At 40.7% G+C, this 111,628-nt stretch overlaps 5 protein-coding genes, 1 long non-coding RNA gene, 1 other non-coding gene and 1 pseudogene across 14 annotated transcripts; 5 read left to right on the top strand and 3 right to left on the bottom strand.

Annotated features, from left to right (window-relative positions):
* Positions 1–6,540: 6,540 nt before the first annotated feature.
* Positions 6,541–10,090, top strand: LOC148161035 (uncharacterized; annotated as a pseudogene).
* Positions 10,091–11,462: 1,372 nt separating this feature from the next.
* Positions 11,463–28,726, bottom strand: eif3bb (eukaryotic translation initiation factor 3, subunit Bb). Its single transcript, XM_014978817.2, has 19 exons — positions 28,519–28,726; positions 26,167–26,359; positions 25,961–26,080; positions 25,818–25,875; positions 25,614–25,742; positions 25,370–25,527; positions 22,081–22,212; positions 21,940–22,006; positions 21,810–21,856; positions 21,520–21,730; positions 21,372–21,444; positions 15,882–16,004; positions 15,712–15,790; positions 15,326–15,464; positions 15,111–15,236; positions 14,930–15,007; positions 13,840–13,948; positions 13,649–13,761; positions 11,463–11,994 (listed from the first exon to the last, which is right to left on the bottom strand). Exons 1-18 carry the CDS (start codon positions 28,616–28,618, stop codon positions 13,661–13,663), a joined length of 2,043 nt encoding a protein of 680 aa, XP_014834303.1. The 5' UTR covers positions 28,619–28,726; the 3' UTR covers positions 11,463–11,994; positions 13,649–13,660.
* On the bottom strand, positions 15,590–15,670 carry LOC148161034 (small nucleolar RNA SNORD60). The gene has a single exon (XR_015763943.1). It is a non-coding gene; the product is annotated as a small nucleolar RNA SNORD60 (small nucleolar RNA).
* Positions 28,727–28,827: 101 nt separating the features above from the next.
* Positions 28,828–44,322, top strand: brat1 (BRCA1 associated ATM activator 1). 2 transcript variants are annotated; one of them, XM_014978816.2, is made up of 12 exons: positions 28,828–29,136; positions 29,937–30,085; positions 30,164–30,311; positions 30,406–30,826; positions 32,499–32,621; positions 32,706–32,797; positions 32,882–32,982; positions 33,067–33,253; positions 36,331–36,404; positions 38,650–38,734; positions 38,812–39,098; positions 39,188–44,322. In XM_014978816.2, exons 1-12 carry the CDS (start codon positions 29,010–29,012, stop codon positions 39,986–39,988), a joined length of 2,595 nt encoding a protein of 864 aa, XP_014834302.2. In that variant the 5' UTR covers positions 28,828–29,009; the 3' UTR covers positions 39,989–44,322. The 2 variants fall into 2 exon arrangements, with proteins under 2 accessions (XP_014834302.2, XP_014834301.2); XM_014978815.2 differs by having other exon boundaries at positions 32,706–32,982.
* A 6,089-nt stretch (positions 44,323–50,411) lies between these two features.
* LOC106911989 (GRB2-related adapter protein-like) lies at positions 50,412–67,736 on the top strand. Of its 2 annotated transcripts, none has more exons than XM_088004196.1 (5): positions 50,412–50,489; positions 50,585–50,682; positions 50,845–50,964; positions 67,157–67,466; positions 67,557–67,736. In XM_088004196.1, exons 1-5 carry the CDS (start codon positions 50,412–50,414, stop codon positions 67,734–67,736), a joined length of 786 nt encoding a protein of 261 aa, XP_087860322.1. The 2 variants fall into 2 exon arrangements, with proteins under 2 accessions (XP_087860322.1, XP_087860305.1); XM_088004179.1 differs by having other exon boundaries at positions 67,554–67,736.
* LOC148161033 (uncharacterized) lies at positions 63,653–65,233 on the top strand. 2 transcript variants are annotated; one of them, XR_015762503.1, is made up of 3 exons: positions 63,653–63,938; positions 64,029–64,259; positions 64,338–65,233. It is a non-coding gene; the product is annotated as an uncharacterized LOC148161033 (long non-coding RNA). The 2 variants fall into 2 exon arrangements; XR_015762496.1 differs by having other exon boundaries at positions 63,653–64,259.
* Positions 67,737–70,715: 2,979 nt separating the features above from the next.
* slc5a10 (solute carrier family 5 member 10) lies at positions 70,716–91,638 on the bottom strand. 5 transcript variants are annotated; one of them, XM_088003997.1, is made up of 7 exons: positions 91,538–91,638; positions 83,473–83,580; positions 83,221–83,371; positions 82,937–83,105; positions 73,607–73,834; positions 71,725–71,818; positions 70,716–71,646 (listed from the first exon to the last, which is right to left on the bottom strand). In XM_088003997.1, the coding sequence occupies exons 1-7, from the start codon at positions 91,557–91,559 to the stop codon at positions 71,459–71,461; spliced, it is 960 nt and encodes a 319-aa protein (XP_087860123.1). In that variant the 5' UTR covers positions 91,560–91,638; the 3' UTR covers positions 70,716–71,458. The 5 variants fall into 5 exon arrangements, with proteins under 5 accessions (XP_087860123.1, XP_087860140.1, XP_087860179.1 ...); XM_088004014.1 differs by having other exon boundaries at positions 73,619–73,834; XM_088004053.1 differs by lacking the exon at positions 91,538–91,638 and adding an exon at positions 91,124–91,265.
* sack1gb (scaffolding CK1 anchoring protein Gb) lies at positions 91,612–109,137 on the top strand. Its single transcript, XM_014977710.2, has 5 exons — positions 91,612–92,417; positions 96,295–96,462; positions 97,397–97,521; positions 100,699–102,034; positions 107,279–109,137. Exons 1-5 carry the CDS (start codon positions 91,926–91,928, stop codon positions 107,630–107,632), a joined length of 2,475 nt encoding a protein of 824 aa, XP_014833196.2. The 5' UTR covers positions 91,612–91,925; the 3' UTR covers positions 107,633–109,137.
* Positions 109,138–111,628: the final 2,491 nt, after the last annotated feature.

Genomic DNA, 111,628 nt, shown 5'->3' with positions numbered 1-111,628 from the left:
TCAAACTGGTTCCCAAATCACACAGAGCTCTCCTGAACGCTGAAATGACCCAGTGCATCTATAAGCAGATTTTGATTATAAAAATAGCACGTTTCATACAATATTTTCTAAATCTTATATGACCAGTTTCAATACCAAAACAGCTGTTACACAATATTTTCTGATTAGTTTTATACTTTGGTTTTAATGAAGTAAAACATGTTCAGATGAATATATGAAGTACACTGAAGAATGTGATCTATTAAAAGCTTAATGATCTAATTTTAATGAAATTGGGATCATTATAAGAAAAGTGTTCTGCTGATTAAGTTATACATTGATTAAACTGAGTAAATCAACCGAAATTGAGGTCTATTTTTTAGAATCCTATGGTTTCAGGATCAGTGTAATATTTTAAAATGTGCTAAAGTTAAAGCTAGAATTAAAACTTGCATAATTAAACTATTTCCAATAATGTCCAGTTATGATAACTGAGAATGTTTAGTAGAAAATGTTAGGGTATTATTAATGTTGTCGAGAAAAGTCGAGCTCAGCCCACTTCCCCATGCTGGAGATTTTAGTTTAATAACAACAATAAATAAAGTTATCTTTAAAACTGATTACACAGGTGACATCAAGACCCAACAGTAGAGTCGGATGGTAATAAAATTAATCTGGTTGTGTGTGTTGTTATTTGTGTCCTGCTTTAATTCTACTTTTTTCTATTTAATCATAAAATCATAGTCTGACAGAAGGAGTTATGAAACAGGAAAAGCAGGTTTCCTGGAAAAAGAGGAAGTTTCCAGCCTGCAGTGATTAAAAATAGTTCAGACTGCTCATTTTGAGCACTAAAGGTTTAAGGAATAAAATCTAAACATTTTGAGTAATTGGATAAAACCCAGAGTAAAATACTTGAATTAATAATGATAACTTATAATTAAGCCAATAATCAATATTGGTTTAACCGGTGGTTGATATTGGTTTGATTATAAGAATATTTACACTTACTCTTATACTTATTGAAATACTTACAGGTGAAAAAAGTAACTGTAACATGGTATCAAATAATTAGAATAATGAATTATTCTTGGTTTCTTTTCAGAAATGTCTGTAATAACACATCATGATTATAAGAGTAACTAATAAGTAATGGTTATTATAATATAAGTGAATGCTAAATCAGATAAACTAAGGGGTTATGAATGTGATTTTGACATTGAACTTGAAATGTGGTGAAATGTGTAACTGTAACTAAAGGTCACTGATGTTGTGTTGGAGGTAGATGGTAGGTGAAAGGTCAGGGAGAAAGAGGAACTGATGGGAGAGCGGAGGTGTCCAACGCCTTATTGCTAAACTTCAACTTACCTAAGAGAAGGTTAGACACAAGAGGGCTGTTGAGCAACTCGGGGACATTAGAACAGACATCAGGTCATGTCCAAAGATGGTGATGGATATGAGATTATCGGTCCAAGCAGTCAGCCAATGAAACAGGCACAGCAACAAAGCTAGCCAATGCAAATGCACTAAAAGGGTGGGTATATCCTATATAAGGTGAAGGCAAAAGAAGAATCTTTGGTTGGATCCTTCAGGCAGCTTCGAGCCAAGATCGAGATGGACAAAGAACTCTGCAGCTGAAGAAGAGCCGGAGCCACAGAGCCGAAGACTGTTCTGCACATGGGGACCAACCCGTTAGCCCCGCAACATGTGGCTTCAAATTGCACTTCTCTCATCAGCTGGGTTCGAGGCCCCAAAGACAAAGACCAAGGCAAAGATGAAGATAAAGACAAAGGCAAAGAACAAAGGCAAAGATGAAGAACTGGTGTGTTCCTTCCGTGAGACCAGCTCGTCTACATCTCGATGGACCAGAAAGATCGTGAGACGAAGAGAAAGGAGCTACAGAGCTGCAAGACAAGAAGGAGAGGGCCGCTACGAGCATGAGGAAGTCACCCTGAGGCCCGAGACCTGCCGCTCTGACTCAGTACTCTTCCTGTACTGGGAGCCTCCTGCTGCTACAACACCTTTTTCATCATCAGGCCAGTTCTGGGGTTCAAAATGCCAAAAACCGTCCGTCTCTCAAAGTTTTCTTATTTTAGTTCACAGTGTCAGCATTAGGGAAAGATAGGCTAGATTATTGATTTTACTTATTTGATTATTTCTGCTACTGATTTAAGCTGTACTGACCCTTGCAAAATTGCCTTACTAATAAAATACTTAGCATTAAGAAAATCTAAAAGATGTTGTGGACATTCAGTTAATGAGTCACCTTAAAGTTCTTTGATGGTTGTAAAATAGCTATGAAGTTTGATTCTGGGAGGAGAAGGTGGAAAATGTTTTATAGGTTGCTTTTAGCCAAAACTAAAACAACACCCTTGGGACTCGCCCGAGTCACTAAAACCAACCTGGTTCAATAACAAGTGCAAGTTGTAATAAGAGAAAGAGCGACCGTTAACAGGTGTGCTCTGTGAAACTAGCTGATTCCGGGCTACTCTATCTGGCTAGTTCACAGGGTGAAAAAGGGTGGGACATCTGGATGAAGGTCGTCAGAAACCAGGCTAGTCTTTCTCGACGCCCAGCTTAAACAGAGTTTACTTCAGTTCTGGGTAGGGTAAATCTCGGCAGATTTAGGAAACTCAATTCACCCGTTAGACGGAGAGCTGGGAGCAACATCTCCCTCCTCTCAGAAGAGGAAGTAGAGAGAGAGAAGGGGGGGAGGTGTTGTGCAACAACAATGTCAAAAAATGAGAATGAAATTGGATTGTGTGATGGTTTTAGTAGTTTACTCTTGTACAACAACTATAGCATGTTTCATAGATAAATCAAAAAAATTTACAGGGAATTTTTGCAGAGCACTACTCTGAAAAGAGATGGGGTTACTGGGATTAAATGGGTGTGATTCTCAAAGGTTGAAGATCTAGAATCTGGGTTTGGAAGGTTTGGTGATGGGTCATTTGTCTCAGACTCTGCAGCCAAGGTTTATTTACATCTACCAAACGTGGAGAATGCATTAAAATAAAATTGATGTAGGTTACTACTGTAAAAATCAGTTTGATGAAGATACCAACTAAAGGGTTGGGGGAGCTTCAACACAAATTACAACAAGTATTAATATATTTACATGGTGAAATGGTATTGTAATGTGCCACTACCAATAATGTCTACTGTTCATGCAAGAGAGCCAAAAGACACCTAACAAAGATGTCAAACAGAAATAAGTGCCCCATCTCACAACCAATTATTGTCCATATATAAAACTCCAAGATGGGTGTAACTGACCTTATGATGAGTTGCAACCACACAAGTAGAAAGAAATGGACTTTGAGGGTACCAATTACAGATTTTGCTTTGGTCAATAGCTGGCTATTGTACTGAAAAGACCTCTGTGTGGTACACCAAGAGCATCATGCAGTTTTGTATGGAAGTAGCCAAAATTGGCTTAGCTTGATGATAACCGACATTTCAGAATGGGAATTGGACCCAGACATTTTACTCCAATGGAAAAGTGAAGGCATTGCTCCATGTCTCAGTCCACAGAATGGCTAATGCCCATATGCCAAAAGTAAAAAACTTGCAATGCAGAGCACAAGTGTCATGAATTGGATTGGGGTGCTGTGAGAAAGACGTCGTAGGACCAAGTTGAGAGATGAAAAAAGTTGATTTTAATGAAAGAAGCTATCCACAATGGTTCCAAAATCACAGGCACCACAATTGAGCAGACAGTAAAGCTCTCACACTGGTACCACTGACTAACAAACATATGATACATGGACTGACTGGAACTACAACTTAAACAAGGACACAACAACGAACAAAGAACACAGGTTGGTTTAAATAAAGAGAGGATAATCAGGGAATGAGACACTTGGGATCAATAAAGGGGAGGACAGGACGACATGGAGACTCACTAGAGAAATAAACCCAATATAAACAAAAAACTAAAATCACAACAAAAAGCACATCAGAACAAATTGAGTGAAGTTTTATTTGCATGGTGCTCTGCTTACAGGCAGATTGCAATTGTTACAAAGCTGTTTAGACAGGTGTAGGCATGATCCCATAAGGCAGAGGTTCCCAAACTGTGGGGCGTGCCCCCTGGTGGGGAGGGGAAGCCGTCTGGATGAAAAAAACCCATGAATGCTGTATGCGCTGGGTTTTTACCTTAGAGTGGCAAATTGTTATTCCTGTCACTTTGATACAATAGGTGCTTCCACACTTCCCATATCCTGTGTCTGTCACTTTTATCAGCAGTTAAAACTGTTTAGTCCATTGTTAACATGTCATAACCTGTTTTTCTGAGCCTGACACTTGCGCTGGGTCCTGTGCAGCAGTGAACGAGACATACTGCTGCTGTGTGGAGCTACGCAGGTGTGTTAGAATCTTGGCAGCAAACCAGCAAAACAGAAATAACTTTTCACAGTTTCCCCCCCAAACTAACCGACTGAATTGAGTATAGCTGTTGGATGCAGGTAATGTTAGCTAAAAGATTACTAACTAATGTCAATACATCACCTTAAGCTTAACAAGTAGCTTGTAAGACTACTGATGTTGTCTATGTTCAGCTACGTACATTCATTTTGCCCCCAAAAAAGTAAATTCCCCCAATGAACGTCCCCACCATAGGGGGGCCCAGAAAATATTTGGAAACTACTGGGGGGGGGAGAAAGTTTGGGAACCACTCCCATATGGGGAAAAATAGTTTGGAGTAGATTAAGACTGAATTAAATGTTTCAAGTGTCATATTCAAAAATTTAAATCAACTGTTTAGAACAGCAGCAATCCAATTTACTTTGAGGGATTTTACTTTTTAGCGACCCATGCCTTCCCATACCTGTTAATAGTACTTTGAATGGGCGACATTGCTGAAACAGTCACTACTGTATCATTTTGTTTCTGAACTCAGAAATAATGCTAATGTGAACAGAAACTAAAGAAAGATTGTAACCCTATTTTGGATTTCATTAATCAATTGTGAGAATATTGTCTGAAATTTATATTGAGTGTCCTCAATGTGGACATAATTTTCTCAACTACATCATGTAAAACAGTTTTTATGTTTGGGCTGATTGGGACCTAATGATTGGAAAAATCAAAGGATTTAATAATACAAGAGGTCAGGTCTTAGGAGGTTAAGGTTGTTTAGCAGACCTTTAAGCTGAAGATTTTCTGTAATTAACATTCCTTTAGCAGTTAGGAGTGGAGCTGTAAGACTAAAAGAATACCAGTTGGTATGCATGTTGTGTGAGAGGCTATTCCTCATAGAAGACTGGACTGCATTTAAGACTCCTGAGTCCTAGAGTCACCTTTCCCACGTGCTGTTCCTATAGGCGGAACCTGGGAAGGCTGATACGTACCGCGCCCCTGGTTTCAAAAACACGCTATCCGTTAACACCGCAAGGTGGAGCTAGCATGCCCAGGAAGCAGAAGCGTTCTCCGTAGATTCTCTGCTGGTCTGGTGTGCGTCAAGTACCGGGAGCCTGCTTGGTGGTCTGCTGACTCACCTTTGCCAAGCTAGCAAACATGAACTGTGCACCAGCAGATCTCCACCATGTTGTTAAGGCTCCCCATGCCACAGTGCCACCAAGAGGAATGAACAAAAGCAGCAATAGCAAAGTGTTACCACCCAGCCAACCTCCCAAGGAAAGAGAACCTGGACCAACCACTCCAAGCTGCTGGCTTCCAAGTACCTGCTGGGAGTCATCACCCCAGTATGAGTAAAGAGTCATTCTAGTGCCATCATACACCGCAAGACCTCTAGAATGTTCAGTATTATGTGAGCCAAAAGGGGTACATGACCACATTAACTTACCCAAAGCTGCTACCATGGGATGTGTCCTCTATGATCAGCAGGCAGCAGTTCAACAAAATGCACCCCATTCTGAGTCATGGTGCTGATTTTCTACATGTTTCTAAGTTCATCCTAAGACATCCAGTTAAATAGCTGAGCTCATTCTGATCACAACAGTATATGGTTTATTAAGGTTTGCAGCAAAAACAGTTGAACTACAAGCTAGAATATGAAGCCCCACCATGCAATGCATTCTGGGAAATGCTGAAATGCTGACAGACATTTTAAAGGCCATTTCTGAACGGCTTTTACAGAGATTTTTGGAACATAGCAGAAGCTCAGTGATGAGATTTGAATCTGAGCTGTGATTTCTGTTTTAAAAACTGAGTTTGAAGACTAATCAAATCAAATAAAACATTGTTAAAAGAGTAGACACTTAAAACAAAAGTCCAGTCTTCAGAGCAGCAAATCCTTCATCCAACAGAGGCTCAGAAATGGAATTTTAAAAGTGAAGTATGATTTATTTCCAAAACATAGTTCAAAAACAAATAAAAATGGAATAAAATCTGGCTAAGTTGAAGTAAGAGGTCACTGAGGTTAGGGTTAAAACCCAGTTCTAAAGGACATTCCTAGTCAGACTGACTATGCAGAAAAATGAATCTCGGACCACCAAACGTAGTGGGCACCTGCAGAGGGCTGGAGGGAGCATAGAAAAGCAAGTCTGGTCACTTATGTTGGAGTTGTTTTGAGTGAGCAATTCTTCAAATGAATGGAGGTCAATGGCAGCTGTGTCAAGGGAAGGAGCCACACTGACCAAACTTGGAGGGTATGTGAGGCCCCTTCCACATATTATCTGTACCAAGATTGTCCCCTCTACAATTTTTTGTTTATTTTGTTTGCTCTAATGTGCAAGTGGATTTCATCCTATATTCCTAACCCTCCACTAGATGGCAGCATAGGACTGTCATTGAAAATGGAACTCTCCAAACAACCCCAACCCAGATCAAAACCTGATCAAATTAAACAGACCGACAAATATTAATAATTTAAAAAAAAATATTTTATAACAAATTACAAATTTTATTATATTACAACACTGTGCATGATATTAAGTATACAAGATATCAATGTATAGATATTCAATCATGTTATTGTAATACACTGTAAGATCAATCACAGCCCATCTATTTGTAGAAGTATTTTTCATTTCTGTTTTCATGTATTTGTATATATTTTCAAAGTGTATCGTTCCATATTGTTTTATGATGCTACGCATGGGGTTGCCAGCAGGGGGAGTGCCTTAAAACCCTTTCATTCATCCCTCCGCCCTCTCTCTCCTCCAGCATGCATATGGGGTTAGGGCAGGGGTGTCAAACTCATTTTGGTTTAGGGGCCGCATACATCTTAATCTGATCTGCAGGGGGCCACACAAGTAAACTCATTGCAAGATTAAATAGAACCAATAAAAGTGGACTTGTTGATGATTTTTATATTAAACGAATTTCACTTTTACAAAATATATTATGAATAATCTCAGTTTTTAAGAAAGGTATCTGCAATTTCAACAATACTTTTACTCAGTTAAGCATTTATTTAAGTGCATTATGCATAAGAACTGATCTCAGTGATTGTACAATGTTGCAAAACATTTATTCACAGTTTTTGGAACTTAAAAACACCGTCCTGCATCACAAAATTCAACAGACAAAAATTAAGAAAAGATTTAAAATCAATTTTCAACATCTGGGAAGCAATTTGAACAAATTATCTGGCTTCACACATTTGAAATCTTAAGTGTCAGCTGTTTTAAACAGACATTTGATTAAGTACTTTTGTTGATGCATAAAATGCATACATATAGAAAAACTTGCATACATAACATGTATGTATGTTAGCATGCACGAGAAATATGAGGTTACTAGGGCCAAAATAAAAAGCTGGTAAAGCATAGAATCGAACTTGTTTACAGAACCTGAAGCTCAGTGCTGCCATCTGCTGTTAGTTCCGCTGCAGTGTTGCATCATGTTGTGTGCTCTGAATGAAACACAGCGCCCCTCGTGGACAGTATAGGAACTGCAGATTTTCAATTAAACGAAGTAAATGTTTTTTCATGAATAATGATAATGCATTTAGCCCCCGGGCCGGACTAAATCGTTCCAGTGTATCTTTAGTTCCGGTGTGTGCAGTTAACGCTGTTTCTGGACTCTAAAGAAGCTGCCACAAATACGATTTGAAGATATATCACTATTTGCAAACAGTTTTTCTTCATCAACATAATCTAAACTGGACAAATTCCTTGCTGATTGATACCAGTTTGACTACGAAGGTACGTGTTTTGTTTTTTTTCTAGCTGTTAGTCGATATGCTGGGCTAGCAATAGTAATTTGTTAGCTGGCTAACATTACGTAGCCTTTCTGTTTTGGAAATAGAACGTATTTGGGCTCTAATCTTAATCAGATTTTTATAGTATAGACTAGGGTTGCCACCCGTCACGTAAAATGCATGATCGTATTAACCCCTCCTCACTTACGCTAGTTTCACCACCCGCTAAGTAGCGACATTACCTGTAGCCACAAGTCCAAAACTTGACAGTTATGCCAAACACCTGCTGCTCCACCACGTCCTGAGAAATTAAACTCTTACTACGATCAAGACATGAGGAGGAAGACGCTGTTTTAGATAGATAGATAAATAGATAGATATTAACACCTGTCATCAAATCATTACTGATATAAATTTGTTATAAAAGTATTACTGATTGCACTTTAAAAATTAGGTAACTTTATGTTATTAAAGGTAAAGTTTAAACAGTAATGATTTCCTGGTTAATGTCAAGTTGTCATAACAAAGATCGAATGACGCTTTATGACAACAGTCATAAATATTCATGAAGGTTTATTCATGTTCATGACAGGTGTTATGTCATGTTTATGAAAGTGTCATGACAGTCTTATTCAGCCCCCTTCAAATAAAGTGTTACCAATTCTTTGAACGAGCCCATTGTTCAGAGAGAAGGGATTAAGAAAATCCTTGTTCTTCACCATGGCCAGATCCTGAAAGAACTAATTTCACATTTTTGTGATCCAGATGTCACTCAGGAGGACATATGTATTCAAGTGGTGTTCCCTGATGGAAGGCGAGAAAAGGCTGTTGATGATGGAGGAGTTTTGAGGGATGTCCTCTCAGAGTTTTGGCAGGACTTTTATGAACAGTGCACAATGGGCAATAACTTTAAGGTGCCCTACTTGCGTCATGATTTTGGACAGCAACAATGGGAAAGCATTGGCCGAATTATTGCCTTTGGCTGGCAAGAACAGAAGTACCTGCCTATAAAACTTGCTCCAGTAATACTTGGAACAAGCAGTTCTTAAGCTACCTTAAGAAGCTATCTTGTCGATAGCTTCTTAAGGTATGTTACAGAGTACGATCGAATGGTGTTTGAATCTTGCCTTTCAGATTTTAAGTGTTGACAGAGAAGAACTTCTGGAAATCATGGATATCCATAACTGGCAAAGAGTACCAACAGCTGATAAAATTGAACTACTACTTGAGGAGCTTGCCCACCAAAAGCTCATTCAGGAACCTGCCTTTGTTATTGAGCAGTGGAGCACTGTCCTTTCCCTGCCGAGGTCAGAGATGGAAAGTATTACAGCTGCATATGAAAATCTCCAGCCAACATTAAGAAAGGTTAGCCAAAATGGCTACCAAGTTACCAATCAAATTGAATTTCAATTTGATTAGTGCTTTTATTGATTTTCAATATCTCAGTCTGATTAAAAGCTAATTCTATGAAACTCAGCCAGAACCCCATTATTGTATTTTTTTTGTCTTTGTCCCCTATTTGCAAGGTATATAGAACACGAGATATGCATTTTGTATACTTATAACTTTCTGTCTTATTTTGGTCCCAATTAATTCCTATTATAACCACTGTAAACTGCTTTTATACTGTGATTTAATTGCACTTAAAAACCGTATTATATTCACTTAGTGATATATCCACAAAGTGAATATAACAAAGTAAAATCCAAATCAAAATATTTCATACTACACAAATATCAATCAGCAACGTAACTTAGGAATTTGATTGGAACCTGTTAGGCAGAACGGATATTGTAAGAACTATACGGTAGAGCCAAAGTCTCAATAGAATGGTTTAAAACAAGATCTGAAACCTGCTGTTTACAAATGCTCTGCATCTAATCTGACTGAGCTTGAGATGTTTTACTTTGGGATCAATTATGCATGTCTGAATTTGAATTTTGCAGAAGAATAATGAGCAAAATTTTCAGCCACTAGATGATCAAAGCTGTGGTAGACAAACCCTGAAAGACTTTAAGCTGGAATTGCAGCAAAAGGTGGATCCACAAACTGTTGACTCAGGGACCTGCATACTTTGGCCCACCGCACTTTTCAGTTTTTTATTTGTAAAACGTTTTCAATCATGTATCATTTTCTTTCTACTTCACAATTGTATACCATGTTGTATGTTAAACTCTATTTATAATTGGTTATAATGTGACAATATAGGAAAAGTTCAAGGGGTGTGAATACTTTCGCAACTCACTGTATGTGGGTAACCCAACCCCAAAATGTGAAAAAGTTCAGAGGTAACGATTGTAATCAGATGATAGTCCCATGTCTTCCTTCAGTTTATAATGCTGAATTTGTAAAGTCTTCTTCGAAATAAATCAGACAAGGAAGAATATCCTTAATTGAATAAAACAGGACACAACTTGTGTGCTTTTCTGAAATAATACTGAATTTCAATTTGATCAGTTTTGAAGAATTACCAATAGAAACAAGCAAGAATTAAAGAAAAATTTTTTTTTTCTATACAATATAAATCAAAGAAACAATTTCTGATGGAGAATAAATTGGGACACCATATAGATAGTTACTTTATTAATCGCTTTTGGATTTTCCTTTAGGGAAAATTGCAATTCCAATCTACCACATTGTACCCAAACATCAAGTACTTAATGTTTTTTGTCATTCAATTCATTAACAGCCCAATCCTATAATCGCTCCGTTTCTGTTGTACCAGTAATCCTGTTAACCCTCCTTCCAACCTCCAATGAGGAGTTGAAGACCTTCATTGCATGAGGGACAAAGGAGTTTCACACTGCTTCACATTAGCTGCACATGGTTACAATATAGTAACTCAGTATTTCAAGAGGTTTGCCCTATTTGAACATCTGATATTTAGCTTAGGTGCACATGAATCTACTGGGTATTTGAAAGAAATAAGACTTATAAAATTCATAAAACTGAAGCAGAATTGGAACATATAACAAGACAATGACCCCTAAGCAAGTTGATGATTGCTTAGTGAATTATGACGTTTGGTGTTCAAGCGCAATTAAATCACTTTTTTAAAAGTTGAGATTACAGTATGAGTAGCTGACTTTTTTTGAGTCTCCTTAATTTTCATTGTTATAGCAAAGTGAACATAACTAGAAATATTCTTTATAAATGTAGAGTGCATATTTCAGAAATTCCAGTTTTTCAAAATCAGAATTAATAGAAACTAAATGTGGAAGAGGTTAAAAGTGGAATAATTTTCTATATCATATTTGATATGTGATTTCATTTAAAGTTCCAGTTCTGGTTTTTTGAAGAGGAGGCTTTTAATTGCTAAAAGTAAAATGAAAGCTGAGAATTGCATCAATAATAAAGAACCAGAGACGGAGCACAGTGGTACTGTCGTTTGAATGTTTATTGTTATTCCCGCTGCACATCCCCTCCCTATGTGAAAGCCTAATCTGAAAGGAGGAGGAAACAGGCCACTATAACGCCACATCAGCACATTTATCGACAAGGCTATATGTTTAGTCTCAACACCTTCACTATGCATTGGTATGGCATTCTGTGTGGTCTCCAAGTAACACACTAGCATGACGAGGCCAGTTCTGAGGAAACTCCAGCAGAAACAAGGTCCAATAAGTTGAGGTTCAAAGTTGGTGAGTCCAGAAAAAATAGGCAGTATTACTAAATGTCAAGTTCCACAGAGAAAACGATGGGGTAAAGAGATTCTGAGGGACAAAAAGATCCTGCTTAAATATCTTCTCTTTTCCCTCAAGTGGCTGCTGATCCACAAGGCGTGTTGCTATGATGTTGCTAGAGTTGAAAATCAAGGCTCGAGATGAACCTGAGATTCACAGTGAGGCCGTCGTCCTTCTCCAGTCAGATGCACCGCTGCTCTCCACTCCTTCCACACAGAAACAGATCGACTGCAAAACACAACATACCAAGTCTGCTTATCTACTGCGCTTCTATGATGCTCAGGCTAGGACCTTTTAAGCCTACGAAAAATAAAATAATGGAATTACCTTCAATATTTGCGCTTCTTTCCCACATTATCATTTTTTTTGTTGGTACCAATAAGACCGGTGATAAGTATAACATTCTAGACATTTCGGTGCAAAACATTGAAGTTGAACTGTACAGATCTAGATCAGCTCCAGGTCAACATCTGTACCAATTTCCAGATTAGGCTCAAATTATTCTACATTTTGGTGCCTAAAAATAGATAAAACAAACAACAAATGTTTAAAATATGATTTTTTTAAGCTTACACATATTCTGTTGAATTGTTTCAGCACCACAGATCTTTCCACAGAACTGTGCCTTTCAGTTTTCTGAAGAGAAAGTGAGCATTTATTTATTTATTTATCCGTGTTCTAAACCAGGTCAGAATATCTGAAATGAACATAATTTAAATTGAAATAATTTGTTTTTGACAGCATTTTTAAAGAGTTGTTTTTCTTTTAGAAATGAAAACATTTGATGTTTGTCATTATTTTAACTTCCTTAACATTCTAGTTATAAAGTAAATATATAATTCAATATACAGATTTTTTAATTCCAATTTTATTGTCTTTGTCTTTACTATTTTTCTTGACTAGTTGAATTATTGTTACTTTCATAGATAATAGTTTTATTCAATTATCTGATTTGTTTCCATTTTATATACTATTCTACAATTCTACATAAATTTACACTTTTTTAATATTTAATAGTTTCCATAGGACTGTGCATGGTCTATTTTGACATCTTATATTTTGCACATTTATATATCACTTTACAATCTGGGTTTTCTATACCATCTTATACATTACAAATTACCATTTAAATCATGTAAGATATCTGTATCCACTTTTAGACACTGTACATCACAGTATTCTACACCAATTAAAAAAATTTTGTGAGACACCGAATTTAGTTTATTCATTTATTTTACTGTTCATGTATATTATAGTTCACAAGTACCCCGCCCAATTTGTTTTGTTTATTATAAGTTCATTCATTCTTCATTGTAGTTTGTTCATTCCTTCAGAACTTGGTTTTGTGTCCATCTCCTGCCTTGATCCTTGGTACTGATATTTCCTATACGTCACTGAATGCGATGGTTTACGTGTGTTTTTCGAACATGCCTTTTTGCAAGGCAGTGCACTGCTTTGTCCTGCTGAGGAGCGTTAGGCACCTGAGTGTGACAAGCTGAGTTTTTGTGTTAAGGTAAATAAAACCGTTTTTATTTGAAAAGACAACTCCGCATGTCGTCTGTGCCTGATCTCAGCAGGCACAGACGACATCTGTGCCCAGCAGGCGTGTTGCTAGCAGCGTCATAACAACGAGCTTATGTTGTATTGATTTTTACTAATTTTTATTTTCCCTTCTTTCCAAACATAACATATATGAGGAAACTCGTCACTTCTGGAAGATGGAAGAAGAAACCTGTGATGAAGCTTTTCAACCAGAAAAATGCATCTTTAGGATCACGTATATAGTATTCATATTCTAAACCAATATTCCAGGAAAATAATCCAGGAATATTGGTTCCAGGATGACTCCTGTATAATAATGGGCTGAATGAACAAGACCAACCTGCGTAGCGGACTACAGATCTCCGAGGGGAATGATTTCTTCGTTGATAAAAAACTCAATAGTCTCCTCCTCCCAGTCGTCCACGTTGCTGTCCAGCTCATCGGTGTCCACACCTGAAGACATAGCAATATTTTAAAGACTGGTCTGAAAATCTTGAGTGTTGGTACAGTAAAATACAAGTGATTTCTCACCCCCTCTGAGCTCAAGGCGGAGGCTCTTCTGTTCATGATAGAGCTGCTGAGCTGCCTCCCGGTAGTGACGGTACTCCTCCATCATGGCCCTGCGCTTGTCCACCAGCTCCTGCACACGCGCACACAGCTTTATGAGAACTTTGAAACTTTTGTTTGACTTTCACAATCGACCATCCAAGGCAATACAAACCTGACTGATTTCTTTAGGATTATTACACGCATCAACACGGTTTGCACTACTCAAATAAGGACATTTTTAATTGTAAAACTAACTCTTAAAGGGGCAGTATTATTTGATTTCCAGGTACATAGTGCCATTTTGTAGCCCAATAAATGATATTTTATATATAAAATTTGACTTAAAGCAGGAAGTAAAATTTCTTTTAACACTAACAATAAGTGTCCTTTTTGGACACGGCAGCTCCCAGAAGGAGTTGCGCCTTGAAGGCAGGCTAGGTCCACCCAGGTGTTTTGCGAAGCTGAATGGTTGCCACGGAGATGAAAGGATTTCTCAAACATGCATGAAAGAATGAATAAAACAATATATGGAAGGTTTTTGATGAGGGAATAACATTATAATATTATGGAGAGATCAGAAAAGTCAGTTTTACATGCTGCCGTTTTAAAAATGGAACCTGCAAAAACGATCCAAGAGAAAGACAGACTTATAGAGGACTAGATTTAATCAGAATCACCGAGAGAGTCAGATGGCTCAAAGCTACTCTGTTTAGTCATCTCTTTCCTAGATGAAGCGACAACTATCATCAACTCTTTAGTTGGTGGTGGCAGCTGGCAGCTGGTACTGAGCCCGCTTCTGGATCTGCTAGAGATTGCCAGTTTTTCCTCTCCACTGTCGCCCCCTGCTGATCCAGGAGGAGTGAATGCTGCAAATCAGTGACTTGATGTAATCTGCTAGGCTTACTTAGATTTTTTTAAACAGCAACTACTACTGCTGCTTCTCCACTCATATCCAGATCTGGAAATACTTGGATCAAATTTTATAGATCCAAGTATTTCCAAGTAGGAAATTAATACTACAAACCCTGCAATAAGCATAAACATCAGAAACAGTAATGAAAAAAAATCCAACCTTTGACGCCTTGGACTGGCTCAGACGATCTTTCTGCTCAAAGATCTTGGAATATTTCTTCAGATCTTTTTTTATCATCTGTAAGAAATTGGACATTTTTAATCCACAGAAGGCTTGACTAAGGTTTAGCAGGTGTGTGTTGTCTGCATGAAGAAGATCTAGGGTTGAGGTGGAAGCAAACCTTGATCTGATCTGAACTGAGCAAAGTGGGAGGTCTGGGCCTCCACAGCAGCTGACAGAAGCGATCCTTGTTGTTCTTCTGAAGCAGACGTCCCTGGAAGGTCCACAACCAGTATGCGTTGTCCACCTGAGCCCAGAGTGAAGGGGACATTAGCGGAAAACAGGACTAGACCTGAGGACATGTCCCCTGGTCTGCCAGCAGGAGGCGTTGCCAACCTTGTGGCTCCACCATGAGACGGAGGTGACGACATATCGACCGGTGGGGTCCCACTCCACATCGGAGGCCATGTAGTGCTCTGCGATGTTCATCATGGTGCAGTCAGAGGTGTCCACAAAGGCCAGAGCCCCGTTCATACTGAACACACACACACACACACACACACACACACACACACACACACACACACACACACACACACACCAACAGGAAGGTGAGAACATCTGGAGGCATTCCGCAGTGCTGAGGAGGAGCAGGGCTGCAATCCTCAGAACAGATTTAGAATCAGGAGCTTAGCTCTCATATGAGGTGTCAGAAAAATGTTTGTTTTTTCATCAGCGGCTGCTTTGAGTTTGTTTCACACAAAAACATTTTGACCTCTGACCTCCTGAGTCCAGCCAGCACCATGAACTGTCCCTGTGGACTCCAGAAAATACTGTTTGCCTGCTGCTTGTCGAACATCTCTGCAGACAAAACAGAACAAAAAAACAAAGAACTTTACGCATTAGATTAGAACAGACAGCATTCTTCTGTGCATCTGTTGTATTTACTCACTTATGAGCTCGATCTTGCCATTGTTTTTGACATGATAGAAGGAGGCGTTGATTCTCGGGGACTCTCCATGGAGAACAGCAAATTTGCTGCCATTTGGCTCCCAAGCAAATGCAATGATGCTTTCTGCAAAGAACAGAAGATTCACATATCAAAGTGTAAATATAAAGACTACACTGTAGACTGACATGAGATACTTCTCCAGCTGTCACTGAAAAAGGAAAAGCATTCAGAAATTCAAATACTTTGAAAAGGCTTTTTTTTTTATTTCCAACCTATCCACAAATGAAAAACATTTAAACCAAATTTCAAACTTTTACTAGCCTGGCCATTGCCTTCATGTGCAAATTCTCACTTCCAGCACAGTTTAGCTTTCTTCCCTTCACTTGGATTATGTCTAATGGAATTTCTACCAGGCCAATCAGTGAATACAAGGAGAAATTGAGAATGATGTTTTAGAATTGGAGGAAGTGAAGGAAGCTTTTCAGTCCATGTAGGCCAGTGTTTCTCAACCTTTTTTGGGCCAGCGCCACCCTATCCATTATCCAGGTCCCTCACCGCGCCCCATCAGAGAATTTGATGGGGGTGCTAATACACTGATTATTATTTTATTATTACTATCGCTATTGCCTATGTTTTGATTTTTATGGTTATTCCTGGAGTTATCATCAAAAATAATTTCCCAGAGAACAAAAAGGCCATGGGAATAGAAATTATTTTTGCAGGCGTCTACGAAAAATGTAATGAATGGACATTCAACCTAAAATTGGTAGGCCTAACAGCAGCCAATCAGAGTAGAAAAATTATTGAGCCATTTTCTATTGGTTAAATATGAGACAAAATGAGCAGATTAAAGATGCAGGGCTTAAAGCAAAACACACACAAAAAATAAATAAATAAAAATCCTGAGCCTGAAACTTATAGTGGTGATAGAAATGAACTATACCGTTGCTATTGCCACAGTTTAATAAAAAGTGTCTTTGAATTGCTTCTAACAATACAATTAGCTAAACACTCAAACTTAAAGACTTCAGTACATTTCAACGCAAAGCAAAATGTAAAATGTCTGTTCCCTAAAGGTTCGTCTTGCAGGCAAAAATTCCTCAACATTAAATAAGAGTCCTTTCAGTCAATGTTTATGCAAGTAATTTAGAACATGCAACATTACCAACTAAATCAGTTTCTCAACCTTTTTCGGGCCAGCGCCCCCTATCCCACATCCAGGTCCCTCACTGCCCCCAACAAAGAATTTGTAGGCTACTTTGCACTGACTATTATTTTATTATTAATATTACTATCACTATTGTAGATGTTTTGATTTTTATGCTTGTTTCTGTATTTATCAAAAATAATTTCCCAGAGAACAAAAAAAGGCATGGAAATAGAAATTATTTTCACAGGTGTCTATGAAAAATGCAATGAACATTCAAGTTAAAATCGGTAGGCCTAACAGCAGCTAATCAGAGTGGCTGATCTGTGCCATTTTCTAGTTGCTAAATCTTGCACAAAATGACCAGATAAAAAATGAACAACATGCCAGTTTAAAGTTTGATCTATTTGCAAAACGACTGAGCTCTGCAGCATTAAAACATGGATGGAACTCCAACTGTGAAACTGTGGATGGGGGGGGGGCTGGATTACTGCCGACGACATATTCGCGTTTGTAGATAGATTTTTACCCAGAATGCAAATGGAAAAAAACCGTGAGCGAAACGGTGACTGGTACTGACTAGTACAGGGGTCACCAACCTTTTTGAAACTGAGAGCTACTTCATGGGTACGGAGTCATACAAAGGGCACCAGTTTGACACGCTCTTCTGAAATAACAAATTTACTCAGTTTGCCTTTAGTTAAACATTATCAATAATGATTAATGATACTCATCTATGAGAAGACACTGATCATGTTAATGGTTTCTCCCAATAATTAGCAATGAAAACAAGGTGGGAAACAGATATCAATATTCAGCACTTTATCTCTTTTAATCTCAGTAATTGTCACATTTTTAGATAATCACTTACATCACATTTCATAGGAAAAATGTCCAATTTTCACTAGCCACTCACAAACATTTTTTTTAGCAAATCATGAACTATGTTGCACCATGTTTCAAAAAGTTATCAATTATGTAATGTTAAAGAAAAATCAACTTACATATTTTTAAATAAATCTCGTCACATTTTGAACTCATGACCAAATCTGCTGCATTTTTAACAAAATTATAACTGATATGTCATGAACACACTTTTAAATTGAACACAATTCCTCAATATTTTAATTAAACTTTGCCATGACACTGCCATGTTGCCACTAACATCTGGCATTGGTTTCTTTATTAGTGAGAAGACTGGCATTGCATGCTGTTCACCAGTGCACTGTAATCTGGTGTGTAACTTGAAACTGCAACTGTGAGTGCATCTTTCAGATGTGCATCAGTGAGGCATGTTCTGTGTTTGTTCTTGATGAAGTTCATGTCAGAAAACGCTGATTCACAGAGATAGGTTGAACCAAACAGGCTGGCAACCTTCATAGCCGCTGTGCATACACCACTGTACTTCTCTGTGTCAACAAGGGACCAAAAGTTTGGTGCAGTCTGGTAAACTTTGAGGTGTAGGTCATTTTGCAATGTTATGATTTCCATCTCCACCTGTCCAGCATCCAAGTTGAATGTTGTACTTAGTTTCTCAGCAAAGTATGTTGTGTCCACATTCATGAAAGGATTGGAAATGAATGACACACATGGCTCAAGCTGATCAAGATCACAAAACCTATTCTCAAACTCTTGCCCAAGTCTGTTTATGACTCCACAGTACTTTTCTGCAACTTTGTCAAATGTCTCAGATGCAGAAGCATTGTTTTTCAGCACCAACTGCACAGAGGGAAAGTGCAGCACTTTTTTTCTCTGTAAATCCACAGAGAAAATGTTCATCTTGGCTTTAAATGCATTTAAAGCACTTATATCAACAACAGTTTTACCTTTGCCTTGCAGCTCGCAGTTCAAGACGTTTAGTTTCCCAGTAATGTCCATCAAAAATGCAAGGTCAAGGGTCCACTCTGTGTCTTCTAGCAGTGAGACGTCTTTGCCTTTGGACTGCATGAAACTCTTTGATTTCACCCAAAAGTGACAAAAAACGAAATAAAACTCGTCCTCTGCTGAGCCATCGGATTTCTGTGTGTAGCAGCAGTTCACCATATTCAGCTGACAACTCCTCTAATAGCACCTTGAAAACCCTGTGCTGTTTAGCTTTGGAGCGGATGTTAATGATTTTTACAACGGGAGTCATCACGTGCTCAAAGCCGATCACTTTTGCACATAACGCCTGCTGGTGAATGACACAGTGATAATGCAGAAATGTTGGGAAGTCTGGGTCACCTTTACAGTGAGCGATGAAACCTGTATGTCGGCCGATCATAGCAGGAGCCCCATCTGTTGTCACCGCCACCAGTTTTTCCAATGCTACCTTCTTCTGCACGAAAAACTCCTTCAGCGTGTTATAAATGTCAACTCCCCTCGTAGTTGTCTTTAAGGGCAGTAGTGTCAGGAGTTCTTCTCTTGTGGAGAAATCTTCAAACACCATCCAGATGAAGACCAACAGCTGCGCTGTACTGCTGCTGTCCACGGACTCGTTGCACTGGATGCTAAAACCACCTGCACTTTGCCAGATCCCGGTCCAGCTGATCGGCCAGGTTACCAGACATAGCTGACACTCGTCTAGCCATCGTAGATGCCCCCAGTTGGACGTCGGAGAGAGTACAGATTAGATCGGTTCCATTTTTGTCGTCTTTAAGTACAGTGTTAGCTATTATCATCATTGCTTCTTTGACAACTGCTCCATCTGAAAATGCCTTCTTCTTCTTGATCAGAAAATGTGTAGCTCTGAACGAGGCTTCGGTTGCTTTTAGTGACTTTTTTCCCGCCCTCGTGAAAAAAGATTGTTGCTTACCCAAAGCTGCCTTTAGCTCACTGGCTTTTTCTGCAAGTAGTGCGCTTCCCGGTGGGTAGTTAGCATGGTCATTTTTGTGACACGTAGTGAAATGTCTCTCAATATTGTGCCGCTTTGCCGTCGCTACGGTCGCCCCACAAATGAGACACACGCAAGTTTCTTTCACAACCGTAAAAAAGAACTCCTTCTCCCATTCCTCATTAAAGTGATAAGTTTTCTTTCTTTTTTCAGCCATATTTTTGGGGAAAGAAACTGCATTCAGCGCCCATCTTCGCTGTGTCCGCTAGCCTACGTTCCATTGGCACTGGTTTTGTCATGCGCACAATACTGACCACTGAATTAGAACTAGAGTAAGTCAGAGTTCACCCTAACTTTTCTAAACGTCATGTATAATGAGGATATTTTTAAGATACTGTCATTTTTAAAGCTATATAAATGCAAGTGTGATTAAAAAAAGAATAGCAACAGAATAAAAAAAAATTTAGACACAGCTCACTAGTGAGTTGTGCTATTTTTAGAACGGGCCTGCGGGCGACTCATGTGGTCCTTGCACGCGACCAGGTGCCTGCGGGCACCGTGTTGGTGAGCCCTGGACTAGTATATATTCCATTGAGGGAAACTAAGTTTCATATCTGCTCAAGAGCCCCCCTGGTGGTTGAAGAAAAATCCACATATATATGAAAAAAAAAAACACTGAATGCTCTCTGGTATTGTTCAGGGGGCCGGACCAAATGAGGAGGGGGGCCGTAGTTTGGGGACCCCTGCCCTAACCCGTTTCATACCGGATCACTTGCAGCACCGATGTTAACTCTATAAAATGAACGCTCTCTATGGTGGCATCACCCATGGAGGGATTTCTGTGAATCACAGCACCGTCATCAGCCAGTGTAATGTTGAATTGACGCTTTGAAGCTACCAGGAGCGCGGAGCTGCGCCAAGAAGCGACAAACACTGAAGAGAAGGAGAGCTGCCATCGATACAGTTGCAGCATGTTTTAAAGTTACACAATACAGTTTTACCAAGTTGCTCAAAGTCTAAACTGGTTTTGTGGTGCATATAAGGTGTAAAGTTTACCTTCTAGCAAATAACCCCCCAAAGGAATTCCAGCGCCCCCCTTTTGTAAAAATTTCCGCCACTGCCCCCTGCCGTCCTCTGAATGCCCCCCGGGGGGCGGTACCGCCCAGTTGAGAAACACTAGTGTAGGCCATGGTTCTAAATATTGAATTAACATGAACAGACACCTAGTTTGGATCAGCTCTTCTCTCTTCACTGTGGAAGATGGTTGTTTACAGTGCAGGCAATGTCCTATAAGCTTCTTAGTGTTGAACTGGCACATTACATACATCACGGGCAAACTTTAGAAAAATTTAAAACCTCAACAGAAGCCATGCCTCCAGAAAAAAATCATTCGTCAACAGCAGAAAGCCCAAATTCCTCTGGACAAAGCAAAGTGTACAATAAGAGGTTTTTACCAAGATAGGAAACCATGTTAATTGATTTTTTTGGAAGGAAGTTTTACCAACCCCGTAGTTTGTGCCTTTGTTCCTACCTTTCATCTCCACCACATCAACAGGAACTTGTTTCTCCCTCATTCTGAAAATTTCAAAGTTGGTAACAACGCCCTGTAACGTGAAGACAGATTTAGATTTTTTCAGCTTATTTTTAATCAAAACAGGAGGTGCCTCCTTTTTAGGTACCTGTGTTCCTTTGGGAGTCCTGTCCACTTTCACACACAGGTAATCACCATTCCTCTGCCAGTGCAGCTTGCAGTCCACGACGTTGAACAGATTACGGACACGGATCTCCTGCCGGGAAGGCAACTGCATCAGAGTCACTCTTGCAGGGATGTCCTTGTCCTCAGGGACCCAGAATGCAATGATGTTGTCACCAGGAGACCAAGAAAAGTCCCTGCAGAAACACACACACTCTCAATACATGTCAAAAAACTGCACCAGCACCAAATAGTTGAAATAGAGAGAAAGCTTACTTGATTCCATTGATCTTGAGACTTTTCTTGTCCAACAAGCCCATTGACTAAAACAATTTAAAAAAACATCCTTTAGGATCACATCTAAAAATATTTTAAAAATAAAACCCTTTATTTTGAGATTTCCTACTGGAGTTTCGTAGATGCTCAGTGTGTCGGTAGTCATCCTTGCAAAGAACTTCCCATCATGGCTCCATCTGAAAGCAGAAATCTACAGTTAGCCCAGCTGTTCCTGCTGAAATGATGGCAGTCAGATAAGTGCTGCTCTGACTTGAATATGGGCCAGTGAGCTGAGCTCTCGCAGTGGAAGCCTCTCTTCTTCTGTCCTGTCAAGATGTCCCAGATGATGATGGCCTGTGGATCCTCCTTAGTATCCATCAACGGACTGAAGGTCACTACGTACCTGACAGGCAGCAATACACACAAAGTAAAGGTTAAGAATCATGTTTCATGTAATCATGTTTACAGTGAAGAATCTCACATACCTGCTCGACCCAGACACACAGGTCTACAAAGATTTACTGAAATGAGTCTTTAAAGGTGTGGTTCCACAATCCTACTAAAAACCTTCATTACCTAGAATCCCTTGCTTAATCTCCGACGCCTCAACATGCTGTTCATAGAAGTGATATCTGCTGATGCTGTGCAAGTTGATCCTCCTCAATTTTGCAATCCAAGAATATTTCCGCCAAATGGATTGTGCACTACAAATATGATGTTTCTGATAAGTTATTAATCTGTTAACTTTAGGGCTGTTGTAAATGAATATTTTAGTAATCGAGTATTCTAAGAATTCTCGATTTTTCTAATCGAGTAATCGGATAAGAAAAATGTGAAAATAAAATATTGGTAAATCTAACAGCAGTGTTACTATTGGACATCAACATCAGTCCAATTTTCATATTTGAGCTTCCTGAACAATGACTTTTATGTAGTTAAAAAAATTAACCTGTCAAAATAGTAGCTCCCTTTCTAAGTTAACCTGAAGAAAAGTTATAGAAAAATCTGTAATTATATTCAATTTAATAATAAAGAGGCGGGCACACAGACACAAAATGTCTATACTCCAGCTTTTAGTTTATGTATTCATTTTCAGTCAATTTAATAGATGTACTTTCACCTTGTCCAGCCATCTATGGTTTTTGTGTCCATGTTAGCAATGGGATTTGACTCCGTTTGTCACACACAGAAACTCATCTACCAGCTATGTACAGCCACGATGTGCTCCGCCACCCATTTGTGCAGACCGGGATGAAATGAAATCTATGTTGCGGTTTGTCCATAAAACTACACTTATGTTAAACATAAACTACTAGAACAGCCGCCCACAGTATTCAGTCTATCTGCTCACCTGTATAAATACACCTGCAGCACACTTCGCCGCCACCAACCAGCAACCCTGATGCCTGTGCAGCTCATCTCTTTTCCTCACACTGCGCAAGCGCACGGCAACAAATCCTAAGCAATGGAACTATAACGCTCTGAGAGTGAATGGGGACGTTTGCATGTTGTGGTGGAAAATGACCTCAGCAGTGAAGCACGTCAAAATGCATCTACACAATGAATCTAATATGACATTTAAACAATGAGCTCTTGGTGGAGTTTGGCTACATCGAGGCTCACCGCAGGACAAAAGGACATCCGGAGCGGCCAGGCAGCAGGTAAAGCAAAGCACAACTATTAACACTCACCCGGAAGAGCATGACTCTCAGAAAGCTAAGCAAATAACCCAAAATATAATTTAAGTCTTTGAGCTAGCTGTGTAAAATGCTGGTTCTGCTCCCCCTGTTGGACAGCCGCTACGCGCTACTGGGATGTAATATTTCACACACGTGGCACCGCTCAAGCTCCACCCGGCAGTGAACTCACACCGAACGTCTGCTTAAAGCTGCAGCATCTAACTTAAACTAAGTCTTTACATAAGTATTAAAACTTTCGCTGTTCTAAGATAAGAGAGATAATCTCTGAAAAAAATAATCGATCTCCTCTGCCTCCTTCCTGTGTTCTGCAGAATTACTCAGCTCAGTCAGAAAAAGCCAATCAGAACCAGCATTAATCAGCTAGCCAAGTTCTCAGGAAGTTTTGATTCAGTAACTCAGGATTGTTTATTTTGATGCAACATGCATTTGACTTTAAATGAATGGGGGGTTTTTTCCTTGACTTTATTTGATATAGGAAGTGTTGAGATTTATTTGACACATGCATAATTTATGGTACTGAGAGCCTTACTGTTAAATACTATTTTACTTATTGCAGGATTCTCCGTTGTCCTTTTGACAGAATAGCTGCTGTATTGTGCCTGCATATATTTTCCATGTTTTATGTCAAAGTTAGGTGAACTTATTACCAAATATTTTTTTTTTATTTTACCAGATCACATAGTAGCAATTATGCCTACAGCAATAAATTAACAGCCAGTGCATGTGATCGGCAATGATTGGTGATCGGCAGCGACCGACCCTAATGGGTGATCGTTATCGGAATCAGCAGCAAAAAACCTGATTGGAGCATCACTGTCCCAGACCGAACTTGAAAACTGGATGTTATGCTACTAACACTTAGCTTTCGTTAACAATTCATAGGCGGAAGTGAGAGAGCTGAGCAACACAAATAATGACCCGGCCGAAACATAATTTACCGAAGCTTTGAGGCAGATTAACTTCCCCCCAGGAATTTTAATAATCGAGGTACTTGAATCATTCGAGGAATCATCACAGCCCTAGCTAACTTACAGTTGCACAGTGAGAATAATTGATGAGAATTACAAACAATGTTTAAACTTTGTTTAAGCTTTAGAGTGGGTTAAAGAATGGTGAAATAAGACCAGCTACCATTTATTTCACAATAATTTACAGAAGTCTCATCATTTAAGTACTATTTGCACTATTATTGGACGATTTTAATAATGTAATGCAAGTGCTGATCACAGCTAAGATGAGATTAAGGGTAAAGCTTCAGGTTGCAAACACTCTGGGTAACAATGTTAAGAGACATGCCTTTAAAAGTGACTGATACAAACCCAGGGTTCGATTATTTCTACTTAACTTTTACTTAAAAAAGAAAAAGATTATTAAAACTCTTACAATACAATTTTAAATAAAACCCACAAAATATCTAACAAACAGATTGAAAGCACTGATCAAAAACTTTTGTAATGACTTATTGAAAGTAGACAGTGGGATGAAGGTATGAAGCTTCAGCTAATTTTAAACTCTTTCCCATTGTCCAGGTGAGCAAATGTGAACACCAAAAGGCTGTGGTGAAAAAGTTACTCGAGTGTAAACTGTGGCAATTACTGGAAATTTTAAGATGCCTGCAAAGATGAAAAGAATGTTTTTAGCAAACCATCACTCACTGTGTGAAAGCAGAGTGAGTGACAGTTTGCTGAAAAGACAGACTGCAGTGTGTCAAAGGAGTCGGGTTAGTTGAGAATGTTTCTAAAGGCATAGGATGGTTAAAACCTGATGTGAATTTAGAAATCATCAATCAAATGTGAATGTAACAAGACAATGAGCTGCCAAGTCGAGCATCAAGTCTGACTTCTGAACCTGCATAGTTACCTCTCACATGGTGAGAAGTCAATGAGAGATACGCCCTGATGGCTGAACCTCTGGATCTGCTTGAACTTCTCTCCACCCCACAATGCAATGCCTCGCTGGTGGAAGGTTGCCAGGTAGGTGCCTTTGGGAGACCAGCGAACGTATGTCTCTGTCCAGCGCTGCATCCAAACACAAACAGTTAACCCTTCTGCATGTTCCATATCCTGATAAGCTCTACCTTACATGAAGCTGTCAGGTAACTCACCGCTCGCTCCTCAGCCAAGATGGGATCTTTCGCATCATTTGAGAAGATGGCTGTCCTCTCTCCAGCTTCATAGATGACACTGTACTGGTCACGGCAGTCTGAGTCCTCAATCCAGTGACGCATATTACCCTGAACAGGAAACCAGAGGTAACCAAATTCATTTCCAAATAAACTGAGATCGAGAGATGATTGAGTAAAACTCACAAAATCCTTAAAGGGCTGTTTCTCCGGAGCTTCCCACTCATCACTGATGTTCATGTACCTGAAACCAAGAGTAAAAAAAGAATGGGCTTTTAATTAACGTTATAATGATAGATGTCTACCTGCCACTCTGATATGTCACATACTTGTCAAAGTCAGTGAAGAGGTTAACTCTGAATGTATGCTGTTTGTCCAGTTTGTAGCCATCTGCATTCTTCACCGCCTCCACAGCCTGAGTGGGGGCAGCATACTCCAGAAAGATGTATCTACAAAGAGCAAGAGAGCGTTTGATGTCTTCAACTGGCGCAAAAAGCAACAAATCAAGCAGAGCAGGAAGCTCATAGGGTCTTACCCTTTGGTCATGCCGTCGGCTTCTGGATAAAACTCAGTTGTGATCTTGCCGAACTTGGAGAAGATTTTGTGTATGACATTCTTGAGTTTTTCCAGCCGCTCCGGGCCCACCTGCGGGACGTTGTCCACCACTACCACTGAGTCGATCCCGTCAGCCTCCTGGGGTTTCTCCCGTAAGATGTCCTCCAGAAGTTCTGACAGATTGACACAACATAATAAGAATAAGAATAATTGGAGAGCGAGAAAGACAGAGAAGCAGGAGTGACTTATCTGTTCAGGCAGAAAACATCTGCACTACTTCAGCCTGCTGCTTCACATCCTGCTGACTTTTCATTTATTCCACAAAACAAACATGAAGATCTTTATGGAGTTTTTGACAGCTACCATTTAAATATGCATAGCTTTAATAAATATATCTACAATGTTGTTTAAAACTATATTACTCCCAAAAGCTAAGTGGGTCAAACCAACACTTTAAGGTACTTATAATTTTATTTGTGCTATATATCAATGAGGTATGAGGTTCACTTAAGTTTGTTTTTAACCTTCCACTGACATCAGTCACATCTCTGCTGTATGAATTTAAACCTTGATCCGTCGCAGTTTGGACCATCATCAATCTTCACCTCCAGCTTCCTCATTCCCATTTCATACCAACATACTTCCATTTCCGAGTACTCAACAGTCACATGTTATTTTACTACCTGGGACATTGAGCATTTATTAAAGAAGCAATCAAAGAAATGATAAACTCTTGTTTTAGTTTGACAGTATATTACAATTCAGAAGATTTCATAATCCAATTTCTTTGAATTGCAGTTCTGATTTCTGTTTGGGCCTTCTGACTATGACATAGAAATCATGAGTGCAAATAAATCCAAAATAAGTATGAGCAACCTCCTGCTGGCAGATATAATTTATTTAAGCCAGTTAATTACTTTATGGAAAACTTCTTTAAATCATCTTAAATTGTCTATTCTGGTGGCAGGGAGCTCATTTTCATACTCAAAACTTGGGAATAAAAAGACCTAAACACATGGACTAAATAGTAAGAAAGGCTGGATTGAAATTTAATCAAGTAAACCACATAAAGCTAAGTTTACTTTATAAGTTCATAACTAAGGTGAAATTTTAAGGATTCACAAGTCAACTGGCAATTTGTTTTCGTTGTTTAACATTGATCAATCGTCAATACGTCAAGCATAAAAATCTTTTTTTTAATACACCAAGACTAGATTTTAGTCGAGACATGCATCAACCAACAGCATGTATTTTCATACACAAATGAAACTCAGGTAAATGCTGGGAAAACATTATTTGAGCCTTGATTTACAATATAATAATCTTATACTTCCCTACATCATCACAAGGACCTGCAGCATATTTAGTTTCTGCCAGAAAATCCTTAAACACTGAATCTGTGGCAAAAATACAATAGAAACATTTTTATATATAAGAAAATGATTCCTGCAATGGACTGGCAACCTGTCCAGGGCGAACTCCGCCTCTTGCCCGAACGTTCAAGGGTGTAAGAAAATGGATGAATGGAAGAAAATTATTCTTACCCAATTTTATTTTCAGTCACAATAATTTATTACGTATCCATTCAATAAACACACTTAAACTAAACACACTCTTAATGCATAGATACCATTGCCCCAAGTCCAAGTGAGACTCTTTTACTAAAGCTCTATTTAAGAGATTTAATGATTCAACAGCTTGATGATATTGAAGGCTTTTCTTCTGTAATAACAGTTACAGCCAAACACAAAGATGTCACAGGTGTAAATAGATGGAGAACAACCGAGTTTATAATGATTCAAATTAAGTTTGCATATTTCATGTACTGCGTAAGCGGCTGTTTCTAAACACTTCACAGTTTTAACAAAATAGGTCAGAGCACATTTTACATGCAGAACAAACCCCTGGGTTGCAATCTGAAGTGTCACCAGATGTTTCAATACCAGATGAAACGAAAAGTTTCATCATATGAAACGAAAGTTACAGTTTTTATTTTTGGCCTTGATTCGCCATCAAATATTTATTAAGACTTACAAATATAACGTATAATGTTTTTTTTGGTTTTTTTAAAGACAACTACAACTTCAGAGCGAGGGGCTGTGTGGGGTCTGCGTGAGGCTAAAACGGTCGTTTAAGGGAGGGGGTCCTCAAAGAGAATGACGTTTCAGTTCAATCAAGACTGAACATTATGGTAAAAATATAACCATTAAGTTCCAGTAAATAAAATGAGATATACTCAGGTGTCTGAAAATTTAGATACCAACACAGTTGATCTCTCAGCTAACAATTAGCAACAGGCCAGAAAGCCGGCGTATTTCCTGCCGCCGCTCACCCTCATCCTCGATGTCGTCCTCGAAGTCCTCCGGGTCGCTGAAGGAGGGCTCCTCCTCCTCGTACTCAGGGTCGTCTACCATAGCCAACGTATCTTGCATTTACCAGGGCAAGAGATCAAATGTCTGTCAAAGAGGGAACGGAAAACGTGAGGCTAACTATGCTCGGCCGGTGTGGCACCATGTGCGAAAATGGACGAAGAGGCGGAAACGGAGCGCCGGAAGCGGCTCGGAGGCGCGTGGGAAGAAAACCCAGATCTGTAAATTAAAATGATGGGTAGACAGCCTCATACTTTGACTGTTTAACCCATCGAACTACTTATAGATCTACAAAGTGTCTCACTTTTTTTGTCAATGCGAGTTCAGTTCCCGCGAGAAAAAGTCGAGCTTAGACTGAATTAAACATATCAAACGAAGACGTATTTTAGCTATCTGTAGCTCTTGGAGTTAAACCGAATGTCTGTATTAATAGATTTTATAACGTGCTAGAGACATGGACAGCCAGTGTGTTTCCATCTTGCCCCGCGTCTGTGGAGTTCTGTTGGTGTCAGGAAGCTCTCTCCCCGATGATACCAGTCTGGAGAAACTACTGGACTGGTTTACAACTATCGCGCAGACTGGTCAGTAAGACCAACATTCTCCTAGCTTAGACCTATCTATATCAAAAATGTCATAATAGAATTGAAGTTGTCATTCAGTTCCAGGACTATCTGTACCCCTTGAACTTCTTTTTTTTATCGTAGTAATAAAAATAAATCTGAAAAGTGTGGTATTTTGTATCTAACTCCCTTTACTTTTATTCCCTTAATTAAAATGACTTAAAAAATTACCTGATTAGAAAATGGAGTCCATCAATATATACATACAGAAATCCACAGCTGGGCAGGGAGAATCTTTCAGGAGAAAAACTAGTCTATATAAAGAGTGAAGGTTGAAAAAAGCCATTAAAAAACGCAGTTTGCAGTTGGCAAGACCTAGTATGAGACAGAGGTATTGAGATGAACGTGCCTTCCACACTTCCAGCTAAACGATTTAATCCCAAACATGCAGGGCAGAATCATAGGTCTCAAATTCATTTTCATTTTGGGCCACATAAAGATCATGAATATTCTCTTTGAATTGATCAAATCCATTAACAAACCATTAAAATATTGATAACAATCACTGCATTCAATAAATACTTCTTAAGATAAAATAATATTGAACTTCTTTTACATTGATCAGTCCCTTCAGAATTTTGCAATTCTGTTTGTGTTTTTTTTTTTTTTTTTTTTGCAATAAAAATCAAAGAGGGGAGTCGGGGCAGGGAATGTGCTGATCGACCACATAAAATTCAACAAAAAAAATATTTATGTATTTGGTTGTAGTGTCATAAAAGAGGTTTTCTGTTCAATTTGTCTGTGTTTTTCACTTCGTTAAGGCACATCTCTGTTGGAGGCATGTCCATGTCTGGTTGATTTCGTCTCCAAGGTGGCCTTTGACTACACTTCAGGCTCCAGCATCCTTTCTTTCACTCTGAAGCTCACTGGCTTGATTGGTGCTTCTGAAGATGGCTTTAAAGTTCTGAAGGTACAACTAAAGAATCCAAACAGCCCCCAACCTGGTATTCCATTCTCTCATCCATCCATCACACTCTCTAATGTGTAGGAGTGCTCTGTATTGAAACTGGTCTTTAATCCTCAACACTGGCAAGAGGCAGGACTTTGGGAGGATCCGTGTCTGCGGATTGGCTGGATCCAGGGTCTAAAGATGATTCTGAAGCACTCAGAAGCTCTCAGTTTTTTTGCGCAAGCAGGTAATCCATCACATAGGACGTATGACCTTCTTTTGTTCACTTTGCTTAACAAGAGTTTTACAAAAGACTGGCGGTGTTGCTTTATTGTCTGCAGATCTTATTGAACCACTCCTTCAACTTCAGACAGACTCAAGCCTTTTTGTTGCTTCAGCTGCCAATCAGACACTCGCTCAGGTCCTGCTTCTCTGTCAGTCTCCATCCTCTGTGGGTCATAATGGTTCAAAAAATAGAGACTTAGAACACAACAGTTTGAGTATGGAAAGCACACAGAATTACAGTGGTATAATCACAAAGGTCTCTGATTATCTGAACAAGTCAGTGGTTCTGAAGGAAATTTCACAGCTTCCTGGAAGCCAGCAGATCCTCAGGCTGCTGGCCATGCTCCTGGTCCGGGTCGGGCCTCCTCTGAGAGACACACTGTTGCTGGCTGTCATAAACTCTCTGGAGGAACTGGTGTCAACAAGCTGCAGTCAGCTCACAGTTCCTCTCTTGGATGTCATCCTGGCTGCAAACAGGTGAGATCATTTAATCAGGTGTTAAACTGCTGTTAAATGCAGCTAGCAGTCTCTGCACTAGCATTAAAGCACCAGCATTAGATCTACATTAGATCTGTTTTAGCCCAGTAGCTAACTTGCTAGTGTATCTTGTAAGCCAAGGGTGCCCAAAGTGGGTCCTCAAGAGCCGACATCCTGCATGTTTTATTCTCTCCCTGGTGGTAGTAACAACCTCCTCAGCAAGTCAATGTTCTCCTTGGGCCTCTAATGAGACACCATTTGATCCAGGTGTGTTAAAGCAGGGAGTGAACTAAAACATGCAGAATGTCGGCCCTCGAGGACCCACTTTGGGCACCACTGCTTATAGAAGCATAAACATAGATAGCTCAGGGTAACTGAAGCCAGTCTAACTAGACTAAGATTTATCAAAAAGGAAAGTTTTAAGCCTAGTCTTAAAAGTTTTCAGGGAGTCTGTCTTACAGACTAAAACTGGAATCTGCCTCCAGAGGAGAGAAGCCTGAGAACTAAAAGATCTTCCTCTCATTCTACTGCTAGAAAAAGGGTGGGCAATCCTGGTCCTAGAGGGTCGGTGTCCTGCAACTCTTAGATGTCTCCCTGGTCCAACACACTTGAATCCAATAGTTGAATCTCCTCCTCAGTGCACTCAAGTTCTCCAGAGTCCTGCTACTGACATCATTATTTGACTCAGGTGTGTTGAAGTAGAGACACATCTAAAAGTTGCAGGAGACGGGCCCTCCAGGCCTGGAGTTGCCCACTCCTGTGCTAGAACCTCTAAGAAGCAGCAGTAAACCAGCAGTCTGAGAGTGAAGTGCTCTGTAAGGACCATATGGATCAATCACATCAGGGATGGGAAGCTAATATTGGAGAAATATGATCTCTCTGTAATTTTCATCAGATCCTTCATTTGCCTTTTAAAACTTTCTATGCTGCAATCAAATATGTTGTGGGCATAGCGAGGCTGAGTGGATAAGCTAACATTTATTGCAGTCAAAGCAGTTCTTTGCGAAATGCATACTGTCTGGGCTGTTAAGATGAATATATTTTAGAGACATAATGTGTAGTCCTACTGTAGTCCAGCTTTGAAGTAACAAAGGCATGCTATGGGCTTTCTGCAGCACTCTGGGGGAACATAGTTTTTCATTTTCAAGTTTTAGAGAGTGAAGACCTTGAAATTTGTTTTAAGGAATTTAAATAAGATTAGTTAGATTTAGGTGGTGCGAGAAAAATCAGCAAACAGGAATAGTCCAAAGAAAAAAAACTTGAAAGACCTCAAATAGGCTGTAGAACCTCCTAGAGGGCAGTGGGAGTCACCTGTTAGTGTATTTAAATATTGTATACATGGATTGCAAGATAACTATATCTAATGTCACTTGTCACTGTAGAATATTAAAACATTTTTTAAACTAAAACAAAAACTTTCTTAAAAAAGTAATTGGAATGAGTGAAGCTGGACCAGTTTCTTTCCACACTCAAGCTTACGTAAAAAACATCAGACTTTTAATTTTGACTATAAATGTGTGTTAACATCTCCACATTAAACTTTAAAGTGTTTAAAAATGAATAATTTTGTTTTAAGCACAGATTTTGCAGGATTCATAAAGAAGAAATAGATTATTGAAACTAATGTCCTCACTGTTAAATTTTAATGAATGGATTATGTTTATTTGCACAGTGGACTCAGGGACGATTGTGTCCCAAAGCAGCGACTCATCCGACTTTTGTGGGTCATGTTGAACATGAAGAAGCCTGTTGATGTTATGCAGGCTGCAGCTGCTGTGCTACGCAGCCACCAGAGGTGAGTGTAGCAGTAAGCTAGAAAACCTTTGATTTTCCTGTTAAAGCAGAACCTGCTATCTGGTCCATCTTCCTCTATGTTCAGTGACCCCGCCCTCTCTGCCCACTCTGCTCGAGTCCTGCTGCTACCCCTGGACATCGTTACTGGTGTCTCCTTACTGGATGAGAACTCCACAGGTGAACAAATGACATTGGTGTGTTTTTACATGTGTAATAAATGTTTATTAACTCCCTTTAAGAGCATGTTGTCGAATCCTGCAGAAGAAGAGCTTCGAATTTTAATAACTGAGCAGCTTAAGAGGAAAAGCTGCATCTCCATGATTTGTCTATGTCTATCAAACATACCTCAGATCACACTAATGGTGAGTAAAATCAGCAGATAAAAGGAGCATCAGTTATCTTTATTCCATGTTGAAACTGTCATACTTGGATCTGTTCCCCCCCAGGCTTCGGACTGCCTCCCCTGTCCTCAGAGGCTAATTGTTACTGCAATTTTGTTGTTACTGAGGCTGTGCTGTGTGGACTCCTCATCTTCATCGGCTGGCTGTGTTGAAGTTGTCAGATTTATTACAGGAAACAGCAAAGTTCAGAAATGTGCCCTGGAGGCTCTGTTAGTGCTCAGCAAGAGTCCAGGTAAAACTCTGACTCTTCCAAACACAGCAAAACATCCAACATCTCTTCCCTGTCACTCTGTGTTCAAGCTGGTGGGTGATCTGACAGGAAAAGCAGCAACAGGCAGGTTTTACCAAGCTTAAAGGGGTAGTATTATGTATTTTCTAGACACATTGTGCCATTATTAAAAATGCAATAAATCTGCAATATGACTTAAAAGAAATTTGACTTTGTAACACCTTGAAATTGAGCCTCTGTCTCTTTAAAAACTCCTGCTCTTTCTGAAACTCCACCTTCAGGAAGTCATCACAACATGGCTCCTCGATTAGGCCTTTAACAATGTTTTCAGAAACTTCTCAGCTTTTCACTGAGAAGTAGTTCCTATGAGCTCAACTGATGTGTAGTTCCAACAGGTGTTTGCTAATTGCTTCTGGCTAGTCTGAAGGAGCTGAGTGAAGGGGGGGTGGGGGGGCGTCAGGGAGGGGATCTCTGTGAGGCAGAAGCTCGGTAGCTTCTGCCTCACAGAAGCTACCGGAGCCTCAGAGCTGTGCCTTGAAGGCCAGGAGTTTTGCACAGCTAAATGGTTGCCATGGAGATTAAAGGATTTCTTAAATATGAAAGAATCAATGCAACACTCTAGGTATAATTTTGAAAAGGGAATAATGTTATAACATGATGTAAAGTTAAATCTTACATAATACTTTCACCTTTAATCAAATTAAAACCTGTATTTTTAATTTGTATTTTTACATTTTATTCTATGCTGAACAATTTTGTAAGTTTTATTTTGTCTGTTGCTATTGTATTTTTTAATTTTTCTCCACATTACTATTTATCTGTTTAGATAAATAATGGCAACTAAGCCCACAATTTAAAATGCAGGCATTTTATTTTAAATAATTTATATGTTTGTTTATTTTTATATTGCTTTATAGCTTATCTTAATTTCACTTTCAGCTAAAGTAAATTCATTTGTATTTTTAAAATGTAATATTTTTACCTGTACTTTTTATTTTTACATCTGTGTTGTTCATTTTTACATTTCATATGACATTTAATTCTAGTTATTTAATTATTATTTCATGTAGCAGACCCCCCCCAAATGAAGGATTGTGGCTTTACTGATGAACAGTGGGGTTTATTGGAAGTAAACCCTGAATTTCACAATAAGAGTTGTATGTAAGACAGAGTAAGCTACCAAAACACACCTTTACAACCGTAACGTTTGAACCAAAAACAAACATTCACTACTAAAATATCAACTCTTATTCAAAATCTATACCAGTATTCATATACAATAAAACAAATTTACAATTTCAACCAATAAATAATAAAATATGAGAGGCCTATGGGCCAAAACTTACAAGCTCCTCTCAAAATTAAAGCGCACCGCCAGTTAGTGTTTGGTTCACACTTTAAGTTTATTTCAAGAGGCTGTAAAAATGTAAAGCTTTGTTGTAATTCATTTGCAAAAGGAAATTATGTATCTGAAAATAAATTAAAATATATTGTGTGGGGAAAAAATCCTGTAAACCACAAATGTGCAACCTCAATCAAAATTGGCGACATTTCACAGGCAAAAAAATCTTTCTGATTCCATAAATAATTCGCTAGCAGTGACTACTCTCACTTCAAGGTGACACTGGGACAGCTCTAGAAGACACCCACCAAATGACATCCAGATTTGATGATGTTAGACTTGCAGTCCGGAAGAAGAAACAAAAATAACTAATTTGGCCAGTTATTGAAGTTTCATAAATCAGATTAAGTTTTCCCAAATCGCAAACTGTTTTAATTATTCAGCTATTAGTACTTAAGAATCAAACCCATGTTTGTTTTGTTGAGTTCTTGTAGTTTTGGAACTGGAGTGTTTTTAATGTGTTCCAGAGATAAATAGTACTAATATGGTCCTTCCATGAAGTTTCATAAATCAAAGAAAGGTTTCACAAATCACCCATTTGTTTACATATATTCTGCTAGTTTAGAATAATCTAGTTCAAATTTGAAATGTCTGTGGTTGCGGTTTTTAAAGTAGAGCAAATTAAAGATGCTCAGGATAGTGTGAAATCAAGTGGAGTGGCCTTTTAGCTATTTCCGGGGTGAAGCCAAATTTACAAATTCAGCTTTGTTGCCTCAAAAATTTTCTAAAAGAAAAATGACTCTTTCATTCTTTCTTGGTTATCAAATCTGAAGTTCAGATCAAATTAATGCATCCACTAATTATTTAGCTCAAGAAAAACACAAAATTAACATATAGGGAAAAAACATAACAATAAAACAATTACAAATTTCTTCTTTTGACGGGCTTTAAATTTGAAATGACACTTTAGAGGTGGATGGCAATTACTGGGTGTCTTCTAGAGGTGTCCCAGTGTCACCCTAAAGAGAGAGAAGTCACTGGTAACTTTTACAGCTGCTGGAAAGAAGCTTAAAGTGTGAATCAAACATAAACTGGAGGTGAGCTTTATTTTTGAAAGGAGCTTGTAAAGGAGGGCGCCGTAACTTGTGCCGTCGTGCACATCAAACTCGAGTGCAGGCTGGCTCTACTGTCACTTCTGAAGAGGCGGCTTCAGAAATGACAGTAAAAGACTTTGATAGTACATGTGAGAGAGTTTGAAAGTTTTGGCCTGTTGGACCTCTCATAACAGAAATATCCTTATTTATAAAATAAACATACATTGTGCCTCTATCAATGTGGCTGCTAATAATACATTTTAACAACATTGTTGCAACTTGTCTTCCGTTCTTTTCTGTTGTTTAGCTGCTGTTCTATAATTTAAACAGCAGAAGTTGTCTTATCAAAATAAAGGCATAAAATCAAAAACCGGAAGTCAACCATATATTATACATATAAAACAAAGTAAAGATAAGTGCTAAAAAGGGGTACAACAAATAAGGAGCTTAATTTGGAGTTATTTACATTTAAAATATCTAATCTTGTATTTTCTGCTGTGGTTGTTTAGTTGTTTTGTTCCTTTGTGAGCTCTTTGAAGCACTTTGTGTGATATTTTAAAATGTTCTGGTACTTCATGCAAAACAAAAGCTGACTGAGTTCAGTAGGTTTGTCTTATATTCTTCCTGTTTTTGTTTATTCTCAGGAGTGAAGATGGTTCTGGTTGAGGTCTTCAAAGTTCTGACTGAATATTTAAATAGTCATTCATCTGACCCATCTGTAAGTTTGTGTACATTTGACAATAGTCACATTTCAGCAAGGACTCACAGAAATTTTAAAAAATTGTGGCCCTGTCAATTACAAAATTAATCATATTGTGTTTTCTAAAATAGTTTTTAGCTGTAAAGATTAAATGTTACCCCTCCCAGACCAAAAAGCACACATTCATATTTGCCCTGAACCCCAATGGATCTGCATGAAATGGTTTGTTCCTGCTTTAAGGTGACTGTGTTCAGCAGCAGTCGGTAGAAGATAAGAATGACTGTGGTGGTTACTATGCTGCCAAGAAAAATTATAAAGTCAGGTTTAAAAAAATAGATAAATAGAGAGAGAAAAAGACAAGAGTGTCAGTTTGTAACAGTTTTTTTCCTGTTACAAAAAGAGAGAGGTGGGTACACTATGTGAGATTATCAACCATTTAGCACAGTTAGCCTAGCTACAGACTACTATTTGCCTCCATTTCACTAACATCTAATGAACAAAAGAAAAAAAAATACCAATACCAATTACCATTCAATTACCTGTGCCTTTTATCACACTTAACAGATGAGTCAGTCAGCAGCAGCTCTAACCCACACCCCTCCTGACCCATCCTCTCCTAAGTGAAATTAAAGCTGCAGTATGTAACTTTTATAAAAAAAACAACAATTGTACATATTTGTTAAAACTGTCATTATGATATGACAGTATGACATGAGAGATAATCTGTGAAAAAATAATTTCCTCTGCCTTCTCCCAGTGCTATCTAGAAACAACCAATCAGATGCAGGAGGCGGGTTTTAGCGCTGTAAATCGCAATCTCATGTGGCTGCTCATCGTTCCTCCCCCTTTCTCTGTGCTATGCTGCAGCTAGCACAGCCTGTTGTGAATGCTCAGTTTAGTTAGCATAGCTACCAATGATGGCAGATAAACAATTTTCCTGTAACAATAAGTTGTTTCTCCACCATTAGCACATTTAGCAGTGAGTGAATGAGGTTGATTGACAGTGCTAAGACCCTCCTTCTCGTTCTGATTGGTTGTTTTTGGCCAGAACATTGCATTACTTTAGATAACAATAGTAGTTCAGGGAGCAGGTGGAGAAGATTGATCTTTTCACAGATTATCTGTCTCATGACAAACTGTCACAACATGGTGACAACTTGAACAAATATGGAAAAAAACATATTTTTTATTAAAGTTATATGCTGCAGCTTGAACAAAATGCAACTTCATAGAATTTTTGAGGAGTCTGGATTGCTTCATGTGTATTTTGCATATTGCCGTTGACTGTTGCTGGTGGAGAGACATTTCAGTAAGCTAAAGCTAATAATAATAAAAAATTTAATTAAATTATTTGCATACTATATGTGGACTGTTGCATGTAAAATTCTCGAGCAATAAATATTGTGCTAGTATCAGTATTGGACCAAAGAAAGCAAGGCAGTTGCTTTCTTTGTGACGCTTTTCATGGGTCAGATAGACTCAAGAAACTGTAACAGCAGCTGCACAGGGGGGCCCAATTTAATTTTTTGTCATGGGGCCCAAGATTCCTAGCCGTGCCCCTGCATTTCAGAAAATACTTAAAGGATTTTAAGTTTAATTTGTTATAGTAGTGACACATAATTGAATATTTACATGTAATTATGCTGGATTCTACCTGTCGATTCATTTTTATACCTTGTTCCTTGGTTTGAAAAGGGACAAGTGGATAATCATTTTGTTATCCACAAAATGATTCCTAGAAGAACAGTTGATTATTTAAGAATTAGCTTGCACCACCCATCTTTGCTCCTCTCTGCATGTTGAAGATAGTTATGGTGTTCCGCGAGGCTCGAGTTGGATCTGGTTTTGTTTTTATCTTAGTGATGTTTGGATCCGATCAGTGACAGAGTCCCTGAGGAAACTCAACTCCCAGTACCTCTTGCTGGTTTACTCGTCCCTAAATTAAATGTTGTTTACTTGGTTTCCTCTGCAGCAGCAGGTTTCAAATTGAAACCTATATTTTGAATCTGACCCATCTGTAAATCATATTGTTCTGTTTATGACCATGTGGTCACCAGTCAGATCTGATATAGCTAAAGGTTATCCAGTTCCCTTCCGGTGGATAATTCCAGATCATGATGACTGCTCAGGTTTTATCTCTAGTAAAGTTCTCTGAAAAGTATCGCAACATAAAACATTTTCAAAGTTGAGAACTAAAATAGAAGAAATGCCTGTTTTGACCTATTTTTTATGTCTTTGAAATATCTTTGTGTTTATGCGCCAGGTGCTCCAGAAGTCCTACCAGGCTGTGATAAAGTGGGTGGGTGTTTGTCCAGATCTGTCCTGCATCACAGACCAGCTCAGAGAAGGTACAGCTCTTGGATTTGGCCCTGTGTGACAGGAAGCATGTGTAGACAAATAGGATCTCCTCTCTCCTCGCTGCTAGGTTTCATCCAGGCGGTGAGAAAGCGAGCTTGTGACACTCGCTGGGAGGCCAGAGACTCCACGGTGGAGTTTCTGGGTCACTTGGTGGGGGCGCCCTCATGCTGGGCATTCACTGAACAGGAGATGGAACCATCAGATGTTCTCCTGGGCGGCCGCAGCTTTACGGTTCCTCTCCTCAAGGAGGCGCTGCAGGATCCAGAGAGCTATGTGAGAGCCAGCTCCATCTCTGCTCTGGCACAGACACTGACACCCAGCTGGCAGGACGGGACAGCATTAACACAGGAGCAGGTTGGCAGAAACAACAGCAGATTTTCCAATCCCACCCAACATTCTTACTGTGACATTTTTCATGACCTGAAGTTCTTTGTTCCTTCCAGGAGGACATAGTAACCCAGCTGCAGGAAGTTCTCTTCCAGGACTCGGAGGGATTTGCCAGGAGGGCTGCTGTGAAGTACTTCATTGCCTGGTTCTCCGCTTGTTCCTCGCCTTCCTCGTGCTGGCTCCTCATGCAGTCTGTGCCGACTGTCCTCTCTCAGGGTGTCGCTGATCTGGACTGGGAGGTCAAACTTCACACCCTGGAGTTGGCAGAATTGGTGCTGGACCGAGCCTTTTCGGATCCTTCGCCATCTCATCCTTATGCTGTGATGTCTGACCAAGACCACAGACTTCCCATTGCAGGTCAGCAGTCAGACTTGCTCAGCAGCTTGAAGAATTTGGTCGATTGGGGAGTGGTCTCAGCTCTGTTGTGTGGTGTGGTTGACTGTGACAGGCCCGTTGCTCTGAAGGCCTGCCAGCTACTGCTAAAGCTCCGAGGCATTGTTTGTCCTGTGATGGATAACACAGCAGACACCAGAGTTTTTTGTCAACTGGCTGGAGCCAGTATGATGCAGCAGGTCAGAAAGATCCAGGAAATGGGGAAGGACACCTGTGTTGTTTCTGAAGCTTGCAGTGAGGCAGATAAAGAAGGCATCTGTGCCAGTGTTGACCCAGAGTGTGTTAGTGTGTGTGAGGTGTTGAGGGTCCTGGATTTAGATGAGAAGCTGAGCATCTTGACCCAAAGCAGCGACCACATCTACAATTCTCCCCTCTCTCTGCTCCAGGACATCCTAACAGCCGCTGCTGCTAGCTCTCCGCCTGGTCAGGACCCACGGCAGGAGCTCGTAATGGACTGTTACTAACAGCCAGACACACAGAAACAAACCATCTTCAACGAGTCCAATCAAATAGGTCATACATGCTGATTTAAAGCTGCAGCATATAACTTTTAGAAAAAAAATCTTTTTTCTTTACATATATATTGAAATTGTCACTATTTGGTGACAGTATGTTATGATACAATCTGTGACAGTATGTTCTGCAGCAATCTGCAATGCTGCAGCTAACAAAGCCTGTAGTGACTGCTAAGGCTAGTGATGGCCAGTTGACCAGAAGATCCTCTGTAGAGTGCAGTTGGAAGAGTTTTGGATATTCATGAGCCTCTGTGACTGTACTGTGATACTAGATGCTACATAGTTTGTACTCATTACAACATGGTGAATTGATGTAAAGAGTATCACCTCCCTTTTTTAGTTGTATCGTTGCATGTTGAGATATTTATTCCCTCTAGTTTTACATGCTTAGGAATTGGAAGAATTTTGGTATTTACTTTTTTACTTTTGGACAGTTGCTATGATGTGTAACTGTGACATCAAAGTATTGTTTTTATAACTGGGAGGAGCTGATTACCATCTAATAAACTAAAATAATACTTCAACAATGATATCAAATCCCAGAGGAGTTGGAAAGGATGCTTCATGGATGCAGAGCAGAACCAAAGAGCAGAAAGAGGAGGAAGTTCAAGTCCACTAGATTGGGGGATTAACAATATTAAATACAGCTCAACATGAAAGGAGTATATGGTCCCAGGACATTATTATTACTCCAATTGTGATGCTTTCTTTTAGAGGTCAAGACTTGACATGAAATCTAACTTAGGGTGTATTATTCTGTTGTTTAGTGTCATTCATTACCCCAGCAGGTCAGAGCACTTCACTAGAAACACACTGTTTTACAACCACACCTCATCTTGCATCAGAAGAACAGAAGCTGTTCTTCTGATGAACAGCTTCTGTTCTTCAGGGGCCTCATTCATAAAAGAGTGAGCAGTTTTCACACTAAAACTTGGCGTACGTACAAATTTAGAAAAGTGCTGTGCACAAAAAAAAATCGGATGCATAAAGCCGTGCGCATGCATGTGGCTGTGCTCCTTTCCTTTATAAATCCTAATTTTCGGGAAATTGAGCACAGCTGCTGGTCCGCCTGTCGCCACCCGTAAATTCATATGTAAATTAGTATAAATAACTGGAAGTCTGCCCTCACGTGAAGTAGAAACCATGGCAACGTCCTTGTTTGTTGCAGTATAAGTATTTATAATAATAATAATTCTATATTTTACGTGAAATGTGCTTTCAGGGCACAAGGTCACCTAACAAAAAATAATACATTTTAAAGAAAAAAGAATCCAAATTAAAAATAAATAAAGAGATCGTGCAAATGCTTGTTAGAACAGTAGCACGTCCAGCCAGGATTTAAAGACAGACAGCGTGTCAGAGAGTCTTTGAGTAGGAATGTGGACGTTTATTCTCAATAGTGGAATCATGTGCAGAAGTTGTACATTTACAGAATAGAGATGTTTTTTGTCCATAAAGGCGCATTCACACAAAGCGAGTGGCTCCACTGAAGGATGACTGCAGCTGGACCGGTACCGGTACCACACGGCTCCTTCTTTAAGATCTGCTCAGAGCTCCAGGATGATCAGTCTGGATTAATCTAAATGCTAATAAACCATCATCATCATCATTTCCCAGCAGATCAATATGATCTCTGATCAATCGCTCCCTCTGAATCCTTCCACTGGGGATGTTCTCCACAAAGCGCTCCTCATTTACATGGCTCACCTTTATGCAGCTACTTATGTATGTGTGATTGTCTACACACCTTGATCACCTTAAAATAATCAAACCTGTTTGGAGTTAATCTGCTGATCCAACCCTGTTTCCTTTTTTTTAGTGAGAATGAAATGACCCCAAAGATTCATTTCATGCACTCCGGTACACAGACTGATTGATGTGTTACATGTTTATGAGACAAAAACTGAGGAAGAGTCCTATTTACATCAGAGTGAAGTTTTCACATCTTTTTAGTTTTATTTTCTTTATTTTGTGTGTTATGTTATTGTCTGAGGATAAATGCAGTTCAGTTTTTACGTTTAAACAAAAAAAAAAATTTAAATCATGAAAAAAACATCGGGTTTGATGCTTCTTGGTCTAAATAACTGAATATCATCAGATTTCAGTGCATTTAGGTGAGTTTGATAAACAGGGAAATTTTTTAAGAGCAATTTTGGGGAGGTCAGCAAAGTTATTGTAAAATGTGGTTTAATTTTTGTTTGTGTGTGTGTGTTCAAGCTGAACCATCAAAAATGACTAGTAAGTAGTAATGAATAACCAAAGTGTTTTTCTCAATAAACAACCTGTTGAGACTCATAGAAGTCAAACTAAGATCCAAATGTTGCTTAGATGCGAGTTTGGTTCAGTGTCACAGATCTAATCTCTGCGACATCTTTACAAAAACTTTAGGCTCTATATAAAAACTAATTTTAATAAGTAAATCCACTTAATAAAATTCCTCAAAAATATAGATTTATTGCAGTGGTTCTCAATACAAGTCATGTGTTATTTAAATGATAATTTTAAACTTTTATTTATTCCCCCATGTCCTGGATGGCTGAGAGCCTACAAACATGTAGGAATTTAATATTTGGGAAGCATCATAGCTTAAACTTAAAGGTCAGCACCAGAGTTTTCTAGAAAAATATTCAGATTTTATTTTGTGGTTTTAAAGGCTCTATGTTGAAGATGGTAAGAAATAAAGGCATATTTTGTTTGTGCTCTAAAAGTAATGAGTACTCCACAGTTTCTAAGTAATAATAAAAACTAAGTATTCCTGTTCTGGAAGATTTTTTTCTGGACTCTAAGTTCGTTGTAATTCCTTTTCTGGGTTGCAATAATAGGAGTCGCTCTGCATAATAATCTAAAAAATAATCTAATATTGGTCTAAATAGTGAGTACTCTACAGTTTCTAAAAAATAAGCTAAAGAGTTACTAATAAACTAATAAATTAGAGTCTCTGGATTCCAAGTTTGTTCTAATTCCTTTTCTGGGTTAAAAGTGAGTACTCCACAGTTTCTAACAAAATAAAATAAAAAGAGGAAAGAACACATTAGGGCACATGGCAACATTCAGACAAAACAAAGACATGAGTGAAGGCGGTGACGTCACAGGGCCATGAAACCACGTTGCTCAGCCTCCCGGCAGAAGTCCAATAAGATGTTGTTATCAAGGCATGTCCTTGGGAGCGCTCAGCTCCACAACTGCATGGATAACAGGAGGGGGTGAGGTGGAAAGGAGTGTTATGTTTATATATCTTCAAGGAGACTGGAAATATGCAACCATTCCAAGGCAACACAGGAAAAGCCAATTCAGATGCAGAATGTCTGAGGTCGGGTAGATTATAAATCTCAATCTTCCCTAAGGTCTCTCCGATACATCAGTTCCCAATTATCCAAATTAGTTTGGTCATTCCACTGAACCGAAACCAGCAACTTCTCCTAGACCAATTCCATTCCGTTAGTGAGTTTGAGTCCTCAGCTGGGCTGCGAGCCTCAGCAAGACTCACATCCAACTTGCGTCTCTGTCCACACCAACAGTCTGAGTGTTTGCTAGTTTGGCCAAGTCCGTCACAAACTTGTCAATAAGCCAGGTATTTACAAGCTCCAAACAGCAGAAATCCTGTTATCATGAATAAATCCAAGGTGAATCCCGCTGGGTGTGTCCCTGCAAGACAAGAGGCTCTCCTGTGCCCAGACTTCTCGTCAAGAAAATTTGATCAATTCCATTGAGAGACCAGTTGACCAGATCCATAATTTGTAGATTTGGAGGATGTGCAAAGAAAGACTCCAAAAATATAGAAAAAGACAGGACAAAAACAGAGCAAGGAGGGCAGGCTTGGGCAGGGAGGGATCAGATGAAAAAAGTGTCATCCTTCACCTAGAGCAAGAGAGGAAACTAATTAAAGTAACTGAATGCACTGGAACTCTAATGCCTCTAATACCTATCTGTGTCTGTTATTAAAAGATAAGGTCATTGCTCTGTGTGATGGACCGAGTTAAAAAACAGAAGGAGTCACAGGATATTAAGTAGAAAAATAGGGTCTTTTATTTTAACCCAAAGATTATAAATGACAAGATAAACTGAGCTCATAAAAGAGGTCAAAGAAACAAAACTAAACTCAGGCAAAAAGTGTAAATAAACTGGCTGCACAAACAAACATAACTGACCTAACAAAGAAATGACACACAGGGGTATATAAACTGGCTGATCAGACCAATTAAGACACAATAGGGGTATCTAAACAGAATACAATCACACACACAAAAACAAATAACATTACAGCTAAGTTTGGCTAAACTAAAGACTCACAAAATGAAAATAAAAAATATTAAAGTTTAAATACTAATATTTACTGGAATACAAAACTTATCTAAATAAAGAAACTACAAATTTCCCCTGCCAGCAGGAACTAATGGTGCAGTCCAATTAGCACCTATGCCTGCTGAGCCCTGGACCCCATCTCCTGTCTGGCCACTCCAAGGCAGGTAAGCACCGGCAAAAGAAAACAAAGTTAATCTTAAGCAAGCAAATAATACTTTAAAGTCGATATAAATACACATGTTAACTAAATGTGTGCGCTAACATAAAGAACAAATGTATCCAAATCAACTAAAATGTTTTACTTAAACTAAAGTGTTGTGTTTGAATGAAAAAATAAACTGCATAAAAGGGTTACCGACTTCAGAGTGTGGCCATGGATTTGGCCATCACACACTCCCCCACTTCCTGATCTTCCCTCTGGCACCGAGAAAGGTAATCAGCAGTGGTGTTGTCTTTACCGGGGATGTAGTGAACCTTAAACCGAAATGGCTGCATTGCAAGATACCATCTGGTGATTCTCCCATTAGTGTCCTTCATCTTTTCTAGCCACTGGAGGGCTCTGTGATCAGTCTGAAGTGTGAATTCTCTTCCTAACAAATAATATTTGAATGAGTCAAGGGCCCATTTAATAGCCAGGGCTTCCTTCTCCACAGTTGCATATCGCCTCTCTCTTGGCAGCAGTTTGCGACTGATGTAGGCAACTGGATGTTGGTCCTCTGGTGGTCCCTGCAGAAGCACTGCCCCAAGGCCTCTTTCAGAAGCATCGGTCTGCAACAAAAAGTCTTTTGCAAAATCTGGTGAGTGCAAAACAGGATTCTTACTCAGAGATTGGCTAATGTCCTTAAATGCTGCAATAGCATCTGCTGTCCACTGAATTTTAGTGGGACTTCTGGAGCCTGTCATGTCTGTTAGGGATGCTGCTCTAGCTGAAAAATTAGGAATGAATCTGTGGTAGAATGCAGCCATGCCAAGGAAAGACCGCAGCTGTTTCCTGGTTTGTGGGAGCGGACAGGATGAGATTGCATTGATTTTATCAACTTGAGGTTTCAGAGTACCACCTCCAATGGTGTACCCCAGGTACTGTATTTCTGTCCTAGCAAGAGCACACTTTGCTGGATTGATGGTAAGGCCTGCTGAACGCAGCCGATCCAGGACCTCCTTTAGATGGTCGACATGCTCTTCCCAAGTTGCACTGAAAACCACAACATCATCAAGGTATGCACAGGTGAATGCTGAGAGCCCAGAGAGTACCTGATCCATTAGTCTTTGAAATGTTGCTGGGGCCCCATGCAGGCCGAATGGCAGGACTGTGAACTCAAACAATCCCCAGGGGGTGCGAAATGCTGTCAGCTCCTGAGACTGTTTGGTGAGAGGTACCTGCCAGTAGCCCTTAGACAGATCAATAGTTGTTAAGTATCTTGCTTCCCCCAGGTGCTCAATGAGGTCATCTATACGTGGCATTGGGTAAGAGTCAAATTTTGATATGGAGTTGAGGTACCTGAAGTCGATGCAAAATCTTATTTTTCCATCCTTTTTCGGAACCAACACAACAGGGTTGCACCACTCACTTGTTGAAGGTTGGATAATTCCTAGAGACAGCATGAGGTCCATCTCCTCCTTCAGCTCCACCCGGAAGCGTTCAGGTATCCTGTAACTCATACGCTTTACAACAGCATCTGGTTTTAAAACAATGCTGTGCTCCACCAGAGTGGTGTGACCTGGGCACTCTTGAAATATGTCAGAAGAAATAAGAGGCATTACCTGAGACTGTTGCTCGCTGGTGAGATGGCTTAGGTCCAGCACAGAGGATGTTACTGAAGGCAAATAGTCATCAACTACTTCCTCCTCCTCCACTCTGTGAATAAGCAACACCTCAGTTTCATTCTCCTTCCGTGGAACCCACTCCTTGAGAAGGTTAACATGGAGCACTCGACTCCCTCGCTGGAGACCTGGTGTAGAGACTTGATAAGTAGTAGGTCCAGTTTTCCTCAGTACTTCAAAGGGTCCCTGCCACTTTGCAAGCAACTTGCTGTCAGAAGTTGGCAACATGACCAAGACCTTCTGACCAGGAGCAAAACTTCTGTGGCGAGCTTTCTTGTCAAACCAAACCTTTTGGCGTTTCTGAGCAGCTGCCATGTGACTCTGAGCCAACTCACTCATCTGCTGCAGTTTATCCCTCATATGGAGAACAAATGAAATAATGTTGACCGGATCCTCTTTACTTTGATCTCCCTCCCATGCATCTCTCAGCAGGGTCAGAGGGCCCCTCACATCATGGCCATAGAGGAGCTCAAATGGCGAGAAACCAGTGGAAGCCTGAGGAACCTCTCTATAGGCAAAAAGGAGGTATGGCAACCACTGGTCCCAATCAGAGCCTGCATCATTAACAAACTTACGAAGCATTTGTTTGAGGGTTTGATTAAAACGCTCCGTCAGGCCATCCGTCTGTGGGTGGTATGGTGTCGTCCTCATGCTCCTGATGCCCAACAGCTTATAGACCTGTTTCAACAGTGTGGACATAAAGTTAGTGCCCTGATCGGTTAAAATCTCCTGTGGAAATCCAACCCTTGAGAAAAGTTGAATCAGTGAGGAAGCCACATGTTTTGCTTTAACAGTCTTTAGTGGAAAAACTTCAGGATATCTTGTCGCATAGTCTGTGATGACTAGCATGAAGCGATTTCCAGATTTACTTTTTTCCACTGGGCCAACCACATCCATTCCAAGGCGTAGAAAAGGTGTGCCTATAATGGGGAGGGGTTGAAGTGGTGCTTTGCTAGGGACTCTCATTGAGGTTTTCTGACACTCAGGGCAGCTTCTGCAAAATAAAGCAACATCTGATCTTAAACCAGGCCAGAAAAAATATCGCTTGATACGAGCAGTGGTCTTATACTTCCCAAGGTGGCCAGCCCAGGGAATAGAGTGTCCCAAAGTCAGCACTGTCTCACGAGCTTCCTTAGGGACAACTAACTGCTTAAACTGGCCATGTTGATGATATAAAATGTCATCTTGCAATATATACTGCTCTTTATTCATGTCAGATCCTACCGAGGCCTCCCTCCTAGCCTTCAGCAACAGGGCAGACAAAGTTGGATCATTCTGCTGCATTTGTCTGATGTTTGTGGGTATTGAAAAACCCAGTGGCATATCTGGAGCCACCTCAACTGAAGTCTCACCCAGTGCATGTTGAAATTTCTCACGCCTTTTTTGACTGCGTGGCTTCCGAGACTTTCCAGGTTCTGTCTGCAACTCAGCCTCGAAAAAAGGTAAAGCACTAAGTGTTCCAAAATGCTCATCTTGATTTTTAGCTTGAGCCCTGGTTACAGCCACATTACAGCTCTGCACATCCCTCAACAAATCATAGATGACAGGAAGATCCTCCCCCAAAACTACAGGATAGGGTAGGTTATCAGCTACCCCAACCTTCAACAGATAGGGAGCCCCCTGCACCTCAACAAACATATCAGCAGTGGGGTATGATTTCTCATCACCATGTACACAGCAAACTGATATTGTTTCAGAAGGGCATATACAATTAGTTGGTACATGGTTCTTGTGCACTAGAGTCTGTGTGCTGCCAGTATCTATTAAAGCATTCATTTCATGTCCAGCAATCTTCACTGCAATGATTTTACTTGACTGCTTTATTTCAGGTTTAATATCCACATTCTGATGAGGAATAAAACACATTTGAGTTAGCTTACTTTGATTCTTGGGGCACATGGGTTTGGTGTGACCTTCTTGTCCACAGAGGTAACACACCAGAGGCCTTTTTCCTGCCTTAGAGGGCTGGTTTTCTCTTAAGAAGGGCTTACCGACACCCGTTGCCAACTTGTGATGAGGCTGGGAAGGTTGTAGCCGACGTGAATCTTTTGCAGCTCTCCATGCACTGTTGCTCCATGGCTGACTCCTACTCCTGGCAGCTACAAACACATCAGCCAGAGCAGAAGCTTCTGCAGCAGACTTCGGATTGTGCTCCTTGATCCAGACCTGAAGCTCGGGACACAACATTCTCAAAAATTGTTCCAGAATAATCAGTTCACCAACTTGTTTCACAGTTTTGTCTTTAGGCTGAATCCACTTCTCATAAAGTTCTTTTAGCCTTGAATATAATTCCTTTGGACTCTCATCAAGAACATCAAGGCAGCGAAATCTTTGTCGGTAAGTTTCTGGATTTATATCATATTTTTGTAAAATGGCAACTTTTACCTTTCCATATTCCAGGGAATCATCAACATCCATGTTAACATAGGCACAGCGAGCCTTACCAGTCAGAAGGGGAATGAGATGGAAAACCCAGTCTGACTTTGGCCAACGATAAGCAGCTGCAATTCTCTCAAATGTGGTCAGAAAGTGTTCAATATCATCTTCAGCAGTTAATTTTTCCAATTTAGGATGATGACTGTGCACAGACTGACCTGTTGAGCTGAAAGCTGAATCCTCAGGTTGAGATGTTACTTGAATCTGATGATCAGTTTGAGTTTCAACAGGTGGTGGATCAGTAGATGTAGGCTCAGGGGGCGGGGTTGTCCTGGCATGCATTTCCATCTGCAAAAGCTGGAACTGGTGTTGCAAGCACTTAAAGCGCTGTTCTTGTTGTGCAGAAACTTCTCTCTGCTTCTTCTCCCGAACTTCCTGTTGTCCCATGAATGCCCGAAGAATCCCAGCAATATCATGCAGAGTTGGCTCTCTGGTCTCCTCATCATTGGCTTCAGCTGCTGCTGAAGATCCTCCTTCAATTTCCACCCTCTCTGATTGCTGGGAAGCCTCTTTGGTCTCAACCTTGTTTCCTTTTCTTGGGCGCACACCATTCTGCATGGCTCAAAAAAGTTGTTGGAGGGGGAGTAAAAAAAAAAAAATTGCTCACCAAAAGCAGAGGAAAAAAAATGAAGAAAAGAAAAAAAAAAAAAAAAAAAAAAAAAAAAAAAAATTCCTGGCTCCTTAACTCAAAACCCCACTTCTGACACCACATGTGATGGACCGAGTTAAAAAACAGAAGGAGTCACAGGATATTAAGTAGAAAAATAGGGTCTTTTATTTTAACCCAAAGATTATAAATGACAAGATAAACTGAGCTCATAAAAGAGGTCAAAGAAACAAAACTAAACTCAGGCAAAAAGTGTAAATAAACTGGCTGCACAAACAAACATAACTGACCTAACAAAGAAATGACACACAGGGGTATATAAACTGGCTGATCAGACCAATTAAGACACAATAGGGGTATCTAAACAGAATACAATCACACACACAAAAACAAATAACATTACAGCTAAGTTTGGCTAAACTAAAGACTCACAAAATGAAAATAAAAAATATTAAAGTTTAAATACTAATATTTACTGGAATACAAAACTTATCTAAATAAAGAAACTACAAATTTCCCCTGCCAGCAGGAACTAATGGTGCAGTCCAATTAGCACCTATGCCTGCTGAGCCCTGGACCCCATCTCCTGTCTGGCCACTCCAAGGCAGGTAAGCACCGGCAAAAGAAAACAAAGTTAATCTTAAGCAAGCAAATAATACTTTAAAGTCGATATAAATACACATGTTAACTAAATGTGCGCGCTAACATAAAGAACAAATGTATCCAAATCAACTAAAATGTTTTACTTAAACTAAAGTGTTGTGTTTGAATGAAAAAATAAACTGCATAAAAGGGTTACCGACTTCAGAGTGTGGCCATGGATTTGGCCATCACACTCTGTCTATTTTTGGTTATTTTCATTTCTTCCTCTGTGTCAAGTTTTCCATGTCACCACTGTCCCTTGGTTAGAGACTCTTTGTTAAATGCCCAGCGTTTGGAGGGTGCACACTGCTCAGATGGAGACTGAGAGAGCAGTCAGTACTTCTTTATGCTCACAGCCTCTCCACAACTCCATCACATGGACGAACACAGTGACCCATGTTTCAGAATCGCTCACCATTAACTTCAGAGCTGCAGCAGGTCAGCACAAACATGCTGATTATCTCACCCTGCCATCTCTCCACTGTGCTGCGCTACACTGCACTCCACTCCACTCCACTCTACTCACTTGTGAAGTAAAACTGTGGTGGATGCTCACTGTGCACCATGGAGGCTGCGGCTCTCTTCTCTTTCACAGCATCAGAGGCAGATGAGATCAGCTTCCAGAAAGGAGACATCATCAAGGTAAGAATGGAGACATGCTGCATATCTCTGCATATTTGAATGGTTTTTCTGCATCTTCACATGGAGTAACGGAGGCTTGTGGATTTGCACTGTAGGTGGTAGAAATGGAGGAAGACTCTTTCTGGTTCACAGCTGAGATTGAGGGGAAACGTGGATTCATACCTAAGAACTACATCTCTCTGCACCCTCATCTGTAAATAATCTATTATCCAAATTGTGTTAATAAGAAACACTAATTTTTTCTAATGATTTTCTAGATTTGATGTGTCACAGCCATCACTTTTCACTAAAACTAAACATGATTTAGCTAAGAATCATCTGCAGTTAAGTTAATAGTTTCTGTTTGTTTCTTTAGCTGGTTTGCAGGAGCAATATCAAGACTGGAGGCTGAACAACGACTGTGCTGGCAGGATACTGGAGTGTTTCTAGTGAGGGAAAGTGAATCAGCTCCAGGAGAGTTCTCTCTCTCTGTTAGGTCAGTGAATGCACCACACCTTTAAACACTCTTTCTCTTCAGTTAAGGCTAACTCAAAGGGAGTAGTGCTAAAATAGTTCTATGTCATTGTTTTTATGTTTTTCTTCCAAAAAGACAGAATTTATTAACTAGGCCCAAGCAGCGAAGCACTGTGAAGGCCTATTGTAATCGCAGGATTTCTTATTTTTCCAACAAAGCACGCAGCTTTTTGGAGCCTTAAACATATTGAAAAACTCACCAAACGTCACCCAAAATTGTCCCCCAACTAAAAATTTTGGATTCCAGTGGAATCACGCATAGGCGTGGCCAAACTGGTCTACAGTACCCTCTGACGTGAGATAATACAAACCTTATGTTGTAGATATCTAAAATCCATGGCCATCAGGGGAACTGCCCCCGATGGCCATGCAATATTGCAGAGTTGCATGAGCCAACACAACACTACAAAATCCAGCCTTAAGGAACTCCGACCGAATCTCATCCACCCCCGGGGTCCTGCCACCGAGGAGCTCTTTAACCACCTTGGCGACCTCATCCCCAGAGATTGGAGAGTCAGACCCAGAGTCCCCTGGCTCAGCTTCCTCAACAGAAGGCATGTTAGTGGGACTGAGGAGGTCTTCGAAGTATTCTGCCCACCGGCCCACAATGTCCCGAGTTGAGGTCAGCAGCACACCATCCCCACTATAAACAGTGTTGGTGCTGCACTGCTTCCCCCTGCTGAGACGCTGGATGGTGGGCCAGAATTGCCTCGAAGCCATATGGAAGTCTTTTTCCATGGCCTCTCCAAACTTCTCCCACGCCCGAGTTTTTGCCTCAGCAACCACCCAAGCCACATGCCGCTTCACCTGCCGGTACCCATCAGCTGCTTCTGGAGTCCCACAGGCCAAAAAGGCCTGATAGGACTCCTTCTTCACCCTGACAGCATCCCTCACCGAAGGTGTCCACCAACGGGTTCAAGAGTTGCCGCCATGACAGGCACCGACAACCTTGTGGCCACAGCTCCGATAAGTCGCCTCAACAATGGAGGCACGGAACATGGCCCACTCAGACTCAATGTCCCCCTCCTCCCCCGGAATGTGTTCAAAGTTCTGGTGGAGGTGGGAGTTAAAGCTCCGTCTCACAGGAGACTCTGCCAGACTTTCCCAGCAGACCCTCACAACACGTTTGGGCCTGCCAGGTCTGACCGTCATCCTCCCCCACCACTGGAGCCAACTCACCACCAGGTAATGGACAGCTCCACACCTCTCTTCACCCAAGTGTCCAAGACATACGGCTGCAGATCCGACGAAACGATGACAAAGTCAATCATCGAACTGGTGTCCTGGTGCCAAGTGCACATATGGACACCCTTATGTCCGTTCCTCCCAACCACGCCCCTCCAGGTCTCACTGTCATTGCCCACATGAGCGTTGAAGTCCCCCAGCAGAACAAGGGAGTTCCCAGGAGGGGCACTCTCCAGTACCCCCTCTAAGGACTCCAAGATAAAGAAGAGTGAGTAATCTGAACTGTTGTTCGGCCCATAAGCACAAACAACAGTCAGAACCTGTCCCCCCACCCGTAGGCGGAGGGAGGCTACCCTTTTGTTCACCGGGGCAAAACCCCAACATACAGGCACCGAGATGGGGGGAAACAAGTATGCCCACTCCTGCCCGGCGCCTTTCACTGTGGGGAACTTCAGAGTGGAAGTATGTCCAGCCCCTCTCAAGGAGACTGGTTCCAGAACCAGAGCCATACGTCGAGGTGAGACCAACTATTTCTAGCCGGATCCTTGACAGGTTCCGGCTAGAACCACACACCAGTTCCGGCTCCTTCCCCACCAGAGAGGTGACATTCCATGTCCCAAGAGCCAGCTTCTGCAGCTGAGGATCGGACTGCCAGGGCTCCCTTCCTCTGCCACCTCTCATCACACACTGCACCCAAAAAATGTATTGTGTAACATTAAAACATGCCTGGCTGCAACTGCATTGATGGGAGCTCTTCTTCTCTTCAGTGTTTGTTAGCTTATTGGCGCAGCTCCACGCTCCTGCTACTGGTAGCTTCACCGCATCAATTCAGCGTTACACCGGTTGATGACGTTGCTGTTATTCACTTGTCTGGTGTCTGATTTTTCAAATATTTTATGTTTTATTGAGGATTTTTGTGCATATGTTTTGGCAGTGCTGTAGGGTTGCCACCTTTCAGAAATAAAAATAAGGGACGCCCTTATTTTTAAAGACTAAAAAAACAAACTTCAGCTTCGTTGTTTTTTTTCTTCGCTGCTCTCTGCTTCATGCTGTCACGGTTGCTAGGCAACATGAGTTACGCTGAGGTGGCGGCGGGGACTGTTGGTGAAGGGTAGACCTGTCCAAATTCACAGCTTTTCTCTTCCGGTCTTAGTTTATGCATGGCTTTGGAAGGACCCGGTCTATGCAGACCGATCCTTCGAAGGATGCAGACCTTGAATTTGGACACAGCTTCTGATTTTGTCTTGATTTGATTTTGTCTTGTTTTTTCCTAATAACGTCACCATGGTTACTTGAAATGTCAACAGATGTAATAGTATACTACATGAGAACAAGCCGCACATTTTGATATATATTGTGAGGGTGCACACTGCAGTTCGGGCCACATTAAAGGTAAAAGCAAGCGGCAGTTTATTTTAGGTGAAGAATAATAGTGCAAGGTTCTCCTATGCATTACTATGGCAGGGCCCAATAAAAACAATGTTGGGTTTACTTCAGGCTTTAATTAGAGGCCTGAGCCTCTAATTAAAGTTAATCAGTCGGATTGGATGGAGCTCAGACATGTCTATGGACTCGGTCCAGGTCGGGTTGTATTTTTTAGGTTGTATTTTTATTTATTTATCTATTTTTTAAGAAGCTGAGTACAGAGACCTGGTGAACCACTTTGTGTCATAGTGTGGGAACAATCATCTCAACTTGAATGCAAACAAAACAAAGGAGATGATTGTTTGATGGAAATAGGGTTCAATCAAACCCTATTTCCATCATGGGAGAAGAAGTGGAGGTGGTTGAGGAATATAAAGACCTCGGTGTTTATCTGGACAACAGACTGGACTGGAGATGCATTAGTGAAGCCACCTAAGGGACAGAGTAATTGTACTTCCTGAGGAAGATAAGATCATTCAAGGTTTGAACCTAGATGCTGCAGATCTTCTTTAAGTTTGTTGTTGAGAGCATCATGTGTTCTGCTGTCATCTGCTGGGGCAGCAGCATTTGTCTCTCTGTTTGTCTATATCTATTTATCTAAAAAAAAATGCTTTGGGGGAGTCCTTTTAAAATCTTAAAATCTTTTAGATATGACACAATTTGTCATATCCAAAAGGTAACGTCAAAATCTTTCTAAAGATCCATCACTCAAACTGTTGTCATTTAGTCTGCTTTTCTTTATCTGTTGAAGTCTCTATTTAAACCCCTAATGTTTTAAATGTTGTCAATTATGTTGTCATTTCGAATCTGTGTTTTTACACCTGAAAAAAGTGGTCATCTTTCCTGAGGAGCTAGTCTGAAATGCCAGAAGACAAGTTGCAAATGGATCGAACAGTCCAGACAGTAGTTCTGTCAGAATCTCATGTTTACTGTGTAGATAGTCTGATGATTGTTTTCCATCCACATCTAACACACATTCACCAGTACTTGAACGTGTGTTAAGCCCATCAGAGCGAGGACAGTTTAAATGTGCTCAATGAGAACTCAATGCACCAAAAATATCTCTCTGACACACACATTAAGCACAGCGAGGATGAAGTGCTGTTATTTGGGTCAACAGCAAAGTGACATGGGACTCATTTAATCACTGAGGGTAAATGAAATGTGTTCAATAATCAGGGCACTGCGTAACACCAGGCAGCTTTTTAATTATCCATAGGTATGCTATGCAACTAGTGTATGCCAAAAAAAATCACACATTATTGTTTTTAATGAAACATCTGTTTGCCTACAATAGCTTGTAAAATTACATAGAATGATGCCCCAGTAGATTATATATAGTAGGCTGCCCCAGTCATTGTTGACTCATGATTGCTAAAAACGTTACAAAACCGACTGAATATAATAAGGGAGCGGAGAAGGGGGAGGGGAACCAGTCATTCTGTCCCCAGTTGATGTTTTATCAGTTTGTTTCTGATAAGCGGAGGGTTCCATCCTAGCCAGACATCCCTGAGCCTGTTCTTCTGAAGTGATGATCACATTGTTGTCCTTGTTGATAAAATTAGAAATGTTTGCAGTGAGCAGCCTTATTCCATGTTTGTTAAGATTGCGTCCGCCTCTTCCAAAGAGGTGAAAGCGCTGCCAGTAGATCCAGAGGTTATGAAGGTTACTGAGCTGGCAGAGCTTTAATCAGCTTTAATCAGCCATTTGTAGAGGTGTGCCGATCGATCGGTCACCGATCATAATCGGGCCGATTTTCGTGAAAAAGTGCATGATCGGTGATCGGCGATCATTGTCTCTTTTACCGATACCGATCACCTGCTTCTCAATTCGCAGCCTGCCTGTGCAGCTGGTCTCCTCTTTCCTTCACTCTGTGCAAACGCGCAACAACAAATCCTAAGCGATGTGTAACTATAACGCACTGAGTGAATGGGGAAGTTTGCGTGTTGTGGGGAAAATTGAAGCAGGTCAAAAATGCATCAACACAACGAAGCTAATACGACACAAAAACAATGCCATACTTGACGGAGTTTGGCTACATCGAGGTTCACTGCAGTAAAAAAGACATACGGAGGATCAGATAGCAGGTAAAGCAGCGCACAGCTACAAACACTCACCCGGATTAGCATGACGGTCAGAAAGCTAAACAAATAACCCGCAAAATTATTTAAGTCTTCGAGCTGCGATGTAAGACGCTGGTTCTGCTCTCCTGTTGAACCGCTGCTACGCTACAGGTAGTAATATCTGACAGACGGAGCTTCGCTTCTGCTCCACCTGGTAGTGACTCTCACACCGAACCTCTGCTTAAAGCTGCAGCATCTAACTTAAAAAATAAATTTTACATACGTATTAAAACTTTCGCTGTCCTAACATGAGACAGATAATCTCTGAAAAAATAATCGATCTCCTTCCTGTTCTGCATAATTACTCCGCTCAGTCAGAAACAGCCAATCAGAGCTAGCAGTAATCAGCTAGCCGCCATGCTATCAGGAAGTTTTCATTCAGTAACTCTGGATTGTTTATTGTAATGGATCCTGTTTTTGCCTTTGAATGTTAAGTTTTATACTTGAACTTCTTGGCATTGTTGAGAGGTTTTATTTTGGCTCTTTGCATTATTTAGCCTCTTCAGAGCCTTCATATGTTATCAGTCTGTTAAAGACAGTATTATCAATACCAGTACAATTTGCACAAAGCCTGTTTTGTTTAGTTTTCTTCTTGGAAAAAGTTATTAAAAACAAGTTTTTGTCTAAATTAAGGTGAATTCATGGTTCCTTTTTCCACATAATGTAACCGGTAGTGTTTATGATAATAAATAAATAAATAATAATTATGTGATCGGTATCGGTGATCGGTATCGGTGTATCGGCCCTCATGGGTGATCGGTATCGGCAGGAAAAAACCTGATCGGCACATCCCTAGCCATTTGTTTATCATATCCAGCCTGAAGAGTTTTTCGTCTCCCCATTGAGGCGATGGAATTGGACCACTGAGAAATAACTTAATTTTTAATGTTCCCATAGTGTTCAGAAGAATATTAAAGTCCTTTTTCAGAATCTCAGATTTTTGCTTTGCCAGATCGTTGGCTCCAACATGCACAACTAAAGTCTCCATGTTTGGCTGATCAGCGGTTAGAGAGTGCACTTTGTGAGTCAAATCAGATACAGTGTCACCAAGAAAAGAAACCACTCTCGTTTTCTTGGGATTGCAAACATGACTGATTCCATTTACTGTTTCATCTCCAACAATAAGCACTCTTTGCATACCTTTCGTTTTCCTGGTGGTCATTTTGTCCTTCGGAGCTTTGGTGGATGGATGTGTTGGCTTTGCCTCATTGTTGATGTTTGAAGGTGAGGTTTTCACTCAGAGGCTCAGGCTGAAGTGCAGAAAATCTGTTTTTCAGTGAGATTCCCACAGAGTCGGAATGTTTTGAGGCTTGGGCTGGTCGCTTTGTCCTTCAGAGCGGGATCTGTGGAGATGTTTTGGTTCCAGCTGCTTGTTCACTTTTCTTTGGCGGAGCAGGAGTTGAAGTTGAAGGTGGGTTTCAGCTCAGAGCCGGCCATGCTGATTCGTCCAGGTGAGGGGTTCTCCCTGTTAGTTGTCTCATGGGATCCGCAGTGTGAGACTTTTGTTTCAGCTTGGCACCCTGAGTGTTCCAGGGTGAGCTGCTTGGTGCGGGGTGTACAACCTCTTCTACAGCTACCTGCCGTCTGTACAGCTTGTTAAGAGAGGAAAAATTCTTGAACTTTAAAAACCTTTTGACTCATTAAATCCTCTTATGCCTGGGTTCATAAAAATGCTGTGCGCAAAGACTGAGATCACGCAGAGATAACAGCGTCACAATAATCAGTATTTATTCAAGACAGATGCATACTATCACCAGACAAACACATCACAAAACATCAGAAACCTTAGAGCACAAACAACACATGAATTTACCTGAGAGAGAAAAAGACAAAAGATGGAAACGACAAACAAAAAGCAAAGACGTCTTTGGAGAAGTTGCAAGAGCAAAATATGATTTGTTACTTCTGTGTAGAAAGTTTTATAATAAAAGGCGTATTCTTATCTTTAATTTATTCAAATAAGGCGTATCTTTGCTCATCCAACCAGGAGCTGTCTCTGACCCTCTATCTGAAGCCTAAAACCCCTGCCGTGTTTACGGCCTTTCACAAATGAGTGTGAAAAGCTGGAAATTCTCCTGTATTGTTTTCCCACAGACAAAAGGCAGTTCAAATGATCCTAGCAAACCATCTGCTGTAACTACAAGTAACATAAAGGCCAATAGGCCAGAATACATTACTAATTTCAAAACCACAATTAGGGCATTTGAATCAAGACAAGATAAGTTTTAAAACTAGCTCATTTTAAATTTATTTTCTCAACAAGCTACAGACGTCAGTTTTTGTTTTTTTTTTACCAGCTTTTTTAATTTTTTTTACCGTTCTTTCTGAAAGAACTGTAAAAAAAAATAAAAAAAGCTGGCGCCTGTAGATACCAGTATTTTACTGGAAATCTACCTTTTCAATCCTGTAATTACCTTTTAAAGTGTTGTACTGCAAGTAAATACTGTAATAAAGCCAACACACCGCAGATGTAGTACCGTCAACAGGGTTTATTAGAAATAAGAGCGAGCTGCTATTCCTTAGTCTGCACCTCGCCTCTCTAACAAACCGTTACACTCAACTGAATAGCTTCACTGCTGACACACACTGAAATCTCCGCTCTTCCGGTGTTCTGTCAGATCAGCATCAGTCCTGGTCCTCCAGCTCCCGTGATGCCCCCCCCACATGACAGGTCCATCACATGTGAGTGGGAGTCAGCAGAGTCAGCCCATTACACTCTCTACATAACAATGATCACAATGAAACTTTATATTGGTCAATCGTTTTATTTTAAATATGCTGTAGGAGCCGTAGTTTGACGACTGTTATAAATATCTCCACGTTTTGCGAACACAGGGGATTAGCTCAGTTTTTGTCGCTTGTTTTTAGGAATTGCAGCGGCTGCAGTGCGCCATAATAAAGGTACAATAAAGCTGATAAATAGGTGAAGAACCAAACAAGACAGAACCACTTCTGATTGTTTGCCAAACCAAACATCCAATAAAAGTTCCACCACTACTGAGGCACTGGGGTCATGTTTCTCGACACGGGCAAAAGAAGGTTCAATGTCCAAACTTATTGATTGTTCTTGGTGATTTATTTTCCTCTTTCACCAAACAATTACAGAGATCAAACTTTCATTTGTTCTCATGCTACTGTAGCAGGAAGAAGCCTGCCTCAATATTCAAAACACCTGGCCCCTAATCACCTCATGATGGGTGGAGAGTATATAGGGAGACTTTCTCACCTGGTTGCTTATGCTGGCATTTGCTCACGTGTCATTGGGAAGGTTGCTTGGGTAGCATCCAGGTCTTAAACTCTAACATCAGTAAGGAATGTTTCTCCTGCATAAGACCTACAAATTCAGTGTTTTTGACTTGAATTGTTTAAATCTAGAAACCATTGGAAGTCTCCTGCTTGGTATTGGGGTGTGGCTGTAATTCACCCTCCCCACTGCAGTTTTCACATAAAACAGGTATGTATTGTTTTATTGCACCCATACAGCTCCATAACACCAAAATTAACATTTATATATAGAACATATTGGAAAGCTGATCCTCCTGCTGTGGGCCGGAAAGGATCCTCTGGTTTGGGGTGAAGTCATCCAGCTCTGGTAGGTGACGATGGTCTCCTCTGGCTTCCATCTTCTGTAAATCACCTACTAACCTTTTGATTCAATTCCAGCTCTGACACTGCTGCAGCTCACTGGAGACTCTGCTGTTTTGTTTCACTGTTTTTTTGTTTTGTTTGTTTGTTTAGTTTACTTTGTTTCATTTTTGTAACTGCTTTGTTTAATTTGTTTTGTCTCGTTAGGTTTCTTAGTGTTGGGTTTTCTTTGGTTTAAATTAGAGGTGTGCCGATCGATCGGTCACCGATCATAATCGGGCCGATTTTCGTGAAAAAGTGCATGATCGGTGATCGGCGATCATTGGCTCTTGTTGCCAGTACCGATCATCTCATTTCCAACCTGCCTGTGCAGCTGGTCTCCTTATTCCTTCACTCTGCGCAAACGTGCAGCAACAAATCCTAAGCGATGTGGAACTATATCGCACTGAGTGAATGGGGAAGTTTGCGTGTTGCGGAGGAAATTTGAAGCAGGTCAAAATGCATCAACACAACGAAACTAATACGAGTACAACATAAAACAATGCCATACTTGAGGAGTTTGGCTACATCGAGGCTCACTGCAGTAAAAAAGACATACGGAGGATCAGATAGCAGGTAAAGCAGCGCACAGCTACAAACACTCACCCGGATTAGCATGACGGTCAGAAAGCTAAACAAATAACCCGCAAAATTATTTAAGTCTTCGAGCTGCGATGTAAGACGCTGGTTCTGCTCTCACTGTTGCTACGCTACAGGTAGCAACAGCTAACCCTAACCCCTAACCCTAGCTTCGCTTCTGCTCCACCTGGTAGTGACTCTCACACCGAACCTCTGCTTCAAAGCTGCAGCATATAACTTAAAAAATAAATTTTACATGCGTATTAAAACATTCGCTGTCCTAACATGAGACAGATAATCTCTGAAAAAATAATTTTCCACATAATGTAACCGGTAGTGTTTATGATAAAAAAATAATAATAATTGTGTGATCGGTATCGGTGATCGGCCCTCATGGGTGATCGGTATCGGTATCGGCAGGAAAAAACCTGATCGGCACATCTCTAGTTTAAATGTTACTTTGGAACATGTTTGTTTTTTGTGTGGCCTCCAGCCTTGCTGTGGGTAGCAGCCATGGGTTCTTTTAGATTATTCTATTAAAGTATTGATATTTTTAACTGGTTATGTTTGAGGTAACCTCATTTTAGTCTCTGGCCAAGTTTGAATTGTAGTATTTGTTTTTTTGTATTTGTTTGTTTAACCCCACCCTTTTGTCTCCAGGCTGAGAGCTGAAGGTAGTGGGAGGGCCCTCCAGGGAGACTGGAACTGTGTGTTGTGTGAGTGGCCGGTGTTGGGATTTCTTCATGATTGAATGCTTGTTCACAAGTGTTTGGGGTAATTTATTTTGGATTTATACATTTGTTAGGAACAAGTTCCCATTTGGACCGCCCTCCCCTGCTGGTAGGCCTCAGTACTGTACAGTCCCTTCCTATTGTGTTCCTTATGTTTTGATTGTCTTTTTAACATGAAACAATAAAATGTTTTTTTTTTTTTTTTTTGGAAGTCTGGTTGTCCTTGGTCACGAACCTCAAGCCTACTGGCAGTTGACAACTTCTGGTTACTGTGAGGAGCAGAGTATCAGATCCCTACCTTAGTGTTACCACACTACCACTCTTGCTCTGGTAAAAACCATCGGCCCCAAACCCAAATGCCTGCTGGTCCTTCACCAGGCCCCTGCGCTTATAGACAGTGGTCTGACCCACATTACTTCCTGTCTAAATTTAGAAAATAATAAAACAAATAAAATCAACAATTATCAACCTACAAATAAACTCTGTAATACAAAAAATGGAAATTTAAGAATAAAGTAACAAAACTCAAATGGATAAATAAAAAATAAAAAAGGCTCCAACTTCTATTCCGCCTTTTCTCGCTCTGTATGTCGGTATTACACGACCCGTTGCCATGGCAACCGACAAACAGCTCAACGATAGAGCAGAGATTACCGATCAGGGGAATCAATACCAAAAATATTTCCCACACAAAAAAGTAGCAAAACCACTAAAACAGAACATCCAGTCTGTTGCATTATGTCGTCAGGCTTAATGTTTATATTGTGATAAGTTTTCGCCTGATCACCGCGGTGGTTGATTAACTGATTTAAACAGCTGCTCTACTGATGACTTGGTGGGCAGGTTGTTTAGTGCTAACTGAACCAAGACACACCGAACTGTGCAGCACATGCTAAGGCTATCAAAGTCAATAGCAGGCCAGCAACAGTTAGGCTAGTATAACTGACCCACTGCTCACTTGTTCAATCTTTAAATTAAAACGTTTTCCTCACCTGTGAAATCTGAAGCCCTTGTTTCCATTATCTATGGTTGAATTAACTGCTAAACATTGCGTCCGTTGTTCTGATTTTTTGCGTGATTGTAGTAGTTTCCTGACCACCGATGTTCCTGACTCAATGGACAGCAATGGCGTATGTGTGACTTATAAGTCACGTAATGTCCAGTCCAGTAATGTATATATCCATCAATGCTGCTGGCGCTCTGTCCTTCTCTCGCACTTCCCGCTACTTAGCAGTGGGTGTCAGGTTACATTGTGTTGCATTCAATGTTGTCGGAAAAAAGCGTTTTATGCGCTTAATGTCCGATTTGCAATAACTATTGAATTCATTGTCGCTAGCTGGGGTGGCAACAGGGGTGGCAAGACTCTCGTTTGGGGTGGCAACTGCCACCCCATGCCACCCCAGTAGATCCGCCCCTGACTGGCTGCGGTACGTATGGCCATCACCGATTCGACCGGACTCATGGAGGTTCGGTGTCGCTGTCGCTGTTACCACCACACCAGACTCTACACAGCACAGTGGATGCCAAACAGGTGTTACACAGTCCGACCTGAGTTGAGTGTCATTCACTGTTTCATTTATGAAGCTGAAGGCAGCAGCAAAACACCAGCTGCTACGGCCAATTCTGTTCTCTTCCTCTGTTTGGTTCTCATCTTCAACACCTCTTCTGATTTCTACGTTCCGATCGGTTTCAATGCGCTCCGTTTCAAATTAAGGCTTTATAACGTTACTCATCATTGTTTTGGCTGGAGGAGCCAGGCAGTTGGACCATTACACGTCATTTACCCAGAATGTATTGCAGCGTGAACAACATGGTGACATTCCTGTGAAAATATTTTATTAAAATTTATAAAAACTAAATACCCTACAGTAGAGGTTCCCAAACTGTGGGGCGCGCCCCCTAGGGAGGGGGCGGGAAGTCGTCTGGATAAAAAAAAAAACAAAACAAAACAAAAAAAAAAACATGAACGCTGTAATGCACTGGGTTTTTACCTTAGAATGGCCAACTCTCTGTTATTCCTATGTCAATTTGATACAGCCTGAGCTTCCACACTTCCCATATCTTTGTCCTCTGTCACTTTTATCAGCAGTTAAAACTGTTTAATCCGTTGTTAACATGTGGTAACCTGTTTTTCCGAGCCGCCTTTAAACGCAACATGAGCGCTACTACGCTCGCGCTACCTGTGCAGCAGTGAGGGAGACCTGCTGCTGCTGTGCAGAGCTACACAGGTGTGTTAGAATCATGGCAGCAAACCAGCAAAACGCAAAGAACTTTTCACAGTTTTTCCCCAAACTAACAGATTGAGTTGAGTAAAGCTGTTGGATGCAGGTGATGTTAGCTCTCTAGCAGGAAGTGAATCATTAGAAGTCAAAATTGTAGATCAAAGAAGAACGCGTTAATTTTCATTTAGAACAACCACATGCTAGCAGCAGGCACGACGGAGAAATGTTTTCAAACTCATATGGTGCAGCTTTTAAGTTGAGGGCTGTCGATCTGGCACTACAGGAGGGAAATAAAGCCGCTGCACTTAAGCTTGGTGTGAACAAAACCATGGTTAGTAGTGGCTAGCGGCGTAATCATGTATTTTTCTTACCACTAGATGGCAGTAGATACAGAGCATTTTACATTAAAACAAGAGAATTAGTGATTCGTGAATGTTACAGGCATAGACATCAATACGTAGACCCCTCATGGAGCGCTGAGTCGTACGTAACAGCGTCCGCCATCTTCTATGTGGCAGCAGGGCGATCGGAGCTCCTTAAGTCCTGTGCTGTGTGGACTTGTTTCAACCGTTTTACGAAACAAACTGGATTCATTGGCATTACCTTCCCCAGGTAAGGATGAAAGATCAGAATTACTTGACTTTGCAGCCAGAAACTAGCTTATAAACAACCGAAAAATATTTCCTATGTAGTTTAATTGGCCCGAAATAACCGCTGATTGTTAGCGTAGCAGCTAATGTTTTCATACTGTTTTCTAATGAGAGAGAGCTGATGAGAAACTACTGTTAGAGGAGAAGTTCATTAAAAACCAGAGGATTTAGTGAGGAAAGATCAGTCAGGTGTTGGGTACCAGGTTGTGGGGTTAGTTTTGTTTTCCTTTTCAGCATCACCGACTATCCAGAAGAGGGCGCCAGTGGTTCGGTTTTGTCAGGAGGGCGCTGACAGGTTCAACAGGAGTCACCTGATTGATATCATCATCACCTCCCAGGAGGAGTATATTAGCAGCGGGCTTCCAGCACTTCTCTGCCAGAGTGTTTGCCTTTAGTGGTACATCAGGCTCCTGAGTCACCATTCAGAGTAGTTTCCAGGTTTCTTCGTGCAGTTTTTGATCAGTCTCTTGTCACTCTTTTTTTTCAGGACGCCTTCAAGTGTCCCTGGAGTCCCCAAGTCCTACTAGCTTTGGATTACCCTTTGAAAACTCCTCTCCAGGTGGGAGCTCGCTTCGCACCGCTGGTCCTCTACGCCTCCACTCTGATCTACCTGTCCGCCCTCCAACGCCACGTCCGTCGTCGGCCTTCCAACGTCCACTTCTCTAACTCCATTACTTGGAACCAGTCCCCTCCGCAGCTCCAAAGTTCTCTACTACAAGTAAGCACTAAACTATATTCCAGGAGTTTGGTCGTTCCCCACCGTCATTCAACTCACCATCTCCCCTTTCGCTTGCAGCCGCTCCGGAGTTCCTGGTCGCTGTCACCCTTTCAGTAGCTCTGTCAAATCACTTGTACATATTGTAAAATAAACTATTGCATTTATTCCTCCTCTCCGTGAGTGTTCCTGCATGTGGGCTCGAAACAAAACCCACCATGACATCAGGATCAGAGCTGGAGCTGCTGTTCTTCAGTCTGTTTCCAGCTCAGCTTCACCATGTCAGTATTTAGCTATAAAGATGCTACGAGTCAGAGCCCAACATGCTGAAAATGTCTTATGAATGTGAAGGAAACATATATGTATTTTCTGTTACACTTTTGGATAATTTCTCTTTTATCCTTGGTTTAGCCTGTGAACCAGGACGTCTCAGAAGTCATTGAGTTCTCCCAGTGAGACCAGCAGACTGAAGCCCTGCCTGTGGCCAGTGTTCCCAGTATAATAAATAAATGTTTTATTCTTTCACTTTTTGTGTATTTTTAAATATCTCAATCTGAAGTATTAGTGTGTTAATGTTGCTTATATAATGAAACAAAAAATAATTTACTCTGTTAGAATTATTTTCACTCTTTGCTGTCAATAGCAGAGTTGATATACTGTAGTAAATATTTTTTCTCTGGAAAAAAGTAAAAAAAATATGTACTTTAATGTTTGACAATGACTGATTTATAAATCAATAGTCATTTCTCAATAACGTATAAAAATATACAGGAAAATTATTTGTTTCTTGTCTTGAAACGTTAAATGTACATTAAATTATGGAATTATGTAAATATGTTCTTTAAACACTGTAAATATGTGTCTGTTCATCAATGTAAATATAGAAATTATCAGAATCATTTCTATCAAATAAAACATTGTGCTCTTTATTCAGAAATGCCCCAAAACAATTAAATAATCACATCAAAAGTTAGAAACTCTATCTTTAGTCATTTCTTTGATTGCCAAATATATTAATGTGTGTGAGAAAATGTGTCAATGGCAGGTATTAACTTAAAATACTTTGTAGAACGGCACTTTATAAAGTTCAGTCCATTTACTTGTATTAGCTTACTGGCACATATTCCACATTCAATATGGCGGACGCAGCAATGGGCTGACCCGCTTCATGAGGCGTCTACTTATTAATGTCTATGGTTACAGGTAGTGGTGAGATCATATCTAGCAAGACTGACGACAGTGATGGAAAAGACAGTGAAGCTCAGCAGTAGTTGAAAGAACATGGGTCCATTTCCCACAACATGTCTGTGTGAAGTGAGCTTCTCAAGCCTGGCTACTATAAAAACTGAAACCAGAGAGACTGAGAGCTGTTGAGGAAGAGCTTTGTCCTTCTTCAATTTCTGCCAGGAAATCAGCTGTTTTCATCCAAACATGCACAGGTTTCATACTAGACGGGTAAAATATACAGATATTGACATTTTGTACATGCAAATCTTCATATTGTAACAATGAAATCTTTCCGAAATATTATTGCTTCTTTCAGAATAAGAATTATTTTCTTTATTCCAGCTATAAAAATGCTTGTGGATTAGTTTGTAAAACACTTTGAAGTTTTCTACAACTTCTTTAAATTTAAGACCACAGTGTTGTGGGACTGTTCAGGTGTTCAGGTGTATTTTTGAAGTGGACATGTTACGTGCAATTTGAAATAAGAAATGTAAAATGTAATAAAAATACATTTTTGTGTTTATTTGATTCCTATTCAAGACACTTTGATAAGAATGACTATATATGTAATATAGGCGGCTACAGAGTATCTTTGTTTACATTTTTGGTTGGTGGTGTGCCTCGAGATTTTTTCAATTAAAAAAAGTGTACCTTGGTTCAAAAAAGGTTGAAAAACACTGGATTATGTCCAGCTACGTACAATAATTCTGCCCCCAAAAAAGTCGATTACACCCCCCCCCCCTCCCAATTTGCGCCCCTCCCTGGCGGGTCACGCTGCCTGGCTGCCTGTACGTGTAAGTGCCACTAGCACCATCCTGCCTCAGCTCCCCGCTGGACTCGCGTCTCTCTTTTGTCCCCAGTGTTCCGAGCCAGACTCCCAGTGTGGGTTTTGTTTCTGTCTTGGACACCTGCATTATCACGCTGTTGCCACTAGTTGTAAATAAAGCTAAAGAACTGTTCTGATCTCCTGATGGTGTTTCTGCATGTGGGTTAAACAGATTCCCAAAAGCATAACAACATATCAAATATGACTTCAAATATATTTTATTTCCTGATTTAAGTTTCTGTTTGTTTGTATGAAGTTTTCAGCACTCAGCCTCTGTACCTCCATTGCTGCGGCTCCAGTGACATTGTGACTGCGGTTGCCCTACCTGCTTGGTGGAGGTGTGACCACAGCATTTAGAAAATGTATAGCCGAAAGGCTAAACCTGATTTAAGTTAGGGGATAGGGTTAGGGGGTTTTAAGGTTATTATGCATACAAAACAAAAAGTATTTGACAACAGTCATTCAGTCGCCACTCAACCACTGTAGCGACTGAATTACTTTGCCTCTTTAGAAGCTGAAATTGTTTACCAGCTACTGGGTTAATGTCTTTGAATTTTTCACATCACCCTGTGGATTATAGATTCAATTCAGTTCATTTATAAAGTTCCACTTCACAGCAAATGTTTCTCAAGGCACTTCACTTAAAACGATCCTGGTGATGAGCTGTCATAAAAGGTTTGTGTTCTTTTTTTCCCCCACACCAGGTATGCGCAGAATGGCTTGAGTGAATTCCTGCAAACAAAGAAACAGACACCAGGAATGAAGGCGAAGAAGATGATGGAGCAGAATAAAGCACAGATACCTGCCTTTCTTCACCTGACTCTTATGCTCCTCTCTCATTTGGCAGCTATGGTGACAGGGTGGAGCACTTCAGGGTCCTGGAGGACGGTGGTCAGTATTACATCTGGGATAAGGCATTCTGCTCCCTCAACCGCCTAGTGGAGTTCTACAGAGCACACAGCATTGCCATGGAGAAAGTGGTCCACCTCAGGCATTACCCCTCCTCCCTTCACTTGAACTCACATCTTGGACGCAACCCCTACCCCAACCCATATAACAGCAACTCGCTGGAGTCCATTCACTCAGCCCACTGCCACCCTAACCAGTCTCCAAGAGACTGGCAGACCTCTGCACATTCACTCAAACCAGTTTTAGAGGTATGACACATAACAAGAAGTCACTTCTTCTCATCACCAGCTGATAATTGCACACCTGTGTGTCTGACACCATGGTTTGTCTTTCAGCAGAAGCCTCAGGTGGCCCGTGCTCTCTGCGACTACACCCCCTCCCAGACCACCCACCTCCACTTCCAGCGCGATGAAATCATTGACCTGCTGGATTGTTCCAGCTCCCTCAGCTGGAGGGGACGCTGCCGCGGCAGAGTGGGCATCTTCCCTCCAGAGCTTGTCCAACCACTGCTCCATTAACTCCATATCAGATATTTGGTGTCTATGATGTTTATGCTTCTCAGTCAGGATCGGTGGTGGTTCTTGCATGAATGATAAATTGGGCAGCCCCCTTCCTGCTATCCCTCAACCAGTGAAAATGCATTTCTGGGACAAGATCAAACGCATTACAGTACCACACAAGGTATGTAAGATAGTCTTCCTTTGCACAGCAGCAAGCACGTAAATGCAAATAGAAACTTTGTCCAAAGTGCTTGGACAGATTTGTTTTTTAATCTGGTGCTTGTGCTCTCTTTCTACTGCTGCCCTGGGCCACTGCCCTATGGCCCAGATCAAAAAGCACCACTGGTCAGGATATACCCCACTGTCAACTGTTACACCTACATTAACTTGACTCCATTTCTTTGAAAGTGCAGGATGAAAGCCTTTAAATTTATATATATATATAATATATATATATATATATATATATATATATATATATATATATATATATATATATATATATGGTATGACACAGATAATCTGTGAAAAAAATTGAGCTCCTCTGCCTTCTCCCAGTTCTAACTATAAACAACCAATCAGAACCAGGCGGAGGGTTTTGGCGCAGTCAATCATGCTTTTGTATGCACTGCTCATCTTGATGGAGAGTAAATGGTTTTCCTGGAAAAATAAGGTGCTTCTCTGCCATTATCACATTGAACAGTACATACACGAGGTTGATTGATAGTGCTAAGACCCTCGTTCTGGTTCTGATTGGTGGTTTTTGGTTTTGGTTGGTTAGTTGTTTTTGGTCAGATAGAAGTAGAGCACAGGGAGGAGATCGATCTTTTCACAGATCATCTATCTCATATTATGCTGGCACCACATGGTGACAGTTTTAACAAATATGTAAAAACATATTTCTTATTAAAGTTACGTAGTTCAGCTCTCAAGAGTAGTTGGTAGAACAGGGGTGTCAAAACATTTTGTCACATGGATTAAAATTGTCAAGTCAAAAGGACATAAGGAGCAAGAAACATTATATCGTTAATAAAAACTTATGTTGTGATATGTTCTTTACCTCCCTGATAATGTAATAGTTTCATTAAACAAATGAGGTAGCCAGTTTTTGTTGGAAAGAAATGTGTAAACTTGAGAAGGGTTTTGCAGATTGGTCCTGTTAAAAGAAGTATTTGCCAGGTATGTTTTGAATAACAAACATTTAGTCAGTTCAGAGCAAGAAAAGCAGGATTTATTTCACTCTATATTTGGAACTGGATAGATTTGGTCCTTACAAAAGAATGCAAAAAGTGTGGTTATTTAGAGATGAATACATCCAAACCTCTCTTGTAAAAATGTATTAAAGCTTATAAAAAAAGCTTATAAATAATAAATTAACCTTGATTCCAGCAGCATAACTGTATACATGTATAAAAAAAATTGAATAAGATGTTTGGAAATAATTACTATTTTTTTACCATCATTACCAATACCACACTTCAAAAGGTAAACTTCCTGTTAACACTGACATGAAGGTATTAACACACTCCTCCTCTTCATGTCCCCTTCATGTCAATAGCATTAGCCAAACATTAGCCAAAGTTGGACTATGTGGAAGATCTTTTGCAATTCCTCTTTGCCCAAAGTTTTCCATTTTTTAAGTTTTTAATAACAATAACCACTTCAGTAAATACAAAGTTCTCCAAGCAACACTCAACATTTTGCATCAGAACTAGAAGAGAATGTTGACTTCTCCCATTTGTTGTACTTTTTTTGTTTTACCACACTATTTATTTTGACTAGTAATACTAATGTTTTGAAGGAGCCCCTCCCCCCCAGACTCTCAACAAGAATCTGAGAATCTATGGAGGGAGAAAAAGATTAGGGTCATGGCATGAAAGCCTTCTAAACTCAAAGACTTGGAGATCATTCTCAAAGCTAAAGCATCAAGACACCAGTGGAAACATATGAAAAGCTGCTCAACATTTACAAGAGGTTGATAGCTGCACTGCACCAACAAAGATTTTCCCACTGATTATTGAGAAGGATATAAATATTATTTGACATGTAATAATAATTTTATTATCATTTGAGAGAGATCTATCTCATTTCCTGTCAGAAAGAAATTTCTTTGTTGAGTGAAAATATAATATTGGGTTTAACTTTACCTTGATCACAACTTATATTGCTAAGAGTTATTAGCCTGGTCATTGAGCACAACAATTAATAAGCCTTAGATTTCCCAAGCCGCAAATAAAATCTGATTTAAGTGAGTTTGATGCCATTTCCAGATCCAGGTTACAGCTTCAGAGGTAAATACAACGTAGAATCACCTGTTCCTCGTCATCTGCTTTTATTATGCTTATCTACTTATTCTGCTATGCATTTAACTTTTGAGAAGTGTATGTTTGATGTACAGAACTGTACACTGTTGAATGTTTGTGCTTATTAGCTCTACAGCTAAGTGCTTCATTTACCATTTACAAGGTAAATAACTTTCAACAATGTTCTTGAAGCACATGTAAAGGTAACCCAAAAAACAAGGGTATGTGTGTGCCGTGTATGTGTTTAGGTTAAACCACTGAGAGGCCATGGGAAAACACTGATTTAGTGTCTGATGAGCCATTTCTATGCTTATTTACCCAATGATGACATTTTTAGATTTCTGGTAGATGCCATCAAAGATTTAAAATTTCTTTCGTATTTCAAAGAGATGATGCCGTCCACTCCAACATATGTTTTCATGCCCTTTCATATTTCCATTTGTTCATGCCAGACCTGAATCCATGTTCTTAAATCTTAGAAACTGTGTCAGGCGTGGTTCTTTGATTCACTTTAGTAATCTGTCAATATATTTGGATATTTGTCTGTTCTTCATTAAGCAATTTGAAGATCTCACATTGATCTCTGGGGATTATGATTCATAAGAATGAGATTTAACCTCTTAATTTAATAAAAGTGTTCCAGTTTTACAGTGAGTCAATGTAACCTGTTAAAATAAAGAGTTTTAGACAGACATTTATTTTTTAATCTGTTTTATTATTTTGTCTTTGGTCACAAACCCTGGTGCTATCAGCATATACTGGGTCCAAATACAGCAGTAAATCTTACATTTTTCTTCTTGCTATATTTCCAGTCATGAATTGATTGTGTCCATGTTTGTCTTTTTGTGCAACTATCTTTCAGTTTATTTAACATATGCCAATGAAAAACAAAGAAATATTAATTCTTTTCGACAAATAATATTTCACAAAACACCTCTAAACACAGATTCTTTGAAGCTCAATTTGTGAACTTTTATACTGATCTTAAAAATTCTGAATGTTGCCATTCTTTTCTTTATATTAATTTAAATCAGACCAGTTTAAACTAGAGATACACTGTAAATGAGCTGATGAAGAAAAACCTCCATACATCCATGTGATGAAGACCTCTTAGGGTTTATGAAACAATCAGGCTAATTTTGATCAAAGGGTAAAGAAATTAAGTTGATTTAAAACTTTTGCACAGAGCTATATCTGTCAGGCATCTAACAGGTAAACAAGACAAAATAAAAAAAAGTCTTGTGAATAACTTCTTCCAGTTTGTAAACTGCAAATTTCAGTTTGCAGTTTGTTGAGTGAAAATATAATATTGGGTTTAACTTTAAACCACTGAGAGGCCATGGGAAAACACTGATTTAGTGTCTGATGAGCCATTTCTATGCTTATTTACCCAATGATGACATTGGGTAAATAATGTCATCAAACCTGGCAACCCATTCAGGCAAAGTATGCATATAAGAAAATATTAATGCAGACTAAGAGGAGAGCATTGGCACAACAGAATCTGGACCAGAACACACTCTCCCGAATCGTGGGAACTCTGGGAGTCTGCTCTGAGCGCCGCATCGCTGAGAGGCACAATCCTGCTCCCTGTCCGCACATCACCCGGCGAGCCTGTTCAGATCCTGCATCACACACATCACATGTGCATGGTTACATATATGACACTGAAAATGATAGCTGAAATATTCTCACACTCTTACCCTGCGAGTTACGGTGGCTGACAGAGGAAACTTTCTGGAGAGGAATTTCTCTTTCAGGCTCCTCAATTATTGTCCACCAGGTCAGGTTGCACACCTGGGAAAGGTGAAATACAGAGAAGAAAAAGGTTTAAATTAATGTGACCTGTCCAAAGGCGCTTTACTTTGCGCCTTTGGTCTTTAAGCAGCTTTAAACTGCTGAAAGACTTCAGTAGTTTACAGAAATAGGTATTTACAATTTGGGTTTGATCTCATATTGGCTGTATAAAAAACAAACAACTGAAAGTTTGGATTTATGAACCATGTCTGGGAAGCTCATGTAAACTAGAAATAATTTTCCTGGCTAATGTTAAAAAACTAAACCTGGCAGAAACTGGCAGATACCCAAATTGATAACCTCAATGTATTTATGAACTTTGTGTTTTCATGGTGGCAAGTTTCCATGAAAAGTCATAAAAGAGAATAAGTAAGAACCCTTGACCATCATCTGTATAATTCCACTTCTGGCCTGTTATTTTATTGTTTATTGAACATTTGAACAAATTCAACTATTTTCTTTGATTGAAACATGCAGACTGCAGTGGGTGTATCTAGGATTAAGGTGTCTGTCAGTATGTGAGGACTTGATTCTCTTGGCTGATTTTGTTTTTGTTTCCCTCCACCTGCATTCTTGTTTCATATTTTGGCTTTCTGATGTTGTAGGATTTCTGAAATTATTATGAAAATGTGTACACATCCACATGAACCTTTGTTGTGAGATCAAAATGTAAACATGCCAAAAACCTAATTATAAATTATAAATTGAGGAGTGAAGTGCAAAGCCAGAGAACATCTCAGAGACGGGCCTCATGGTTTGCAGTTTGACTTTCAGTTTCACACCTGAAACTGAAAGTTAATACTGATACACACCTCAGTATTAATTACTCTCCTCCATCAGTTTCCCTCCTTTCTCCCTGCCACAGTTGTACTACATTTCATCTGATTAGTTGATCTGGTTCCTCCTGCCTCAGTATTTAAGCTTCCTGGTCCTCATAATTCATTTGATTGCTCCGTGTTCCATGACCTGCTCCCTTTTCGTTTTCCATGGACTCTTTATTTTAAACCACATCTTTGCTCTGCATTTGGTTATTTTCCAACCTAAATCATGACAATTTGACTATATACATATTTTCATGCGTCAGTGGGTCGATGCATAAAACTTTTATGCATCTTGCACAGTTGTGCTGTTGTAAGCTGCTTCCTATTTTAACAGGGCATGTTTAGAATAAATTTTAAATTACTTGCATAGTTAAAGTAACCCATGAGTACATGCCATATAAAGACTTAAAATGTATGAGGAGAAAACTAAAAATTAAATCTTGTTCCCCCATAAACTGTGGACAGTTTGTGTTTTAATTTGTGTTTAATGGAAACCACTGTGGGTGCTGAGCTTTTGTTTTTCTGTTATATTGTTGCACTTTTTTCTTAGGCAATCATTCTTTATCATAAAACTGTTGCACTAACCCACTCAGTGAATAACTAAAGGAAAAGGGAGGATACTGTGGTTAAGGTGTGGACAGTAGTACGGTTTGTATGTGTAAAGAGATTATAGATGTAAATATCTTTACTGTTTTTGCAAATACTGTGGTGTCACAGTTTGAATACCTGAGACTCTGCAGTAGTTTACACACAAGCATAATGGTTGTATAAGACAGGAATGACTGTCACAAATCAGGGTAAATCTGCTAAAACCTGCTAAGACAGGGCGTTGGTTCAGTAAGCTGACGTTTGGGTTCATACACAGGCTGCTTGAGCAATAAAAGACATAACAAATTAGGTCATGTTGTTACAATGAAACTTAAAACAACACAACCATTCCCTGGAGGACCTGATGTTTTATGCTTACAAGAGTGCCAACCTGTTCGTGGCTGGGTGGCGGTGTGACAAATGACACCACAGCTACGACGATAGCAGTGAGTCCACATAGCAGAATGGCAAAGTGAAGATAATGAACGCCACGTAACACCAGGGGAGCTGAGTCCACAACGCCACATCTGGGAGGAGGAAAGGCGAATTCCAGCGCCATCCTGCACACGCCTACCACCAAACCCACCATGAGGCCCCAGAATGCACCCTGAAAAAACAGAAACCGCCCTGGTCAGGTACAGTTCTCTAGCAAAGTATCTATACCACTCAACCATTTTCTTATTTTGTCTCATTAAAACCACAAACTACAACAACAGACACATAGAATGTAGTGTGTGCATTTTCCATCTGTGAGATATTTACTCAAACTGTGAACATCTCAAAGAGTTCTGAAAATAGAAAGAGTGTGGCCCCGGTGCAGGATATTGTTTTCTACCTAACCTGATAGGTCAGGCAAAGAAGTGGACAAGAGGCCCACCATGTTAGCCCTGCCGGAGCAGCAGAGATCCTCAGAGAGAATCTGTTAATAGATCATATGCCAGGTAATCATATGCATTTGTATTCTGCAAATCTTACTCTTTATAACTTAAACTTTTGGGCTAACATGTAAAATGCCATATGTGGCAAAAAAAGAAAAAACAATTCCACACATCATTCTCAGCCAGCCAGCCAGCCAGCCAGCCAGCCAGCCAGCCAGCCAGCCAGCCAGCCAGCCAGCCAGCCAGCCAGCCAGCCAGCCAGCCAGCCAGCCAGCCAGCCAGCCAGCCAGCCAGCCAGCCAGCCAGCCAGCCAGCCAGCCAGCCAGCCAGCCAGCCAGCCAGCCAGCCAGCCAGCCAGCCAGCCAGCCAGCCAGCCAGCCAGCCAGCCAGCCAGCCAGCCAGCCAGCCAGCCAGCCAGCCAGCCAGCCAGCCAGCCAGCCAGCCAGCCAGCCAGCCAGCCAGCCAGCCAGCCAGCCAGCCAGCCAGCCAGCCAGCCAGCCAGCCAGCCAGCCAGCCAGCCAGCCAGCCAGCCAGCCAGCCAGCCAGCCAGCCAGCCAGCCAGCCAGCCAGCCAGCCAGCCAGCCAGCCAGCCAGCCAGCCAGCCAGCCAGCCAGCCAGCCAGCCAGCCAGCCAGCCAGCCAGCCAGCCAGCCAGCCAGCCAGCCAGCCAGCCAGCCAGCCAGCCAGCCAGCCAGCCAGCCAGCCAGCCAGCCAGCCAGCCAGCCAGCCAGCCAGCCAGCCAGCCAGCCAGCCAGCCAGCCAGCCAGCCAGCCAGCCAGCCAGCCAGCCAGCCAGCCAGCCAGCCAGCCAGCCAGCCAGCCAGCCAGCCAGCCAGCCAGCCAGCCAGCCAGCCAGCCAGCCAGCCAGCCAGCCAGCCAGCCAGCCAGCCAGCCAGCCAGCCAGCCAGCCAGCCAGCCAGCCAGCCAGCCAGCCAGCCAGCCAGCCAGCCAGCCAGCCAGCCAGCCAGCCAGCCAGCCAGCCAGCCAGCCAGCCAGCCAGCCAGCCAGCCAGCCAGCCAGCCAGCCAGCCAGCCAGCCAGCCAGCCAGCCAGCCAGCCAGCCAGCCAGCCAGCCAGCCAGCCAGCCAGCCAGCCAGCCAGCCAGCCAGCCAGCCAGCCAGCCAGCCAGCCAGCCAGCCAGCCAGCCAGCCAGCCAGCCAGCCAGCCAGCCAGCCAGCCAGCCAGCCAGCCAGCCAGCCAGCCAGCCAGCCAGCCAGCCAGCCAGCCAGCCAGCCAGCCAGCCAGCCAGCCAGCCAGCCAGCCAGCCAGCCAGCCAGCCAGCCAGCCAGCCAGCCAGCCAGCCAGCCAGCCAGCCAGCCAGCCAGCCAGCCAGCCAGCCAGCCAGCCAGCCAGCCAGCCAGCCAGCCAGCCAGCCAGCCAGCCAGCCAGCCAGCCAGCCAGCCAGCCAGCCAGCCAGCCAGCCAGCCAGCCAGCCAGCCAGCCAGCCAGCCAGCCAGCCAGCCAGCCAGCCAGCCAGCCAGCCAGCCAGCCAGCCAGCCAGCCAGCCAGCCAGCCAGCCAGCCAGCCAGCCAGCCAGCCAGCCAGCCAGCCAGCCAGCCAGCCAGCCAGCCAGCCAGCCAGCCAGCCAGCCAGCCAGCCAGCCAGCCAGCCAGCCAGCCAGCCAGCCAGCCAGCCAGCCAGCCAGCCAGCCAGCCAGCCAGCCAGCCAGCCAGCCAGCCAGCCAGCCAGCCAGCCAGCCAGCCAGCCAGCCAGCCAGCCAGCCAGCCAGCCAGCCAGCCAGCCAGCCAGCCAGCCAGCCAGCCAGCCAGCCAGCCAGCCAGCCAGCCAGCCAGCCAGCCAGCCAGCCAGCCAGCCAGCCAGCCAGCCAGCCAGCCAGCCAGCCAGCCAGCCAGCCAGCCAGCCAGCCAGCCAGCCAGCCAGCCAGCCAGCCAGCCAGCCAGCCAGCCAGCCAGCCAGCCAGCCAGCCAGCCAGCCAGCCAGCCAGCCAGCCAGCCAGCCAGCCAGCCAGCCAGCCAGCCAGCCAGCCAGCCAGCCAGCCAGCCAGCCAGCCAGCCAGCCAGCCAGCCAGCCAGCCAGCCAGCCAGCCAGCCAGCCAGCCAGCCAGCCAGCCAGCCAGCCAGCCAGCCAGCCAGCCAGCCAGCCAGCCAGCCAGCCAGCCAGCCAGCCAGCCAGCCAGCCAGCCAGCCAGCCAGCCAGCCAGCCAGCCAGCCAGCCAGCCAGCCAGCCAGCCAGCCAGCCAGCCAGCCAGCCAGCCAGCCAGCCAGCCAGCCAGCCAGCCAGCCAGCCAGCCAGCCAGCCAGCCAGCCAGCCAGCCAGCCAGCCAGCCAGCCAGCCAGCCAGCCAGCCAGCCAGCCAGCCAGCCAGCCAGCCAGCCAGCCAGCCAGCCAGCCAGACGCTTTAGATGGGTCAAATAGACTCAAGAAACTGTAACAGCAGGTGCACAGGAGGGGCCCAATTTCATTTTTGTCATGGGGCCCAAGATTCTTGGCAGCGCACCTGCTGGGCCAGTCCAACTAGACCTACATCAACTGAGAATCTGTGGTAAGGAATAAAAAATCATGTTCAGATCAACTAGACTCAAGCTACTTTGCAGAGGATATTGGTCGACATTTTCAGTCTGCAAAGCTGGTTGAGATATTCTCCAGTTACAGCTGCAATGCTTTTAGATGTAACTCTGTCTATGTTACAAAACGTGAAAAAACTTTTACGGAGTATGAATACTGTTGCATATGGTTCTGTGTTTCTGAATAAAATGCAGAACTTCCTCCTCTTGGAAGACTTGGTCTAATTCCAGAAACAACTCTTGGTTTCAATTGTTTCACTCAAACTTTCCCACCATTGTTAATCTTTCATGTCACTTCTCAGAGACTCCATGAATACAGATCTGCAACAACACAATCAGCTATCCTTTTCCTATTATCTTTGAGAAAGAATGCAAACAGTTCAGTTGACATAACTCTTTTTATGAACAAATGTCTCGTCACATCATGAATCAGACAGACAAATAATAAGGTCACTGTAATCCCGTTAATATGTAAAGTAACTGCTGATTGTCTGTTATTTGCTCAATGTCCAGACTGGGTGGGTGTGTTACTGAAAAACCAGGATTATGAAGTAAATATATCATGTTGGGGTCTTGTTTGTTGGCTATGAAGAAAGTATTGCCAGGTAACATCATCCAAGGCTATGTTTCGGCTTTCAAGATTAAATAACGACAAGATGATTATGTAACACTTTGATAAAGCATGCTTATCATAGTGACCAGGTGTGTTTGTGTCACAGTTTGTGTGTAATTACCATTATAAAGCTGTATTTGCAGCCCATATTTATATGTAAGCCCAATTCTGCTCTGACAACTCAGGTGTGACATAAACTGTGCAGCAAAGTGTGTCCTTTGACCCCCACGGATCAACACTGAGTGTTCACACTGCAGCCTGAAGTGACTCAATTCCGATTTTTTGGCAATTCCGATTTTTTTTGCCGGGGCCGTTCACACTGCCAGCAAATGCGACCTGTATGTGTTCTGCAGTGTGAACAGGAAAACGACCTGAAGTGTCCCGCATGCGCAGTAGAGGGCGCCATAGCGTCAGCGTTCTCAGTGTTCTGCCAACCGCCATAAAAAGAAGAAGTGCTCAGTGTTTGCGGAAGTAAAGATGAAGGCTAACGGTGGAGCTTAGCTTACATATTTGAAGTTATTGTCCGGCCGGAGCAGCATATTAACAACTTAATCCTGATATAATCCGTCATGGTTGTTGTTTTTCTTCCCACTTGCGTGTATCAGGACGCAGAATAGTGAGATTTGTTGAGAAACAGAGAAACAGTGACGTTCAGTTTGGATGAATGCGACCTGAACGTTAGGTCGCGTTTGAATCGGATACGTATCGGATATGGGTCACATTCGAAAAAGAATCCGACCTGTGCTGTTCTCACTGCCATGAAAAGATCGGATACAGGTCGCATTACATCAAAACAATTGGAATTGAGTCACTTCAGGCTGCAGTGTGAACGCACCCTATGTAGAATTTTATAGTAACCTGCTTAGTGTTTTTTTTTATAAACACAGCACACCCATACATGCAAACACACACAGACATTGCATAACTGCATAGCCACTCATAAGACTACTTTATATGGGTCTAAATGCTGATTTAGTCATTTTCAAAGGTCTAACACAATAAAAGGTTTTGATATAACTACATACCACCAGCCCCAGCTCCAGAAGAGTTTAACAGGGGATTGGAGGGGGGGGGGGCATCAGCTTATTCTTTGGGGGGCAAAATGAATACATAATAATCCTCAAGTAAAAGAAAAAGGTACAGTCAGTGCAGTAAAACTACTCATATAAGTACCTTGTTTTTTCCCAAAAAGTTACTCAATGTAACAAGTACTACACACTTTTGAACATAAACAACATCAGTAGCATACAGGCTACTAGTTAACAAGGTTAACGGGCTGTATTGATATAAGCTGGTCATCATTTAGCTAACATTACCTGCATCCAACAGCTTTGCTCAACTCAGTCGATTAGTTTAGGGTAAAAACTGTCCAAAATTATTTGCGTTTTTCTGGTTTGCTGCCATAATTCTAACATACACCTGTGCAGCTCTGCACAGCGCAAGCGTCGTAGCGCTCATGTTGCGTTTAAAGGCGGCTCGGAAAAACAAGTCACGACGTGTTAACAACTATTAAACAGTTTTAATGGCTGAAAAAAGTGACAGAAGGCGCTAATATTGGAAGTGCGGAACCCCATGGGCCTACTGTATCAAATCAATATAGGAATAAGAGAGTTGGCCACTCTCAGGTAAAAAACAACAAACAGCTTCCAGTCCAGGGGGGCATGGCTGACTCCGTGGACGGGCAATACACCACAATGCCTGACCATGCCGCCGGGCCTGCATACCATTCTTGTCTTTCAAGAGAGTATGAAGATAGACAGGCTGTGATCTTCTCTTGTCCATTTGTGATCAGCATAGAGTTCAAATCTCTCTAGTAAAAAAACAATTAGTATTCAGTATGCAAATGAGCCTACAAATAGCCTTGAAACTTGACAGCACATGAGGAAGATCAGGCTCAAGATGGCAACCAGAGCAGAGGTTTTGTAAAGAGTTCTGGTAAGTTGTACCAAGTCACCAGAGGCTACTAAACCAAATATTGTCGTCACTCTTAATCAACACTGCAGAGTAGCGCAGTAGGTAGCACTGTTGCCTTGCAGCAAGAAGGTCCTGGGCTCGACTCCTGGCTCAGGGTCTTTTTGCACGGAGTCTGCATGTTCTCCCTGTGGATGGTGGGTTTTCTCCGGGTACTCCAGCTTCCTCCAAAGTTCAAAAACATGACTGTTAGGTTAATTGGTCTCTTTAAATTCTCCCTAGGTGTGAGCGTGTGTGTGCATGGCATCTTTCATACATAAGAAATGTGTAAAGAAATCGTTACTGGAGGAATATCTAGCTGCTAGCTTCTAACCAACTTCTAAACTCTGCAATGTAATGGCAAAAAGAGGAGTGAAAAATGTCAGATGGAGACTTCAAAGTTGTTCAAACCCTAACTGTGAAAAGCTAAAAGCAGTGGAAATCAACAATGAGTATCTGGCACAAGCTGACCAGATGGAAAGAAATTGTGGCCAAATTGTGGAAGAAATGAGGAAACAAGGAAAATGGACCAGATACAGGGGCACTCAAGCTTCTAGAAGGGAGAAAAGTGACTCATTAAACACAGGTTAACATCTACACAACAATGGATGACAGTGACAGTGTTTTCAGTTGATATTTGAAAAAGGTTTAAAAATGCACGAAAATGGTACTTATAATTTAGGATAAAGGATTGTATGTATGACTTCCTTTTCTTCGCTAGTGTTTGTGAGGGTTATAATCATCAGCAATCTGATAAATATGACATGCTATTGTAATAAAGCTCTAAATTTATGTTCTCTTACTGTAAGGGGTCCATGAGAAAACAGAAAAAGAAAGGCAGTTGTAAGACGGACATTGTTTATCTGCAAGAGACACATTCATGTACGAATGATGAAATTCTTTGAAAGTCACAATGGGGGATTCAATCATTTTTTCACATGGTTGAAATCATTCTGCTGGCACAACAATGTTGTTAAACAGATTTGATTTTGATATTCTGGAGTCTGTAGTATCAAATGAAGGTTGGGGTTATCTGCATTGAGGGCTTCTTCTATATTCACGCTCACCCTTAACTTAGGGTTAGGGTTAGGGTTAACTAGCATGGAGTTAGCTAGTTGATATCTCCTGTTCTGAAACCAAAAACCCTGATTATCATAGAGCTGGGTAGATTTGTTCAGATTAACTGCTTACTAACTAAAACGGGGTCATGCTCTCACTCCTCCCACTGCTTTTTGTTTATACCCCTTTACTTCTCTGTTATTCTTATGTTATTCCTTGCTGTCTTTGCTCCTGCATTCCTGTTTTGTTCTGTCCTGGCTGCCTGTGGCTTTTGTAAGTTTTAATTCTTCATTTTTTCATTAAAATTACCAAATCTACTCACCTCTTTTGCCTATCTGTATTTGGGACAACCGTCACCATATCATGACAACTTTGACCAAAAGAGAAACACAGCAAGCACAAATATACTAAGCCTTAACCATTATCTATGGGAAAGTTGGTTTCATCCAAGACAGAGACAGAGCTAAACACAGAAGCACTGGGCCAGGAATACTTTCAACAAGGAACAAAGCACTACACAAGTATGCAAGTTAATGACAATAATAGCTTCACCAGTGTTTCCATGCAGGGAAAGGAACTGCTAAACACAGAAACACTGAGCCAAGAGTAGGGACGGGCAATTATCATACTGTAATAATTGCACTATGTTTTTTTTAATGTCATAACACTTCTGATTTATTGTGACAAAAGCCCAAAACCAAAAGTAGCAATAACAGCAAAAGTATTAATGCTACTTTTACTAGTTTTCTTCTATTGGTTTTGTAAGAGCAGGAGTACATTAAAGTACTGTGAGAGAAAAAAAAAGAGTATATGAAGTTAATGACAACATCTTATCTGTATAAATTTTAGAGTGGAACGCATGAAGACAAGTAATAGTAGTTGCAATGTTAGTTTGTTATAGTAGTTTGTGGTAGAAGTAACATATAAATCTAATTTAAATTCAAATTTAACTCAAAGCAGTATGAATGTAAGTAGCACATTTCATGGAAATGCATCTGAAAGTTAAGTCTTTAAACCATCGTGTCAACTTGCTAACCAGAGTCAGCAAATATCCACTAAAACATATTGGACTAAATTGGTCTACTGACCAGGTGTCAGACTGTTGTAACAAATTATGAGGCTAGTGTGAAACCCAAGGGATTTCAGAAAACAGAAATGCCCTTTGACCTCTGTGTCATAATGCAACCTCAGACAAGCTAATGGTAAACTCCAAATAATCTTTGCTTCCCTGTAATGATGCAAGCCTTTATTTGTGTTTAGCAGATCACTGAGGGAGAAATCTTGTTCTTGAGAAAATTCTCTTGGTTTGAGTTGTTGAGCTGCATGCCAGAGGACAGCAGGCACACCCAGAACGTGTTCTATTAGAAAGCCGACTGCAGCAGATTGGTCTTTACATGCAGGGAAACAATATTTCAACACACTAGTATTATCTTTGAGCACACAATCTTACTGCAGCATTGTTATCTCCTTTGTGTCTCTCCATATCGCCTTTATATTGCAGCTCTAAACTTTCACTCACACCTTGTTAAAACAGTGACTTGTATTCTTTCATCTGAGCGCAGACTTCATTCAAGCTGTTTTCTACACAGGAAATGATAGACAATACACTTCATAAAATGAGTGAGAACCACAAACTCAAGTGTGTTCACACATTTAAACAAAAAAAAAATCAACTCCATGCAAAGCAGTGAGAGGAACTTCTGTGCAAGTCTAATAAAACAGTCTGCAGTACAACACAGAAGGAAACAAAAACAGTTCAGAGATTAAACCTTGAAAGCTCACTACTATGCTGCAGTACGGTGCTACAAATGGGGTAAATTTTCTAATATACTTGTTGCTGTATGGCCTTTCAAAAAGGGGCTGAAATTTTAAATGTAGATGCAAATCAAGTTCCAAACAGAACAAAATCCATAGGAATTACATTTACAAGTGAAATATTTTACATTAAATATTACCAAAATGTACCTTACTTTATGTATTCCATAAACTCATGGGTGTAACTACAGTAGTCTTGTGCTCTGGGTGAAAAAATGTTGCCACAATAGTTTAATGTTCTAGTTATCATCTGTATTGGATTTTATTTACTTGGTTTCAAATGGGAAAATCTAAAATTTTGAAGAAAACTAAAAACACATCAGTTATATGCAACAGTCATTAATCTAAATATGACCACAGATTTATCTAGCTACCAGGCACTGTTTCACAGATTTAGAGAACTGCCTACAGATTATAGCAACAATCAAGGTAAACCTCTGTGGTTTTAAATCACATTTGCGCCCATAAATTCTTGTTAATTCTTATTCATTTCCAACGAAACTCACCCACTTTGAAGATTTCTTGAACTGCAAAATTCAAGAAATTGAAGGAGCGAGAGCAGGGCCCTGTTTCAGAGAGCAGGGTTATTAAGCCCTGACTATTTAGCAATAATTTATCACATATGTAACATTTTGCACTTGTTTTTATATCTATTTTTGCAAAGTTATTATAAAATTTGGATACCTATAGAAGAGGAGCAATATGTTGCGCTGCAACATATTGCCCTGCAGCTTATTATTGGTCATTATATTTTCCCGCAACACATTGCTTCTCTTATATAGTTATTCAAATTTTATAATAACTTTGCATTGTTAAAGTGAACATTTGCTTTGCAAAGCACAAACTGTTAGCATGTTTGTGCTAAAGTCGTACTTGCTCATTGGTCCTCTTCCAAAAGACTGCCAGTGTGAAGACGGCTGTGACTGGAGGGGCCAGGTAGCTTGTCACTGATTGGATGTAGACGTAGAGCTGGCCGCTATTGGCTGATTGAAGGATGGGGATCCACACCACGCTCACCACCACTAAGATCACAGTGACAATCCTGGACAAACATTAGCAGTAACAGAATTTAAAGATATTTTGTTATTGATCTGTTACGGATCACTGCATGGTAAAACAGCGTCCTGATGATGAAGTGAACAGGTAATGTAGGGTACCTGCCAACCAACAGCAGCTCCCTCTCAGAGGCTCGAGGGCGGTGTTTTTTCCAGATGTCCATGGTAAAAAGTGTGGAGCTGCTGTTGAAGATGGAGGTCAGAGACGACATCAAAGCTGCCATCATTACTGCTATCATGAGCCCCCTCAAGCCTGCAGTCCAAACAGACACACACATATGGAGAGATGTGTGCTGGTAAAAACTTAAAGTGATTGAAATATTCAGATATTAACGTAGGGGAATAAAAACTCACCACTTGGCATGAGCTCAATGACCAGTTTGGGAAAGGCAATGTTGGAACATCCAACCTCTGCTCCACACACCCGTACACACTCCTCTGGATCAACACATCCCACAGTGTCTGAAATACAAAGAATAGTTCAATATCTTCGCAAACGGAGTGGAAAACAAAACCCGTTTCTTTTTCCACCCGGAAGGAAGCTCTTAAGGTGTTGAGTCATGGCCAAAGGCACTGTTTGCACAGTGATGCAAAAATTGTATTTTGCAAACTTTTAATATTTGTGGACATTTTGTTGTCTTTGCATTTTTGTGCAGACTGATCAGATGCACATTACTTTATTGCAACAAGCTATTAGCAGGAATGACTGAAAGGCAGTGGCAGATAACTTAATTGTTGTAGAATATTATAACAGCCTGGAATAAATGTAGTTAACAGATTGCTTGCTTTAAACAAGCAATCTGTGCCTAAAACATCTATATTTTTTCATTTGCAAGAAGCTGAAAGGAAACTGCTGCTACAAATTCTTCGCCAGAATAAAAAAAGTATTTAGATGATTATGAATTTCAAGATTAAAGGTTCATTTGCAGGATTCAGGATGTCAAAGAGGGCTCAACAAGAGTCAGGAAGTTTCTTGCTGAGGAAGATTCCAGAGCTTACTAAAAATGGCAAAAAGAGATGCAGCTGTGAATGGATATACAGTTGGGTTAAGACTTTTAGTTGATGACTGACTGGAACAGCATCTAAGGAGCCACTTCTTTCCAAGAAAAACATTAAAGAGACATTCAGCAGGAAGGACAAGTGTGGAGAGCAGATATTTTGTATCTGATGCTGCTGTTACATCTGACTTTCCCCTTTGCAGGAAATAAAGGCATTTTCTATTCTAAGACTTGAGCAAATCTAAAGTCATCACATTAAAATGTATGACTTGTGGCCATGAGACTCCCCAGAACGTATATCTATTGAAAACCTGTGTACTATTTGTGGAAACGTGGAAATCTAGACTAACTAGATTTCATTAGTTGGTCTATTATTTGTAGCAAGTTATGCTACAAATAAGTAGCATTGTGTAGCATTATTTGTGTAGAAATAATGCTACACAAATTTGATGTACTATTTGTGGATAAAAGATTGTGAGACTACATTTTTCGTTCACTAACCATAGCAAAAAAAGTTTTAGCAAATAAGATTAGCTGAGACTACAAAACACATTTGTGTTTGTTGCACCCTTAAAAGAACTTAAAAACTCAGATTTTCGCTTTTGTGCAACTTTATTAAATTCCACAGTTTGAGCGTACAGCGCATGTAGTTTTCTCTTTTCCTACACATTCACAGGTCATGAACTTTGAACTCCCATCATGCATTGTGTAGTTCTTAAATGGGCATTATTAGAAATCTATTAAATAAAATTAAAAAAAAAGTAGTTTTACCACATATTTAGCCATAAACCAAATTAATTGTTTTAACCAAATAATAAATGAAATGAATGCTTACCCAATAAGATGAATATACTTATTACTTAAACATTATCAAGTTCCTAAAATATTTTCAGGGCTCTACATGTTAGTGCCAATTTTTTGACCAAGCCAAATCAAACACTTACTTTCCTTCTAAATGAGCCTTATGGTCTAATCAGTGGCGCAAAAAGTGGGTATGCAGCGCATAGCAGCAGGGCCGAGCTCAAATCGTGACACTGCACCTACTAATGGCACTTCCGGTGGCAGGTGTCATTAGGCGCCACAAGTGCCGCTGTTTTCGGGGCTAGCTGTCAGTGTTGTCACTGACTTCGGCTGACTTACTTCAGTGTAAAAAATTTGAAGGTGGTTTAACTTGAAAGTGAAAGTCCTCCTGCTGCCTTGAAAATGCTGTTGAAATGCATTTTGTAGTTCAGATTTTAGTCATTTTCTCATCTTTGAATAAGAAAACTTTAAAGACAATGAACAGAACCAGAAACAAATATGGAGAAGCAACCTTCATGTATGCCACACAAATCTGTAATGAACTTGACAAATAATGAAAAATAGCAGAGATTAAATTTATTAAATAATAACAAGTAATAACTCTTTAAAACTGGTTAACAGGCATTTTTGGAAAATTATGATAACATGTTTTCCAAAAACTTTGCATTATCTTAAAAAAAACTCTGAAAGTTATAGTGGCTGCCTGGTCTATTACTTTCTTGGGAACTTATGACATCCTGTGAACTGTCATGGAACCAGGCTGAACATAATGTCACTCTGGAATTGTCAATATCTCATGTTACCACTGTCACCAATATTAACTAATAAGTCAATATTAGTCAACTTACCCGGCTTAGTAATAGCATTATATTAAGGTAATTGTATGAAAATAATTATAATCCAGAACTGACAGGAGCTTGTCAGCACTGACATACCATGGCGACCGAGTGTCAGTTGTAGTGGTGGGTACCTAGTGGTAGCTAGATAGGTAGCTATTATCAGCTGTCGCAGAAGAGGTCCCATCTGACATGCATTCAGTGCAGGAGTTGTCTTTCTCTGCTAAGTCGGAACACCAGTTGTATATTTAAATATGTATGAGAATTATGTTTCAATTAAGATATATTTTATTTCTATTTGTTTGAACTAAAGTTATTCATATGCTACATTCTATCTGAAACAGATAGAATGAGGTCACAGCAGCCCGTGGCACCCATGGCCACTTGTGCCACCTTACCCAGTAGTAAGGCGGCAACAGGTAAGGTGGCACAGCAGCCCATGGCCATCGGTGCCACGGGCTGCTGTGACCTCATTCTATCTGAAACAGATAGAATGTAGCATATGAATAACTTTAGTTCAAACAAATAGAATTAAGTGGCCACCTTACCCAGTGGTAAGGTGGCACAAGTGGCATCTTACAGCAGCTGTCAACATGTTTTCACTGAGGCTCTTTATTGGAAACTGAAATTTGAGACTGTATCCAAAATAGACCAGGGCGTTTTGCTTTTTTAAGGGAACACAACACTTAAGAGGAAATGGAATACTTTGTGCCAGATCCACTGTTGTTTTCTTGAATTCTAAATTCATTCATATTAAATCTGACACAGAAGCTGTCACCAAAGAATATTCTATTCCTATTCTATTGTTTTCCCCACTAAGCATATTTAAATATGCTGAACTATGTATAATACAATTAAAAAATACTTTTAAAAATACAATTGTTTATAAATGCAGCTGTTTGTATTAGGTTTCCAGTAACAAAACAGCGTGTTATGAAAGATTAAAAGCGCAAATACGTCATTGTGCCTGTCCAATGTATAACGCTGAGTGGAGCGGTCAACCGCTCTAAAATGGCCGCCCTAAATCTCGTCAGCGAGCCAGAGCGGTCCGTGAGGCGTGGGAGGTGCCAGTATGAGGTAGCGGCAACCCTTGGAAGGTGCCGAAGTCAGTGACAACACTGGCAGCTAGACCCGAAAACAGTGGCTGCCGTGACACATGCCAACGGAAGTGCCACGGTAGGTGCGGTGTCACGATTTGCGCCTGCTGTTTCTCACGCATAGGGGCGCTGCACCAGAGGGGGCGTCAAAACCCCGTCTGGAGGGGGCAGCGCCCCGATGATGCCTTCGCATACACTTCACCGCGCCCTTAAGCTCCTTCACCTCGCGTAAATGTAAATTGGGGGGTGGGGGTGGGGGGGAGAGATAAACATACGGTCGCTCATACGGATAGAGCGACCGTATGTTTTCTACGCTCGAAGGGGGTGGAGTGGGGAGGGGGGCGATTTATGTTTTCGCATCCACCTGAATAATATGTAGTTGCGCCCCTGGGTCTAATGTCGGCATCTTTATAACATGATATATATATATATATATATATATATATATATATATATATATATATATATATATATATATATATATATATATATATATATATATATATATCTCAAGATCCGTGCAATAAACAGCTATGCCTTACCAGTAATCAGATACCCTGCCGGAATAATTAACTGGCCAATGGAAGAGATGAAGGCCACGGATGTTAAGACTCGGAAGCTACTAACCATGCATGGAGGGTTCCACCCCAAATCCAGCACCCTGAGACTGTACACAAGCCGTAAGGAAGGAGGCAGAGGACTAGTGAGTGTGAGAGCCACTGTCCAGGATGAAACATCCAAGACCCATAAATACATCAAGGACAAAGCCTCAACGGACGATGTGCTCAGCGAATGTCTCAGGCAATGGGGAACAGAGGACGAGGTGCTAGGGTGTCAAACTCATTTTGGTTTAGGGGCCGCATACATCTTAATCTGATCTGCAGGGGGCCACACAAGTAAACTCATTGCAAGATTAAATAGAACCAATAAAAGTGGACTTGTTGATGATTTTTATATTAAACGAATTTCACTTTTACAAAATATATTATGAATAATCTCAGTTTTTAAGAAAGGTATCTGCAATTTCAACAATACTTTTACTCAGTTAAGCATTTATTTAAGTGCATTATGCATAAGAACTGATCTCAGTGATTGTACAATGTTGCAAAACATTTATTCACAGTTTTTGGAACTTAAAAACACTGAACTGCATCACAAAATACAACAGACAAAAATTAAGAAAAGATTTAAAATCAATTTTCAACATCTGGGAAGCAATTTGAACACATTATCTGGCTTCACACATTTGAAATCTTAAGTGTCAGCTGTTTTAAACAGACATTTGATTAAGTACTTTTGTTGATGCATAAAATGCATACATATAGAAAAATTTGCATACATAACATGTATGTATGTTAGCATGCACGAGAAATATGAGGTTGCTAGGGCCAAAATAAAAAGCTGGTAAAGCATAGAATCGAACTTGTTTACAGAACCTGAAGCTCAGTGCTGCCATCTGCTGTTAGTTCCGCTGCAGTGTTGCATCATGTTGTGTGCTCTGAATAAAACACAGCGCCCCTCGTGGACAGTATAGGAACTGCAGATTTTCAATTAAACGAAGTAAATGTTTTTTCATGAATAATGATAATGCATTTAGCCCCCGGGCCGGACTAAATCGTTCGGCGGGCCGGTTCCGGCCCGCGGGCCGTACGTTTGACACCCCTGTGCTAGAGGTACCATCGTGGGAGGACAAGCCCCTACATGGGATGTACCACCGACAAATAACTGAAGTGGCTGATATCAGGAATGGCTGGAGAAAGCTGGACTCAAGGACAGCACAGGAACAGGCCCTAAACACCAGAGCAATAGAGGCTCAGATCTACCACACCAGACAAGACCCAAGGTGTAGGTTGTGCAAGGAGGCCCCTGAGACAGTCCAGCACATAACAGCAGGGTGCAAGATGCTGGCAGGGAAAACGTACATGGAACGACATAACCAAGTGGCGGGCATCGTGTACAGGAACATCTGTGCTGAATATGGACTGGAAACCCCAAGATCAAAGTGGGGAACACCCCCAAAGGTGGTGGAGAATGACCGAGCTAAGATCCTGTGGGACTTCCAGATCCAGACAGACAAGATGGTAATGGCGAACCAACCGGACATTGTGGTGGTGGATAAAGAACAGAGGAAAGCCGCTGTGGTGGATGTAGCAATACCAAGTGACTACAACATCAGGAAAAAGGAGCAGGAGAAACTGGAGAAATACCAGGGCCTCAGAGAGGAACTGGAGAAGGCCTGGAAGGTGAAGACCACAGTGGTGCCTGTGGTCATCGGGGCCCTCGGGGCAGTCACCCCCAAACTGGAGCAGTGGCTCAAACAGATCCCAGGAACAACATCAGACATCTCAGTCCAGAAATGTGCAGTTCTAGGCACAGCCAAGATACTGGAGGAGAACCTCAAGCTCCCAGGCCTCTGGTAGAGGACCCGAGCTCAGAGGATGAAAGAGAGAGAGAGAGAGAGAGAGAGAGAGAGACCACGGGTGAGAAGGGAATTTTATATATATATATATATATATTCTTTTTTTTTCCATGAGATAAGTCATATGTAGAGCTTAATGTGTTTTATTAATGAATACAAAAAAAACACTTAATAACCCTAAGAACTTTTACATTTAATACCTAAAATTCCAGAAATCTAGCTCCAAACACCAAATTTATATAAAAACATTTTTTACTATGTTTTATCACAAAAGACAAAAACAGTATACCCTTTAAATTTATGCCATCTAGTCTACTCAGCAATTTTCTTTTAGAGAGGAATCTGCACTTACTGCTTTTCACGAGTTGACAGTTGGCTCATTTAGGCTAAACTATTCTAACACTGCAGCATATCATTAATACTTCTCATTAACGTTCCTCAAAGTCAGTTCATCTTTTTGCGAGTTCGCTGTTACGCTGTCTTAACACTTCACACTTCCTGTGTGAAGCTGACACCCCATCAATGTAAAAAATAAATAAATAAATGAATAAATAAATAAAAAATCCAGCAAATAGTCTGAGTGATTAGTGCTCTTGTGCAGGTGTGTGCCGTTAAAAATTTCGTTTGTGCAGCTTTCGTTTTCGAGATATTAAAAGTTATAATTTTGGCCGATGATGTCACCAGCCCCCATCTTGTTCCAAAACAAACCCAAAGTGGGCTATTTCGTTAGTTCTATTTGTGCAGGTTTGTGCCGTTAAAACTACCGCAGCGAAGTTGTTTTCAAGTTGGATATTGGATATTCGCGCTCCGCGGAGTGAGCGGCGCCTAGCTCAAGGTTGATCCGATTTATGAACGCTAATTATGGCCAGCCGTTCTCAGCCGCTCCCTCCTCGAGCGCTCGGATGTTCACTTAGGAACTGTCAACAAATTGCCGAACCAAACACTCCTAAGAAAAAAATGCAAATAGATATCTTGCCTTGTGACCAACTGACACAAAATTCACAAGACGCACTGTTCTCTAGTGAATTTTTAAGTCATACTCAATATTTTGAATAACTGTAATATTAAAAAGTTTTTTTTTCTTCAATAGTTTCCAAACCATGTGCCCTATTCACTCAAAATCAGTGTGAAACTGTTCTTCTAGACTGGAGAGATGAGGTACACTAATTTTTATAGCATTTGAACATTTTTGATATTGTTTTAGCATTTTTTTGTCAAAATGTAGTATTTTTTCTTCTATAGCTTCTGGGTCATGTGACCCATTTACGCTGAATCAGTGTGGAATTGTTCTACTGTGAAGATGAGGCACACCTGGTTTTATTCCATTTAAACATTTTATTCCTTGTCAGTGGGACATGTAAACTTTTAAAAAAACAATCGTATTTCTTAAATGTAAAATTACATACAAAATGTAAAAATATCTAAAATGGGGACGCTACTGAAGAAAAAAAGTAGTAGTATGGAATAAAACTAGGTGTGCCTCATCTATGGCGTTTTGGGCTGGTGACGTCATCGACCAAAATTTTGAATATCTCGAAAACGAAAGCTGCACAAAATTTCCTCCAGCAATACTGGAGCAAATTTTAACGGCACAAACCTGCACTAACGAAGTAGATCACTTTGGTTTGTTTTGGGGCCATATGGGGGCACGGTGAACTCTGGATGACCTAAAAAATAATTTTTAGTATCTCAGAAACCAAAGCTGCACAAACGAAACTTTCATCGGTACAAACCTGCACAAACGGTGCACTAACCACTAAGATTATTTGCTGGATTTTTGACGTGGGTAGGGTGTCAGCTTCACACAGCTGTCTTGGCGTCGCTGATGTGAGGTAGAAAAAAACCCACACATACTTCTTTCTCCGTCCGGTTTGGAGGAGGGTGGGGTTTAGCGCTTCTCTTTCCTCACCAACTCCCGAGCCGTACACTCCGCCCTTCTGCCCACGGGGCCGAGCTTCCTTTCCCGGATTCAATGATTAAGATACACTCCCTGTATCAATTAGATAAAGTTTTAAGGGCTTTTATAAAAAGTTTAGAACACAAGAACTGCTGTGAACCCGGATACAGTCATGACATCTGAGACGTTCGTGCCACGTTCATGGAGCGCACGGCTCCAGCTGCCTGGACATAAACCTCCGAGCTCCGACAACAAAGAGGAAATGTGACTCGTCAGCGCAACAGTTAGTCTGAGTCACGCAGTTTTAGCTACGGGGGATTAATAACTTCTGTCTGTGTCTGACGTGTGTTTTCATCGTCGCGTTGACTCACGGACAGACGCATTCAAGCTCATCTACCGGGACATCTGTCTCCGAGTCTGTTGAACACTGCAGCTGCCGTTGTGAGGAGCGGGGCCGCGGCCGGGGTTCTCCGGCCCCTTTCAGGTGAAAGGCGTGGCTCTGGGAGGGAGCGCTTTGTTCAGCCTACACCTGACTGAGAGATTCAGTTACCCGAGCGGTCCGGGTTGAGCTGATAGCTGCTGTTAGCTTATTAAAATTCTAATAAATGGATCAGTTTAAAAAGCAAATCTAGGGTCACTCGGACTCTGTGAACCGTAATGACTTATAGCACGTATTTGAGTCTTGACCCCTCGGACCGACGAGAGGAAACTGGGTCAGACTAGTTTTAGTGCTTATCTGTTCATTTTAACTGGGAGGTCATGGCGTTGTCTCAGATCCAGTGCCTGGATGACCACCATGTCAACTGGCGCATTAGCGAAAGCAAGCCGGAGTTTTTCTACAGCGAGGATCAACGACTGGCCCTCGAAGCTCTCATTACCAAGGGCCGCGATGCGTTCACGGACTACATCCAGAAACACGAAGTCCGGGAGTTCCTCTCGGAAGGAGAGCTGGAGCGTGTCACGCGCACCGCGGAGGCGTACCGACCCGGGTACGAACACCACCAGAGGCCAGAGACGCCAGGGCCGGGGAATTTGACTCCAGGGTCCGGGGAAGAAGCAGAAGACGGGGAGGTGTCTCTCGCATATTGGCCAGACCGGTCCGAAGCCTCGGTGGCGGAGTTGGACCTTGGCTGGCCTGAAGCCATCTCATACCGAGGGGTCACACGCGTGACCGTGTACACGCAGCCTCCCACTGAGGGTCACACGCACATCAAGGAGGTGGTTCGCAAGAGCATTGCATCAGCCCAGAAGGTAGGTGATAAGGAGGAAAATGGCAATAATAATGATTTTATTGGTAGAAGGTAATAATAATGGAAGTTTTCCTCCAAAAACAGAATATACACATGAGCTAAATCAGGATAGCTAGAGACCCAAAATGCAGCTCTGTGATTCTTGAGAATAGGGACAAAATGGGTTTAAATTTTCCCAATTTTTTAAAAATTATTTCTCAACCCTGTGTATGCAAATATGACAACTAATGATTTGGAAATGTAAAGATGCTAAGGTGCAGGCTCCCAGTTGCAACATAAAAAAAAAAAATTTAGTCGATCTGACTCAGAACTTTGTCATCACCATCTGACAAAAATAAATATAAAATAATTCGTAATCACCGTATTAGTGATATTTTTACTCAGTTTTACAGACAAATGCTTCCCAAGAAACAAAAGCAATATTATTTAAAACAAAAAACAACAAAAAGTCCATCTGACGGAGTTGATACAGAACTGAAGGTGGTGACAAACTAGTGAGTAAAATGAAAAACTTGATACATGTGAAGTAATGCAATTTATGTAAGATACATTAAAATGAATTAATTGCACATTTAAGTGAGATTTGACAACAATTTCACTGAAAGAGACAAAAAAACTGACGGAGTTGACGAAATGTCAAACTACCTCAATTTATATGATGTTATTCTGAAGGAGGCCACATTGTAGCTCATCAGATCCATCAAATCTTTACATTAAACCAAAATTAAGCTTTTATTTCACAAAATTTCATCAAAGTTTTGTAAATTGTCAGTTATGGCGTTGACACATCTTGGTTGTGACGAACAACTTCGGAATAAAACAGAAGAAAAAAACTAAAGAATAACTTAAGCTAACCAGAGCTAACTAGCCTCTTAGCAAAGGAAGAGAAAGGAAGTGGTCATGGGGTCCTCAGAAGTTCTGGTGCCCCCCAATAATGCCTGATTATTATTTTTTACATTCTTTTTATGTCTGACGGTGTTGACAAAAACTAGTGACAAATTTCAATTGAGTTGGAAAATATATAAAAAATATTTATAATTCAATTTATTGATACTTTTATAATTATTTATATGAATACTTGCACTTAATTGTCATAATATCTTATCTTAGTATTTCTTTAATTGTTTAAACTATTATAATGTATTGAGTTCTGCTCCGGGACAAGGGATTTTAAAGACACCATCCACCTACTACTATGTTTAAAATAAAAAAAATATTCAGCAATGACCCAGGTTAGTTTAGTCACATATTTGAAAAAATTATATTTTGTGTATATTTTATTCAAATTTTGTGCTTTATCCATAGGACCTGTTTTGTCCCTATTCTCAAGAGTCACTGAGCTAATATTTCTTGTGAAACAATAAAACACTGTGCATCATGATTTTTAAACCCATTAAACGATATGTTCATTTTGTCTTTAAGCTAATCAAATGACATTTTCTTTTATGCACATTGTCTTGAGCTTATTAAAATTAGATCAAGACTAGAGATGCATACTATGATGAATAATTGAGGATCGTCTTGTAAAGGGTTGTAAACTCTATGGCTCATTGGTCAAAATAAGCTAAGCATAAACTCAGTTCAGTGTAGCTTATAGCTTAATAAACTAAATGATTAGTGTTTTTAAAAAAGTAATGTTTATCATTTATTTAGCAAGTGCTATGTTAAGATAGAAGACTGATGATTTAACTTTATAAGGAGGAAATGCCAAAAAGGTAATCACTAAAGAATCTAACGTTTCACAGAGGGCTGTATCCATGTACATCAATGAAAAGTTTAGTGGAGAAAAAAAAACAACAGACAAAAACAGACACAAAAGCAACAGCAATAATCTCAGCCTTAAGAGAATTGTGAGTCAAACCCATCTTAGAGTCTTTAAGAAACGGACAAGTCATGGACTACAGCTGGAGTCAGGACTTCAAGAGTCACCACAAACACAGACAACTCACACAGACAGCTATAGCTGTCACAAAGCTCATGTTGGACCACTCATGGATGAAGGAGAGAAAGCAGCGTTTGATGATTAGTGGGCAAAGTATTATTATTATTATTATTTTTTTTACGTCAAAGTATATTTTGGAAATCAAAACCCCAGGCTGGAGGAGATTGGAAAGGCGCAGAATCCAATCTAGTTGATGTCCAGTGTGACGTTTCCCACAGTTAGTGAGAATGTCTGGAGCTGCATTATCTGCTGGTGTTGGTCTACTATGTCAGCTCAGCCATATACTAGGGAACTATAGAGCATTTCTATGTTTATACATGTTATACATGTCTTGTATAATAGTGTGTCCATGACTTAAGCTGCTTCTTGTGTACTAGTCACTAACCCTTTATAAATTCCCCTTTCACATAATAAGTGTTGGTGTGTTTTGGACTCTTGCAGTGGAAAAATAAGCTTAGAGGTCTTAATTATTAATAAAAATGCTTTTATAACAATGATAATGTGGTTAGATGCTAGTCACTATAATAAGTACTGCCTGACTGTAAATTCTTTTAGTGACAGAACAGCATATTTGATTTGCTCTTTGTAGAACCAGCGGCCATGTTTCCGCTCACTTGTGAAACCCTGTTTTGACTTTTGGTAACATTTTATTTGAAGGGGGGTGAATAAGACTGTCATGACACTGTCATAAACATGACATAACACATGTCATAAACATGAATAAACCTTCATGAATATTTATGACTGTTGTCATAAAGCGTCATTCGATAAATTATGACACTTTTATTACAAAGTTGACATTTTTCAAAATGTTTTTGTTATGACAACTTGACATTAACCAATAAATCATTACTGTTTAAACTTTACCTTTAATAACATAAAGTTACCTAATTTTTAAAGTGTAATCAGTAATACTTTTAGAACAAATTTATATCAGTAATGATTTCTTGGTTAATGTCAAGCTGTCATAACAAAGACATTTTGAATAATGTCAACTTTGTATTAAAAGTGTCATAATTTACCGAATGACGCTTTATGACAACAGTCATAAATATTCATGAAGGCTTATTCATGTTCATGACAGGTGTTATGTCATGTTTATGACAGTGTCATATCAGTCTTATTCAACCCCCTTCAAATAAAGTGTTACCTGACTTTTCAGTTTAAATCTCACCATCTGCCACAATTTTCTGTCTCATAAATTTTGCTTCGCCCCATCCATGTGCCACCCCTAGACACGCCTACAGTGTTTTATTGAGACAAGTGTGAGCTTGAAGTGTCAGTGGAAAGAAATGCACTTGCGTCACTGAACGAGTTCACATGCCTGCACAATGTACATCACTTTTACCTTTGTTACTCATAAATCTTTAGTCTACAAAAGAAGCGAGAACCATTAAAATAATTAGACTCGGTTCAAAAATCATAAGTTCCTACTGATTGATTAATTTTCCAATTAATCTAAGAGAGGCAGTGCAGTATCGTTGGCAGATCTTTGGCAGAATAATTAGAGTCATCTTGATTATCTTCTAGCTGTGCAGTTTTAAGCTTCTAGTTTGGTTAAGTCAATGGGACTGTTGTTTTTTGTGCAGCAGAGGAACACAGTGTCCAGTCAAGCAGCATTTTATCACCTCTGTAAAACATTTTTTTCCTCTAACAGTCATCCGACAACACCTGTACTTACTGGACTGGAATACATTTTTTCTTCATTTATTGTTAGATTCTCCAAAGTGCCCAGCTTCTGCTGTAGATTAATGGGTTTAATATTGTTGATAACAGTTTACTGTTATCAAACTGAACCCACCCTTGGAACAGGAAACGCTAACAACTTCTGGTTTCCTGTGTGTGTGTGTGTGTGTGTGTGTGTGTGTGTGTGTGTGTGTGTGTGTGTGTGTGTGTGTGTGTGTGTGTGTGTGTGTGTGTGTGCGTGTGCGCGCAGGTGATAGCTGTGGTGATGGACGTGTTTACAGATGTGGATATCTTTCGAGACCTTCTGGATGCGTCCTACAAGCGTAAAATCCCTGTGTACATCATTCTGGATATTGCTGCAGTGCCCTGCTTTCTTTCCATGTGTGGCAGAGCTGATATGCACCGGGGGCACCTAAAGGTCTGCATGCACATACACACACACTATTTTGATGAGGAGCTTGGCTTGGATTTGGATTAGATGACAAGTCTGGAGTCACATAAATGGAAATAATTCTAATTAAAAAAGTTTTGATCACCCAGAGAACATATTCATCAGAAAATAACTGTTTTTAACAATAAGATCACACTTTTAGATGTACATCACTAATATGAGAGATCAAAGTTCTTTATTGATTTAGAGTTGCAAGCTTTTGCCTGCAGGCATTTAACTTGCACCAGCCAGTCATTCACTTAACCCCTTTGTTATTGTTTGCCTCTGAGTTAAACTGGTTCAGGCACTAACAGAAAATACTTAGCGTTTCACGGAAATTTTCTACGGTTTTTTTTTTTTTTTTTTTTAGACTGGAGGCCAGGAAGATGCTGAATACATTCCTGTCTGTGCTGCAGGCAATTACATAAACCACACACACTCTCAATTTGCTGTTGCTTATAAGTTTCTTTTTCTGTTCCTCTTCTAACTTTCAAACAGCATTATCTGCTTTCTTAACTTTATCTCCTGTCTTAACTTTTCCCTCTTATCTTTCCTTTTTGTTATTGCGAGCTTTTCCAGCTCCTTTCTTTAGCTGCTCCTGAGAGATTTCACACAGAACTCTTGCTCAGCCAGGAACCACACCCTTATCACAGAACCCAAGACAAACACTACAGGGTGTGTCAATGAAGCACGACAGTCCAAGCTCTAACCTGCACAGACACTCAGCATCATGTTGAGGTTATTAAACCTGACTCTTAAGCAACAAGGAAAGGGTTTCTTTTGAGGCTCTCCAGTCTGTTGTTGCCATTATGTTTCCTTTGTGCATTAAAGGCCTTTCTGCAATGAATGCCAAACCCTGTAGAGATATATAGTGTTAACACTGTATGTGTGTGTGCGTGTGTGCGTGTGTGTGTGTGTGTAGAATCTGCGAGTACGCTGCTGTGGAGGCTTGGAATTCTTCACACGATCGGCACAGAAGGTGCATGGTTCCTTGAACGAGAAGTTTCTCCTTGTAGATGGAGACAGAGCCATCTCCGGCTCATACAGGTGAGCAGCCCATGAGTTGGTTCTTTGACACTAACATACTGATAATACTGTGTTAAAGTATTGCAAGACTGCCTTGTAGGACTTTTGTTTAAGTCTAACTTTTTTAGACTAAAGGTTTGTCAGATTTTCTTGAGGTTTGAACAGTGTTTTTACATATTATTTTCAATACCTGACCATTTTCAGTGAAATCAAGCCACTTTAATTCTGACCTGAGCATTCAAGCACAAAAGGCTAGTGAAACCCAGAGAGAAACTAGTATGATGTCAACAAATAAAATACACTTTAACTTTTTTTTAGTTTTATATCATGTTATAATGTTATCCTCTCCTCAAAAACACACCTGCAGTGAGGGCTTGATTCTTTCATGCATGTTTGAGAAATCCTTTTATTTCCATGGCAACCTTTCAGCCATGCAAAACAACCTAGCCCCGTCTTTGAGGGCATCATATCGGAAAGATCAAATATACTGCATATATACAATGAGGAAAATAAGTATTTGAACACCCTGTGACTTTGCAAGTTCTCCCATTTAGAAATCATGAAGGGGTCTGAAATTTTCATTTTAGGGTCATGTCCACTACGAGAGACAATCTGAAAAAAAAAAAAGAATCTGGAAATCACAGTTTATGATTTTTTAAAATAATTTGTTTGTTACTGCTGCCAATCAGCAAAAAGACTGGCCCTCAAAGAGCTGTTGGCTCACCTCTAAACAGTCCACCTCCAGTCCACTTATTATTCTAAATTAGAAGCACCTGTTTGAGGTCGTTAGCTTCATAAAGATTCATGTCCACCTCATACAATCGGTAAGACTCCAACCACTAACATTGCTAAGACCAAAGAGCTGTCCAAAGACACCAGAGACTAAATTACAGACCATCACCAGGCTGGACAGGGCTACGAGGCAATTGGCAAGCAGGTTGGTGAAAAAAGATCAACTGTTGGAGCAATTATTAGAAAATGGAAGAAGCTAAACATGAGTGTCAAATCTCCTCCGGACTGGGGCTCCATTCAAGATCTCACCTTGTTGCGTATCAATGATCCTAAGAAAGGCGAGGAATCAGCCCATCACTACATGGGAGGAGCTGGTCAATGTCCTGAAGAGAGCAGGTACCTCTGTTTCCAAGGTTACTATGGGTAGTACACTAAGATGTCATGGTTTAAAATCATGCACGGCACAGAAGGTTGCCTTGCTTAAATCATCACACGTCCAGGCCCATCTGAAGTTTGCCCATGACCATGTCATGGGAGAAAGTTATGTGATCAGACGAAATCAAAATAGAACTTTGTTTGGAGGACGAAGAATGATGAGTTACCATCCCAAAAACACCATCCCTACTGTGAATCTTGGGGGTGGAAGCATCATGCTTTGGGGGTGTTTTTCTGCACATGGGACAGGACAACTGCACTGTATTAAGGACTGTATTGTAGAGTTTGTATAGGTGAATCGGTCTGATGTCAATATCTGTATTGGTCCCAATATTGAAAGAAATTCCAGATTGGGTATTGGTAACAATATGCCAGATCTATAAGAGCAGATCTATTCTGTTGCAGTTATTTTTTACGTTTGACCAAGGTAGTCAACCTATTGTTTTTGCCAGTTTCAGTTTCTGTGTTATTTATTTTACATTGGCTGTTCTACTCCTAGTTGCACTGACTGAATAAATTAAAGTTGTGTTTTTACATGTTTGACCAAGCTTGTGAAGCTGTTGGTGTATTGGTGCAGTGTCATTAAATACATTTGTAATTCAGTACATTCGACTGTTTGAAAAAAATTGCTTTAAATCAATTCAGCTGTTTTTCTGTAACTGAGCGGTAGCAGCCGATATTAAATATCTGTATTGGGAGTAAACAAAGCGGATCCCTGCATCCCTAGAAATTTGGGGGGTTTATATGTGAAAATGTCCAAGGAACCAACTTTAGACGACTGAATCGATATAACATTTATAAAATGGAAAAAATAACAGCCTCTCTCAATCACAAGACTGAACTATTCTGTCAGTGGTGGCAGATTTGGGTAGACTATGTGAAATCTAAAAGATCTGATTTCATTTTTAGAGACCAAAGTTGATGAAATCTCCTTGGCAATCCACTCTCCTATGATAGCCATACTTCATAATTATTTTATACTATGTTTTTCGTTGGTGTATTCTTTTTTGTGGTTTGCTTTTTACACTTCTAACTTAATTTTTTCTTTTCTTTTGTTTCGTCTTTCACACTTTTACTCTTTGCTTTATAATTTTTCTCAGGGAAGTGACGTTGCTTTTTTGTTTTGACTATTATAATACAATGGTCCACTTGTCCACCTTATTTCAAATGTTGAAATTAGTTTTGTGATGTAGAGGCCTAAGGTCATGTAAATGATACTTCCTTGAGAATTAATAAAGATAAAAGAAAATGTCCAAGGAGTAAGAATACTTATGTAAGGTCCTTAGTGAATGATTTGTTAGAACTGTCAGTACTTCACATCATGTCCTCTTTTTTGACTCCCAGTTGACCTGAGAATATGATAAAGGAGTAAAAGGCAAAAACAGTAAAATTCATCAGTTATTGTGAAACCTCTGTACAAGCAAATCACTTTCAGAGATATTACACCCTGTGTAATGGTTTCACTATCCAATGTTTTCTTTTCAGACTTGTTGCTGCATGATGCATTACAGCCGTTATCATCTGATGGCAATTTAAATAAATTAGCCTGAACTTCCTGTATGCTAACACTGAAAACTTAGTCTTTAGTTCTGAGCCGTTCCTGCCTTCTGCATCACCACTGATTCTTCCAGAAAATTTCATCCTAGACAATTATGTAATTTGATCAAAACATAATTAGATGATGTTTGACTTTAGCAAATAGATAAACTACATTACATTATGACCCACAGTGTAGGAATCTGCAGACCAAAGCATGTTCAGTTATCGCTGTGACCTTTAATCCAGGGGTGTCAAACTCCAGTCCTCAAGGGCCGCTGTCCTGCAGTTTTTAGATGTGCCACAGGCACAAAACACTGGAATGAAATGGCTTAATTATCTCCTTCTAGTGTAGATCAGTTCTCCTGAGCCTTGCTAACGACCTAATTATTCTATTCAGGTGTGGTGCAGCAGAGGCACATCTGAAAGCTTCAGGGCAGTGGCCCTCCAGGACTGGAGTTTGACACCTGTGCTTTAATCTATGTGTTATTCCAGTTTCACCTGGTCCTCATCCCGTCTGGACCGGAACCTCATCACCGTCATCACAGGGCAGGCAGTGGAGACCTTCGACTTGCAGTTCCGGGATCTCTACCTCATATCCCGGGGAGTGTCCCTGAGCAAGGTTTCCTTGAAGGACGAGCCAATCCCTGACCCACTCCCTCAGGCGGTACCGGCTCCTGTCCCGGCTTCTGTCGCAAGGAAACTCATCAATCCCAAATATGCTTTGGTTGCAGCGGGAAATCACACCAGTCCCACCTCCTCTGACCAGAACTCAAGTAAAAAAGAATCAAACTCCCAGAATCTTGCTGGGCTGAAGGTGATGAAAGGACGTCTTAAAGAAGTTATGGAAGAGGCGCCGTTACATCCGGGCTTAGTCAATCTGGAGAAAGCCAACTTAATCCCTTATCTTCCCACCTGGCCAGAGCCAGACCCCCCCAGTGACGTGATCGGCTTCATCAATATTAGAGATGAAAAGAGGGCGCATCAGGTTCACTTACAGAGGTCAGAAAGGTTTGAGGTTAGTCAGGCTATACGCTTCAGTGCACCACTGACTCAACTAGTGGCAGCTGAGGAATCCACCTCAAATCAGGACAAAAAAGAGCTAAAAATGGAAAAACATAGCAATCCTAAAGGTCCTACTGCTGTAGTTTCAGCAGAAAACAAGCAAACAGAATCTCCAGATTCCCCTCAGCAACCAACCACAACTCCACAACATAAACCACAACTGCCAAAGTCTCCAACCCAAGCCAAAGTTTCTGCTGATTCACAGCCTACACACAGCGCTGAAAAATCTCTAGCTATGGCACATGCAGGACCTCCTGTCCCCAAACGCCGCACGCTGCAGTTAGTCATAGACCCCACCTCGGCAGAGCACCCTGGTGAAGCTCAGGTCACGCTGATAAAAATGGATCAGGTTGATAATCTGCATACAGAGCGCACTCACAAGGAGCTTGTACCCAACAGCAGCCAGTTAGCTTCAAAGAACGATGGCAGGGACTCGGGCAGCAATGAAGAGGGGAGCCAAGACAGCACTAAGGTCATATGTGACCAAGCAGTCAACGAAGACCCCTCAAGTGCATCGACGGCATCAGAGGAGGAGTTCTATGACTGTCCTCAACAGGAGGCCAGTGACCTGCTGATCAACGGCGGGCAGACTGGATCTGGCAGAGGGCCGTCCCACGGAGACGGACTCAACATGATGGCTCGCTTCTCTCAGAGCATGCTGGACCTGCGGGAACCCCACCAATCGGAGGGAGGCGCTTCCCTCATTCGTCAGTCCCAGCAACTACCCAGACTGCAACATGCTTCCCCACACCGTCACCTTGGACAGGTGAGCACAGAATTCTACCCACATGCTAGTCTGTATGAGGTGCTAAAAGAATGAGATGGTCACAGAAAAGAACTAAAATGACCTATGATCATCTTATAAACTCTGTATAGCTTTACTGTGTTTTTGGGTGTGTGTGAGTTTAGGTTCTTCAGTTACCAGTCAAGACAACTTGCTTTGTTTGAACTATTTGATCCAGGGCCTTAAAAGCCTAACCCCATGCTCTCTTCCACATTTTCTCAGGTTACAACAGAATTTGTTATGAGATTTTGTGTGAAAGACCCATACAAGGTAGCATAAATCTGTAAAGAAGAAGGAAAATATAATGATTTACAATATTTTATAAGTACTTTCATTCAGCTCCCATTTCACTTATACCATAAATTAAAATACAGTTAAAGCATTTGCTTTCAGAAGTCAATGGCCTTTTATGTTTTATGTCACAAATAGTGACATAAAATTGTATTATACACATGTAGTGACGTGAAAGATTTAAATGAGTAGGCATGCCTTTGTATGGTGTATATTTTAAGTAAATCTTCAAAAAAGGAAAAATTATAGGATGTTAGATTTATGTTTATATATTTTGTGTAATTTAAAATTGAGTAGTTTTCTTGTTTTTTAGGGTGCAATAAAAAAATCAAAGCATGCTATCATCAATCCTTCAAAATATGCTGAAATATATTTTTAAATCTAAAAAAATAATCGATGAATTACAGCTATCCTGCATGACCTTTAACCTCTTCAGGTTAAAGTGATCACTGGGAAAGTCCTGAGCTTCCCCAAAATCGCAATAGACTTGTAAGAAAGGCACATGGACATGCAAGCAGCACACACACACACACACACACGCACCCGTGCACACACGCACACACATGCACACACACACACACACGCACACATGCACACCCGTCCACACACATGCACACACACACACACGCGCACTCACGCACCCGTGCACACACACACATGCACACGCACACCTCTTTTACAAACTGATGTCAAAATCAGTTCATTTCATTTCTGATAGCAAAGCAAGTTTCTACCTGAATAAACGTGAGATGTTTACTAGAGGTGTGCCGATCGATCGGTCACCGATCACAATCGGGCCGATTTTCGTGAAAAAGTGCATGATCGGTGATCGGCGATCATTGGCTCTTGTTGCCGATACCGATCATCTCATTTCCCAGCCTGCCTGTGCAGCTGGTCTCCTCTTTCCTTCACACAGCGCAAACGCGCAGCAACAAATCCAAAGCGATGTGGAACTATAACGCACTGAGTGAATGGGGAAGTTTGCGTGTTGCGGCGGAAAATTGAAGCAGGTCAAAAATGCATCAACACAACGAAGCTAATACGACACAAAAACAATGCCATACTTGACGGAGTTTGGCTACATCGAGGCTCACTGCAGTAAAAAAGACATACGGAGGATCAGATAGCAGGTAAAGCAGCGCACAGCTACAAACACTCACCCGGATTAGCATGACGGTCAGAAAGCTAAACAAATAACCCGCAAAATTATTTAAGTCTTCGAGCTGCGATGTCAGACGCTGGTTCTGCTCTCCTGTTGAACCGCTGCTACGCTACAGGTAGTAATATCTGACAGACGGAGCTTCGCTTCTGCTCCACCTGGTAGTGACTCTCACACCGAACCTCTGCTTAAAGCTGCAGCATCTAACCTAAAAAATAAATTTTACATACGTATTAAAACTTTCGCTGTCCTAACATGAGACAGATAATCTCTGAAAAAATAATCGATCTCCTCCCTGATCTGCATAATTACTCCGCTCAGTCAGAAACAGCCAATCAGAGCTAGCAGTAATCAGCTAGCCGCCATGCTAACAGGAAGTTTTCATTCAGTAACTCTGGATTGTTTATTGTAATGGATCCTGTTTTTGCCTTTGAATGTTAAGTTTTATACTTGAACTTCTTGGCAATGTTGAGAGGTTTTATTTTGGCTCTTTGTATTATTTAGCCTCTTCAGAGCCTTCATATGTTATCAGTCTGTTAAAGACAGTATTATCAATAGCAGTACAATTTGCACAAAGCCTGTTTTGTTTAGTTTTCTTCTTGGAAAAAGTTATTAAAAACAAGTTTTTGTCTAAATTAAGGTGAATTCATGGTTCCTTTTTCCACATAATGTTACCAGTAGTGTTTATGATAATAATAATTATGTGATCGGTATCGGTGATCGGTATCGGTGTATCGGCCCTCATGGGTGATCGGTATCGGTATCGGGAGGAAAAAACCTGATCGGCACATCCCTAATGTTTACCTTTGTTTTCTTCATTAAAATCTGTGCCAGCATGTTCAGTGTGTGTGTGTGTGTGTGTGTGTTTGTGTTTGTGTGAGTGTGCGCACCTGGATAGAGAGCTCGGCTAATCATACCCGGCAGGATGATGAAGATGAAGGGCAACAACTTTAGATAAGCAGCAAAGATCGACGCTCCCTTCACATGACTCATGTTTTTAGCTGACAGGGATCGTTGTACAATAACCTGGATGTTCAAAGGAAATAAAACAGGAACAAATTATATAAATATTCTCTGAAGTTTACGATTAGAAAACTACTTTAAGTTTATTACTGATTTTGTCAATGCATTAAAAGATTACATGTTTTCCACATTTTACTGAGGTTGGTAATAATCATGTAAGAAGTTAAAATTAGAATTTATAGTTTACACTTTACACATCTACAATGAGATTAAAGAAAGTTTCACTTGTTGCAATAATTTTATGTTCTTAGCAAGTGTTCCTGCTTGCTAAAATGTTAGATTGTGTTATAAGAGGTTTTGAGCAGTTTTCAAGTTTGTTTTTTATTTTAGACGCAAGACAGTTTTGAACTCAGAGTAGCACCCAGGAGCAAAAGAATTAGTAAAAAAAGATCATTTGTGTGACTTTTGTAAATACCTAAAGCATAAATGACTGGCTACATTTGTTCTGTCATGTTTATGAGATTTTTAATAGATATGGCTGCTCCATTTTGTGTTTTTTTTTTTTTTTTTTTTTTTTTTTTTGGAGTTTGTTTTTATTTAGACATCTTAGACACCTAAAAATTAAGGCAATTGACACATTTAAAAGATATATTTTTAAATGCATCTGTTAAAAATAAACCATTTTTACACAATATACATTAATGATTTTGGTAAGCAGTCATTTTGACATTAACAGTGACAGAGGTGAGCAAAGGGAGTTATTGTATTTCTCTAGACATAGTTTTATTGCACGTCATATTGTGGTTTAGCTTGTGGAGCAGCGAGGTAAAAAGATGAAATAAAAATGTGACTGGCTTCCTATTCCTTTTTGTACTTCTAGAAACTGTTCTTAGCAGTTTCAGTTTATTTTCAGTTTGTGTCTGATAAGATTGTTGGTGTGTTCTCTACTCTGTTCAAGAGATGACAAACTGCAGTGAGAGAGAAATATTTTTGAGTTTACTCCAATTACTTTGGTCCAGACACTGTGAAATAAAACACTGATAAAGAGCATAGACAATGATGTGGAAAGCTGAAGAGGGTTGAAATGGTGAGAAATTCTGCAGTTATTGCATACAGAAATATTATTCTTTAAACAAATTAACCGTTTCTGCAATAGTGTAGTTTCACAGTGGAAAAAAGTTGCAGACCTCTAGCTGGGAGCATTGGAGACTTTTTTTCTTTTGCCATTTTCCCCACCAAGTTTGGTGGCTACATAAATCAGTCAGCTTTGTTTGACACACTTTTAGAGTTTTAAGTAGGTAGCTATTTTTTATAGCTTATTTTGTGTAGATTCCTAAATAATGAAGCCATAAGCTTGACGCTCTCCATATTTCACTTTTGGTCCACTTGCTGACGAAATGACAAAAACCAGACTGGATCCTCTTAAAGTTAAACGGTTTACTTCAAAAATAAAAATGATACAAATGTTACTTATCCACAAAAAGAATAAAGAATAAAACGAAAGAGGTCAAAAAATTGTGTGGCTCCACTCAGGGGCGCAACTACATATTATTCAGGTGGATGCGAAAACATAAATCGGCCCTGCCCCCCGAGACGAAGATGCGTGAAAGGTAGAACTCGCTACATTTACATGTACACGTGTACGAGGTGAAGGAGCGTAAGGGCGCGGTGAAGTGTATGCGAAGGCATCATCGGAGCGCCGCCCCCTCCAGATGGAGATTTGACGCCCCCTCTGGTGCAGCGCCCCTATGCGTTGGATGCGCTGCATACCCACTTTTTGTGCCACTGGCTCCACTCCAACTGCGCATCTAGCCACACCTTTAAAATCTTTAACTGCAGTTACATATGCACATTTACTGGAGGGCTTTAGCATAGTCTATTGCACATTACATCTGACCAGGGGTGTCCAAAGTTGGTCCTGGAGGTCCGGCATCCTGCATGTTTTAGTTCACTTCCTGGTTTTACACACCTGGATGCAATGATGGCTCATTAGAGGTCTAAGAACATTGACTTGCTGAGGAGGTTGTTACTACCACTAGGGAGAGAACTAAAACATGCTGGATACCGGACCCCTGCATTACACTATGCTAATGCAATGTGCTGTGCATTAAAAAAAAAAAAACTCTAAAGGGCACTGGGGGCATCAAGGATAAAAGGGGCAGTGACTCAAGCCCCCCCTGCACATGCCTGGGCCTTAAATTGTCTAATATAAAATTCGTATGCACGAGGGATTTAGTTGGTAATCATTTTTATCTTAATGAACAAATTATCATAAGAAATATAAACTTAGTTTATTCTAAAAGTCTGAATGAACTAAAACTGAATTTAGGCTTCTACATTTTGTGTTTTCCAGCTTATAAAGAAAATAGAAAGTCATTCATTACAAATTAAAAGTTTATAAACACTGACTAACTCTAGAAAAGCTAAAAAAAAATGCTTCAGTGACATTTATTTCAAAGGAGTTTATTTATGTACACAAATTAAAGGTATTTTTGTGGCTTCAATAAAATGGTTTGTTTTAAGAGTTGCATATATTTTGAAAGGATGCTAAGTAAAGTGAAGCAGTCTGTAAGGTTTATTTATTAAAAGCATAGTAAGGGGAGCTTTGATTAGTAGAACATAAAAAATATCTTGGAGTTAAGTTACTTTCTGATATGCCTTTATCTTGTTATACAATTCCAACCTAATTTGAAATCACTGAAAAAAATTAACTAATAAAATGCTTAAATACTTGAGTTTATGAAAACTGAATACATAACACCTTGTGGTACTCAGTCGGTCACTCATCTCTGTGTATTCTTTCTCTGTTTCAGACCTCAAGGTCTCCAGCTCGTGATGCGAGGATCAGGGGACCCAAAGTTATCCTTGCAAAACCAGGAAGTTTCCACCGCCCTCCCCGGACCGCTGGGCTCGTGATCGGAGGACACCGTTACTGGCAGGGGCAGTTGGTGCCGCCCGACTTGGGCCAGCTGCAGGTGGAGCCCCGCTCTGGGAGGTCGCCACGGAGACACAGCCCCGGATACAGGAAGACATCGCCTCAGCAAACAGCCGACCAAATGGGGTTGTTTGGAGTGTCTCTGTCAAAACTCAGCTCCTTTAGAAATTTGAAAGGGCGAGCAGGAACCTCTCAGAAAAAAGCATCTCAGACTAATAAAGCTGCTAGGTAGAGCAGTGGCTCAGAACAGACCAGAGTTTGCTGACAAAACTTCTAGTTTAGAAACTCGAAACTTCAGGCTGGACTCGTCGCTGTCATCTCCATTTTAAGACCTACAACACAGTGTAGGCCTGTCGCGATAAACAAATCAATTAATTGCACGATAAATTAAAATGAGCTCGATAATAAAATGAGGACAGTACTATTGCTTGTTTGTTTTCGTCGTCTCTCTTTCAACCTGAGACTGGATGATAGAAAGCTCAATTCTGGTGCCTCGAGTTACTCCTCCCCTCTCGTTTCCTTGGTAACGGCTAAACACACAGGGAGCTAAAAGCCTCAGTTTTCCTCCATTCAGGCTGAATCCAACACAAGGGACAGATAGTGAAAATGACAGTTTTCAACTTTCTTGTGTAGCGCTGCTAGCCCGCGTGTGCACCTCTGCGTGTGCGAGCTACAAATTTCACATGAATGAATTGTGCTGTTTGCTCATCGGGATAAGTACAAGCGTCTGTCGCCTCGCTGCACAAACTCCATAGAAATAAATGGAGAGGGAGCAGCGCTATCTCCAGTCGTCACTGTGTGACCATTACCTCAGTTACCTGCCGGGCTCCTGGTCTCCTACCACAGAGCGTAGCAGAAAGCCCAGTGAGGAGGAGCGAGCTGGGAAAACGCTGGTTCAATAGCTGAACGTGACAGCTGCAGTCTGAGAGCGCTTCGGATTCAAACTGGATGACCGTGGAGAACCACTGAACCTGTGGAGCCGCTTCATACTCTCTTCCCTGCCATCAATTGGAGGATCTGAATGTGAACAGTGCCCAATGCAGACCCCTCCCACTCCCCTCACATTTTTATATATTTGAAAGGTCTTGCAGTTCCAGTGTTAAATGGTCTTTTGAAATGAGTTTGACCCCTTAGAGGGTGTATTTGCATTGTTGGACAATTTTTATGCTATTAGTTAACAATGGTCTCAAAATGACAATATTATAGTTTATCACAATAATTTCTGAAACAATCACCCAGCAAAATTTGTTATTGTGACAGGCCTACTCACAAGAACTATCTATGGTAAGAATACATCTCTGTGAGGAAGAATATTGGGTAGAGACAAATCAGTTCATATTTGTGTCAACAGAAATTCAAATGTACCACAGATAATTTGTGTTGACCAAAAGACTGAAATGTTTTCTCCATGTAGTACTACATCCAGTGAGCTCCAGCATTCTTCTCTGCCTAACCAGGCTCTTCAGTTCCCCCCATAGCACGTTGAGCTTGGACTTATCTCAGTTGCTTTTCTTTTTCCTTATGTTTGTTCATATCCAACATGAACAGATGAAATGTCTACTTCTGGAAACAAATCAGCCTTTAGCACTGACAGCACTATGCTTGGTTACACAAGGTCATGTTGATTACTTTTACATATTTGACAAAGGTTGTTGATAACCTGTGCAGATGTAGATGTAATGTCAAGTACTGTTACGGGACCAAAAATTAATGTTTTAAATAAAAGGAGAGACTGTTGCTTTGTCAACTGTTGACTCAACCAGCCAGAATCCAACTGAAGAAGACAGTTTAAATATTTCAAGAAGGGTTATTAAAGTGTTTGAGATGCTATTTTATGCTTGAATAACTTCACTGATAGACCAGCTGCACAAACCTGCATATAATAGTCTTTTCCAGCATCCCATCAGATTGTTTTTTTGCAGAAAAAATTTTAAGTCCTTACCCTAATATTGAAGTTTGTGATTGTAACATGACAGTTTTGAGGTATTCAAGTTTGAGTCAATACAAGCATCCATGGATTATGGAGGTCTACACGTTCATGTCTGTACTTCTTGGAGGACAGATAAAACAGCTGTGCGTTTTTCAGAGGTAACAGTGACTGAACATAGAATAAGAATATTCTCACTAAAATAGAAGAGTGAGCTTCTTCGGTCTGTTTTGCCTTCACTAGAAGAACAATGACTTTTCAAATTTCTCAACTTGATGACTTCTAAGGGTCCACCAAAAGACCCTGAGGAAGACATTTCTTCACAAAGTTTGAATTTCTTTAAAATAGTTTAGCCTGACTCACTAGCTTGTCAAGTGGATCAATCAAGTTAATTAAAATCAAAATATTCACCATCAATCAAAAAAGCCTCTTGGTTCTACAATACATTAAACTTAGTCTTTCTACATGAGCTGAACCAAGCAGTAAAATCTTTGGAGCATTCAGAAAAAAAAATCTCAAACCACGTGGTCTCTTGGTTAAAATTTCCTTAATCACATAATACACTGTTACAGCTTACAATATTTAATAAATGAAAACCTAATTTCAGCTCTGTATGTACTTGGCATGTACCTGGTCTGTGCACCAGTACCAGGTGGCTAGTATGGTGAGCCCTAGTGTCATGCCTGGCCATGGCAGGTCTCCGGTGACGGCGTCTCTGAACAGGTGCATGGCGTCGGCCCGTGGCAGATGGCAGGTACTGTTGGGGATAATTTTACTTGGGACCGCGATGCTGTAAACTTGCTCCAGATTGTTGTAGCCACCTATCTTGTTAAAAGCTACATGCATGCGCACGCATTCGCATTCACACACACACACACACACACACACACACACATTAAAACTCAATACTTAGGTATTGTTGTAATATGCTGAAGTTGTCCTGAAACATTTATGTTTTTCTTCATTTTCAGTCCAGTCCTTTTATCTGACCATAATATGTTGCTCAGGGTGAGACCCAACCAGTAGCCCTTCATGAATCACCATGTGGTCCTAATGCTATGTTCCAACTATCAAGCTGTGTCAGTGTTTTTCTTTTTTTTTATATATATAGAACTAGATCAGGGGCTCTGCAGTACTGTACCACTTCAGGAAGCTCTCCAAGTATCACCATATCTCACTGGTGCACCATAAGGAGTCACTGGTTGTACTGAAGCCTATATTGGACCTCACTGGTCCTTTGGAAATGTACAGTTACTAGACTGGAAATGAGTGAAAACGCAGACTAAAGAAAAATGTTGAAGCATCCTTGTAATGCCTCAAACATGTTCATTAAGCTCACTTCAACACACCACAGGATCACCATTCTACCTGAATACAAAGCCTGGAGAAAATGGCATTTAGACAACACTGTATATGTTTATGTATTTTTAGATGGAATTTGCCTTGAAATGATACAGTTTGCCCATACCAGTAATTGTTAGGATGATTGCACCGATGATCATGATGAATGTCTGTAAAGTGTCTGTGTAGATGACAGCAGCCAGTCCACCTGGTTAAAGGGAAGGGAGGAACATTTTCACCAGTCATTTGTTTTCAGATGTTTTCCAAATGACTTTGTAGTAACTATTACAGTCAAAAACAAATCTGTTAACAACAAATGAATATAATTATTATTAATTACATCATCAGAGGCATAAAAAAAACACTTGTGCATGTCATATTTTGGATCTAAAACCTAAAAAGCAAAAATCAAAATGCAATAGATGCAGTTTTACGATCGCGTCTACCTGCTATGGTGTAGAGAGCAGTGACCACCAGCATGAGGACAGTGGACAGATAGAGGTTCCATCCCAGGCACACCTGGACAAACAGGGCTCCAGAGTACAAGTCAGTCTGGCCGAGCAAACAAAACACATTTTTAATGCAGGCAGTAAAAGTTAATTTTGAATTTTTTTGTTGTGTTATTTTTAGCTCTAGTGTTGTTGCACTTTTCCTCATGTCACTTTGTTCCTGCTGTACCGATATCTTGGTGAAGACGGACAGCAGGAGTGAGAGGACAGCGAGGTACGTTCGGATCCGTTCTCCTCCAAAACGACGCCCCAGATACTCTGGCATTGTCACGATCTGAAAACACACATTTTCACATTTTTAAATTCAGTGACAGTTTCTGATATGGGTGACATGGGCCACCACCCTGAGCAGCATCTTGTGGGGGTGGAGTCCTCACCTGTGGTCACTCTAGCTTTAATAACATAAAACTACATAATTTTTAAAGTGTAATCAGTAATTCTTTTAGAACAA

Source organism: Poecilia mexicana, unplaced genomic scaffold, assembly GCF_051168715.1.
Source record: "Poecilia mexicana isolate PSO_F unplaced genomic scaffold, ASM5116871v1 scaffold_1, whole genome shotgun sequence".
Classification (NCBI taxonomy): domain Eukaryota; kingdom Metazoa; phylum Chordata; class Actinopteri; order Cyprinodontiformes; family Poeciliidae; genus Poecilia; species Poecilia mexicana.
Note: the sequence above shows the minus strand (reverse complement) of the source record. Positions and strands in the feature narration are given on the sequence as shown.

Bases quoted from the DNA above. Each gene is read 5' to 3' on its own strand.
- eif3bb (XM_014978817.2), bottom strand. From the start codon at position 28,618: ATGCAAGATACGTTGGCTATGGTAGACGACCCTGAGTACGAGGAGGAG. The intron at 21,445-21,519 runs GTACCTAAAAAG...TTCACGTTACAG, and splicing joins GGACTCCCAAAGGAACACAG to GGCGTTGTTACCAACTTTGA. The intron at 13,949-14,929 runs GTTGGATTTTTT...GCGCGTGTGCAG, and splicing joins GCCAGTCCAAGGCGTCAAAG to GAGCTGGTGGACAAGCGCAG.
- brat1 (XM_014978815.2), top strand. From the start codon at position 29,010: ATGGACAGCCAGTGTGTTTCCATCTTGCCCCGCGTCTGTGGAGTTCTG. The intron at 32,622-32,705 runs GTGAGTGTAGCA...CTCTATGTTCAG, and splicing joins GTGCTACGCAGCCACCAGAG to TGACCCCGCCCTCTCTGCCC. The intron at 39,099-39,187 runs GTTGGCAGAAAC...TGTTCCTTCCAG, and splicing joins CAGCATTAACACAGGAGCAG to GAGGACATAGTAACCCAGCT.
- LOC106911989 (XM_088004179.1), top strand. From the start codon at position 50,412: ATGGAGGCTGCGGCTCTCTTCTCTTTCACAGCATCAGAGGCAGATGAG. The intron at 50,490-50,584 runs GTAAGAATGGAG...TTTGCACTGTAG, and splicing joins AGAAAGGAGACATCATCAAG to GTGGTAGAAATGGAGGAAGA. The intron at 50,965-67,156 runs GTCAGTGAATGC...CTCATTTGGCAG, and splicing joins GAGTTCTCTCTCTCTGTTAG to CTATGGTGACAGGGTGGAGC.
- slc5a10 (XM_088003997.1), bottom strand. From the start codon at position 91,559: ATGAGCTTGAATGCGTCTGTCC. The intron at 73,835-82,936 runs GTACGACTTTAG...CTGTTTTTTCAG, and splicing joins GGAAGAGGACCAATGAGCAA to GGTGCATTCTGGGGCCTCAT. The intron at 71,819-73,606 runs GTAAGCATAAAA...CACCTTTCCCAG, and splicing joins ACGAACAGGTTGGCACTCTT to GTGTGCAACCTGACCTGGTG.
- sack1gb (XM_014977710.2), top strand. From the start codon at position 91,926: ATGGCGTTGTCTCAGATCCAGTGCCTGGATGACCACCATGTCAACTGG. The intron at 96,463-97,396 runs GTCTGCATGCAC...GTGTGTGTGTAG, and splicing joins TGCACCGGGGGCACCTAAAG to AATCTGCGAGTACGCTGCTG. The intron at 97,522-100,698 runs GTGAGCAGCCCA...GTGTTATTCCAG, and splicing joins GCCATCTCCGGCTCATACAG to TTTCACCTGGTCCTCATCCC.